General features: G+C 44.6%; 2 protein-coding genes across 3 annotated transcripts; one reads left to right on the forward strand and one right to left on the reverse strand.

The window, feature by feature from the left end:
• Positions 1 to 10265: 10265 nt before the first annotated feature.
• Positions 10266 to 66854, reverse strand: LOC138667082 (oocyte zinc finger protein XlCOF7.1-like). The gene is made up of 8 exons (XM_069755369.1): positions 66795 to 66854; positions 62168 to 62318; positions 57100 to 57255; positions 37641 to 37764; positions 37330 to 37424; positions 37104 to 37209; positions 24107 to 24307; positions 10266 to 11721 (listed from the first exon to the last, which is right to left on the reverse strand). The coding sequence occupies exons 2-8, from the start codon at positions 62273 to 62275 to the stop codon at positions 10880 to 10882; spliced, it is 1632 nt and encodes a 543-aa protein (XP_069611470.1). The 5' UTR covers positions 62276 to 62318; positions 66795 to 66854; the 3' UTR covers positions 10266 to 10879.
• A 169-nt stretch (positions 66855 to 67023) lies between these two features.
• On the forward strand, positions 67024 to 116582 carry LOC138667096 (oocyte zinc finger protein XlCOF8.4-like). 2 transcript variants are annotated; one of them, XM_069755401.1, is made up of 8 exons: positions 67024 to 67173; positions 75316 to 75446; positions 76715 to 76870; positions 87557 to 87683; positions 87782 to 87876; positions 94285 to 94396; positions 94467 to 94529; positions 115674 to 116582. In XM_069755401.1, the coding sequence occupies exons 2-8, from the start codon at positions 75369 to 75371 to the stop codon at positions 116390 to 116392; spliced, it is 1350 nt and encodes a 449-aa protein (XP_069611502.1). In that variant the 5' UTR covers positions 67024 to 67173; positions 75316 to 75368; the 3' UTR covers positions 116393 to 116582. The 2 variants fall into 2 exon arrangements, with proteins under 2 accessions (XP_069611502.1, XP_069611503.1); XM_069755402.1 differs by lacking the exon at positions 76715 to 76870.
• Positions 116583 to 144179: the final 27597 nt, after the last annotated feature.

The raw sequence follows: 144179 nt of genomic DNA on the forward strand, positions 1-144179 counted from the left end.
ACATTCATTCCTTGCAGGAATCATGGCAAGTTCCTTTGACCTCACGATTCTCATTTGGTCTGACATGCACTGTGAGCTCTTCTATGTGCACACGTAGGAAATGTGGTGCAGAATTTTCTGCACTAAATCTGCATCTGCAGATTTGATGCAGTTTCTGTGCAGTTTCTATGCAGTTTCTATGCAGTTTCTGCGCAGTTTCTATGCAGTTTCTGTGCAGTTTTTGTGCAGTTTCTGTGCAGTTTCTATGCAGTTTCTGTGCAGATTCTATGCAGTTTCTGTGCAGTTTCTGTGCAGTACAATGTAAATCAATGAGAAAAGAAAAAAGCTGTGCACATGGTGCAGAAAAATCTGCGCAGAAACGCTGCAGAACTGCACAAAAGAAGCGACGTGCACTTCTTTGAAATCTGCAGCGTTTCTGCGCAGATTTTTCTGCACCATGTGCACAGCTTTTTTCTTTTCTCATTGATTTACATTGTACTGTAAATCACAGTGCAGTTCTGCAGCGTTTCTGCAGCAGAAAAATCTGCTGCAGTTCTGCACCAATTCTGCACTAAATCTGCATCGTGTGCACATACCCTTACATAGACAGGTGTGTGCCTTTCCAAATCAAGTCCTATCAGTTTAATTAAACACAGCTGGACTCCAATGAAGGAGTAGAACCATCTCAAGGAGGATCACAATGACATGGACAGCATGTGAATTAAATATGAGTATCTGAGCAAAGGGTCTGAATACTTATGACCATGTGATATTGTTTTTTCTTTTTGAATAAATTTGCAAAAATTTCTACATTTCTGTTTTTTCAGTCAAGATGGGGTGCAGAGTGTACATTATTGAGAAAACAAATGCATTTTTTAGAATTTACCAAATGGCTGCAATGAAACAAAGAGTGAAAAATGTAAAGGGGTCTGAATACTTTCCGTACCTACTGTATAATGTTGCCTGAAACAAACTCTAATTGAAAAAAAAAGTCCCCTATAGTTGTTCCTACATTTCCGATGTCTGTATGTGAGTGAAGCACAAACTTAGTGCCACATATGAGACATTTCTAAAATTTGCAGAATCATTAAATATTGTTTTGAAGGCTTAAGATTGAATATCTGTAATTAGTTACCCTAGGACTGTGTAGTCAGTCTTTCAGTTTTCCAGTGCTGCTCCATTTCATTTAGTTATAGTTTAACTTTATTAACTTCAATTTAAAGTTCTGTAAAACACGTAAAAGGGTAACAAATGCCTTAGTACTCTAATGGGTGCAGTTCTTAGAATGGGGTGTTTTATGGAGATGGGTGGTTTGATACAAAGACTCCCATATCACTTCAAAATTATATAAACTTTCAGAAATGTTTTTGAAACTTTGAAAAATTGCTGCTAAAAATTCCAAGCAGTATAACTTCCTAAAAAAGGTATGATTAAAAAAAAAAATATGCCAAAGTAAAACAAATCGATGATAAATGCTACTTATTAACAATTTTTGTGTAGCATGAATACATAACAAGTATAAAAGTTCAAATGTTGGAAACAGCAAATTTTTGCTAAATTTATTTTCAACCAAAATGTAATATTAACAATAAGTACAATGTGTCAAGAAAAGCAATCTTGGAATCGCTTAAATGAGTAATACCACTAACACTTTTTTTTAAAAGAAGAGTAATAGGTCAGTAAAGTACATACACAATAATTCTTTACATATGTTTTGCTGCAAAATGCTCTAAATGTAAGATTAAATTGTTTTTTATTTGAGCCGCCATTTTTTGAAACCCGTAACTTTTTTTATGTTCCTATAGATGAAGCTGTGTGGGGGACATGTCTTCTGAATGCCAAGCTCACAATGTTATCGACACCATTTACAGTTGTACAAAACATACTGATCTTTTTTTTTTTCATTTTTTGGAGGGAACTGCAGTGACTGAAAAAACAGGATTTTTGGTTGCTTACCGTAAAATCTGTTTCTTGAAGCCTCCATCGGGGGACACAGGAACCATGGGGTGTATGCTGCTGCCACTAGGAGGCTGACACTATGCAAATAAAAAAGTTAGCTCCTCCTCTGCAGTGTACACCCCACCGACTGGCATTATACTCTTCAGTTAGTGAGAAAGCAGTAGGAGATAAATAACGAGGTTGAAAAACCATAACCACAAACTTGAGAACTGTAAACGTGAGAACAGTCAGAGCATAAAACAACAGAAACTGAGAAACATTGAGAGGGTGCTATGTCCCCCAATGGAGGCTCCAAGAAACAGATTTTACGGTAAGCAACCAAAAATCCTGTTTTCTTTATCGCCTCTCATTGGGGGACACAGGAACCATGGGACGTCCCAAAGCAGTCCCAAGGGCGGGAAAAACAGACTTCCATCAGGTCAGAGGACTCACCACTGCCGCCTGCAAGATCCTTCTGCCTAGGCTGGCATCCGCCGAAGCATAGGTATGGACCTTGTAAAATTTGGCGAACGTGTGGATGGAAGTTGCCACTTTGCAAAGCTGTAGGGCGGAAGCCCTGTGGTGCACCGCCCAGGAGGCGCCGACTGCCCGGGTAGAGTGGGCCTTGATCCCAGAAGGGGGCACTCTGTTCTTGACCCGGTAAGCCTCCAGAATTGCCATTCTGATCCAGCGAGCAATAGTCGCCTTAGAAGCCGGTTGGCCTCTGCGTGTGCCGCCATCAGTAATGACAAAAAAGAATCCGTCTTCCGAGAAGTGAACGTTCTATCCAGGTAGATCCTCACTGCCCTGACGAGGTCCAGCTTGTTCAACGATCGCTCCAGAAGATGAGTCGGAGCTGGACAAAAGGAAGGTAGAACGATGTCCTCATTGAGGTGGAAGGTGGAAACCACCTTAGGAAGGAAGGTGGAGGCCTGAGGACCACCTTGTCCTGGTGAATGACCAAGAACAGAGGCCGGCAAGACAGGGCCGCCAACTCGGAAATGCGGCGGATAGACGTGATGGCCACAAGAAAGGCCAACTTCTAAGATAGAACTGACAGGGGAATCTCCCTGAGAGGCTCAAAGGGGGAAACCCTCAGAACATCCAGTACAAGGTTTAAATCCCATGAATCCACCGGGGCCCTATACGGAGGGACAGCATGGGCCGCTCCTTGAAGGAAGGTCTTAACCTGAGGCCGAGAAGCTAAAGTCTTCTGGAAAAGAATGGAAAGCGCAGAAACCTGGCCCTTTAGGGAACTTAGAGCAAGGCACGAATCCACTCCTGCCTGAAGGAAGGCCAAGATGGAAGGCAGGGAAAAGGACATAGATGAAACGCGGTTGGAATCGCACCAACGGAAGTAAGCCTTCCAGGTACGATAGTAGATCCTGGAAGACGAAGGCTTCCGAGCCTGGATCATGGTGAGAATCACCCGGTCTGAAGCCGGACGCTCTAGAACTGCGGTCTCAACAGCCATGCCGTTAAACTGAGCGACCGAGAATTCGGGTGGCAGATCGGACCCTGAGATAGCAGATCGGGCCTGTCTGGAAGGCACCAGGGAGCGTCCGCGAGAAGGTTGACGAGCTCCGCGAACCAAGCTCTCCTGGGCCAATCCGGGGCGATCAGAATGACCGGCACCCCTTCTGCTTTGATCTTTTTCAACAGTTTGGAAAGTAATGGAAGGGGTGGGAACAGGTAGGGTAGCGCGAACTATGACCAAGGAATGCCCAGAGCGTCGATGCCCACTGCAAGAGGGTCGCGAGACCTGGAGACGAACTGCAGGACCTTCCTGTTCATTCGAGACGCCGTGAGTAGGGTTGAGCGACTTTTCTTTTTATAGGATCGGGTCGGGTTTCACGAAACCCGACTTTTTCAAAAGTCGGGTCGAGTGAAATCGGCAGATCCTATAGAAAAGTCGGGGTCAGGGTCGGCCGAAACACGAAACCCAATGCAGTGCATTGGGTTTCTAATGGTTCCCAGGGTCTGAAGGAGAAGAAACTCTCCTTCAGGCCCTGGGATCCATATTTAAGTGTAAAATAAAGAATCAAAATAAAAAATATTGATATACTTACCCTCGGACGCGCCCTGGTTCTCACCGGCAGCCTTCCTTCCCAAGAATGAGCGCCTGAAGGACCTTCGATGACGTCGCGGCTTGTGATTGGTCGCGTGAGCGGTCACATGGGCGTCACGCGACCAATCACAAGCCACGACGTCATCTAAGGTCCTTCAGGCGCTGATTCTTAGGAAGGAAGGCTGCGGGTTAGAACCAGGGCGCGTCCGAGGGTGAGTATATACGAGGGGCGATCCAAAAGTAATGATAATCGGTTATTTCTATTGCACACAGAAATTAAAATAAAATGTTTTCTTCTCTCTTAGGTACCCACTAGTCCAGGAAAAAAAAATTACTTAAATAGACCACGATTCCCGGGAGCTACATTCATTTGAATATGAACTGCCAAGGAGTGAACATCAAAATGGAAAAAAACGAGCTCAGAGCTGTCATCAAATACCTCTGCTTGAAAAAAATGACTACCAAAGACATACACAGCGACTTGGTGGAAACATTGGGGGACTCTTCTCCTCCATATTCCACAGTTGCACGCTGGGCCAAGGAATTTAAGCTGGGAAGAACATCGACGGAAAATGAACTTCGTGAAGGACGCCCATCCACGTCCCTCAATGAAGAAAACGTGAAAAAAGTTGAAGAAGTTGTATTGGCAGATCGAAGAGTAACTATCAGGCATGTAGCTGAGGTCACAGGGATCTCATATGGCAGTATTCAAAGAATCCTTGCAAAAGAATTGCATATGAGAAAGGTCTCCAAAAATGGGTGCCAAAAATGTTAACCGACGAACAAAAGAAGAAACGAGTTGACATTTCAATAGCAAATCTCGAAAAGTTCCAAGCAGACAAGGAAAATTTTTTGTCACGTTTTTTGACCATGGACGAGACCTGGATCCACCACTTTGATCCCGAAACTAAACAACAATCGATGACATGGAAACGAGCCGACGCCGAAGAAATTCAAAGTGTCAAGCTCAGCAGGGAAGGTTATGGCGTCCGTTTTTTGGGACGCTGAAGGAATTATTATGGTGGACTATTTGGAGAAGGGAGCCACTATTACGGGCTCCTACTACGCAGAACAAATAAGAAGATTGTGGGAGGCTATCAAGGAGAAAAGGCGCGGCAAACTGCGGGCTGGAGTGTTGTTTCACCAAGATAACGCGCCGGCTCACAAAGCTGCTGTTGCCATGGCTACCATTCAAGAAGCGGGCTTTGAACTGGTGGAACACCCCCCCTATTCACCAGATCTAGCCCCCAGTGACTTCTTTCTCTTTCCTCGGCTCAAGGAACACCTCCGGGGCAAGATACTTGACGACAATAGCGACGTGATAACCGCTGTTGGGGATTTTTTTGAGGGTCAAGATCAAGAATTTTTTTCGAAGGGAATTCTAAGTTTAGAAAAGAGATGGACTAAATGTATAGACTTGTCAGGAGACTATGTAGAAAAATAAATTTATTTTTTGACTATATTCATTGTGTTTAGTATTGATTATCATTACTTTTGGATCGCCCCTCGTATCTATTAGGAATATACTCACCCTTGGACGCGCCCTCGGATGCTTCCTTCCTAAGAATTAGCGCCTGTAGGACCTTAGATGACGTCACGGCTTGTGATTGGTCGCGTGACCGCCCATGTGACCGCTCACGTGATTAATCACAAGCCGAGACGTCATCGAAGGCCCTTCAGGCGCTCATTCTTAGGAAGGAAGGCTGCCGGTGAGAACCAGGGCGCGTCCGAGGGTGAGTATATCAATATATTTTTTTTTTAATTCTTTATTTTACACTTAAATATGAATTCCGATACCGATTCCCGATATCTTAAACATATCGGAACTCGGTATCGGAATTCCGATTCCAGATCAGAAGATCGCCGACCTCATGGCCGACCCCACACAGGGGTCAGGTCGGGTTTCATGAAACCCGACTTTGCCAAAAGTCGGCGACTTCTGAATCTGGCCGACCCGTTTCGCTCAACCCTAGCCGTGAGGTCCACGTCCGGAGTCCCCCATCAAAGACAAATCTGATGGAAGACCTCCTGATGCAAGGACCATTCCCCTGCCGCGAGGCCCTCGCGGCTGAGGAAGTCAGTGGCCCAATTGTCCACGCCGGGGATATGCACCACAGATATCACCGGAACCGTTGCCTCTGCCCAGAGGAGGATCTTGGGTACCTCGGCCAGAGCCAAGGAGCTCCGAGTCCCCCACTGATGGTTGACATATGCCACAGCCGTGGCGTTGTCCGTCTGGATCCGGATTGGTAGGCCCCTGAGAATCCTTTCCCAGTGGCGGAGGGACAGAAAGATGGCCCGAATCTCGAGGACATTGATCGGCAGAGTTGAATCCTGCGCCGACCAAAGGCCCTGAACCGTTAGGTGGCGAAAAACTGCACCCCAGCCGAGCAGGCTGGCGTCCGTCATCACCACTTGCCAGTGAACTGGAAGGAAGGATCTGCCCTGGGAGATGAGAGGTGACGTCAGCCACCAGTTCAGAGACCATTTGACCCGAGAAGAGAGTCGGATCGGACGATCCAGGGAGAAGACAGACCTGTCCCACTGAGACAGAATGGCTTGCTGAATTGGTCGCGAAAGAAATTGGGCAAAAGGAATCGCTTCTAATGTTGCTACCATCCTCCCCACAACCTTCATGGCCGATCGGAGGGAGGCCGAGGACACTGGAGCAAGCGTATGTCCCGACAAAGAGTGGATCTCTTGTCTTTGGGAAGGAAGACCTTGGTCTGACGAGTGTCGAAGAGCATGCCCAGAAAGATGATGCGCTGAGAGGGAATAAGGCAGGACTTCTTCCGGTTGACCAGCCACCCGAAACGGGCTAGGGTGTCGAGAACGATGGACAGACTTTCGTGAGCCTGAGAAAAGGATGGAGCCTTGATGAGGATGTCATCGAGGTATGGATACAGAACCAGGCCTCTGACCCTCAAGATGGCCATCAGCTCCGCCATGATCTTCATGAAAACTTTTGGGGCGGTTGCAAGACCGAACGGCAGGGCGACGAACTGAAAATGTTCCTGGATCACCGCAAAGTGCAGGAATCGGTGATGTCCGGGAAATATCAGGACATGGAGGTAGGCGTCCTGAATATCTATGGAACACAGAAATTCTTGAGCCTCCATGGAAGCAATTACTGAACGAAGGGATTCCATCCTGAAGTGTCTCAGACGAACTCTCCTGTTCAGCAAATTGAGGTCCAGAATGGGGCGAACCTTGCCGTCTTTTTTCGGTACCGCAAAAAAGTTTGAATAGAAACCTGTGAACCGTTCTTTTTCTGGGACGGGAACGATTACCCCAGCTTTGAGAAGAGAAGCGATGGCTGCGAAGAAACCCAGAACTAGAGCGCGATCTCTTGGAGGTCGGGATTCGAAGAAACGATCCCGGGGTCGTGAAACGAACTCTATCTTGTATCCCATGCGTCCTCTACTGAGGAGATCCGGACGTCCCTGAAGAAGAGAAGACGGCCGCCCAACCTGGGAGGTGGGCTGGGGTCTTGCCGAGAGTCATGCCGACCATATGTTTTCAGAGGGGAAAACACCTTGGTGTGTTATATCCTTTTTCTCAAGAACTTACCGCCAATTGGACGGTCTCTCCCTCGGTGGATCCCCCAGTTTCCAGGCTGCCCACCAACACGGTCCTTCCACTGTCCGGCGGAGCATCTCTGAAGGATTCTAACGATAGAGTTATAGAATCCTTTGCGAAGTCAGCCTTTGAAGCTGCTGCAGCTGTTCTATGCCCAGCTTTTGCTTCTACTTGGATTTCGAAATCCATTTCCAAATGGACCAAAGAACTCAGTCAAGATATCCTGGACGGGGTGTCACCCGTGCAGCTGGCGGAGCTTGCCAACCAGATTTCCCACGCTGGTGAATACCTGGTCTCCGCCTCTCTGGATGCCGTGTCTTGTGCGGCTCAGGCGTCCAGCTGATGCCATCCGCCGGACCGTTTGGCACAAGGCCTGGCAGGCGGACTTATCTTCCAAAAAGTCCCTTACCAGTCCTCCCTTTAAAGGCTCACGTCTCTTTGGTTCCAAGCTGGACCAAATCATTAAGGACGCCACTGGGGGTACAAGTTCTCTTCTCCCCCAGGCTGAGCCTCGTCGCCCTCCTTCTAGATGGCAATTTCGGTCCTTTCGGCCTTTTCGTCGCTTCGCGGCATCAATCTCATTTTCTCAGCAGCACCAGAGGCCACAGGCACGTCAGGAGAAGAAAACTGTATCCTTTAAGCCCACTCCGTCCTGGCGTCCTCGCTACTCCCAGGGTAGATCCTCCAGGCCCAGGACTGGAAGATCCACCTCGGGTTCTCTCTTTCTCTGGTCATGATTTCCTCGAATTCAGGATGAGGAGCAAAAAACTTGGAAGGTGGTTTAGCCTGTCTAAACGAAACCGCCTGATCTGCGGGTTCCGTAGAGGGATCCTTGATGCCACAGGTTTGCTTTATAGCTCCAATGAGATTCTGGACCATATCCCTCATGGTGGCGATTTGGTTAGAATCCAGCTCCGAAATATCCTCCGAGGGCACATCAGAGAACGCCTCGCCTGACTAGGGAGGAGGATCGGGAGGATGCCGACTGCAGAGGACCGTGTGGTGAGATGGAGCGAGAAGAAGACTCAGACCGTCGTTCCTGTCTGGACATTTTGCAGCTTATGAAGGAGGGCTCGGGCGGAGGCTACTGCGACCCGCTGGCCACTGCGGGGGTCTGCAGAGGTAATCGATCCAGCACGGACACCAGAGTTTAAGACACCCGTGTTAGATCGGCCACCGATTGTGACAGAGAGGAAGCCCAGCCTGGGATGGGGGTATCACTCTCGGGCGGATCGGCCAGGGGATCCTGGGCGGTAGGAACAATCGGGTTGCTGCAGGCCTGACAGAGCGGAGAGGACTGACCTGAGGGAAGTTTTCAGTTACAGGACGAACATGCAAAGTACTTGACTACGGCAGAAGAGGAAGAGTTAGGAGGACGAGAGCGGCCCCCTTTAGAGTTAGACATTTTGAAGGGGTCCCTGAAGAAAATGCCAGCGGGTTAGGGGACAGGGGAGCAGAGGGGGGTGTCAGTCTGCAGTACAGAGCTACTCACGGCAGACGAGAAAACGGATACCAGGTTGCTGCAGGCCTGGAGGAAGCTGTCCAGCTTGCGGTGGATCTCCGGAGAAAGGTAGCGCTCCTGCTGCAATCCGCACAGATGGTGTGCTGTGTCCCCCACAGAAATGAGCGCTCTGGAAAGCGCGGGGCACGATGTGTGTGCCAAGCAGCGGCGTGGAGGAAGGGGCGGAGTTAGCCGGGATGGCGCCGGTGGTTAGAGAGTGCAGGACAGTTTGTCGGGCGGGAGAAAGCCCGCCCGATGAAAGCGGAAGTGGGGGAGCGCGGTACCAGAAGTAGGCCCGGGCCGAAGCCGGGGCCTAAATTGGGAGTCGGTGGCCGAGGAAAGAGCCGCGGCACCGGAATAGTGCGCCACAGTAGAAAAGCAGCGCAACAGCCTGCCAAGGCTGTCCCGCTGTAGAGCAGCCGCCTTGAAAAACCAGCGCGCCGGAACAGTGCGCCGCAGGAAGAAGCGGCACGACAGCCTGTCAGGGCTGTATCACAAGCGCCGGACAGTTGAGAAGGTGGTGCGGCCGTAGAATCACGGCACCGGAGATAGGAGCGGCGCGGCAGCCTGTAAGGGCCCCGTGTCAGATAGAAGGCAGAAGGGCCGCAGCAAGAAGAAACGTGCCTGCCTGCTGCGCAATTGAGGACCACCTTATCCTGCAATCCCGGGTCGTGCTGCTGCAATCTGGGCGCAAGCGACAACCAGGTAATCTGGGAGCCCCTAACAAGACCCCCCCTTTGAAATACCTGGGATGGGATGGGGAAATACTTACCTCAAACCTCCAATGCCGATACTAACCTGAAAAGGGAATGAGACGTCCAGGGAGCTGATGGACCTCCTCGTCTGCGCAACCGACAGGCTCTGTTGGGCAAGTGGGTGGGGGACGGAGCCAGGACCGGACTTCTAAGCACGCTTGTGTGCTAGGCTCTTGGTCCTGGAGAGGAATCTATGAGGATACGGGGTAGCAGTGCACGCCGTACTCATAGTCCGTATTGTGGGACTACAGGTGTGACTGTTCACCCTGTATCCCTCCGGGAAACCTGAAAGTAAATGACGCAGATTGAGGTAGATAAGGGTTTAATGAAAGACCCGTGTCCACCTCCTGACACTAAGCTAAACTGAAGAGTATAATGCCAGTCGGTGGGGTGTACACTGCAGAGGAGGAGCTAACTTTTTAATTTGCATAGTGTCAGCCTCCTAGTGGCAGCAGTATACACCCCATGGTTCCTGTGTCCCCCAATGAGAGGCGATAAAGAAAATGCAACTCTGGTTGATTATTTTTTTTATTTTGGCATTCAATATGTTTTAAATTATTTTATACTCTGATAGATTTTCATGGATGCAGGGATACCAATTATGGTTATTATTACTTTTTTTTATTTCTTTATTTTAAAACGGAGTGAGGGGGGCAGTTTAAACATCTACATTTTTATAACTTTACTTTTTTCTTTAAAATTTTTTTTATTTTATTTATTTCCTTTAGGGTATTTTTTTGACTTGCAATCATTTGCTTACACTATGTACTGCAAAATTATAGTGTTTAGTATAAATCATGATTTCCTTTGAAACTCAGTCTACAGCCTTTAGCGGCCACCAGACTGACAAGGTGACCCATCGGTGGGGGGGATGATGGGCACTGATGAGTCTTTCTATTTAAATGCTGCTTCTAGAGACTGTGTATCACAAATTATAGCTGGCATCTGCAATGTATGGGGCTGGCTCAGCTCCTAAGACCGTTCCTTACACACACCCTGTCTGTGGCGTACATGTAAGTTAGTGTACATGAAGGAGTTAATATACTTAGAAACATACATTTAAAGTTTATCCTGAAATCTGAACATACAAACGGCTTCAGCACTGTGAATTTTCTGATGCTTTACAACATCCAATTTTTGACTAAAACATTTTCCACATTCAGGACATGAAAATGGCTTCTCCTCTGTGTGAATTCTCTGATGTCCAACCAGATGTGATTTTATATTAAAAAAATTTCCACGTTCATCACATGAAAATGATTTCTCTTTTGCGTGAGTTCTCTGATGGTCAATAAGATGTGATTTCATAGTAAAGCATTGCCCACATTCTGAACATGAAAAGTGCTTCATCCCAATATGAGTTCTCTGATGTCTTACAAGATTTGATTTCCTGGCAAAACAGTTACCACATTCCGTACATGAATATGGCTTCTCCCCTGTGTGAATTTTTTGATGGTCAACGAGATGTGATTTGACAGTAAAGCATTTTCCGCATTCCGAACATGAAAACGGCTTCACCCCTGTGTGAATTCTCTGATGTCTGGTAAGATCTGACTTATTATTAAAACATTTTCCACATTCTGAACATGAAAACGGCTTCCCATTTCTGTGACTTCTCCTGTGTGCATAAAAACTTAATTTCTTTTTAAAATGTTTCCCACATTCGAGACAAGTAAATATAATGCCTTCTCTGTCACCTGAAACTTGTTGATCGTTTTGTGATTGATTAGATGAAGGTTTCTTGTGGTTATTGGCGTGAGTAGATAGATCTCTACTGTGACCGGCTCTGGGTATATGTGGAGTAATGGAGCATTCTTCAGAATAATCTTCTGTGGTTTCATTATATTTTACTTCACAATCTGAAGAGAAAAGATACCCCTCCGGGCTTTTGTTGCAGTCATCTGTTAAAAATGAAAAAAATAAACAATTATTTTCTTTTCTTCTTTGGTAAGCATAAAGGCCCCTTCACATTTAGCGACGCTGCAGAGCTGTCACACAGACCGCTCTCCAGCGACCAACGATGCCGGTAACCAGGGTAAACATCGGGTAACTAAGCGCAGGGCCGCGCTTAGTAACCCGATGTTTACCCTGGTTACCATGCTAAAAGTAAAAAAAAACAAACACTAGATACTTACCTATCGCTGTCTGTCCTCCAGCGCTGCGCTCTGCTTCTCTGCTCTCCTCCTGTACTGTCTGGGAGCCGGAAAGCAGAGCGGTGACGTCACCGCTCTGCTTTCCGGCTCACAGCCAGTGCAGGAGGAGTGCAGAGCACAGCGCTGGAGGACAGACAGCGGTAGGTAAGTATCTAGTGTTTGTTTTTTTTTACTTTTAGCATGGTAACCAGGGTAAACATCGGGTTACTAAGCGCGGCCCTGCGCTTAGTAACCCGATGTTTACCCTGGTTACCAGTGAAGACATCGCTGGATCGGTGTCACACACGCCGATCCAGCGATGTCTCCAGGGAGTCCAGCGACGAAATAAAGTTCTGGACTTTATTCAGCGACCAACGATCTCCCAGCAGGGGCCTGATCGTTGGTCGCTGTCACACATAACGATTTCATTAACGATATCGTTGCTACGTCACAAATAGCAACGATATCGTTAACAATATCGTTATGTGTGAAGGTACCTTAAGTACAGTGCCTACAAGTAGTATTCAACCCCCTGCAGATTTAGCAGGTTTAATAAGATGCAAATAAGTTAGAGCCTTCAAACAAGAGCAGGATTTATTAACAGATGCATAAATCTTACAAACTAAAAAGTTTTGTTGCTCAGTTAAATTTTTATAAATTTTAAACATAAAAGTGTGAGTCAATTATTATTCAACCCCTAGGTTTAATATTTTGTGGAATAACCTTTGTTTGCAATTACAGCTAATAATCGTCTTTTATAAGACCTGATCAGGCCGGCACAGGTCTCTGGAGTTATCTTGGCCCACTCCTCCATGCAGATCTTCTCCAAGTTATCTAGGTTCTTTGGGTGTCTCATGTGGACTTTAATCTTGAGCTCCTTCCACAAGTTTTCAATTGGGTTAAGGTCAGGAGACTGACTAGGCCACTGCAACACCTTGATTTTTTGCCTCTTGAACCAGGCCTTGGTTTTCTTGGCTGTGTGCTTTGGGTCGTTGTCTTGTTGGAAAATGAAATGACGACCCATCTTAAGATCCTTGGTGGAGGAGCGGAGGTTCTTGGCCAAAATCTCCAGGTAGGCCGTGCTATCCATCTTCCCATGGATGCGGACCAGATGGCCAGGCCCCTTGGCTGAGAAACAGCCCCACAGCATGATGCTGCCACCACCATGCTTGACTGTAGGGATGGTATTCTTGGGGTCGTTTGCAGTGCCATCCAGTCTCCAAACATCACGTGTGTGGTTGGCACCAAAGATCTCGATCTTGGTCTCATCAGACCAGAGAACCTTGAACCAGTCAGTCTCAGAGTCCTCCAAGTGATCATGAGCAAACTGTAGACGAGCCTTGACATGACGCTTTGAAAGTAAAGGTACCTTACGGGCTCATCTGGAACGGAGACCATTGCAGTGGAGTACGTTACTTATGGTATTGACTGAAACCAATGTCCCCACTGCCATGAGATCTTCCCGGAGCTCCTTCCTTGTTGTCCTTGGGTTAGCCTTGACTCTTCGGACAAGCCTGGCCTCGGCACGGGAGGAAACTTTCAAAGGCTGTCCAGGCCGTGGAAGGCTAACAGTAGTTCCATAAGCCTTCCACTTCCGGATGATGCTCCCAACAGTGGAGACAGGTAGGCCCAACTCCTTGGAAAGGGTTTTGTACCCCTTGCCAGCCTTGTGACCCTCCATGATCTGGTCTCTGATGGCCTTGGAATGCTCATTTGTCTTTCCCATGTTGACCATGTATGAGTGCTGTTCACAAGTTTGGGGAGGGTCTTAAATAGTCAAAAAAGGCTGGAAAAAGAGATAATTAATCCAAACATGTGAAGCTCATTGTTCTTTGTGCCTGAACTACTTCTTAATACTTTAGGGGAACCAAACAGAATTCTGGTGGGTTGAGGGGTTGAATAATAAATGACCCTCTGAAAAGACTTTTCACAATTTAAAAAAAAAATAAACAAAGAAATAACATTCTTTTTTGCTGCAGTGCATTTCACACTTCCAGGCTGATCTACAGTCCAAATGTCACAATGCCAAGTTAATTCCAAATGTGTAAACCTGCTAAATCTGCAGGGGGTTGAATACTACTTGTAGGCACTGTAGATTGTATATTTTTACATGAATCCAGGTGAGAAATTCTCATCTGAAATTGTATTCTACTGAGACTGTGAAACTTTGGCTCCATTTCATCAAGGCTGACAATTCAAGTTGTGCAAAAAAACTGCAACATTTTGCACAGTTTCATGCCAGATTTCTACTAAAACTGTTTGATGAAACATAATTTCACATGTTTCATGTGACTTCATTCCTGGAATTAAAAAAAAAATCTCTGTATTAATGATTTATCTCAGCAGTCTTAGAACTAAAGTACCTTTTACAAAGTGGTCCAGCATCTTTTATTTCTTTTTTTTCTTCTGCCCACACTTTATTTTTGGGGATTTAAACACTTTAGACTAAGTTTGTCCATAACACTGGCCTGCAATTAACCTCTGTCTAATGTATGTGTTCTTTTGCTTGTAATTTATTATTTTCTTCTCATTGGCTACACAGGTATGTCTTTATGCAGCTGCCTAGAAGGCAAGAATCCTAGAGTCAATTCTTCACTGAGGTGAATGGTATTTTGTGGGACTATAAGATAAAGCCGCTAACTAAGGACCTGCGAGGTCCCTGGTTTTAAATCTAGAGAATCTTTTGTTCAACATTCTGCTCAGTTGTGCTCCAGGGCCGCCACTGCTTTTTTATCCTGGGTTACAGCTTCTGATCTTTTGGCAACTTGTTACATCTAAAAACCTTTAGTTTTCAAATAACAATAGAATGACAAGCTGAGAACGAAAACTTTTTATTTCAGCATTTTCAGCCTATAATTGAAGGAACAAGTGCTGCTGACTCAGATACTATAACAGCCCAAAGCAAGACAGATTCATTGCTTCACAAAACACACGAAGGTCAGCAGATTGCATGCAAAGATCTAGTTTTATCAATGTAGATATTCCATAGAAAACAACCATTTTCAATAATATTTACAATATCTACAATGCGTTTAGGTAATTTAAAATTTAAGAAAAATCCTCAATAATTGAATGAAAGCGAGTTTATAAAATGTATGATAATTTGGTATTATATAATCATCACCCTTTATGGGAAATGGTTCAGTAAATGTCTTCCTGTAATGCACATTAGGCTAAAACTGCATGTTCCACAAATGATTGTGATACTATGGCCTGTGCTACACTGTCAGTTAAAATGAAACAGTAGCACTACAAAATTATTTAGGAATAATTGCAGTCCAAATTAATTCATTAGATTGTATGTAAATGGATGAACTTAAGCTGCCATTTAAGGGACTGCTCCAACGTTTAATTTTATTTCCCTGCTGGAGTGGTGCCACCAATCCAAGTTCACTGCACCTAGTATTACACTTACAAGCTGCGGTCTTCTTTTATAGGGGCTGCTCTGGTCGGACTCCAGCAGGTTGTGACCTACTGGATTGCTCCAGTGTTTGCTTGGCGGACTAGAGGTCACAACTCAACATACTGTAAGTCTGTGAGAGCTAGAACAAGGCTAAAATGAGGCTCTCAGACTTATATTCAGAGCTTGAGACAGTTACCTCTGATTTTCGGTCAGTGAGAAGTCACGGTCACAAGATGGCAGGCTGGACCGAAGTGGTGATGGGAAGAGCTAAAGACGTCTGCTGGGAAGTATAAGGCTAGGTGCAAGGAAATTAGATTAGTAGCACCACTACCGCACTAAAATAAAAAAATTGCTGGAGTGGCGCTTTAATATAGAAAATCAATTTGTAGTAATACAAAAAGTTACAGTTTAGCCAGGCCTTAACATCCAGAAAAATTGCTAATAGCTTTACGTTTTATAGGGAATCTATCAATAAGATCAACACCCTCCTCCCTTGCCAGACCTCGTATAAGGGTATGTAGGAAATGTACAGTGGGTATAGAAAGTATTCAGACCCCTTTACGTTTTTCACGCTTTGTTTCATTGCAGCCATTTGGTAAATTCTAAAAAGCTCCTTTTTTCCCATTAATGTACACTCTGCACCCCATATTGACTGAAACAAAAACAGAAATGTAGTAATTTTTACAAATTTATTAAAAAAGAAAAACTGAAATATCACACGGTCATAAGTTTTCAGACCCTTTGCTCTCTATTGAGTAGAAGCACCCTTTTAAGCTAGTACAGCCATGAGTCTTCTTGGGAATAATGTAACAAGTTTTTCACACCTGGATTTGGGGATCCTCTGACATTGTTCCTTGCAGGTCCTCTCCAGTTCCGTCAACTTGGATGGACAGCCATTTTCAGGTCCCTCCAGAGATGCTCAATTGGGTTTAGGTCAGGGCTCTGGCTGTGCCAGTCTAGAATGGTCATAGAGTTGTTCTGAAGCCACTCCTGTGTTATTTTAGCTGTGTGCTTAGGGTGAACCTTCGGCCAAGTCGAAGGTCCATAGCACTCTGGACGAGGTTTTCAGGATATCGCTGTACTTGGCCGCATTCATGTTTCCTTCAATGACAACCAGTCGTCCTGAAAAACACCACCATAGCATGATACTGCCTTACCATGTTTCACTGTTGGGATTGTATTGGGCAGGTGATGAGCAGTGCCTGGTTTTCTCCACACATACCGCTTAGAATTATAACCAAAAAGGCATATCTTTGTCTCATCAGACCAGAGAATCATATTTCTCATAGTCTGGGAGTCCTTCATGTGTTTTTTAGCATACTCTATGCAGGCTTTCATGTGTTGCACTGAGGAGAGGCTTCCGCCGTACCACTCTGCCATAAAGGCTCTACTGGTGGAGGGTTGCAGTGATTGTTGACTTTGTGGAATTTTCTCCCATCTCCTTACTGCATCTCTGGAGTTCAAGCACAATGATCTTGGGGTTCTTCTTTACCTCTCTCACCAAGGCTCTTCTCCCACGCCTGCTCAGCTTGGCTGGATGGCCAGGTCTAGGAAGACTTCTGGTGGTCCCAAACTTCTTCCATTTAAGGATTATGGAGGCCACTGTGCTCTTAGGAATGTTGAATGCTGCAGAAATTCTGTTGTAACCTTGGCCAGATCTGTGACTTGCCAGAATTCTGTTTCTGAGCTACTTTGCCAGTTTCTCTGACCTCATGATTCTCATTTGGTCTGACATGCACTGTGAGCTGTGAGGTCTTATATAGATAGGTGTGTGACTTTCCAAATCAAGTCCTATCAGTTTAATTAAACACAGCTGGACTTCAATGAAAGACTACAACAATCTCAAGGAGGATCACAAGGAAATGGACAGCATGTGATTTAAATATGAGTGTCTGAGCAAAGGGTCTGATTACTTATGACCATGTGATATTTCAGGTTTTCTTTATTAAGTTTGCAAAAATTTCTACTTTTCTGTTTTTTTTCAGTCAAGATGGGGTGCAGAGAGTACATTAATGTGAAAAAAAAATGAAGTTTTTTTTTTAATTCACCAAATGGCTGCAATGAAACAAAGTGAAAAATTTAAAGGGGTCTGAATACTTTCCATACCCACTGTAAATCCATTAACACCTCTACATCTGCAATGTGTTGCTATATCCCTGGGTAATTAGAATTTCTATTCACAAACAAAGGAGGCGTTATGTGGTCTGGACATTAGCAATCACTTAACAAACCTTCCCCTCCCCAGGTTGTTCCATGCCCATCACCAGCTTCTTTAGCTTGATTGATGGCTCACTGTCTGAGGTAAGGCAGCAGGCAAGTATATCAGTGAGCTATCAATCAAGATAAAGAGGCTGGTGATGGGTGGGGAAACAACCCCGGGAAGCAAAGGCTTGTTAAGTGATCTGTCATGCCCGAAGCACTGAATTTCTTATTTGGATATGACTGAAAATGCTAATTACACAGGAATGAAACAACAGATAGAAGATATAAAGACATTGATGGCATTGCATTTCAAATACCTTTATTTTATAAATATATAAAAAGAAAATATATATTTTATATATATTTATATTTTATATGCATATGTATATAAAATATATGTACAGTTAGGTCCAAAAATATTTGGACAGTGGTGCAAGTATTGTCATTTTAGCTGTTTACCAAAACAGAGAAAAGATAGTTATATAATCAATATGGGCTTAAAGTGCAGACTCTCAGCTTTAATTTGAGGGTATTCACATCCTAATTGAAGTAACGGTTTGGGAATTAAATATTTTTAATATGTAGTTGTCTCTTTTCAAATGCACATAAAGTAATTGGACAATTATCTCAAAAACTATCTAATGGGCTGCATTGGCTATTCCTTCATTAATACATCATCAATTAAGCAGGTCTGGAGCTGATTCCAGGTGGGGCATTTGCATTTGGAAGCTGTTTATGCGAATCCATAACATGAGGTCAAAGGAACTCTCAATGGAAAATAAAAAGACAATCATTAGGCTAAGAAAAAGAAGAAATCCTTCAGAGAGATTACAGAAATATTAGAGTGGCCAAATTAACAGTTTGGTACATTCTGCCACTGATCCTTGATAGCAGTCTGCTGCCAACTTGGTATAATGGGGGTCCTTCAAAAGGTGCCATCATGTGTTTGTAGGAGAAAAACAAGAAATAGGGGTTTCCACCTTTTGCTTCCCGGATTCTTCAATACTGTTTATTAAAATCCAAAGTTAAAACACAACGTGTTTTAACTAACCAGCCTTCATTATTATTATTATTTATTTATATAGCACCATTGATTCCATGGTGCTGTACATGAGAAGGGGTTACATACAAGTTACAGATATCACTTACAGTAACCAAACTAACAATGACAGACTGATACAGAGGGGCGAGGACCCTGCCCTTGCGGGCTTACATTCTACAGGATTATGGGGAAGGAGACAGTAGGTTGAGGGTTGCAGGAGCTCCGGTGTTGGTGAGGCAGCAGCTTCGGTAGTGATGAGGAGGCCGTGGGGTCAGTACAAGCTGTAGGCTTTCCTGAAGAGATGGGTTTTCAGGTTCCGTCTGAAGGATCCGAATGTGGTTGATTGTCGGACGTGTTGGGGCAGAGAATTGCAGAGAATGGCGGATATTCGGGAGAAGTCTTGGAGGCGATTGGATGAGGAGCGAATAAGTGTGGAGGAGAGAAGGAGGTCTTGGGAGGACCAGAGATTACGTGAGGGAAGATATCGGGAGATTAGTTCAGAGATATATGGAGGAGACAGGTTATGGATGGCTTTGTAGGTCAGTATTAGAACTGGATATACTGAGGGAATGGGAGCCAGTGAGATTTGCAGAGGGGGGAAGCGGAGGAGTAGCGAGGAGAGAGATGAATTAGTCGGGCAGCAGAGTTAAGGATGGACTGGAAAGGTGCAAGGGTGTTAGCAGGGAGGTCGCAGAAAAGGATGTTGCAGTAGTCAAGGCGGGAGATGATGAGGGCATGCACAAGCATTTTAGTAGATTGACGGTTGAGGAAAGGACGGATTCTGGAGATATTTTTGAGCTGGAGGCGACAGGTGGTGGAAAGAGCTTGGATGTGCGGTTTGAAGGACAGGGCAGAGTCGAAGGTTACTCCAAGGCAGCGGACTTCCGGTACGGGGGAAAGCATGATGTCATTGATTGCGATAGATAGGTCAGGTAAGGAAGATCTATGGGATGGATGAAAGATGAGGAGTTCAGATTTGTACACATTGAGTTTGAGGAAGTGAGAGGAGAAGAAGGAGGATATGGCTGATAGACACTCTGGGATTCTGGACAGCAGAGTGGTGACGTCTGGGCCAGAGAGGTAGATCTGAGTGTCATCAACATAGAGGTGGTACTGGAATCCATGGGACTTTATGAGTTGTCCCAAGCCAAGTGTATAGATTGAGAAGAGTAGGGGTCCTAGAACAGAGCCTTGGGGGACTCCAACAGAGAGAGGGTGGGATGAGGAGGTAGTGTGGGAGTGGGAGACGCAGAATGTGCGATTGGAAAGGTACGAGGAGATCCAGGATAGGGTGAGGTCTTTGACGCCAAAGGAGGAGAGGATCTGTAGGTGAATACTTAAAAAAAACAAACATGCAACCTATTTATACCTTTTCCGGTGTTAGTAGTGGGCAGTGCTCATTTGCACGTCAAATACTTTCAAAGCACTTATCCTCACTTTTTCTTTTTTCTATACCTTTCCTTAATTTCTTTCTTTCTTCACTCATATCCATAAAGATATAATGCAATCGATTTAGTGTCGCTATCGTATATAACTTCCAAACACCGTATTTTTCGGACTATAAGATGCACAGGACCATTAGATGCACCCCAAATTTTCAGAAGGATAATAAGGAAAAAAATGTGTCAAATGGGGGTCCGTCTTATAGTCTGAATTCAGCTTACCAGGGAAGGGAACGGCACAGGTTTAGGAGTGGTCACAGGGGTCGGTCGGTGGTCCAGGCTGGTGCGGTGGCTTTCGGGAAATCTCATCCCAAGCTGGTGTGGTGGCGGCTGCCCTCTCCTGGGGCAGGGGCTCTGTGCTGGGGCAGGGGGGCTGTGCTTGGGCAGGGGGGCTGTGCTAGGGCAGGGGGGCTGTGCTGGGGCAGGGGGGCTGTGCTCTGGGGCAGGGGCTGTGCTCCGTTGGGGGCTCTGCCGGCATTTCGTCAAAGCCCGGAGGCTCCCGCACATCCGTTGCTGCCATGCTGCAGTGGCCTGAGGGAACATGGCCTCCGGGAACATGGCCGCCAGGCCGCGGGCGGTGCATGCTCAGATTCAAATCTTTGCAATGATGGTCGATGCAGTGTGACGGCATGGGCAAGCATGGCTTCCAATGGCACTAGGTTAGTAGTGTTTATTGATGATGTGACTGAAGACAGAAGCAGTCACATGAATTCTTAAGTGTAAGGGGCTATAGTTTGCTCAGATTCAATCAAATGCTCTAAGGTTAGCGGTGCTTCACAGTACAGATGGACAATGATCCAAAAGATACTGCTAAGACAACCAGGAGATATTTTTTAAGGCAAAGAAGTGGAATATTCTGCAATGGCAGAGTCAATAACCACGTCACTCTAACCCCATTGAGCATGCATTTCACGTGCTTAATACAAAACTTAAAGCAGAAGACCCACAAACAAGCAACAACTGAAGTAAACTGCATTTAATGCCTGGCAAAGCATCATCACAAAGGAGGAGCCCAGCGTTTGGTGAAGTCCATGGCTTCCAGACTTCAGGCAGTCATTGCCAGCAAAGAATTCTCAACAAATTAAAATGTACATTTTATTTATGGTTAAGCTCATTTTTCCAATGACTGTTGAGCCCCTGAAGTGAGTAGGCTTTGAAAAAAAATGGTGGCAATTCCTAAACGTTTCGCAGGATATTTTTGTGCATCTTCTTTAATGAAACCTGAAAGTCTACACTTTAATTGCATCTCATTGTCTCATTTTAAACAAAAAAAAAAATAGTGGCATGCAGAGCCCATATCAAAACAAGATTCGGTCATTGCACAAATATTTCTGGACCTAAAAGAGAGAGACTGAGAAAGAGAGACAGAGAGAGAAAGAGAGAGGAAAAATGAGAAAGAGAGAGCGGAAGACCTATTATTTTGGACTAAACTGCTGGTTGTGGGATAAATGAACTCCACATGAACTATCAGCACACAATAACGGTTCAAACAGTACCGCCGCTCAGAGCACTATGGCGTGGCTAATCATTTAACTACATTTTCCAACCTGCTTGTTTTCCCTCTATCTCCACCCTTCTCTTTGATCGACAGCTCTGGCTTCATAGAGAAAGGTTGAGATAGATGGAAAACAAGCAGGTGGGAACGTGTATATAAATGATTGACCCCGCAATGATGCACCAAGCGCCTGGACTTAGTTTGAAAAGTCATTCTGTGCTCACAGAGGTTATTTCTCCACCACTGCCAGGATCTTTGGGTCACGCAATTGGCAGTGAAGCAAAGAGAAAAGGAGCAGCACACAAAAAGTGTGTGTTTGTGTGTGTGTAATATATATATACATATACAGTACAGACCAAAAGTTTGGACACACTTTCTCATTTAAAGATTTTTCTGTATTTTCACGACTATGAAAATTGTACATTCACACTGAAGACATCAAAACTATGAATTAACACATGTGGAATTATATACTTAACAAAAAAGTGTGAAACAACCGAAATTATGTCTTATATTCTAGGTTCTTCAAAGTAGCCACCTTTTGCTTTGATGACTGCTTTGCACACTCTTGGCATTCTCTTGATGAGCTTCAAGAGTTAGTCACCGGGAATGGTTTTCAATTCACAAGTGTGCCCTGTGAGGTTTAATAAGTGGGATTTCTTGCCTTATAAATGTGGTTGGGACCATCAGTTGTGTTGTGCAGAAGTCTGGTGGATACACAGCTGATAGTCATGAAAATACAGAAAAATCTTTAAATGAGAAGGTGTGTCCAAAATTTTGGTCTGTACTGTATATATATATATATATATATATATATATATATATATATATATATATATATATATATATATATATATATACACACACATACATACATACAGCTCTGGCAAAAATTAAGAGACCACTGCAAAGTGTTTAGTTTGTCTGATTTTTCTCTTTATAGGTATATTTTTGACTAAAATGTAGATTGTTCTTTTAGTCCATAAACTGCTAAAAACATGTCTCCGAATCTCCAAGCAATAAATTCTGTATTTTTTTCTGACAAAGAAAAATGGTCAAAATAGAAAAAAAACAGCAGTGCTTTCAGACCTCAAATAATGATCATTTAGAAACAACAATACTAATGTTTTAACTCAGGAAGAGTTCATAAAATAACCATGGTTTTTAAATCACATGCATCTTGGCATGCTTTCCACCAGTCTTTCACACTGCTTCTGGAGCAAAAATGTAAGCAGTTCTTCCTTGTTTGATGGCTTGTGACTATCCATTATCCTCTTGATTACATTCCAGAAGTTTTCAATGGGGTTCAGCTCTGGAGATTGGGCTGCCCATGTGACAGGGATTTGATGTGTGGTGGTCTCTTAATTTTTTTTTTGCCAGAGCTGGAGCATATATAGAGGTAGATAGATAGATAGATAGAAGAGTGGTGTATATGTGTATTGGGCTAGCTGGGGGTGCGTAGTTTGATGTAGTAGTGTTGTTTGTGCATCAATGTAGAAGCACTGTGTGTATACTGATGTAGCACAACTGTGGGTGTATTGATGTAGCAGAGCTGTGTGTGGTATGAATGTTGATGTAGTAGAGTGATATTTGTATTGTTGTAGCAGAGCGGTGTTTCTGCATTGATGCAGAAGAGATGTGTGAGTGTGTATGTGTTTGCATTGATATAGCAGAGCTGTGCGTGTATGGGTGTGTATTGATGAAGTGGAGCTGTGTGTGTACACAATGGGGGCCTCATACCATGTGGAAAGGAATATACTGTGGGGGCCATTTTAAAAGTTGGGAGGTATGGCTATGGCAGAAACTCTCCAACCAAGAAGCTTGGTTTTCGACATCTTCATGGTTTTTAAAGAGTTTCTGCTTCAAAAACTAAGCAAAAAAACCTCTCTCAGTGGAAACACACCCTAAGGAAGAAATTACATGGTTCATTTTTAGACTATTTCACTTTGTATTAATCTATAATCTGAACATACATATAACATCAGAACTATGACGTTTTCTATGTTTCACAAGAGCTGATTTACGAGTGAAACATTTTTCACAATCTTGACATGAATATGGCCTCTCCTCCGTGTGAGTTCTCTGATGTCCAACTAGCTGTGCTTTTAAAGTAAAACATTTCCCACATTCTGAGCATGGAAATGGCTTCTCTCCTGTATGAGTTCTCTGATGTCCAACCAGATGTGATTTTATACTAAAACCTTTTCCACATTCTGGACATGAAAATGGTTTTTCCCCTGTGTGAGTTCTCTGATGTCTAACAACATGTGATTTCCTGGTAAAACATTTCCCACATTCTGTACAAGAATACGGCTTCTCACCTGTGTGAATTTTCTGATGGTCAACAAGATGCGATTTCACTGTAAAACATTTTCCACATTCTGAACATAAAAATGGCTTCACCCCTGTGTGAGTTCTTTGATGTCTAACAAGATCCGATTTATGGTTAAAACATTTCACACATTCTGAGCATGAAAACGGCTTCTCATTTCTGTGAATTCTCTTGTGTGCAGAAAAATTTATTATGGTCTTAAAATGTTTCCCACATTCAGAACAAGTAAATAGTTTACCTCCTCTGTGACCTGTACAGTGGTGATCACTTTGTGACCAATCAGTTGATTTCTGGAAATGTAAAGGATCATTAGACAGATCTTTGCTGTGAAGGCTTGATGGTAAATTTGTGGTAGAGTGTTCTCCATATGTATTATTGTATTTTACTGTGTATTCTGGAGTAAAAAGGAGATGTCCATCCAGGCTATTGGTGCTTTCATCTGTTGGAAAAAAATTCACTTGTAAAGGCTCTGTAGATATTTGCACAAGATTTCTTTTGCTGTTCATTTAACTCCTAAATGCAAAGTTAACAAAATTCGAAACAGTCTTCACCCCTTAGTGACAGAGCTAACTTTGATCTTAATAACAAGGCAAATGGTTGAAATCTGACCAGTGTCAATTTATCTATATATATATATATATATATATATATATATATATATATATATATATATATATATATATAATTGTCTAAGGGGTACTTCAGTCTGTCTGTCTGCAACTTCTGTAACGGAAATCCCGTGTCGCTGATTGGTCTCGCCAGCTGCCTGTCATGGCTGCCACTACCAATCAGTGACGGGCACAGTCCGATTAGTCCCTCCCTACTCCCCTGCAGTCAGTGCCCGGCGCCCGCTCCATACTCCCCTCCAGTCACCGGTCACACAGGGTTAATGCCGCGGGTAACGCACTCCGTTAACACTGCTATTAACCTTGTGTGTCCCCTAATTTTAACTATTGATGCTGCCTATGCAGCATCAATAGTAAAAAGATGTAATGTTAAAAATAATAAAAAAACAAAAAACCTGCTATTCTCACCCTCTGTAGTCCGACGATGCGCTCGCGCCTCCCGCCAGCTTCCGTTCCCAGAGATGCATTGCGAAATTACCCAAAAGACTTAGCGGTCTCGCGAGACTGCTAAGTCATCTGGGTAATTTCGCAATGCATCCTGGGAACGGAAGCTGACGGCAGCCGCGCGAGCATCGCCAGAGCTTTGCTGGATCCCGGCATCACAAGGAGTATCGCTAAATGCCTGGGCTGGATCCGGGTGCCGCCGGAAGGTGAGTATATCATTATTTTTTATTTTAATATTTTTTTTTAACAGGGATATGTGCCCACACTGCTATATACTATGTGGGCAGTGTTATATATTACGTGGGCTGTGTTATATACCGCGTGGCTGCTATATACTACGTGGCCAGTGTTAGATACTATGTGGGCTGTGTTAGGTACTGCGTGGGCTGTGCTATATATTACGTGGCCAGTGTTATATACTGCATGGCCTGTGTTATATACTACGTCTCCTGTGTTATATACTGCGTGGCTACTATATACTGCGTGGGCTGTGTTATATACTGTTTGGCCTGTGTTATATACTGCGTGGCCACTGTTATATATTGCGTGGCCTGTATTAACGCATCGGGTATTCTACAATATGTATGTATGTATGTATATATGTATATAGCAGCCACATAGTATATAGCACAGGCCACGTAGTATTTGTCTGCTATATTCTACATGGCTCCTATATACTACGTGGCCTGTGCTATATAGTATGTGGCTGCTATACACATACATACATACATACATACTCTAGAATACCCGATGCGTTAGAATCGGGCCACCATCTAGTGTGGTAATAATTCTGGAACACTCCAATGGATACTAGTGATTCAGAGACTGTTTTTTCAGTACTTCATGCTAGTGGTTAAATTTGGTTGATATGATTTGAAAATATTTATGAAAATATCAAAAATTCAAGTTTTAAATTTGTATGCCCTTAAATCAGATAGTTATACCACATAAAATAGTTAATAAATAAAATTTCCACATGTCTACATTTGCATAATTTTTGAAACATCAAAGTAGATCAGCAATTTCTAATTTTTCCAACAAAATTTACAAAACCAGTTTTTTAGGGACCACATCACATTTGAAGTGACTTTGGGGGGCCCACATGTCAGAAAATATGCAAAAGTGGCACCTTTCTAAAAACTGCACCCCTCAAAGGCTTCAAAACCACATTCAAAAAGTTTATTGATCCTTCAGATGCTTCACAGGAATTAATGGAATATGGAAGAAAAAAACTGAACATGTTACTTTTTTTCACAAAAATTTTAAGTTAGCACCAAATTTTTTACTTTCACAAGGGTAACAGGAGAAAATGAACCGCAAAATTTGTTGTGCAATGTCTCCTGAGTACACCGATACCCCATATGTGGGGAAATACTACTATTTGGCTGCACAGCAGGGCTCACAAGGGAAGAAGCTCCTCTTGAGTTTTTGAGTGCAAAAATAGCTGGAATCAAAAGTGGATGCCATGTTGCATTTGGGGAGCCCCTAATGTGCCTAAACAGTGGAAACTCCCCATAAGTGACACCACTTTTGGAAACTAGACCCCTAAATGAATGTATATAGATACAGTTAGGGCCAGAAATATTTGGACAGTGACACAATTTTCGCGAGTTGGGCTCTGCATGCCACCACATTGGATTTGAAATGAAACCTCTACAACAGAATTCAAGTGCAGATTGTAACGTTTAATTTGAAGGGTTGAACAAAAATATCTGATAGAAAATGTAGGAATTGTACACATTTCTTTACAAACACTCCACATTTTAGGAGGTCAAAAGTAATTGGACAAATAAACATAACCCAAACAAAATATTTTTATTTTCAATATTTTGTTGCAAATCCTTTGGAGGCAATCACTGCCTTAAGTCTGGAACCCATGGACATCACCAAACGCTGGGTTTCCTCCTTCTTAATGCTTTGCCAGGCCTTTACAGCCGCAGCCTTCAGGTCTTGCTTGTTTGTGGGTCTTTCCGTCTTAAGTCTGGATTTGAGCAAGTGAAATGCATGCTCAATTGGGTTTAGATCTGGAGATTGACTTGGCCATTGCAGAATGTGCCACTTTTTGGCACTCATGAACTCCTGGGTAGCTTTGGCTGTATGCTTGGGGTCATTGTCCATCTGTACTATGAAGCGCCGTCCAATCAACTTTGCAGCATTTGGCTGAATCTGGGCTGAAAGTATATCCCGGTACACTTCAGAATTCATCCGGCTACTCTTGTCTGCTCTTATGTCATCAATAAACACAAGTGACCCAGTGCCATTGAAAGCCATGCATGCCCATGCCATCACGTTGCCTCCACCATGTTTTACAGAGGATGTGGTGTGCCTTGGATCATGTGCCGTTCCCTTTCTTCTCCAAACTTTTTTCTTCCCAATCATTCTGGTACAGGTTGATCTTTGTCTCATCTGTCCATAGAATACTTTTCCAGAACTGAGCTGGCTTCTTGAGGTGTTTTTCTGCAAATTTAACTCTGGCCTGTCTATTTTTGGTATTGATGAATGGTTTGCATCTAGATGTGAACCCTTTGTATTTACTGTCATGGAGTCTTCTCTTTACTGTTGACTTAGAGACAGATACACCTACTTCACTGAGAGTGTTCTGGACCTCAGTTGATGTTGTGAACGGGTTCTTCTTCACCAAATTAAGTATGCGGCGATCATCCACCACTGTTGTCATCCGTGGACGCCCAGGCCTTTTTGAGTTCCCAAGCTCACCAGTCAGTTCCTTTTTTCTCAGAATGTACCCAACTGTTGATTTTGCTACTCCAAGCATGTCTGCTATCTCTCTGATGGATTTTTTCTCTTTTTTCAGCCTCAGGATGTTCTGCTTCACCTCAATTGAGAGTTCCTTTGACCGCATGTTGTCTGCTCACAGCAACAGCTTCCAAATGCAAAACCACACTCCTGGAATCCACCCCTGACCTTTTAACTACTTCATTGATTACAGGTTAACGAGGGAGACGCCTTCAGAGTAAATTGCAGCCCTTAGAGTCCATTGTCCAATTACTTTTGGTCCCTTGAAAAAGAGGACGCTATGCATTACAGAGCTATGATTCCTAAACCCTTTCTCCGATTTGGATGTGGAAACTATCATATTGCAGCTGGGAGTGTGCACTTTCAGCCCATATTATATATATAATTGTATTTCTGAACATGTTTTTGTAAACAGCTAAAATAACAAAACTTGTGTCACTGTCCAAATATTTCTGGCCCTAACTGTATATGCTGAGCACCTTGAACCCCTGCGTGTTTCACAGACATTTATAAAGTAGAGCCGTAAAAATAAAACAAATCCCACAAAAAATGTTCTTTTAGCCCCAAATTTTGCATTTTCACAAGGATAACAGAAAAAAATGGGCATATAATTTGTTGTGCAATTTCTCCTGAGTATGCCGATGCCCCATATCTGGAGGAAAACTACTGTTTGGGCGCACAGCAGGGATCGGAAGGGAAGGAGCGCCTATTTGACTTCTTGAACACAAAATTTGCTGGAATCATTAGCGGATGCCATGACGCACTTGGAGAGCCCCTGATTTGCCTATACAGTGGAACTCCCCCACAAATGACCCATTTTGGAAACTAGACGCCTCAAGTAATGTTTCTAGATTGTGATGAGCACCTTGAACATACAGGTGCTTCAGAGTTTATAATGTTGAACTGTGAAAATGAAAAAAAAAAAATGTGGCAAAAATGTTGATTTTGCTTTACATTTTTATTTTCACAAGGGTAATAGAGCAAAATTGACCATACGATTTGTTGTGCAATTGCTCCTGAATACACCGATACCCCATATGTCACTGAAAAGTACTTTTGAGGCACAGTGCAAAGCTCAGAAAGGAAGAAGTGCCATATTGGAGTTCCGATTTTCCTGAAATGGATTGATGGTGCAATTTCAAATTGGCATAGGCCCTGAGGTGTCAGAACAACAGAAACCCCCCATAAATTATGTCATTTTACAATCCACACCTTTCAGTGAATTCATCTAGGGGTGCAGTGAGCACGTTAACACCACATGCGCCTCACAGAAATTCATACCATTGGGTGTAAAAAAAGAAAAATTACATTTTTACCGCTAAAATGTTGTTTTAGCCCCAAATTTTTTATTTTTATACTAGATGGCAGCCCGATTCTAAAGAATCGGGAGTCTAGAATCCATATATACTTTATTTATTCAAATGTAAGAATAATACAATTAATAAATAATAGTAAGAAAGAACAAAAAATGGCTGCACTCACCAGCTCTTGACAATTCTTGTTATTTAAGGTACAGTTACACAGGATCCATGAACATGCTTATGAGGGGAGGGATGAAAGACATCAGACGACAACTTTGCGTGTTGTGGCAAATGCCACAACAACGGTTCTTTTGTATCTCTCCTCTGTACTCTTGTTAGCACGCTGTTTGCGCTTACGTGCGGCATCGGCGGCTTTTCGCTCTGCATCATTACCATACTTTATATCAGACCTGATCTTACGTGCGCCATCAGCAGCTTTGGACTCTGTGTCATTAGTATACTTAACAGTATCCAGGCGCTTGCATCTATCCTCTGTACTCTTGTTAACACGCTGTTTGCGCTTACGTGCGGCATCGACGGCTTTTCGCTCTGCATCATTACCATACTTTATATCAGACCTGATCTTACGTGCGCCATCATAAGCTTTGGACTCTGTGTCATTAGTATACTTAACAGTGTCCATGCGCTTGCATCTATCCTCTGTACTCTTGTTAGCACGCTGTTTGCGCTTACGTGCGGCATTGGCGTCTTTTTGCTCTGCATTATTAGTATACTTTCTATCAGACCTAATCTTACGTGCGCCATCAGCAGCTTTGGGCTCTGTGTCATTAGTATCCTTACTATTAGAGCTCATGTTGGCTAAGCTAAACAGCTTTAAGCGTGGTGGTGGCAAACAACAGGTTAATAAGAGGCAGTGTCAGGTAGTAGGAAAATAGCCAGTTAATAATAGGCAATAGTTCTTTGCAGGAATGCAGATATTAATAAATAGGCAGTTTATATTGCAGAGAAATTGCTGGGCAATAATGGACAATGTCCTTATGTGGCAAATAATAGAGCAATATACCCAATGTGGCAAAGAAGAGGTTAATAAACGGCAGTCTCTCAGTATAACAGTCAGTGAATAATAGGCAGTATATGGAGAAAACACCAAACAAAAGTTCAAAATTGGTGTGAAAATGTCACTGAACCACTTCACAACTAAATATATATAGTTTTGGTAAATGGTATTATCATTTTTTTGACGAAATTCGGCAGGAGCTTGAAGAGCAACGTCACTGGGCCCGCCTCCACGCAGTAGAAACTTGCTGTGAGGTAAAAATTCAAAAATCACACCAAAATGGCGGGCGGTGTGTGTCACAGTACGGCACGTTTCTGATTGGTCGCTCGCAGCAGGCGGCAACCAATCAGACACTGGACACTGTTGACGTCACTTATCTCCGGACATTAGCTCCGGACATTAGCTCCGGACATTATCTCCGGACATTAGCTACGGACAAAGCCACGGAAGTTGGCACAAATTGCAGGAAGTAGTATTCTAGGCAATTAATCTCCGGACATTATCTCCGGACATTAGCTCCGGACAAAGCCACGGAAGTTGGCACAAATTGCAGGAAGTAGTATTCTAGGCAATTATATATTAGATAACAGCTATTAGGACAAAATGGACCTCTCAGTTTGTTGTGCAATTTCTCCTTACTACACCAATATCCAACATGTAAATGGGAACTACCGTATTTTTCGGATTATAAAGAGGCACTTTTTTCCCCAAAATATGACGTTAGCAAACTTCAGACGGGCCCGGACATGTACTGTCAAGCAGGGGGACACGTCTGGCACTGCAGGATCTGAGTCCCTGGTGGCGTAGAGTATTACTGATGGTAGCCTTTGTTACGGGGTCCCAGCTCTATGCAGGCCATTCACTAGGTCCCCCTGTGTGGATCTGGGATTTTTGCTCACTGTTCTTGTGATTATTTTGACCCCATGGGGTGAGATCCTGCGTGGAGCCCCAGATCGGGGGAAATTATCATTGATCTTGAATGTCTTCCATTTTCTTATTATTGCTCCCACAGTTGATTTCATCACACCAAGCTGCTTGCCTATTGCAGATTCAGTCTTCCCAGCCTGGTGCAGGGCTACAATTTTGTTTCCTTCAACCGCTCTTTGGTCTTCACCATAGTGGAGTTTGGAGTGTGACTGTTTGAGGTTGTGGACAGGTGTCTTTTATACTGATAACAAGTTCAAACAGGTGCCATTACTACAGGTAATGAGTGGAGGACAGAGGAGCCTCTTAAAGAAGAAGTTACAGGTCTGTAAGAGCCAGAAATCATGCATGTTTTTAGGTGACCAAATAATTATTTTCCACCATAATTTGAAAAATAAATCTTGCCAATTCAGACAAGGTAATTTTCTGGATTTGTTTTCTCAATTTGTATCTCATAGTTGTGGTCTACCTATGATGTCAATTACAGGCCTTTCTCGTCTTTTTAAGTGGGAGAACTTGCACAATTGGTGGCTGACTAAATACTTTTTTTTCCTCACTGTATATATATATATATATATATATATATATATTTGTGTGATTGCAGGGGCACAGGTGCTCAGGCGCAGCAATGTCTCGTACCCTGTGTGCACACATGCAGGAGGCCAGTGGGGGGGACGTAGCCAAACGGGAGGGCGCCCAGCCAGATTTAAATATCCGGCAGCGCTCGCTCTTTCCTTCTCTGCTCCCCGCCGTTAAAGCCCCCACCCCTCTCTCCATCCTCTGGGTCCCCTTCGAGCCCCATGTGCTACCGCAACATCCCATGCTTCCTAGTTCCTCTGCTGACTGCTCTGCCCCTTCCCCACATGTCCTGCAGCCAGCCGCAGCCCTGCTCATTCTTGGCACCTTCCTTCTCTCCATGTCAGCTCTCCTGCACTGTCTGAGGGCAACAGCCTGCAGCTCATCAGCTTCAGCCCTGCTCCCCTCTATACACGTCCTCCTTCTCCAGTGTCCATAGCCCCTCTGTGTTCCCTACCTCCGCCCCACCTTTGCTACTACCCCTTCTCTCTAGCACCCAGAATGCTACACAGAGTCCTGCTCCTGTGTGCTCTGTTCAGCAAGCAGCCCGGGATCTTCAGCCTAACCATCAGAATTGTCCAAGTGTCACTGCTATTAATCCCTTGTTCCCCATAGAGACAGTGTAGTGATACAGTCATGGCCAAAAGTATTGACACCCCTGCAATTCTCTCAGATAATACTCATTTTCTTCCTGAAAATGATTGCAAACACAAATTATTTGGTATTATTATCTTCATTTAATTTGTCTTAAATGAAAAAACACAAAAAGAATTGTACTAAAGCCAAATTGGATATAATTCCACACCAAACATAAAAAAGGGGTGGACAAAAGTATTGGCACTGTTCAAAAAATCATGTGATGCTTCTCTAATTTGTGTAATTAACAGCACCTGTAACTTACCTGTGGCACCTAACAGGTTTTGGCCATAACTAAATCACACTTGCAGACACTTGACATGGACGCCCCCTGAGGAAGCGGTGATAGACAAACGCGAAACGTGCGTTGGGGTAGTAAATCCAGGATCCAGATGGGTACTACGGACACTTATGGGTAATTAACCCTTTTACCTTGTACTAATTCTCTACATGTTGCGGGGTGTTTTGCTTATGATGCGGGATATGGTAAGCGCGATTGTGCTATTGTAACATTTACTTTAGCTGCTACGCATCAGCTTTAATTGCACACATGCAGGGACTACAGGTATTCACTACCGCAATATTTAGTTCACTATTGTCCCGTCTTGTGAACCTGTAAGTTTGGTTGCACGTATGGATATAGTCACTATTCATTGTTTATAACATGATTTTCTACTATATACAGTGGGGCAAAAAAGTATTTAGCCAGTCAGCAATAGTGCAAGTTCCACCACTTAAAAAGATGAGAGGCGTCTGTAATTTACATCATAGGTAGACCTCAACTATGGGAGACAAACTGAGAAAAAAAAATCCAGAAAATCACATTGTCTGTTTTTTTAACATTTTATTTGCATATTATGGTGGAAAATAAGTATTTGGTCAGAAACAAACAATCAAGATTTCTGGCTCTCACAGACCTGTAACTTCTTCTTTAAGAGTCTCCTCTTTCCTCCACTCATTACCTGTAGTAATGGCCCCTGTTTAAACTTGTTATCAGTATAAAAAGACACCTGTGCACACCCTCAAACAGTCTGACTTCAAACTCCACTATGGTGAAGACCAAAGAGCTGTCAAAGGACACCAGAAACAAAATTGTAGCCCTGCACCAGGCTGGGAAGACTGAATCTGCAATAGCCAACCAGCTTGGAGTGAAGAAATCAACAGTGGGAGCAATAATTAGAAAATGGAAGACATACAAGACCACTGATAATCTCCCTCGATCTGGGGCTCCACGCAAAATCCCACCCCGTGGGGTCAGAATGATCACAAGAATGGTGAGCAAAAATCCCAGAACCACGCGGGGGGACCTAGTGAATGAACTGCAGAGAGCTGGGACCAATGTAACAAGGCCTACCATAAGTAACACACTACGCCACCATGGACTCAGATCCTGCAGTGCCAGACATGTCCCACTGCTTAAGCCAGTACATGACCGGGCCCATCTGAAGTTTGCTAGAGAGCATTTGGATGATCCAGAGGAGTTTTGGGAGAATGTCCTATGGTCTGATGAAACCAAACTGGAACTGTTTGGTAGAAACACAACTTGTCGTGTTTGGAGGAAAAAGAATACTGAGTTGCATCCATCAAACACCATACCTACTGTAAAGCATGGTGGTGGAAACATCATGCTTTGGGTCTGTTTCTCTGCAAAGGGGCCAGGACGACTGATCCGGGTACATGAAAGAATGAATGGGGCCATGTATCGTGAGATTTTGAGTGCAAACCTCCTTCCATCTGCAAGGGCATTGAAGATGAAACGTGGCTGGGTCTTTCAACATGACAATGATCCAAAGCACACCGCCAGGGCAACGAAGGAGTGGCTTCGTAAGAAGCATTTCAAGGTCCTGGAGTGGCCTAGCCAGTCTCCAGATCTCAACCCTATAGAAAACCTTTGGAGGGAGTTTAAAGTCCGTGTTGCCAAGCGAAAAGCCAAAAACATCACTGCTCTAGAGGAGATCTGCATGGAGGAATGGGCCAACGTACCAACAACAGTGTGTGGCAACCTTGTGAAGACTTACAGAAAACGTTTGACCTCTGTCATTGCCAACAAAGGATATATTACAAAGTATTGAGATGAAATTTTGTTTCTGACCAAATACTTATTTTCCACCATAATATGCAAATAAAATGTTAAAAAACAGACAATGTGATTTTCTGGATTTTTTTTGCTCAGTTTGTCTCCCATAGTTGAGGTCTACCTATGATGTAAATTACAGACGCCTCTCATCTTTTTAAGTGGTGGAACTTGCACTATTGCTGACTGACTAAATACTTTTTTGCCCCACTGTATGATGTTTTATGGTGGTAACTGATTTTTCAATAAATATGTTTCTATGATTTTTCTGGCTAGTTTTTGACTCTTGTTTCTCCGGTGTTAGCTATTCGTTATTTGAGTCGCCGCATATGTATGTGATTGAACTGACGTTCATTTCTTTATGACATGGATTAAAGTTGACTCAATCTCTATCCTGTGTCCTTGTGTACCACATTGAGCATGGAGAAAAGAAAGAAGACCAAAGAACTGTCTGAGGACTTGAGAAACCAAATTGTGAGGAAGCATGAGCAATCTCAAGGTTACAAGTCCATCTCCAAAGACCTGAATGTTCCTGTGTCTACCGTGCGCAGTGTCATCAAGAAGTTTAAAGCCCATGGCACTGTGGGCAACCTCCCTAGATGTGGACGGAAAAGAAAAATTGACAAGAGATTTCAACGCAAGATTGTGCGGATGTTGGATTAAGAACCTCGACTAACATCCAAACAAGTTCAAGCTGCCCTGCAGTCCAAGGGTACAACAAAGTCAACCCGTAGTATCCGTCGGGGTCTGAATGAAAAGGGATTGTATGGTAGGAGACCCAGGAAGACCCCACTTCTTACCCCGAGACATAAAAAAGCCAGGCTGGAGTTTGCCAAAACTTACCTGAAAAAGCCTAAAACGTTTTGGAAGAATGTTCTCTGGTCAGATGAGACAAAAGTAGAGCTTTTTGGGCAAAGGCATCAACATAGAGTTTACAGGAGAAAAAAAGAGGCATTTAAACAAAACAACACGGTTCCTACAGTCAAACATGGCGGAGGTTCCCTGATGTTTTGGGGTTGCTTTGCTGCCTCGGGCACTGGTCTGCTTGACCGTGTGCATGGCATTATGAAGGCTGAAGACTACCAACAAATTTTGCAGCATAATGTAGGGCCCAGTGTGAGAAAGCTGGGTCTCCCTCAGAAGTCATGGGTCTTCCAGCAGGACAATGACCTAAAACACACTTCAAAAAGCACTAGAAAATGGTTTGAGAGAAAGCACTGGAGACTTCTAAGGTGGCCAGCAATGAGTCCAGACCTGAATCCCATAGAACACCTGTGGAGAGATCTAAAAATGGCAGTTTGGAGAAGGCACCCTTCAAATATCAGGGACCTGGAGCAGTTTGCTAAAGAAGAATGGTCTAAAATTCCAGCAGAGCATTGTAAGAAACTCATTGATGGTTACCGGAAGCTGTTAGTCGCAGTTATTTTGGCTAAAGGTTGTGCAACCAAGTATTAGGCTGAGGGTGCCAATACTTTTGTCTGGCCCATTTTTGGAGTTTTGTGTGAAATGATCAATGTTTTGCTTTTTGCTTCATTCTCTTTTGTGTTTTTTCATTTAAGACAAATTAAATGAAGATAATAATACCAAATAATTTGTGTTTGCAATCATTTTCAGGAAGAAACTGAGTATTATCTGACAGAATTGCAGGGGTGTCAATACTTTTGACCATTAAATTCATAGAAAAACAGCCGCACACAAATACTTGGATTTTTTGATGCAAAAAGGAGAGTAGTTTATTGTATTCACCACAGAAGTATATAGGTGTGTTGAGGTAACGCTTCGGCCCCGTAATGGGCCTTTGTCAAACCTCACTTGTTGTAGAGAAAATTGGGGTTGAAAAAAGGACCCTGCAGAGACGGGACAAGCAATTATGGTGAGCAGGCTCCAAAAAGAAAGAGCACTTGGTGATGCGTGGAACGCTTGGAGGTCAGAAAAAGGGAAGCGATCCCAGTCAGGGCTGCGGGTCCGGGCTGTAGGAGTCCCTGTGGTGACCACACATCACCACAGGGACTCCTACAGCCCGGACCCGCAGCCCTGACTGGGATCGCTTCCCTTTTTCTGACCTCCAAGCGTTCCATGCATCACCAAGTGCTCTTTCTTTTTGGAGCCTGCTCACCATAATTGCTTGTCCCGTCTCTGCGGGGTCCTTTTTTCACCACAATTTTCTCTACAACAAGTGAGGTTTAACAAAGGCCCATTACGGGGCCGAAACGTTACCTCAACACACCTATATACTTCTGTGGTGAATACAATAAACTACTCTCCTTTTTGCATCAAAAAATCCAAGTATTTGTGTGCGGCTGTTTTTCTATGAATTTACTGGTCAACTGGATAGCATCCAAGTTCAGCCTGCACCTGTCCCTACTGAGTAAAAGTGCATGCCATTTCCACTATTAATACTTTTGACCATGACTGTAGGTGGGTGGGCTGTTATTATTGTGTGTATGTTTCTAGGCAAGTCAGTGGGAAGTATTATTAGGTTATTGTGGGGTTAATTGTATATTATTATTGTGTGCTATCATTGTATATTTTGTTAGTGTGATTATTTAGTAGTATTCTAACTGTAAACCTGTGTGTAATAAATACCTTTTATTGATACACGGTTTTGTCTCAGTCGCCGTTCGTATAATATATTGTAAAGGAATCGTAGTACATAACAGGTGAGATATTAGCCAAATATTGATTATTGATTGTCAAGCCTGACAGTAATAATTAATATACAGTATACCGCCCTGTAACAGTCATCAAAAAAAATGTAAAGACAAGCAGTGAGATAGAGCAGTTAGGGAAGAATAGAGAATGTTTAACTCAAGTATATAGAAAATAGTTTAGATTATGGAGGAAAACTACTTTGGACCACCCCCTTGATGGTTATCACTCACCTGAACTGAATTCTGACAGAATTTCCTCCTTTTTACACTGCTGGATAACTACTTCAATTATATCATCATCACTTGTCACATCTTTAATCTCAGTAAGATATTCATCCTAATTCCCAAACACAAAAGAAATCATGAAAATAATGTATGAGCCATTACTAACCACTGACCACAATGATGAAGTATTAGAAGTGAATGGAGACCTGAAACAGAACAAGGTCATATCTACCTGATAGAACTCCAGGCCATTGTCCTTCTCCTCAGGACTCTTCTCTGTACGAATTGGGGAGAAATCCTCTGGGATGTTCTCCAGATTAGACAGTTCTGTAAAAGAGGCAAGAACAGACATCTTTAGTTACCTGCTGAACTACCAGGGCCCAATTAGACAAGTGTATGTTCAGTCCATGTATGATACAGACGAAACATAGACCCATTATAGCTCGGCATTGCACATGGTGCTAATCTGTAATTTGCAGATGCGACTGGCCCATTTTTCAAAATTGTTTGGCCATGGACAAGTCATGAAAAATCTTCCCTTACTTGGTGATGTGAGCGGCTGGGGATCCTCCAGTATGATGTCCTTGTATAGATCCTTATGTTCTTCTAAATATTCCCACTCTTCCATGGAGAAATAGACAGCGACATCTTGACATTTAATAGGAACCTTAAAAAAAAAAAAAAAAAAGATGGAATCAGCACATTAATGAACAGGGGTATTTCAGTTTTTGAATTTCCAGTTTTTGATCCCTTCTTCCCAGAGCCATAACTTTTTTATTTTTTAGTCAATATGGCCATGTGAGGGCTTGCTTTTTGCGGGACGAGTTGTACTTTTGAACGACACCATTGGATTTAACATATTGTGTACTGGAAAACGGGAAACAAAAATTCCATTGTGGTGAAATTGCAAACAAAGTGCAATTCCGCAGTTGTTTTTTGGGTTGTTGTTTACCATGTTCACTAAATACTAAAAATGACCTGCCATTATGATTCTCTGGTTCATTACGAGTTCACAGACACCAAACATGTCTAGGTTCTTTTTTATCTAAGCGGTGAAAAAAAATTCATAAATTTGTTAAAAAAAAAAAGAAGAAATATGGCACCATTTTCCGAGACCTGTAGCGTCTCAATTTTTCATGATCTGGAGCTGAGTGAGGGCTTATTTTTTGCATGCTTTATTGATACCATATGGGTATAGATATGATGCTTTGATCGCCTGTTGCATTTTATTGCAATGTAGCGGTGACCAAACAGAACGTAAATTCTGGTGGTTTTAATTTTTTTCTCACAACGCCACATAGCGGTCGGGTTAATTCTTTTTTTATATTGATTGGGCGATTCTGAACGCAGCAATACTGAACATGTGTATATATATTTTTTTATTGTTTTATTTTGAATGGGGAGAAAGGGAATGATTTGAACTTTGACATTTAAAAAAAAACATTTTCTTTTTACTTGTTGCATGCTTCAATAGTCTCCATGGGAGACAAGAGGCTGCAGTACTTTGATTGCCTCTGCTATACACAAACGATGATCAGATCTCCTGTGTGTAGCAGAAATGCTCACTTGCTATGAGCGCTGACCGGTGCTCATAGGAATCTGGCAATGACAACTATAGAGGTCTGCTGCAGACCTCTGGTTGTCATGCCGATCCATGGGTGACCCACGTTCATGTGACGGGGTCACCAGTGGGCGGGATTAGCAACGTGCTTCCGGTAAGTGCAAGTTAAATTAATTAGCTACTTAACAGATTGCTCGCGATTTCACCCGCGGCTGTTGCGGGCACATGTCAGCTGTATAGGTTAGCTGTCATGTGCCCGGAAAGGTGCAGGCACAGCTCCGGAGCCCGCTCCAAACAGGTCTGAAGTGGGCATATTATTACACCCAACGTCGGAAAGGGGTTAATCAATGCTTCAAGTGACATTCCCCGTCGATGACACCCCTTTGGGTGAGTCAGCCCTGGGATACTCTTTATTGAACACTGCTGCAGTTGCCTTGAACATGTGGGGATGACACCCATGTGAGTCAGCCCCTGGGCTGATGTTCCACCAATGATAAAGTAGCCAAGGTGATGACGCAGCTGACCTAATGGATCAGCCCCACAGATGAGGTGGCTCAATTAAAGAGACAAGGTAGTTCACCTCTGGATGCCATTTGAGCAAGGTTAACCAACGATTCACAACAGACTTTTTGCTGCACTTGAACCTGAGAGGCATTCCACAATGGTAAGGTAAGTACTGTAAAAGCATTTGTCTGAATTCCAAGGTCCTTACTTTATTGCGTTTTTGCCCCTCCATAAGGTTTATTCACACATCAGTATTTTGCATGCCAATACTAGGAGTGAGAATTACAAAGAAAAACTAAGCTTGAAAGATTGACACCTGTTCTGTGTTTTGGAGAAACTCCTTGTTTTGGCACAGATTTTACTGATGTGTGAATAAAGCCTAACGCATATCTCTGCTTCCGCCAATGTGTCATCTTATTCAAAACAGCAATCTCCAGAACATACAATCCCTGGAGCACATTGTCACTTTTGTGAAAGGACATTGATTTTTTTCTCAGGAACAAGCCTAGGTGTGAACAGCAAAACAGTACATCTACCTCAAACTCATGGACAGGTAATGATTGCTCAGTTGGAGCACTACCCGATCTCCACACCCCTGGTTCGGCTGCATTCACAGGTGGTTGCAGTGCAGAGTGCTGACGAGGAAGCCACTGATGGCAGCAGTTTAAGAAAACTTGATGGAGGACCATTGGCCGTGCAGCTACAAGGGCTGCAGGCTTGTACAAGCGTCATTCACTGGATTATCCCTTGCTGAACTAATTCACCTCATATCTGAAGGACACCCTGGGGGTACCTGACTTTCATCGGGAGGCTTTGAGTGTCGCAAGGTTTCTTTACTACGTGCATCCCAGATGTGCCAGTCTCAAGTACTTAACAAGACCCGGCAAGGTCAGTGAGTTTTTCAGAAAGCTGGCCAGGCTACCAGTGTCTTACCGGATTAGCCTCAGCGTGCTGAAGCATGTTTGGAGATTCATCCAATACCAGATGAAAGGCACACAATTGTGCATACAGAGACCTTGGCTGTAGAAGGCTTGTGAGGTCTTCATGAATTATACAACAGATATGCAGAAGAATCTGCACAGGGGAGTCTGCACCAGATGTTCAGCAATAGGTACACAGTGCAAGAGGCATACCACTTAGACCAGTATTGCCCAGCCTTGGATGTTGGGTCATGTAAAATGCATGGCTAACATTTGTTGAGTTTTGCTCCACAGGTACAATTCATTAATGCGCCCCTCAAAGACACCAACAAAGATTACTGAAGGTGGTAAGACCAGAATTTTTGTGGTGCATACAGGCTGTGTAAAATGAGGAACAAATGCAGACTGCTTGGAATCCCCCTCCTACCTACTAGCTCCCATCATTCTCCAACACCTCCAAAAACTCGGTGTAGTGGCACACATGACTGTAAGTAGTGATGTCCTACTCAGTCGGTCATCTGCCATTGCATCTGCCATTGCTGTACAATCTTACTGATATCCCATATTTTACCCCATAGGTCGCAGAATGGAATGAGAGAACACATCAGGTCCTAACCATGTCCTACCTTTCTCCACAGGTATGGCCGGCCAAACATCACCAGCCAGCTTGTACGACGGATGTGCGAGATATGGACGATGCCACACTACCCTGATGTTGAAAAGCCAGGTTCGCCAGGTACTTGGCACACAGGCACACCATAACTTAATAACCCGAGAGACATTACTTGAAGAGGTGTAATCACCATGACCTGGTGGTGAATTCAGCGGAGGTCAACAGAGCTACCAGTCATCAGTGTTGGCTCAACCCAATTGTACACAGACTCGGCAGGAGTCCTGTTATGGACCTGGTGGTTAGGAGCACCCGGAACAACCTGATGGTTAAACTCACACAGGACAAGCTCTGGGAAGTGGGAGCTCTGCTGACCGCAACCCCTAATCCTATCACACAACTAGAAATAGCCGTGGAGCGTACCTAACACGACCTAGACGCCTCTTCACAGCCTAAGAGCTAACTAGCCCTAAAGATAGAAAATAAAGCCTACCTTGCCTCAGAGAAATTCCCCAAAGGAAAAGGCAGCCCCCCACATATATTGACTGTGAGTTAAGATGAAAGTCACAAACACAGAAATGAAACAGGTTTCAGCAAAGGGAGGCCAGACTTACTAAACAGACTGAGGATAGGAAAGGTATCTTTGCGGTCAGCACAAAAAACTACAAAAAGACCACGCAGAGTGTGCAAAAAGACCTCCGCACCGACTCATGGTGCGGAGGTGCCACTCTGCATCCCAGAGCTTCCAGCTAGCAAGGAAAAATCATGATAGCCAGCTGGACAAGGAAACAATGAACAAATAATTAAACAACAGGTCACCAGAAAGATCCAAGAGCGAACTGAACCAGTACAAGAACATTGACAGCTGGCATGGAGTAATGATCTGAGTGGAGTTAAATAGAGCAGCCAGCCAAAGAATAACCTACGTCACCTGTGGAAGGAACCTCAGAAGCAGCAGCTCCACTCACAGCCACCAGAGGGAGTCCATGGACAGAACTCGCCGAAGTACCATTCATGACCACAGGAGGGAGTTCGATAACAGAATTCACAACAGTACCCCCCCTTGAGGAGGGGTCACCGAACCCTCACCAGAGCCCCCAGGCCGATCAGGACGAGCCAAATGAAGGCACGAACTAGATCGGCAGCATGAACATCAGAGGCAAAAACCCAGGTATTATCTTCCTGACCATAACCCTTCCACTTGACCAGGTACTGGAGTTTCCGTCTCGAAATGCGAGAATTCAAAATCTTCTCCACCACATACTCCAACTCCCCCTCGACCAACATCGGGGCAGGAGGATCAACGGAGGGAACCATAGGCGCCACGTATCTCCGCAATAACGACCTATGGAACACATTATGGATGGCAAAAGAAGCTGGAAGGGCCAAACGAAATGACACAGGATTGAGAACTTCAGAAATCTTATACGGACCAATGAAACGAGGCTTAAACTTAGGAGAGGAAACCTTCATAGGAACATGACGAGATGACAACCAAACCAAATCCCCAACACGAAGTTGGGGACCAACACAGCGCCGGCGGTTAGCGAAACGTTGAGCCTTCTCCTGGGACAATGTCAAATTGTCCACCACATGAGTCCAAATCTGCTGCAACCTGTCCACCACCGTATCCACACCAGGACAGTCCGAAGGCTCAACCTGCCCTGAAGAGAAACGAGGATGGAAACCAGAATTACAGAAAAAAGGCGAAATCAAAGTAGCCGAGCTGGCCCGATTATTAAGGGCGAACTCAGCCAAAGGCAAGAAGGACACCCAATCATCCTGATCAGCAGAAACAAAGCATCTCAGATATGTTTCCAAAGACTGATTAGTTCGTTCGGTTTGGCCATTTGTCTGAGGATGAAAAGCCGAAGAAAAAGACAAATCAATGCCCATCTTAGCACAAAAGGACCGCCAAAACCTCGAAACAAACTGGGAACCTCTGTCCGAGACGATGTTCTCTGGAATGCCATGCAAACGAACCACATGCTGGAAAAACAATGGCACCAAATCAGAGGAGGAAGGCAATTTAGACAAGGGTATCAAATGGACCATCTTAGAGAAGCGATCACAAACCACCCAAATGACCGACATCCTTTGAGAGACAGGGAGATCTGAAATAAAATCCATGGAAATATGCGTCCAGGGCCTCTTCGGGACCGGCAAGGGCAAAAGCAACCCACTGGCACGAGAACAGCAGGGCTTAGCCCGAGCACAAGTCCCACAGGACTGCACAAAAGAACGCACATCCCGTGACAAAGAAGGCCACCAAAAGGATCTAGCCACCAAATCTCTGCTACCAAAGATTTCAGGATGACCCGCCAACACCGAACAATGAACCTCAGAGATAACTCTACTAGTCCATCTATCAGGGACAAACAGTTTCTCCGCTGGACAACGGTCAGGTCTATCAGCCTGAAACTTCTGCAGCACGCGCCGCAAATCAGGGGAGATGGCAGGCAAAATTACCCCCTCTTTGAGAATACCCACCGGCTCAGGAACACCAGGAGAGTCAGGCACAAAACTACTTCACAGGGCATCAGCCTTCACATTGTTAAAGCCCGGAAGGTACGAAACCACAAAATCAAAACGGGAGAAAAACAGCGACCATCGAGCCTGTCTAGGATTCAACCGTTTGGCAGACTCGAAATAAGTCAAATTCTTGTGATCCGTCAAGACCACCACGCGATGTTTAGCTCCTTCAAGCCAATGTCGCCACTCCTCGAATGCCCACTTCATGGCCAACAACTCTCGATTGCCAACATCATAATTGCGCTCAGCAGGCGAGAATTTTCTAGAAAAAAAAGGCACATGGTTTCATCACCGAGCCATCAGAACTTCTTTGCGACAAAACAGCCCCTGCTCCAATCTCAGAAGCATCAACCTCGACCTGAAACGGGAGCGAAACATCTGGCTGGCACAACACAGGGGCAGAAGAAAAACGACGCTTCAACTCCTGAAAAGCCTCTACAGCCGCAGAGGACCAATTGACCACATCAGCACCTTTCTTGGTCAAATCAGTCAACGGTTTAGCAACACTAGAAAAATTAGCGATGAAGCGACGGTAAAAATTAGCAAAGCCCAGGAACTTCTGCAGGCTCTTCACAGATGTCGGCTGAGTCCAATCATAAATGGCCTGAACTTTAACAGGGTCCATCTTGATAGTAGAAGGGGAAAAAATGAAACCCAAAAGTGAAACCTTCTGAACCCCAAAGAGACATTTCGACGCCTTCACAAACAAGGAATTCGCACTAAGGACCTGGAACACCATTCTGACCTGCTTCACATGAGACTCCCAATCATCCGAAAAGACCAAAATATCATCCAAATATACAATCATGAATCCATCCAGGTACTCTCGGAAGATGTCATGCATAAAGGACTGAAACACAGATGGAGCATTAGAAAGCCCGAATGGCATAACCAGGTACTCAAAATGGCCCTTGGGCGTATTAAATGCTGTTTTCCATTCATCACCCTGTTTAATTCGCACAAGATTATACGCCCCACGAACATCTATCTTGGTGAACCAACTAGCCCCCTTAATCCGAGCAAACAAATCAGACAGCAGCGGCAAAGGGTACTGAAATTTGACTGTGATCTTATTAAGAAGGCGGTAATCAATACAAGGTCTCAAAGAACCATCCTTCTTGGCCACAAAAAAGAACCCTGCTCCCAACGGTGATGACGACGGGCGAATATGACCTTTCTCCAAGGATTCCTTTATATAACTCCGCATAGCGGCGTGCTTTGGCACAGATAAATTAAACAGACGGCCATTAGGAAACTTACTACCAGGAATCAAATCAATAGCACAATCGCAATCCCTATGAGGAGGTAAGGCACCGGATTTGGGCTCTTCAAATACATCCTGGTAATCTGACAAAAACTCAGGGACTTCAGAAGGAGTGAAAGGGGAAATTGACAGCAATGGAACATCACCATGTACCCCCTGACAACCCCAGCCGGACACAGACATAGATTTCCAATCCAATACTAGATTATGGACCTGTAGCCATGGCAACCCCAAAACGACCACATCATGCAGATTATGCAACACCAAAAAGCGAATATCCTCCTGATGTGCAGGAGCCATGCACATGGTCAATTGAGTCCAGTACTGAGGCTTATTCTTGGCCAAAGGCGTAGCATCAATTCCTCTCAATGGAATAGGATACTGCAAGGGCTCCAAGAAAAAACCACAGCGCCTGGCAAACTCCAAGTCCATCAAATTCAGGGCAGCGCCTGAATCCACAAATGCCATAACAGAATAGGACGACAAAGAGCAAATCAGAGTAACGGACAAAAGAAATTTAGACTGTACCGTACCAATGGTGGCAGACCTAGCGAACCGCTTAGTGCGCTTAGGACAATCGGAGATAGCATGAGTGGATTCACCACAGTAAAAACACAGCCCATTCCGACGTCTGTGTTCTTGCCGTTCAGCTCTGGTCAAAGTCCTATCACACTGCATAGGTTCAGGCCTATGCTCAGAGAATACCGCCAGATGGTGCACAGCTTTGCGCTCACGCAAGCGCCGATCGATCTGAATGGCCAAGGACATAGACTCATTCAGACCAGCAGGCGTGGGAAATCCCACCATGACATCCTAAAGGGCTTCAGAAAGACCCTTTCTAAAAATTGCCGCCAGGGCACACTCATTCCACTGAGTAAGCACAGACCACTTTCTAAACTTCTGACAGTACACCTCCGCTTCATCCTGACCCTGACACAAAGCCAGCAAGATTTTCTCTGCCTGATCCACTGAATTTGGTTCATCATAAAGTAATCCAAGCGCCAGAAAAAAACGCATCTACATCACGCAATGCAGGATCTCCTGGCGCAAGGGAAAATGCCCAGTCTTGAGGGTCACCACGCAACAAAGAAATAATGATTTTTACTTGTTGAACGGGGTCACCAGAGGAGCGGGGTTTCAAAGCTACAAACAGTTTACAATTATTTTTGAAATTCAGGAACTTAGATCGATCTCCAGAAAACAAATCAGGAATTGGAATTCTAGGCTCTAACATCGGATTCTGAACCACAAAATCTTGAATGTTTTGTACCCTTGCAGTGAGATGATCCACACAAGAGGACAGACCTTGTATGTCCATATCTACACCTGTGTCCTGAACCACCCAGAGGTTAAGGGGAAAAGAAAGACAAAAAACACTGCAGAGGAAAAAAAAATGGTCTCAGAACTTCTCTTATCCCTCTATTGAGATGCATTAATACTTTGGGCCAGCTGTACTGTTATGGACCTGGTGGTTAGGAGCACCCGGAACGACCTGATGGTTAAACTCACACAGGACAAGCTCTGGGAAGTGGGAGCTCTGCTGACCGCAACCCCTAATCCTATCACACAACTAGAAATAGCCGTGGAGCGTACCTAACACGACCTAGATGCCTCTTCACAGCCTAAGAGCTAACTAGCCCTAAAGATAGAAAATAAAGCCTACCTTGCCTCAGAGAAATTCCCCAAAGGAAAGGCAGCCCCCCACATATATTGACTGTGAGTTAAGATGAAAGTCACAAACACAGAAATGAAACAGGTTTCAGCAAAAGGAGGCCAGACTTACTAAACAGACTGAGGATAGGAAAGGTATCTTTGCGGTCAGCACAAAACCCTACAAAAAGACCACGCAGAGTGTGCAAAAAGACCTCCGCACCGACTCACGGTGCGGAGGTGCCACTCTGCATCCCAGAGCTTCCAGCTAGCAGGGCAAGATCATGATAGCCAGCTGGACAAGGAAACAATGAACAAATAAATAACTAGCAGGAACTTAGCTTCTGTTGGAGTAGACAGGTCACCAGAAAGATCCAAGAGCGAACTGAACCAGTACAAGAACATTGACAGCTGGCATGGAGTAACGATCTGAGTGGAGTTAAATAGAGCAGCCAGTCAAAGAATAACCTACGTCACCTGTGGAAGGAACCTCAGAAGCAGCAGCTCCACTCACAGCCACCAGAGGGAGTCCATGGACAGAACTCGCCGAAGTACCATTCATGACCACAGGAGGGAGTTCGATAACAGAATTCACAACAGAGTCCCACTAGTCAGTGAAGTATCCCAGCGTTTTGAATTGCCAAGCTGGTAGCAGATCCGCTAGCAGGACTATGGCTCACAATGGGATGGAGGGTGGACACCCGAGGAGCTAGGGAGCAGCCCAGTTCTGTCACACCAATGAAAATAAAAGAAAAAGTATATTTTTACATTATTATTATTTTATTTTTTTAAGCCTTGTGGGTGCTTGCAGGCACCTCCCTGCCTCCTGCTTTCACTCCACACCATGAAAAACGTATCATTCCACCCCCCTGGAACTGTTCTGCGCGAATCAAAGTCGTAGTATCAAAAAATGGCCACAATATGACGCCAAAGTAGGCACAGTCGCCCCATGTTTGTCAAGTTGCGAGCTGGTGCCCATTTTTCAGCCGCTAAAGGTCCCTCAAACTCATGTGAGGTGTTTATGAAAAGAGGAGAATGAAAGCTACAACATGTACATCTCCAATTTTTGATTGGACCCTGGGTACAGGAGCAATCTAATGGACTTTGGCATTATCTGGGGCCAGAACCAGAAGGAATGAAAACTAATGCCACCACCCTTTCTGCAGGTCTAGATGAGCTCTGTTCACACTGAAAGTTTGTGGTAACTGAGACCTTCACAGGCTGAAAACCATATCCAGGAAGCCTGCCAACATGTACCCAGGAAAGGTGCCTCTTTCCTTGGGTACAATGTGGTGACTGCTTTGGTACCCCTCTCCCCCCGTAACTCTGGAATGGAAAATATTAAGGGGTACTTGCTACCCCTCTTTCTGGAAGTCTAGATAAGTTCTGTTCACACTGAAAGTTTGAAGGCGGCTGGGACCTTCACAGGATGAGAAACAGGACCGGAAAGGCAACCAACTTGTACCCAGGGTGCCTCTTTCCCTTGGTTCAAGTTGTCCACATTGACCCCCACCTCCGGTGCCACTGTTCAGAAGGGGGTGGGTCGCTGTTCTCGGGGCACTGCTTGGGGAAACGTGCCTCCCATGCATGTGAGGTATCCCTGGAAATCTGACAGTCCAATCTACAAAACATATCTTGGATTGTCGATTGGACAAACAGTTCTTGAGAAATTTGGGATAAAAAGAGACAGGGAAATACCATTTATTTATTTATTTATTTATTTATTTTATTTAAATAGATTTTTATTAACAATATAAAGAAGAACATCAGAATGCCATTAAATTACATTGCATTATATCACATACACATTTTCTTATTTTAATAAACCCCAACCTTACCCCAACTACCCCCCTCCCCCCTAAGACAGCTCAGTCTCAATCTTCGCCCCACTGAGGCCTTCTCTGCCTCGTGTAATTTATCCTCATCCAGGTCTTAGGAAACTTGACGACTATACTCCTCAATCCAAATCAAGCCAAGGAGACCATATTTTATTAAACATTTCTATTTTCCCCCTTTTTTTGTACACCCCCTTTTCCAATTTTAGACCATGTTGAACATATTGGAGAAATTCCCTTCTCACAGGTGGTTCCGCATTTATCCAATTTCGTGCTATTACTTTCCTGGCCATGTAGAGTAGCCTAGCGATTGCAATCTTCCAAGTATTGTCAACTCCAATTTCTTCCACATATCCCAGCACGCATACTATCGGGTCTCTAAGAACTCTGCACTTATACGCTGCTTCAACTCGGCTCAAAACCACCACCCAAAAGGCAGCCAGTCTCGGACACGTCCACATCATGTGATATATTCCTGCATTCTCACTCGCACACCTCGGACACTCAGAATTGGCACGCAATCCCGCTTTGTATAGCACTTCCGGAGATTTATATACCCTATGCAGAATGTATAGCTGCGAGAGCCTATATGGTTCACTCAAGGATAGTCGTGGAACCCACTCCATCACCGATTCCCAGGTTTCATTTTCCATCGGTCCCACTTCTCTCTCCCACTTAGCTCTCGCCTTTATAGGGAAATCTAGCAGGAACGTGTGCATAAGGTCCTTATACAGAGTGGAAATAACTCCCCTTGTAGTTCCGTCACCACACACATACTCCAACACTATATCCTCTTGAACCCTGATATCAGCCTTCTTATTCTGAGCTCTAAAGGCATGTCTCATCTGCGCATACTGATATTCCCCTGTGGATCGCAAACCAAATTCTTCCTGCAATTGGGAGAAGGACTTCAGTTCCTGTCGCTGGATTATCTGGTGAACAAAGCAAATTCCCTTATTCTGCCATTCCATCAGTCCTCCCAAGGCCTCAAATTCCTTTAAATTGTGGTTAGACCATATCGGTGTGAATTTAGTCAACCCTGTAACCCCACGAATCTGCCTTAGTCTATTCCATAATTTACGAATCAGGAACAGGGTTGGGTATACTTTCCCCAGAGCGCTCAAAGAGCCATCTTCCAAACACCTGGCCATCGGTCGTCGGTCCGTCACCTCTTCCATTAGCTGTTGTACTGCACTGAATGACGCCCCTCGCGCCCAGCCCTTCAAATGCTGGCTCTGGGCCGCAAGAAAGTATATTTCCGGGTTGGGCAAAGCCAAACCACCATCTTCCTTGGGTCGCTGAAGCGTCTCCAGGCTAATACGTGGATATTGTCTTCCCCATATCAAACTTCTAAAAAGGGCATTAATCTGCCTGGACTTCCCCCGAGGGATCCAAATTGGTGCGTTATGTAGAACATAAAGAATTTTAGGCATCAGGACCATTTTAATAAGGTTTACACCATTTATTTTTTACTTAGTAAAGTTTCACAAAATTCTACCCTTTGACTTTAACACTGGCAGCAGGGGTTGCTTTGCTATAAGGGTGCTGCCCTTCGGTGGAATTGTGCCAGGCACCCTCAGAGCTCGACTATTAAGCACTCTCACAGTTAAAACTGGAGGGGGTGAAAAAACACGGCCTGAATTGATTCAGTTCCTAGAAGGCAAAAATTGTCTCACTTAACACCATGCCAACTCCATGTTAGCGATAGACTTAACATAGAGCTGGGTGGCCTGTTCCTTGAGCCCCCAGAAACTGCCAGAGGGTTCAATGGAAAGGCTGCATAGTTTGTCTTGAAGCCAAGAGGATTAGCTAGAAACATCTTTGTTTGTGGCTAGCCACCCCAGGGGCTAAAATCTGCACCCCCAAATTGGAATGAGTGATTTCCCATAGGCTAACATTGACTTGCCTTGGTGCCAAATTAGTTTAGTTATTGCAGTCTAGGAACTGAATCCATTTGGGCCGTGCTTTTTCATCTCCCCTGCTTTTGACAATGGGTGCTGGGGAAGTGGTCTCCGAAGTCAGGGTGCCTCTGATCCTGGTTCTCTGGGCACAGCTACTTGGGGAAATGTCACACACATTCAAGGGAGGTGTCTATGAAAAGGGCAGAAGAAGAGCTACAACTATATCTATGAATTTTGATTGGACCCTCGCTACTCACGCCTCCAGTACCGGACTTTGGACTTGCCTGGTGCTGGAAACGCTCAGGTTAAATAAAAGTACTGTCCCTCTTTGTGTAGGTCTACTTCAGCGCTGTTCACACTAAAAGTTTGGTGCGGCTGGGACCTTTTCCTGCCGTAAGTCATGAGAGAGAAGTTTGCCAAATTTTACCCAGGAAATGAGCCTCATTCCCTGTGTACAAGTTGACTGCTTTGACCCCACGGATCTCCGGAGGTGAGAATGCTAGGGGAGTCATGTCACCCTTCGTTCTGAAGGTCCTTATGAGCCCTGTTCACACTGAAAGTTTGATGTGACTGTGACCTATCCCTGCCAAAAGCGAAGACCGGGAAATTTGCCAAATTGTACCCAGGAAATGTGACTCATTACTTGGGTACTTGTTGACCACTTTGCTTCCCCCTCAAAGCTATGGAGGGGAGAATACCAAGGGGGTCGTGGTGCCCTTCTTTCTGAAGGCTCTTATGAGTCTTGTTCACACTGAAAGTTTGGTGCAGCGTGGACCTTTCCCTGCCGAAAGCCACGACCGGGAAATTGACAACTTGTACCCAGATAATGTGCCTTATTCCATAGGTAGAAGTTGACTGCATTCACCCTCACCTCTAGTGCCCCCCCGGTCAGAATGGGGTCGCGTTTCTCAGGGTATTGCTCCTTGGGGAAATGTGCTGACACTCGTGTGAGGTGTCCCTGGAAAGGTGATGGTCCAATCTACAAAACATATCTTGGATTGTCGATTGAACCCAGAGAATCAGAGATAAAGCAAGATAGGGAAATCCCATTCATTCTGGGCTTAGAAAAAATTTCACAAAATTCCACCCATTGACTTAAAGGGAATCTGTCACCCCCGGGACATATATGACCTATTAATATGGGCATGCAGGTGATAGAAATGCTACACTAGTCCTACCTGTATGCCTCATATTAATGGTCTTGTTGTTGAGAAATGTTATATTCTCTCTTTATGTTAATGATTTCTTCTAGGCTCTGGGGTGTGCGGTGCTGGAAGAAATTCCTGCCTCCTCCACTCATTACAATACATCCCACCTCCCATGCACGTCAGTTATGGCCCTGGAATCCTGCGCACTGTACTCCATCAAAAATACATACCTCATTCTCCCTTCTGTGGGCACTGCATTCAGGGATCATCTGTGCAAGCGCCGGTGACTTCCACTCCAGTGACCGCCGGTGTGCGCACCAATAAGGTGCTCTCCCTACTTCCTCCCTGCATAGTCATCGCCATGTACACATGGTTCCTAGGGATGACTGTGCAGGGTGGAAGTGGGGAGAGCATTGTATCAGTGCGCACACCGGAGGTCACAGTGACTCGCCTGCGTAGAAGACCTCAAATGCAGTGCCCACAGAAGGGAGGAAAAGGTATGTATATCTGAGGGAGTGCAGGGCGCAGGTCTGTACAAGACTTTGGACCTATGTGGTACCGGAACTGCTTGGGCTACATTTAAGTGCCGCACCTCTTTAAAATGCATCTCTTCAGACAAGCCCATCACCTCACTGCATATATCTAAGTCTTCCTGGTTCCTTCTTTCTATTTTTTCCCTCAGTATTTAGTCCCTCCTACTCCTCATTCTCCATGCACCCAATAGCACTTGGTACCTGCACTTACACAGATACTGGCTGATGATTGGTTCATGCAGCTTATTTGAAATGCCCTATCTTAATATATACTTACCTTGTAATGTCTTCACTTCCTGTTCCGTCCAGATGTGTCCAGATCCCAGAATTCCAAGCGGCGGAAGTTCACCAACCTCCATATTGGGACACCAAAGTGATGGGTGTCTCAATATGGAAACTGCTGGTGGTTCCAGCCCCTTGCAGTCTGACGCCTCTCACACAGCCAGCTGTTTTGGACAGCGGACACGTGCCTCTAACAGCCGCGTGTTGAATCGCGATCCACCTGTGGCTGTTAGCTAGTTAAATGCCGCTGTCAAACTCTGACAGCATCATTTAACATACACTTCTGCCAAGCACATCAGAAATCTCGCCCATCGGCGCCCATGTTACATGACCGCGGGTCGCCGATGGGTTGGCATGACAACAAGAGGTCTCCAGCAGACCTCTACGGTTGTCAGTGCCGGATTGCTATGAGTGCCGCCCCCGATGGTTGGCGCGCATAGCAAGTCAGCAATTTTGTTACATACAGACGATCTGATGGAGACTATTGAAGCATGACAAAAGTTTTTTTTTTTAAATGTTTTTAACTCCTTAATGACAGTCTTTTTACTGACCTGAGATGTAAGAGACTAGCATCCCTATACAGGTGACAATCCAGCAGCTGTAAGTTGTACACTATAACTGACAACTTGCTGCATCAGCCTTGAACAGTGTTGGCACCATCCATATCTGTTTAACCCCTTAGATGCTGCTGTCAATAATGACTACATCATATAAATGGTTAACATAGTGTGGGGACATCCTCTTTATCCCCATTGGCATTCTGAGATCATGATTGTGTGGTCCTGAAGTTTGTCATGGCAATTCACTGCCAAATAGCGACCTTAGAGTCTGCTGGCTGTAGTAATCTGTTCAGAAGTTATCGACATTTAGGTGTTAAAAATAAATTTTTTCATTCCTGTCATGTCACTTTGCATTAATTTCTGAAAATTACCTGAAGGGTTAATAAACTATCTGACAGCAGTTTTTAATACGTCAGAGGGTGTTGTTTTTAAAATGCTATCACTTTTGGGGGGTTCACTTCAAAGTCACTTCAAACCGAGATAGGTTCCTAAAAAAAAATATTTTGTAAATTTCCTTGGGAAAAGGAAAAATTGCAGCTACATTTTTAAACCTCCTAAAATGCTATCAAAATAAAATTTTACAAATGGTGCTAATGTAAGGCAGACATGAGGGAAATGATATTTATTAATCAGACGTGTCAATATTAGTCTCCCCATTAATATTTGATTTATAGAAGGTTGATTACTTCATAATACAGAATACATATGAATGCAGAGTATTCATGAAAACTACTCAGAAATTATAAAATTTAACATTGTTTTATTAGACAAAACAATATGTAAAAGCCTGAACCATATAGTAAATGATGCATGTATGAGGATTCAGAAAAGAGGGTAAATCAAGTGTAGATAAAGGAGGTGGCGAGTCAGGTCTGGCCAAGGGTATACGAATAGTTGCTGTGCAATGCCAAATGGATAATACTGACCAGATTCCCAATAAATATCTAGTCTAGATAAATTTCATTCAAACCGGTTAGTTTATTTAGGCAAAATTAAATTAACTGCGGACCCATGATGAGATCAACAGACTGTGAATGCTGCCATGACAGCCTCAATGTGCGTTTAACACTATTGCTTTCTCAAGAGGAGTAAGATTTATAGCGTAAGTAACGCCGCCGCTTATGAATTTTTTGACGAGCAAGGCCCCATCCTGCCCCAGCTCAGACTACTTTTTGGAGCTGAGCGAAAAATGGCATGAGCATGTAAAAATACTGCAACGTTATGACGCAGTCTAGCATTGTGCCAAAATGTTTTGACTTTTCAAAGCTTTTTACACCTGGAAGTGTAGTTAGCTGCAACCACAGACAGGCAAGAGTCAGACATCAGAGCACGCTGTCCGCCATTGTGTGTGCACGCCCACACTGAAACTATGAACTCAGCGATCATCCAGTGTCACTGCACAGACAGGAATGGCAGTGTTCGCTCTGAGCCTTAGAGACAAGTAAATCAACGTTGGGTAGTGGCTATAGCATGCATATAGGAAGACGCGAAGATGAACTAAGGCATTGGCCACACCACGGGTACCCTGAAGTGCCCTCATTTCAAATCACTTCATAGTCTGTAGAATGTAAGCCGGCAAGGGCAGGGTCCTCGCCCCTCTGTATCAGTCTGTCATTGTTAATTTGTATACTGTAAGTGATATTTGTATTGTGATGTAACCCCTTCTCATGTACAGCACCATGGAGTTAATGGTGCTATATAAATAAATAATAATTAATGTTTTGCCATGGGATGACTATCTGGGTTAGGCCGGGGTCACACTTACCATACGGAAAATCGGTCCGAGTCTCCCTGTTGAGAGTCGCACAAGTGTTCTCCGTATGGTGATCCGTATGTAATCCGTTTGCAATGTGATGATGTGATTTTCTCGCACCTATGTATCCGTATGACATCCATGTGGCTTTACATTTCTCACTACTTTTCCCCATTGAATTTAATGGCTCAATGGGCTGAAATGAGGAAAAATGTGTACATATTTCTCGCAAGTCAGACTGATGGTCCGTGTGGTGTTCGAGTTTTTCTCGCACCCATAGACTTCATTGCCGAGACTCGGGCGATATATATGGTGCAAATCACACGATGCTGAATACGCCCGAGATAAAAAAAAAAACGGCGATGCGAGCTTCACCATACAATAACAGTGGTCTGAGTTCTATGCGAAGTTTTCTCGCATAGTACTCGTCCATATTCTACGCTAGTGTGACCCTGGCCTTAAAAGGATAATCATTCAAAGTTTGAAAATTGCTATTTTTTTAACATTTTTGTCACATTTCTGATTTTTTTTCTAAAGAAAACCACATAACATATTGATCTAAATTTACCATTATCATAAAGTATAATTTGTTACACCGAGAAAAAAAAAAATCTCCAAATCAATGGAATATGTTGAAGCTTTTCAGAGTTATTACCACGTAAAGTGACACTGGTCAGATTTCAAAAATTTGGCCCGGTCACTAAGGTGTTAAAATGGAGACGCTACGGGTATCGGAAAATGGCGCAATTTTTTTAAATTTTTTTTTAACAAACTTTGGAAATAAAATTCACCACTTAGATAAACAGGAAGCTAGACATATTTGGTGTCTATGGCCTCGTAAGAACCTGGGGAACTATTTAGTGAACATGGTAAAAAAAAACAACAACTGTGGGATTGCACTATTTTTGCAATTTCACCGCACTTGGAATTTTTTTTTTTCCTATTTTCCAGTACGCGTCATGGTAAAACCAATGGGGTCGTTCAAAAGTACAACTCGTCCTGCAAAACACAAGAAGCCTTCACATGGCCATATTGATGGAAAAATAAAAAAGTTATGGCTCTGGAAAGAAGGGGAACAAAAAACGAAAAAGCAAAAACGAAAATATCTCCGGGGGTTAAGTAACCTGTTATAACCTACATTTTTTTTTTCATCTGTAATCTTTTTAATAGCTTTTTAAATACTGACTTTTAATAATTAATTATTGAAGAACAGTCGATACATCTACTATTAGAAACATGGTGCAAATGGCTCCAAGTACAGCCTCACATGAGTAGGTCACATAGAAGATCGCACAGTAAAGTAAAAAATCCTGTGGATTTGGAGTAAGCATTGCCCATGCAAAGCTCCCTTTTACTTTACTTCTATACTTCCCATTTTTGTTTCCACGTGTCTTTTCTATTTTTTGCTCCTGTCACCAGATTTTTGCCATTTAATCGGAGAGAATAATATAGGGGCAGACACCCAGATTCCAGCGATGTGTCACTTCCTGGGCTGCTTGCTGTAGCTTTGATAAAAGTCACTGTTTTAACATCAGTAAGAGATCACTAGGAGACAAGTAAACCTGCTGTCATGTAGTCCTCCATATTCATGAACCCTGAATAACCCCACCCCTGATTAGTAACCTTCTGTGCATCCTGTGCATAGACAGAAAACTGCCAATCAGTGGTGTACAGAGTACAGCGTTTACAGAACTGGTACTTCTGAAGGAGACAATATAGTGATTTTATCAAAACTGCAGCAAGCAGCCCAGTATGTGACACATTGGTGGAATTAAGGTCTCTGTGCCTACATCATACTGGTGATTTGTATTGATTAACAATGAAACCCATCACTTTTTTCCCTTTCTGAGGATACAGCTGTATGAGGATTTTTTTGCTCATTGATTGTATGTCCATTTGCTATCACTTTGAGATGACGTACTGAATAACTTTTTTTTATCTTTTGGGAGAAAACAGCAATTCCTCCATTGTTTTCGTGACCTATTTTTACAGTGCTCAATATGCCGTACAGTTGATATGTTGTATAGGGTCACTAGTCACTAAAGTTATGCTGATGCTAAATTTACTTTTTCTTTTTTATATTTTACCACTTTTTCAGAATAAAGACACTTATTTGCCAAAATAATTTTTTTCCAAAGCACATAACATTTTCATATTTCCATCAATTGTGCTATGAGCGTGTTACATTCGGGGCGACCTGTCGTTTTTTAGGCTGGGTTCACGCAGAGACAGTGCTTTCAAGGCTTCTGTCCAGGGCTTCCATGTGAATCCCAGAATATAGTCCTTGACAAAGTCACTCAGTACAAGGAGACAAGTGGTGTTTAGATAGATCTGCTTTTCTTCTGAAATGGGCTCTCTCTTTGTTTAGATGGGCACGAGAATGTAGTAAACTGCAGTATGTTCTTGTGCCCATCTTTAAGGACGGACACCGCTACAAAAAAGAGCACAGAGTCCATTTGTGTTTGGTTTCTCTCCAGCTACCTGTGTTGTATTGCTGTTTGTCCCAGTATTCCCAGCAGCGCTCACCTCTCCACATGAAAGTTCCATCCAGCATGTCCACATGAAAATTCCCTCTCTGAACCCTGCTTATACAGGTACTATACAGATGATCAGGTTTTTAAATACATCAGATAGGGATTATATACATTAGGTAGGACTGCTCTATATGGGTATACCTTGACGATTGGTGGAGCAGCTTAGTATACTTTTTTTGCAAAAAAAAGTATCAACGAAATACCCTGTTTTTTCCATGTTTTGACTAGCACTTGCTTATTACTGTGATCTTTTTACAACAGAGTATTTTTCACCTCACTGTGCTCTTTTGTGTCTTCAAGTTTCTTGGTGTTGTGTGAACAGGTTCCTACAGACTTGTTCATTGTGCAAGCAGCCCATGTGTTTCTGGTTCTGTGTTGTATTGCTGTTTGTCCCAGTATGCCCAGCAGCGCTCACCTTTCCAGTCAGCAGAGAAACGATCTTGCTGGTGAGTTCCAGGATCTCCTGCTGATTGCTCCCCTCAATCACAGTGTCGTTTTCACACTTGCTGCTGAAGGGGCTCTGGGATCTGCTGCATTCTTCATCAGTTACTTTCTTCCTCGGTGTGTAGGTCTGTGCAGGAACAGAGACATTAGGGAAAGGTATCACGGCATTTTTTTTTATTTTTATTTTTTCTACATTTTTTTTTGCTTCCCAGTTGCAGTCTTCTGGTTTCCCAAGGGACATCCTCATGCTGCTGGTCTAAACTCTGAGTTTTAATGTTGTCAGGAACTAACAGCTCAATGCCAACGATTCCAGCCAGTCTTACGTGCCGTTCTTACAAGTTCAGCATCAAAGAGCTTGTAAGCACTGCACGTTTCACAACGATGGCTGGTCCACGTAACAATTCAATTAAAACCGACATCTAGAAAACAGAGGAATTTTCCTAATTAAAAAATTGTTTCTACAAGTACTTTGCAATTTTACCTGTCTAAGAAGGTAGAAATAATTCTTCAAGTACATAGCCCTTTTCTTTTATTTTATTTCAAGATCACAACTATTTGACCCCTTCCTAACATCCACCGTACATGTACAGCACAAAGAGAAAGAAGTTCTTAAAAAGAAGTACTGCCGTTGTCATCAACAGCGGGTGTCAGCTGAGTAAAATAGCTGACACCTTCTGTAACAGCTCCAATCGGTGATCGTACCAATTGTTACTGGCAAACCCTCTTGTTGCCACAGTCAATAGTGACCAGGACATCTAGACCATTTTGTGAGGGAGGGGGCTGTTTTTACCTCCATTGTCCAAACCCTTTCCCCCTCCCACATTGCAATCCAGTTGCAGATTGCCTATAGACAATCTGGCAACTCAAAGCTAAGCATTGTTCTACCAGCTACAGTGTCCTGGTGGTCTGCCAGCCACAGTAGCCTGTTACGCTCTACCATCAGCAGGGTCTAAGAGGCCTCCTGTCAGTGTAACACTGATCGGTCTACTATGCCGCTGCAATACAGAAGTGCTGCAGCGTAATTGAATAGTGATCAAACTGTAAAATACCAAATCCCATAGTGGGATTATGAAGAAGAAAAGAAAAATGTGCCACTAAAAATGTTATTTTTATGCAAAAACAAAATTAAAGTCCACATCACTAGTATTGATAAGTCCAGAAGCACCCTAGCTACTTAACCGGTAAGGAGAATAACATAAAAAAAAATGCAAAACATGCCAAAATATGCCCCTACTTCGCCAGTCCCACTAACAGGAGCTCTGTGGAACGCTCGCTCTGTTTGCAGCAAAGTTTCCTACATCCATGATCTTTTTATTACTAACAAACTTTCCTTCCTCGCCATCACCGAAACCTGGCTCACCCCCTCTGACACAGCATCTCCTGCTGCACTTTCGTATGGTGAATTCCACCTTTCCAACACCCCAAAAATTAACTTTTTTTTTAAATGATCGGCCAAACCCGAATATCTACAGGTTCACCCATCACTACTTGTAACATCTTAACTGTCACGGGTTTACCCCGACAGAGAGAAGCCAGAAGACGCAACGTCTGATTTATCCTATTCCTGCACTGGTTAGAAGCACTTCAACTTGATATTAAATGGTGTAAATTTCTTTCAAGCAGTGCAGGGGTTAATCTGCTCAGTTGACAGCTCCTGGAAGTTTTCCTGCGTTAAGGCTCTTAGCCATGCATGGTTAGCCACTACCATCTCCTATAAAACGTGGGCCCTGACTAGCTCTCATTGTCAGAGCTAACTTATGCTGCATGGCTGGTGGTTGTTGTTGGAGAAGACGTTTGGTGGATTTATCTGTGACTGTTGCTAGGTTTTGAGTGTGTGATAATGCCCTTTCTTCTCCTACTTTGGTTTAACCCCATTCTCCACTCCTCGGTATTTACATATATATATATATATATATTTGTATAATTAGTATTTTCCTTTATCCCGGTTTGTATTGCCTTGTTAGCTTGGTTGGTGTATTACGATACACTACTACTCCCCTTTCCCTGGGTGGGGGAAGGGTACAGACTGAGGGCGGATTCAGGAGCTAAGGCAATGTACATGGCCCCGACATCTTCACCATCAGAGGTAATCCGGGGAACAGAGTGAGCTAGGGTTCCCCTACCGTTAGTGACAGGGAAGGAGCCACTGGTCTGGGACACCCAACAACATAGTCACGACACTAAAAATAAAATTATGTTTATAGGGAACTTTTCACCAGGTTTTACCTATATAAAATACAGCCACCACCTTTAAGGCCTCTTTTACTGTATTCTAGTAAGCTATATGTTATCGCCTCTGCATAGAACAAAAAATACCTTTTATTGTATCTGCATACGGTGCTGTCTGGTCGATGGGCGTCGATAGTCTTCGGTGCCTCCTGCCTCATTGCAAGCATCATCCTCCTGCACTGCTTCATGTAGATGACGCGTCTTACATCATCCACACAGTGTCCCCCAATCGCACTCCTGCACAGGAGTACTTTACGCTAAACTGCTGAAGGCAGAGCAAAGCACTATAATCTGCCATCTTTACTTCAGGGTCATCGGTGCTCTTTGGTCTCTCCTGCCGCATTTGCATTACAGGACTTAACTCTGATCTCCGCAGAGTAGAACGACGTAGGCCTGCGCAGGAGCACGATTGGGGAACACTATGGCATTATGCAGGACGTGTCATCCAAATTAAGCAGGACAGAAGGATTGTGATTACGGAGCCAAAACAATATCAGTGATGCCCATCCACAAGACAAAAACATACAATACAAGGTAATGTAAAAGGTATTTTTTTGTGCTATGCAGAGTGGATTGGGGACTTGTATACAGTTTACTAGAATACTGTAAAAAGGCCTTAACGGTGGTGGCTGTACTTTACTGGTGTGGGAAATGGTATTTATTAACTATTTTGTATGGTATGATGATCTGTTTATGGGCATAAAAATTCAAAATTTGAAAATTGCCAATTCAATATTTGTCCAATATTTTCATAAACTCATAATATCAACTTAAATTTATCATTAATATTGAGTACAATGTGTCATGAAAACGCAATCTCAGAATCACGGAGATCGGTAGAAGCATTCCAGAGTTACTGCCACATATAATAACACATCGGATTTGAAAAACGGGGCTCTGTCAGAAAGGTAAAAACTGGCGCTGGTGTAAGGTGTGATTTTTTCATTTGACTAAGGCTGCCGTCACACTAGCAGTATTTGGTCAGTATTTTACATCAGTATTTGGAAGCCAAAACCAGGAGTGGAACAATTAGAGGAAAAGTATAATAGAAACATATGCACCACTTCTGTATTTATCACCCACTCCTGGTTTTGGCTGAGAAATACTGATGTAAAATACTGCTAGTGTGACGGCAGCCTAATGCATATGAAACTGTATAATAAAGACATACGGAATTTAGGTTGTGAGCCCCAACGGCGACAGTGATGATGTAATGCGCTGCAGAAACTAAAAGCGCTAAATAAGAAACATTATTTACGGGTGCAATTTTAGGGTACATTTAATGTGTCGAAAAACATATTATTTTTGTTTCGGATGGGAGGAGACGGGATGGAATAGACAACAATTCTCTAGTGTTTTGGATTTTTTTTCTACCGTGTTACTCATGCGTGGTAAATGACATGATAACATTATTCTATGGGTCAGTACAAATTATGGCATTACCATATTTATGTAGTTTTCTTTATGCTATCCTGCAAAAAAAATCCCTAATTTTAATCATCTGTTTTTGGGTCGACATATTTTCAGAGCAATAACATTTTTACCTTTTTGTCGACAAAAGTATAAGAGCAACAGTTATATGTCAAAGTGGTTGAATGATGTGATCATTAACATTTATAAGAGTAAAAAAGAAGTAAAATAGTAGGAAAGAAAATAGGAAAAAAATACAGAAGAGAACTGGAAGGGAAAAATTCAGGAAGTGTGAATCTATTTCATATGGAAGATTGAATATTCTGGCGACCTTATCTCTTAAGTAAGTTGGGAGAACTTAGTGGAAGGTCCAACTCTGAGCTATACGTGGAAGTCTGGAGATTCCCTGAAAGCTGTCCAGTTGGAACCACCTAGCGCCGAATTCGGTGTAGGTGACATGGTCACCCACAACCACATCCTCCATATGCATTATGAGGGATTTTTATTTCTTTTCATCCCAGCTTTTATGGAGTGGGTATATGAAAGCTGGAAAATCTGCTTTTTTATGTACTTACTGTACAGTTGCTGAGACCATTATGATGGCAATACCAAATATCTGAATAGTACTTATTCCCAAAATACAGAAATTGGTAAGGAGAAAAGGCGATTTTTCAACATACCAGATGGCAGTTATGGGGGCCACTCTCAGATCCCGGATAAAGCATCTAGTACCCACATAATCTGCCCAACCAACTGAATGATTTGGCTGTCCATGGCAAATCAGTAAGTGAACTGTGGTTTTCATTGATTTCCACAGTTTTAGCAGAAGCACAGCTAAGGCTACTTTCACACTTCCGTCTTTTTAGATCGGTCACAGTTTTGGGGAAAAAACGCATCCTGCAAATGTGCCCGCAGGATGCATTTTTTTCCCATAGACTTGTTTTGCCGACGGATCGCGACGTATGGCCATACGTCACGTCCGTCGTGCACTGGATGCGTCGGTATTTGGCGGACCGTCGCAGCGAAAAAATGTTCAAGGGAACGTTTTTTCGTACGTCGTGTCCTGCATTTTAAACTGCGCATGCCCGGCCGTAACTCCACCCCCTCCTCCCTGGGAGTTTACTATGGGCAGCGGACGCGTTGAAACACTGCGTCCGCTGCCCACGTTGTGCAGAAAATCACCACTGTCCGTTGGTACATTGCACCGACGCTTTGTGACGGCCCCGTACCGACGGAAGTGTGAAAGAAGCCTAAGTGTGATGAGCATGATGGATATATCAATCATGGAGCGTTAAGGAGTTAAAAAGTCTCCTCATGATGAATCCCCCATTGTTCCCTTCATCAATCAGCTAATATCCCTCTAAGGTTAATGACACGACATGGTTTCCAGAACCCCTCACCTCTCCGGTCAGCAGGTAGATTATCTCTAGGGTGAGGTTTAATATTTTCTCGGCAATGTGTTTCCTATTCTTCTCCATCCTTTCTGAGCCCTTAAGGAAAAGACTCATATTTCTTTAAATTAAGCTTTAACATATAGAGTACCTCAGGAACCTGATGGAAAGAATAGAAGGGAATAGTAAGAATCCCTGCTCATAGAAGATGTAAGGTAGAGAAATACCTATATATACAGTTAACATTATATACAACCATATACTATATGCACATCGGATATACTACACATAACACTACATACATGCCTGTACCATATACAGTACAGACCAAAAGTTTGGACACACCTTCTCATTTAAAGATTTTTCTGTATTTTCATGACTATGAAAATTGCACATTCACACTGAAGGCATCAAAACTATGAATTAACACATGTGGAATTATATACTTAACAAAAAAGTGTGAAACAACTGAAATTATGTCTTATATTCTAGGTTCTTCAAAGTAGCCACCTTTTGCTTTGATGACTGCTTTGCACACTCTTGGCATTCTCTTGATGAGCTTCAAGAGGTAGTCACCGGGAATGGTCTTCCAACAATCTTGAAGGAGTTCCCAGAGATGCTTAGCACTTGTTGGTCCTTTTGCCTTCACTCTGCCGATTGGGTTCTGGTCTGGTGACTGTGGAGGCTAGGTCATCTGGCGTAGCACCCCATCACTCTCCTTCTTGGTCAAATTGCCCTTACACAGCCTGGAGGTGTGTTTGGGGTCATTGTCCTGTTGAAAAATAAATGATGGTCCAACTAAACGCAAACCGGATGGAATAGCATGCCGTTGCAAGATGCTGTGGTAGCCATGCTAGTTCAATATGCCTTCAATTTTGAATAAATCCCCAACAGTGTCACCAGAAAAGCACCCCCACACCATCACACCTCCTCCTCCATGCTTCACGGTGGGAACCAGGCATGTAGAGTCCATCCGTTCACCTTTTCTGCGTTGCACAAAGACACTGTGGTTGGAACCAAAGATCTCAAATTTGGACTCATCAGACCAAAGCACAGATTTCCACTGGTCTAATGTCCATTCCTTGTGTTCGTTAGCCCAAACAAGTCTCTTCTGCTTGTTGCCCGTCCTTAGCAGTGGTTTCCTAGCAGCTATTTTACCATGAAGGCCTTCTGCACAAAGTCTCCTCTTAACCCGGCTGTTGTCTTCGGTCAAAAACGACCGACCTTGAACTTCAATATTCTTTAAAATATTCAAGATGCGGCTCTGAAACCCGTGGCCGACCGACCCATCCTCATTTAAGTCAATCAACCACAAGTTTCAGAACCGCATCTTGAACACCCCAAAAAAATACCAAAGTTCAAAATCAGTCTCCCCAGACCGAAGACAACAGCAGGGTTAACAGTTGTTGTAGAAGGAAGTGATTTCCGAAACGCGCATCGGGTGTGTGTGCGTTTACAGGACAGTGAGGCACCCTAAGGTAATGCTCGAATAGTATCTTCCCCTGAAATTTTTTTTTTTCCTGAGTCACTTTTTCAGCACAATGCAGCTTTGCAACAGCTCTCACGAATTTCCATATGCACATTCTATTTCCACACTGAAGCACTTTATATTACTTGCTGCAATTTTGCACGGCTTTATTTGTGTGTGACCTCCACCCATTGCTATTTACATTGTTTTTGTATATTTTTTATATCTGTTATATATATATGTTTTTTTACTTTTTTCTGGCACAATGACAAGAATTTCAGGGAATTGCCTACATTCCTTAAAGGGGAATCATTACCTTGCACGTGCCTATTGGTGGCACTTATATGAATTGTGTTTATAGGTTTACTTTTATTATATATACTGTCCTGATTCGCACAACAGTCTGTTTTATTTTAAAAATTATTTTTTTTCTGTGTTGCTACCATTAGTTAATAAAAATATTATTTTATAGTCCAGTTTGGTCTCCCTGGTGCCATAATACTGGTGTTTGGGTTTGTTTCTGGTCATGAGTGGTTTCCACTTTTCTTTCTTGTTTTAACACCTAGGGCAATCACTACTATTAATATATATTAATCTTATTTAAAAAGAAAAAAAAAATCTTTTATAGTTTTATATTGTTCCTAGGTGATTCAACTGTATCTAATGTATAGAACAGGAGTATATTTACACACATGTAACATAATATGAATATATAATCGTCTAAGGGTCACTTCTGTCTGTCACGGAAATCCCACGTCGCTGATTGGTCGCGGCCGGCCGTGACCAATCAGCGACGGCCATAGTCCGGCCGCGAATTCACCCCTCCCTACTGCCCTCCAGTCAGTGCCCCATAGCGGTTTTTAAGAGTCTGTTAAATGGACTGCGTTACACCGCGGTGTAACGCAGTCCGTTAACGCTGCTATTAACCCTGTGTGACAAACTTTTTACTATTGATGCTGCGTATGCAGCATCAATAGTAAAAACATACAATGTTAAAAATAATAAAAAATCATTATATTCTCACCTTTCGACGCCTTTCCCGCTCCTCGCGACACTCTGGTCCCAAGAATGCATTGCGGCAATGACCGGAGATGACGTAGAGGTCTCACGAGACCGCTACATCATCACGTGTTATTGCCGCAATGCATTCTTGGGACCTAAGCGTCACAAGGAGCATCGCTAAATGCCTGGGCTGGATCCGGGGGCCGCCGGAAGGTGAGTATACAACTATATGTAATTTTATTTCTTTTTTTTTTTAACAGGGATATGGTGCCCACATTGCTATATACTATGTGGGCTGTGTTATATACTGCATGGGCTGTCTTATATACTAGGTCTCTGTGGGCTGTGCAACATACTGCGTGGGCTGTGTTATATACTGCGTGGGCTGTGTTATATACTGCGTGGGCTGTGTTATATACTGCGTGGGCTCTGCTATATACTACTATACATATTCTAGAATACCTGATACCTTAGAATCGGGCCACATTTAGTATATATATACTGCTACTGCTATTAAAGGGAATGAATATTCACTGCATTCCACGCCTATGGGAGTGGAGCGCAGTGAATATTCATTGCCTTAAGTAGCAGGCACATGCGAAAGCCTGGCAGCTGCAGGAAGCCGGCGGCTGTGGCTAACAGCGTGTTTGCGATTAAAGCAATGGGCATGGAATATAAGGAATATTCATTACTCTTTAGCAGCATGCACAGGAGTTAGCCACAGGCTCCTGCCTCCAGTGACCCGCTGCTCTGTAGCTGCCCCTCCTCAGACAGACAGGCACATTGGGACTGTAAGACGCACCCCCTATTTTCCACCACATTTTGAGAGGAAAAAAGTGTGTCTCATAGTCTGAAAAATATGGTACATTTTCCACATGCAATAGCCTTCAGACTAGATCTGCACATTGTTTTAGTCTGAACGTTTCTATCTGCAGCCTTGAAGCTTGGTACAGAGAAGGCATGCATTGCCCACCTCATGTAGACAAGGTTTGAGACCCCACCCCCATGGGAGTATGCGCATGATGTTAATTAGATGCTTAATATGTAAGCCTATAACACGTTAATTAGTAATAAATAGTCAACTATGTATTGAATTATTGACCAATCAGTAAGATATTAATAAAAACTAATAAGATGCTTGAATTTTTGTATGTTATTTCTTTGTTCCGCCCAAAAAAGATACTGTATAAATTTGTATTCACATCTCTAATAAACGGGGAATCTTGTTATTCAGAAAACTGGTCTGTGACATGAGGCTGAGCCCTGCACGACTGGTCCCCATAGTTGCCATGACATTTCCTAGTAACACCCCGTTTTGAAAGTATCACAGCTTGTAAACACATTCAGTAACCAGCCGAGAGTCCTTCAGTTCTGGGGATTTACATCCGTTCTTCCAGTTCTGTGAGATTCCAGTGTCGTCTTGCACTCACAGACTTTCAATGCTGTTCAGATCAGGGGATGGTGAGGGCCATTGTAAAACCTTCAGCTGACGCCTTTTTGAGGTAGTCTGTTGTGGATTTTGACGTGTGTGTAGGATGATTATCCATCTATAGAAGCCATCCTCTTTCCAACTCCAGCATTTTTTACAGGTAGTGTTATGTTTGCATCAACAATTTGTTGAAATTTCATTGAATCCATTCTTCCTTCTACCTGTGAAATGTTCCCGTGCCATTGGCCTCGACACAACCGCAAGGCGTGATTGATCCACCCCCATGTTTAATGCTTGGCAAGATGTTCTTTTCATGAAACTTTGGGACCCTTTTTCTCCGCACATACCCTTGACCATTGTGGCCATAGAGTTCTATTTTAAACTCATTGGTTTCCAGAAATTGTTTCCGCAATGCATCATCGTCAACTTGTTTCACAGTTCCAGTAATTCTGACCAGTCTGGCCCAGACTTTTACCTGTCACTGTATGTATCCTACATCTATGTGTCTATATAGATACTGTATGTGAGCTACAGGTAGAGATACAGAGGTGTAATCCTGCTCTATGCACACATCAGACACCACCATCTATACATACTACACGTACATTCCCACAATTGTGCCCATCTGCAGACTCGCAGTGCCACCACATACCTCCCTGTGCACACTATAGACGGTAGGCGCGGACACACACGCGCACAGCAAGCCCAGGGCAGAATGCCGTACACAGGCCACTTACTTGTCTGCAGACAGTGCATCACAGAGACTACAGGACCTTTCATGACGTCATAGACATGTGACCACTCACCTACATTTGGGAGTACAGATCTTAGAAAGCTTCAATAGGACCTTTGGTGATGTCACGGCTGGGGCGGAGTCAGGCGCAGGGTACCTTCTGGAGGATCACTGCTACATTCCAGCGGCTGCTTTATTCCTAGTGATGGTGTCACAGTCATGTGATCAGTCCCGTGCGTGTTACTGGTCACATGACAATGACATCATCAGCAAAGGTCCTTTAGCCGCTGGGAGCTAGTCTACCTTACAGGCTGCGTCAGTGCCACGTGACCCTACGTCATTACACCTACCAGGGGCAAGCGCGTCCTGGACAGCAGCGTCAGGTATAGTGTTTGGAAGCTCTAGCGCACTGTGACCCAGGAGTCTGCGCATGTCGGGTTTGGTTAGGAGGTCATCATTGTGGACACAGCTGCAGTGCTGATGTCATGGCTATAGCATGTGACCGCTGCAGCCAATCACTGGGCTCACTGCGTATGTTATAAGACCAATGATTAGCTGCAGCGGTCACGATGTCACAAAAGATTAGAGAGAGCCACAGAACTGTTACTTAGCATAGGACAAGGCTGTGCAATGGAATGTCAGGCGACTCGTGCTGCCCGGACCATGGCAGATTTCTGGCTTACGAGATAATATACAGTGTAGATCTGCCAGAGACCGGCCTAGACTAGTGCCGCCCCGATCAGCTCCTCCCAGTGCCAACTGGTCTCCCCCTCGTGTACATGGACAAGTGCAAGAGCCGGACTAGTCTGGTCTCCAGCTATTGGTCATGAGTGTCTTGGCACAAGGAATGCGACGCTTATAGCCCATGTCCTGGATATGTCTGTGTATGGTGGCTCTTAGGGCTCATACTCACTCGGATGAGTCTCGCACGGCAATACCCGGCACAGAGGAGCGGAGCGTGCAGCTGCATGTATTCCTCTGCGGCCGCACACTCCGATCTGAGTGCCGGCAGGTATTGTCGTGCGAGACTCATCCGTGTCTTGCGCAAGTGAGTATGAGCCCTTAAAGCAATGACTCCAGCAGCAGTCCACTCCTTGTGAATCTCCACAAAATTTTTGAATGGCCTTTTCTTAACAATCCTTTCAAGGCTGTGGTTCTCCCGGTTGCTTGTGCATCTTTTTCTACCACACTTTTTCCTTCCACTCAACTTTCTATTCGTATGGTTGGATACAGCATTCTGTGAACATCCAGCTTCTTTAGCAGTGACCTGTTGTGGCTTACCCTCCTTGTGGAATGTGTTAATGACTGCCTTCTGGACATTACCAAGTCAGCAGTCTTCCCCATGATTGTGGAGCTTACTGACACAGACTAAGGGACCTTTTAAAACGCTTAGGAAGCCTTTACAGTGGATTTTTGTTAAGTACGTTAACTTTTTGGCAATATTCTAATTTAGTGAGTAGCACCTGTAAATACCCTCTACAATAGACTTTATTACACATCCTTTTTCCGCATGGATTGTCGTCCCTTTCTCACCACATGGGGTATGGTGTTTTTTTTAAGATATATTATAAATTCTGTTGTTTTTAGAGAGTAAATATGTTCAGTATAAATCATGCCTACATAAACTTTTTTCATTATAGACCCCACTCCCGTCATTATTAGTAATGTGTGCAGTGTTTCCCACCTTCTATTACAGCACAGTGACTACTTTTCACCTCTAAATAGACAGACTGACAGATTACAAGTAGACACCTGTGATGCTAATTACAGGTCACACTTTGGTTTAAAGGGAACCTGTCACCTGAATTTGGCGGGACTGGTTTTGGGTCATATGGGCGGAGTTTTTGGGTGTTTGATTCACCCTTTCCTTACCCGCTGGCTGCATGCTGGCTGCAATATTGGATTGAAGTTCATTCTCTGTCCTCCATAGTACACGCCTGCACAAGGCAAGATTGCTTTGCGCAGGCATGTACTATGGAGGACAGAGAATGAACTTTAATCCAATATTGCAAGGAAAGGGTAAGGAAAGGGTGAATCAAACACCCAAAAACTCCGCCCATATGACCCAAAACCAGTCCCGCCAAATTCAGGTGACAGAGTCCCTTTAACATGTCTCTATGATCAAATTATTTTTAATCTTTTCTAGTGGTACCATAATTTTTGTTTTGTTTTTTCTTTTTTTTCTGTTAAACCACAATTTAAAACCAATGTCTGATTTTCATTAGATTATATTTAGTTAAGATAAATTTAAAATTATTTTTTTTCCAGCTTCAAGTTACTTCAGTGACTATTCTGGGCTATTCTCACTTTACCAGAAGGGTACCAACAATTTTGTCCAGGTGTATTTGCAGGATTTGTCATAACCTGCTGATTGCTGGTGGTCTGACTTTTAGTCCCACCACCGACTCCTATAACAGAGTAGCCCATCATAGTTGTCTTCCGCAGTCACAAAGATAGTGAATGGATGGAACTATGTTTTCAAATCAGGAATTGCCATTTTAGATCAGCACCATAAATATATAGAGAGAACTCAGATCTTGGCTCTTTAACCCCTTTAAAGTAGTGACAACAGGAAATAATTGATCAAAATTAATGATGGGACTCCCATCACTGCCCCTGCAAAGGGGATTTGCTTTTTTTTCTTTTGCATTATCCTTCAAAATAGTTTAGAAAAGGTAATTGCACTCCAGATATGTGTTATTAAACAATTAATGTGTCATCAAAACATTATTTCAACAATTGAAAGAATTTAAAGTATTAACCCCTTCCCGACCCATGACGCCACGTAGGCGTCATGAAAGTCGGTGCCAATCCGACCCTGCAGATCGGGTGAAAGGGTTAACTCCCATTTCACCCGATCTGCAGGGTCAGGGGGAGTGGTAGTTTAGCCCAGGGGGGGTGGCTTCAGCCCCCCCGTGGCTACGATCGTTCTGAATGGCTGTTGAAAGTGAAACTGCCAATCAGAGCGATTTGTAATATTTCACCTATTATAACTGGTGAAATATTACAATCCAGCCATGGCCGATGCTGCAATATCATCGGCCATGGCTGGAAACACTAATGTGCCCCCACCCCACCGATCGCCCCCCAGCCCTCCGATCTGTCCGGTACACTGCTCCGGCTCCCCTCCGTCCTGTGCTCCGCTCCCCCCGTGCTCTTGTCCGCTCCCCCCGTGCTCCAATCATCCCCCCGTGCTCCAATCACCCCCCCGTGCTCCAATCACCACCACCCCCGTGCTCCGTTCCACCACCCCCGTGCTCCGTTCCACCCCCCCCCCGTGCTCCGTTCCACTCCCCCGTGCTCCGTTCCACCCCTCTCGCGCTCCGATCCACCCCCCCATGCTCCGATTCCCCCCCCCCCCGTGCTCCCCCCACCCCATCATACTTACCGATCCTGCCGGGGTCCGTCCGTCTTCTCCCTGGGCGCCGCCATCTTCCAAAATGGCGGGCGCATGCGCAGTGCGCCCGCCGAATCTGCCGGCCGGCAGATTCGTTCCAAAGTGCATTTTGATCACTGAGATATAATCTATCACAGTGATCAAAATAAAAAAAAATAATAAATGACCCCCCCCCCCTTTGTCACCCCCATAGGTAGGGACAATAAAAAAATAAAGAATTTTTTTTTCCCACTAATGTTAGAATAGGGTTAGGGGTAGGGGTAGGGCTAGGGTTAGGGGTAGGGTTAGGGGTAGGGCTAGGGTTAGGGTTAGGGTTTCGGTATGTGCACACGTATTCTGGTCCTCTGCGGATTTTTCCGCAGCGGTTTTGATAAATCCTCAGTGCTGCGGATTTATGGCGGATTTACCGCGGTTTTTCTGCACATTTCACTGCGGTTTTACAACTGCGATTTTCTATTGGAGCAGTTGTAAAACCGCTGCGGAATCCGCACAAAGAAGTGACATGCTGTGGAATGTAAACCGCTGCGTTTCCGTGCAGTTTTTCCGCAGCATGTGTACAGCGATTTTTGTTTCCCATAGGTTTACATTGAACTGTAAACTCATGGGAAACTGCTGCGGATCCGCAACGTTTTCGCAGCGTGTGCACATACCTTTAGAATTAGGGTATGTGCACACGGTGTGGATTTGGCTGCGGATCCGCAGCGGATTGGCTGCTGCGGATTCGCAGCAGTGTTCCATCAGGTTTACAGTACCATGTAAACCTATGGAAAACCAAATCCGCTGTGCCCATGGTGCGGAAAATACCGCGCGGAAACGCTGCGTTGTATTTTCCGCAGCATGTCAATTCTTTGTGCGGATTCCGCAGCGTTTTACACCTGTTCCTCAATAGGAATCCGCAGGTGAAATCCGCACAAAAAACACAGGAAATCCGCAGAAAATCCGCAGGTAAAACGCAGTGCCTTTTACCCGCGGATTTTTCAAAAATGATGCTGAAAAATCTCACACGAATCCGCAACGTGGGCACATAGCCTTAGGGTTAGGGTTGGAATTAGGGGTGCGGGGGGTTAGTGTTGGAGGTAGAATTGAGGGGTTTCCACTGTTTAGGCACATCAGGGGTCTCCAAACGCAACATGGCGCCACCATTGATTCCAGCCAATCTCGTATTCAAAAAGTCAAATGGTGCTCCCTCAATTCCGAGCCCCGACGTGTGCCCAAACAGTGGTTTACCCCCCACATATGGGATATCAGCATACTCAGGATAAACTGCGCAACAATTACTGGGGTCCAATTTCTCCTGTTACCCTTGTGAAAATAAAAAAATGCTTGCTAAAACATCATTTTTGAGGAAAGAAAAATGATTTTTTATTTTCACGGCTCTGCGTTGTAAACGTCTGTGAAGCACTCAAAGTGCTCACCACATATCTAGATAAGTTCCTTGGGGGGTCTAGTTTCTAAAATGGGGTCACTTGTGGGGGTTTTCTACTGTTTAGGCACACCAGGGGCTCTGCAAACGCAACGTGACGCCTGCAGAGCATTCCATCAAAGTCTGCATTTCAAAACGTCACTACTTCAATTCCGAGCCCCGGCATGTGCCCAAACAGTAGTTTACCCCCACATTTGGGGTATCACCGTACTCAGGAGAAACTGGACAACAAATATTGGGGTCAAATTTCTCCTGTTACCCTTGGGAAAATTAAAAAATTCTGGGCTAAATAATTATTTTTGAGGAAAGAAAACGTATTTATTATTTTCACGGCTCTGCATTATAAACTTCTGTGAAGCACTTGGGGGTTCAAAGTGCTCACCACACATCTAGATAAGTTCCTTTCGGGGTCTAGTTTCCAAAATGGGGTCACTTGTGGGGGGTTTCTACTGTTTAGCCACATCAGGGGCTCTGCAAACGCAACGTGACGCCCACAGAGCATTCCATCAAAGTCTGCATTTCAAAACGTCACTACTTCACTTCCGAGCCCCGGCATGTGCCCAAACAGTGGTTTACCCCCACATATGGGGTATCAGCGTACTCAGGAGAAACTGGACAACAACTTTTAGGGTCAAATTTCTCCTGTTACACTTGGGAAAATAAAAAATTGCAGGATAAAAGATCATTTTTGAGAAAATAATTTTTTTTTTTAATTTTCATGGCTCTGCGTTATAAACTTCTGTGAAGCACTTGGGGGTTCAAAGTCCTCACCACACATCTAGATTAGTTCCTTTGGGGGTCTAGTTTCCAAAATGGGGTCATTTCTGGGGGATCTCCAATGTTTAGGCACACAGGGGCTCTCCAAACGTGACATGGTGTCCGCTAATGATTGGAGCTAATTTTCCATTTAAAAAGCCAAATGGCGTGCCTTCCCTTCCGAGCCCTGCCGTGCGCCCAAACAGTGGTTTACCCCCACATATGGGGTATCAGCGTACTCAGGACAAACTGGACAACAACATTTTGGGTCCAATTTCTCCTATTACTCTTGGCAAAATAGGAAATTCCAGGCTAAAAAATCATTTTTGAGGAAAGAAAAATTATTTTTTATTTTCATGGCTCTGCGTTATAAACTTCTGTGAAGCACCTGGGGGTTTAAAGTGCTCAATATGCATCTAGATAAGTTCCTTGGGGGGTCTAGTTTCCAAAATGGGGTCACTTGTGGGGGAGCTCCAATGTTTAGGCACACAGGGGCTCTCCAAACGCGACATGGTGTCCGCTAACAATTGGAGCTAATTTTCCATTCAAAAAGTCAAATGGCGCGCCTTCCCTTCCGAGCCCTGCCGTGTGCCCAAACAGTGGTTTACCCCCACATATGAGGTATCGGCGTACTCGGGAGAAATTGCCCAACAAATTTTATGATCCATTTTATCCTGTTGCCCATGTGAAAATGAAAAAATTGAGGCTAAAAGAATTTTTTTGTGAAAAAAAAGTACTTTTTCATTTTTACGGATCAATTTGTGAAGCACCTGGGGGTTCAAAGTGCTCACTATGCATCTAGATAAGTTCCTTGGGGCGTCTAGTTTCCAAAATGGGGTCACTTGTGGGGGAGCTCCAATTTTTAGGCACACGGGGGCTCTCCAAACGTGACATGGTGTCCGCTAAAGAGTGGAGCCAATTTTTCATTCAAAAAGTCAAATGGCGCTCCTTCCCTTCCAAGCCCTGCCGTGCGCCCAAACAGTGGTTTACCCCCACATATGAGGTATCAGCGTACTCAGGACAAATTGGACAACAACTTTCGTGGTTCAGTTTCTCCTTTTACCATTGGGAAAATAAAAAAATTGTTGCTAAAAGAATTTTTGTGACTAAAAAGTTAAATGTTCATTTTTTCCTTCCATGTTGCTTCTGCTGCTGTGAAGCACCTGAAGGGTTAATAAACTTCTTGAATGTGGTTTTGAGTACCTTGAGGGGTACAGTTTTTAGAATGGTGTCACTTTTGGGTATTTTCAGCCATATAGACCCCTCAAACTGACTTCAAATGTGAGGTGGTCCCTAAAAAAAATGGTTTTGTAAATTTCGTTGTAAAAATGAGAAATCGCTGGTCAAATTTTAACCCTTATAACTTCCTAGCAAAAAAAAATTTTGTTTCCAAAATTGTGCTGATGTAAAGTATACATGTGGGAAATGTTATTAATTAACTATTTTGTGTCACATAACTCTCTGGTTTAACAGAATAAAAATTCAAAATGTGAAAATTGCGAAATTTTCAAAATTTTCGCCAAATTTCCGTTTTTATCACAAATAAACGCAGAATTTATTGAACTAAATTTACCACTAACATGAAGCCCAATATGTCACGAAAAAACAGTCTCAGAACCGCTAGGATCCGTTGAAGCGTTCCTGAGTTATTACCTCATAAAGGGACACTGGTCAGAATTGCAAAAAACGGCAAGGTCTTTAAGGTCAAAATAGGCTGGGTCATGAAGGGGTTAATACTTTAATTAAAAATTAACTTTTTTTAATGGTATAAAATATTATCTATCTATCACAAATGGGATTACATACATGGAGTAGTTCACGGTTATACCGCAGTGTTTAGAGGACTTAGCTCTGCTATGTCATTGAAAGCCTCACTTAGACGTCTGTGATGCAGATAATGATCCTAGATTTCACCTTGCATTTGATTCCTCTATGCTCTATAAATTCTGTAATGTATTAGTGCTGCATCAAATAGGCAGAAAGAGCAAGTCCCATCTTTGTCTGCTGTGAAAACAGTGTGATTATCCTTCTCTCTATATTCTCCTAAATAAATTAAGAAATTATAATGGTATTGTCAGGTAGGCTGAACTGTCTGAACTTTGATCACTTTCATTTTACCTGTCTGGTGGAGCCGTCTAGTCATCATCAGTAACCGTGATAGTAGTTTCTCAACCACCCATTCTCTTCCTGTTCAGTGGTACAGTCCATTCAATTTCATTATTGTCACGCTCACGCCCTGACTGGTGGGCGTGAGCTCGGGGGGTTTGTGGCCCCACTGTGCCACAAACCAGACTACCTTGGAAGGGGCATGACTATGACAGCTGCCTGGGTTTTCACTGGAGCCTCTGATGGTGAGGACAGGCTTGTGCAGCAGGCATCTGCCAGGTGCTACTCCAGGGTAGTGTCTGGCTGTGGCTGCTGATCCCACTTGGGAGACAGGAACACCAGGATTGGTGCGGGCATTAGGCAGGACTGGCAGAAGAGCACGGCTGGAACACAGACGAGTAGGCTGGCACGGCTGAGACAGGGCTGGCAGAGACACGGCAGAGAACTCAGGGCTGGCAGAGACACGGCAGGAAACAGGACTGGCTAGGACAGCAGGAACACAGGACTGGAAGGCAGGGCAGGAACGGCAGGACTGGCAGGAACACAGGATTGGGAGGCACTGCAGAGAACACAGGACTGGAAGGCAGGGCAGGAACGGCAGGACTGGCAGGAACACAGGATTGGGAGGCACTGCAGAGAACACAGGACTGGAAGGCAGGGCAGGACTGGCAGGAACACAGGATTGGGAGGCACTGCAGAGAACACAGGACTGGAAGGCAGGGCAGGAACGGCAGGACTGGCAGGAACACAGGATTGGGAGGCTCTCAGTTAGTTAGTTCTCAGTTACATACTTATACTTTCCTTCTTCCAGCTGTAAATGTGTTTCTCCTTTTTTTCCGCCAGGTTGCTGAAATACAGAATTCTACTCGAGTTTTCAATTGCTAGGACAACCAAGGATGGACAAGAATGGAAATCATATGGCTGAGATGATACTGAACCTCACCCTAGAAATGATCTACCTGCTGACCGGAGAGGTGAGGGATTTTGGGGAAAATATCACAGGACACCCTCTTTTCTCTTCTGTTTTGGGAGAGAAAACGTAGATATGTCTGCACTGCTGGTGGTGAGTAGATTGAAGACCCAATGCCAGGAATTTGTATAAATGCGGGTTTTAAGCTATGCGTTTCAAAGTACACACACTTCTTCAGGGTAAAGCTTCTTCAATCTACGCACCTTCACTGCAGAAATATTCAGGTTTTCTCTCCCAAATCCATTGCATCGGTCGGATGACCTGTGGATCTGCATACATTGTTGTGTGATCGCAGCTCCATCAGGTTAGCATAACCTACTTATTAAATCTGCTTTATTCCGGGTAAGACCCTATTGTGCTTCTCTGCTCCCCAGCTCCTTATATATACGTTTTGGGAATTATGTTACACATTATGCCTTTTAAATGCAACTAATAATTACACACATATAAGACCCATTTAGATTGGCCAATTTTTGACCATTATAAATTGTCAATTGACATTATACAAATCAATCTGCAAATTTACTGGACAGCTAATGGCCCATTTAGACTGCATTCACATATTGCATCCATTGTGCTTTTTTTTTTTTTTTTTTTTGCAATAGTTGCAGTAAAAGCGCAAGTTTCTGCCGTGATTTTTTTGCCTCACGGCGTGCGCGCAGCCGTGAATGGGCAGATAATTGGCATTTGTAAGAATATTACTTTCCAATCACCTATGTAAATATACCAGTGATCATTCAACACATGACAAAATGCTTGTTCATTGGGAGTTCTGGCATAAGAATCTTTGTCAGCAGCCCATCGCCCCTTGTGAGATCTGCTATTGACAACATAGTGCTATGTGGGGACAGAGTAATCGTATTCCCATCATTTTATTCCCATCAGTTTCCGTGTAAACAGGGTAGGAAACAAGCGGCAATTGATTTGTGTAGTCAGTGAGCGCTTGTCCACAGGCCTTAATCACTCCATCTGAAATGGGCCTATGATAACTGACGGGATCGTTAATGTGATCACTCTGTCCCCATACAGCACTAGTTTGTCCCTTTTTTAACAGATTGATGTGATTCCTAGGCTCTACAAATTATTTGATCAGTTGATGAGCAAACATATTGTTCGTTCATCGGGTGATTGCCGCCTTGTGTACAGGGAGGGGCTGATAATTGGGAATGCGTGCCCTCCTTTTTTTTCCCTTTCTTTTTTTCTTACATAAAAGTGGTTGTGACCAAAAAGATGAAATGCATTTGTAAATTGAGATCACCTTTCCTTGCAAAGGCTTACTTAATAGTAAGGACAATATCTGATGAAGCATGGAGCAAAACACACGTCCCCATCACAAAGCCTCAAACTCCCTCTCCAATGAAAGAAAGAATGGAAACGCAGAAGATCCTGGACCTCACCAACAAGATTATTGAGCTGCTGACTGGAGAGGTGAGCGCTCTCGGGAATAATGGGACATTACATAGTACCCCAAGGGAGGCTTATGGAGGATAATGGAATTGTTGTATGTAGAGGTCATAAACCTAAAAGGTGACGTCCTCTTCGAATTTACAGCAACATCTTTTGACATCACTGCATTAAATCAGCTTCTGTCATCCAATAGGAACAAGTTGAGTCCTTGGCTGTTAAAGTGGGCTAGGGACCCTAATGAGAAGACAGAAGTAGTTTAGAATTTATTGTGTTAAGGGGTTGGAGAATAAATGCTCAACCTAGGAATGTATTTTTCAATTTAACAAGAAATATAGTTCTCATCTTTTCTTAAGCTGTCTTTACACACAAAGATTTTCTGGTCATTCAGACCAATGTTATAGATTTTAAAATTGTATACAGCAATTAGACCAAAAGGAGTTATATTTGGCAGGAAAATTACGGTATATACTTTATTTAACAATTTGTTTAAAAACACACACATCCATTATACAGGTCCTTCTCAAAAAATTAGCATATAGTGTTAAATTTCATTATTTACCGTAATGTAATGATTACAATTAAACTTTCATATATTATAGATTCATTATCCACCAACTGAAATTTGTCAGGTCTTTTATTGTTTTAATACTGATGATTTTGGCATACAACTCCTGATAACCCAAAAAACCTGTCTCAATAAATTAGCATATCAAGAAAAGGTTCTCTAAACGACCTATTACCCTAATCTTCTGAATCAACTAATTAACTCTAAACACATGCAAAAGATACCTGAGGCTTTTATAAACTCCCTGCCTGGTTCATTACACAAAACCCCCATCATGGGTAAGACTAGCGACCTGACAGATGTCAAGAAGGCCATCATTGACACCCTCAAGCAAGAGGGTAAGACCCAGAAAGAAATTTCTCAACAAATAGGCTGTTCCCAGAGTGCTGTATCAAGGCACCTCAATGGTAAGTCTGTTGGAATCAAACAATGTGGCAGAAAACGCTGTACAACGAGAAGAGGAGACCGGACCCTGAGGAAGATTGTGGAGAAGGACCGATTCCAGACCTTGGGGAACCTGAAGAAGCAGTGGACTGAGTCTGGTGTGGAAACATCCAGAGCCACCGTGCACAGGCGTGTGCAGGAAATGGGCTACAGGTGCCGCATTCCCCAGGTAAAGCCACTTTTGAGCTACAGAGAAGCAGCACTGGACTGTTGCTAAGTGGTCACTCCCAAGTACTTTTTTCTGATGAAAGCAAATTTTGCATGTCATTCGGAAATCAAGGTGCCAGAGTCTGGAGGAAGACTGGGGAGAAGGAAATGCCAAAATGCCTGAAGTCCAGTGTCAAGTACCCACAGTCAGTGATGGTGTGGGGTGCCATGTCAGCTGCTGGTGTTGGTCCACTGTGTTTCATCAAGGGCAGGGTCAATGCAGCTAGCTATCAGGAGATTTTGGAGCACTTCATGCTTCCATCGGCTGAAATGCTTTATGGAGATGAAGATTTCATTTTTCAGCACGACCTGGCACCTGCTCACAGTGCCAAAACCACTGGTAAATGGTTTACTGACCATGGTATTACTGTGCTCAATTGGCCTGCCAACTCTCCTGACCTGAACCCCATAGAGAATCTGTGGGATATTGTGAAGAGAAAGTTGAGAGACGCAAGACCCAACACTCTGGATGAGCTTAAGGCCGCTATTGAAGCATCCTGGGCCTCCATAACATCTCAGCAGTGTCACAGGCTGATTGCCTCCATGCCACGCCGCATTGAAGCAGTCATTTCTGCCAAAGGATTCCCGACCAAGTATTGAGTGCATAACTGAACATTATTATTTGTTGGTTTTTTTGTTTGTTATTAAAAAACACTTTTATTTGATTGGATGGGTGAAATATGCTAATTTATTGAGACAGGTTTTTTGGGTTATCAGGAGTTGTATGCCAAAATCATCAGTATTAAAACAATAAAAGACCTGACAAATTTCAGTTGGTGGATAATGAATCTATAATATATGAAAGTTTAATTGTAATCATTACATTATGGTAAATAATGAAATTTAACACTATATGCTAATTTTTTGAGAAGGACCTGTATATGTATAATTGTCTAAGGTCCACTTTCTTTCTTTCTTTCTTTCTTTCTTTCTTTCTTTCTTTCTTTCTTTCTTTCTTTCTTTCTTTCTTTCTTTCTTTCTTTCTTTCTTTCTTTCCTTTCTTTCCTTTCTTTCCTTTCTTTCCTTTCTTTCCTTTCTTTCCTTTCTTTCTTTCTTTCTTTCTTTCTTTCTTTCTTTCCCCAATTGGGGAAACGGCCACGACCAATCAGCGACGGGCACAGTCCGGTGGCAAAATGGCCGCTCCTTACTCCCCGCAGTCAGTGCCCGAAGCCAATCCCCAGTGCTCACACAGGGTTAATGGCAGCGTTAACGGACCGCATTATGCTGCGGTGTAACGCAGTCCGTTAATGCTGCTATTAACCCTGTGACCAACTTTTTACTATTGATGCTGCATATGCGGCATCAATAGTAAAAAGATCTAATGTTAAATGTTAAAAATAATTAAAAAAAATTAAAAATCATTATATACTCGCCTACCGTGGGCCCTCAGATCCAGCCGAGGCCTTTCCCGCTCCTCACGACGTTCCGGTGACCGGTCCATGCATTGCTGTCTCGCGACATGATGACGTAGCGGTCTCGCGAGACCGCAATGCACTCTTGGGACCGAAGCGTCGCGAGGAGCATCGGTAAAAGTCTTGGCTAGATCCGGGGGCTCTGGAAGGTGAGTATATAACTATTTTTTATTTTAATTCTTTTTTTTAACAGGGATATGGTGCCCACATTGCTATATACTACGTGGGCTGTGTTAGATACTGCGTGGGCTGTGTTACATACTGCGTGGACTGTGTTATATACTACATCTCTGTGCTATATAATATATGGGCTGGGCTATAAACTACGTGGCTGTGGTATATATTACGTGGCTGGGCAATATACTAGATCGCTGTGCTCTATACTATGTGGCCTGTGTTATATACTATGTCTCTGTGCTATATACTACGTGACTGGGCAATATACTACGTGACTGGGCAATATACTATGTGACTGGGCAATATACTACGTAACTGGGCAATATAGTACGTGACTGGGCAATATAGTACGTGACTGGGCAATATACTACGTGACTGGGCAATATACTACGTGACTGGGCAATATACTACGTGGCTGAGCAATATACATGGCTGTGCTCTATACTACGTGGCCTGTGTCATATACTGCATGGGCAGTGTTATATACTACGTTTATGTGCTATATACTACATGGCTGTGCTATATACGTGGCTGGGCAATATACTACGTGACTGTGCTATATATGTGGCTGTGCAATATACTACGTGGCCTGTGTCATATACTGCATGGGCAGTGTTATATACTACGTTTATGTGCTATATACTACATGGCTGTGCTATCTACGTGGCTGTGCAATATACTACTTGGCTGGGCAATATACTACATAGCTGGGCAATATACTACGTGGCTGTGCTATGTACTACGTGGCTGTGCTATATACTACGTGGCTGTGCTATATACTACGTGGCTGTAAACTACATACATATTCAAGAATACCCGATGTGTTAGAATCGGGCCACCATCTAGTGTGTGTATATAAAAAGGATGACAACCAGAAATCAATGTTTGAGTGACAGTTATATAATGTAACAACGTTATAGGTCCGGTGAGGCAGTGACCGGTGTCACAGGTTGGGGTCTCTGTTTGTTCTCCCTGGGATGCGCACGGAGGCATAGCGAGGCCATGAGGGGGCATTGCTGTCACAGGTGTAGCTGTGATTGCAATGGTGAAGCAGTGACCGATGTCACAGGTAGGGGTCACTGTGTGTTGTCCCCAGGATGTGCACGGAGGCGTAGTGAGGCCAAAGGAGTGCATGCAGACTAGAAATAATAAAAGTGTTAGTCTTGGACATGCTAGTGCCCAAGGCAGATGTAGGGGAAACCTGCTCTGGGAAGTTGTGTTGTGAAACCGACTGCAGGATGGTAGTCGTGCAGTCCATTTCATTCCAGGCCCGGGTTTTCCATGTGGCCGAAGGCCACAGGTTCATTTGTTAAAAGCCCTGCAGTAAGGGTATGTGCACACGCTGCGGATCCACAGCAGATTGGCCGCTGCAGATTCGCAGCAGTTTTCCATGTTTTTACAGTACCATGTAAACCTATGGAAAACAAAATCCGCAGTGCACATGCTGTGGAAAAAAAAAAGCGTGGAAACGTAGCATTATTTATTCCGCAGCATGTCAATTCTTTGTGCGGATTCGGCAGCGGTTTACACCTGCTCCATAATAGGAATCGGCAGGTGTGAAACCGCATGTGAAATCCGCACAAAAACCACAAAAAAAAGGCGGTAATTCCGCAGGTAATCCGCAGTGCGGTTTACCTGCGGATTTACCACAATCAGTCTGGAAAAATCTGCAGAGTAATCCGCAGCGTGTGCACATACCCTAAAGGGTTTGGGTGTGTCAGGGCCAGTATCAGTCTGGTGTAGGTGAGAGTGCAGAGCAGAGGCTCTGCAGTGCTTTGTCTGTATGAAGAGACACAGGACAGAGCAGAGCCAATAGGCCTGGCACCCACAGCGTACACAGCGATGCTGCTGTCCACGGTAATTGGTCTCGGCGGTGGACTGTCTTGTGCCCGGAGGTGAACCGGAGGTAGATCGTCCTGTGCCCGAAGGAGGACTTGCATGTATAATGACTGCAAACAGGAGGATAGAGGACTGTGTACGGCTGTGAGTAAGAGACATTGACACAGTGGTGTAGTCACCCACGGCTACTGGCCAAAGGGAAGGCCAGTGTGTTTAGTGACTGTAAATGGAAGGATGCCAAGTAGTGCGGTGAAATGGATACTAATACTATGCACTGAGATTATATGCACTTGTGTGAATTGGGACATTTAATGCTGGGAAGAAACACATTAAAGGGAGTTTGTTTTTGAACTTTGTGGGTCACTGCCTCCTCACTGCATAAGTGTGCTACCGCTGCACTACAGTCCCAATGGAAAAAAGGGCAGCAGAAATGTTCTAGAGATGAACAATGCATTACGGGCATGGTCTGTAACAGACCTGGGCAAAGTGCAGCCTGCAGGCCACATCCAGACCTCTGGCTGTCTCAGTCCGGCCCGCGGACCGAGACAGCCATGAGGATGAAAACCTGAAGTCCTCAGGCCGCACCGTGCCCACCCGCCCACTCGCTTGCTGTCTCCCGCAGTCGGCATTGGTGGAGGAGGGACCTCTCACCACTGCCTCCACCAATCAGCGTGTGAAACAGCTGACGCGATGACGTCATGTTATCGTGTCAGCTGTGTACCGCCGGAGAGTCAGCAACAATGCAGAAGCAGGGCGCCTGGGAACGGGAAGGAGGTGAGTATGTGGTGTTTTTTTTTTTTCTTTCATGTGTATGAACATGGGGATTCTATGGGGGTGAACCTGGGGATTCTATGGGGGTAAACATGGGGATTCTATTTGGATGAACATGGGGATTCTGTGGGGATGAACATGGGGATTCTATGGGGTGAACAAGTGGATTCTATGGGGTGAACATTTGGATTCTATGGGGTGAACAGCTCATGCTGTACATAGGGAGGCTATGTGGGGCTCATGCTATACATGGGGAGGCTGTGTGAGGCTCATGCTGTACATGGGGATGCTGTACATGGAGAGGCTGTGTGGGGCACGTGCCATATATAGGGAGGCTGTGTGATGCTCATGCCGTATATAGGGAGGCTGTGTGGGGCTCATGCCATATATAGGGAGGCTGTGTGGGGCTCATGCTGTATATAGGGAGGCTGTGCGTGGCTCATGCAGTATATAGGGAGGCTGTGTGGGGCTCATGCCGTATATATGGGGAGGCTGTGTGGGGCTCATGCCGTATATAGGGAGGCTGTGTGGGGCTCATGCTGTATATAGGGAGGCTGTGTGTGGCTCATGCAGTATATAGGGAGGCTGTGTGGGGCTCATGCCGTATATAGGGAGGCTGTGGGGCTCATGCCGTATATATGGAGGCTGTGTGGGGCTCATGCTGTATATAGGGAGGCTGTGTGTGGCTCATGCAGTATATAGGGAGGCTGTGTGGGGCTCATGCCATATATAGGGAGGCTGTGTGGGGCTCATGCTGTGTATAAGGGGCTGTGGGGGGGCTCAAAGATATATAGGGGGTGTCAGCATACTTAATTATGCTTAATATTAAGTGATACAATTAATATTAATAAATTAATATTGAGTAGAATTAATTCCAAGCTATTATTTCGGCCCTCCACAACAGTCATTGTCTCTCATGTGGCCCCTTGGGAAAATTAATTGCCCACCCCTGGTCTATAACTTAAAGGGAACCTGTCACCCCGAAAATCGCGGGTGAGGTAAGCCCACCGGCATCAGGGGCTTATCTGCAGCATTCTGTAATGCTGTAGATAAGCCCCCGATGTTACCTGAAAAAGGAGAAAAAGACGTTATATTATACTCACCCAGGGGCGGTTCCGCTGCTGGTCAGGTCGGATGGGCGTCTCTGGTCCGCTGCGGCGCCTCCCATCTTCATTACAAGACGTCCTCTTCTGATCTTCAGCCACGGCTCCGGCGCAGGCGTACTTTGCTCTGCCCTGTTGAAGGCAGAGGATAGTACTGCAGTGCGCAGGCGCCGGAAAGTTCAGAGGCCCGGCGCCTGCGCACTGCAGTACTTTGTCTGCCCTCAACAGGGCAGAGCAAAGTACGCCTGCGCTGGAGCCGTGGCTGAAGATCAGAAGAGGACGTCTTGGAATGAAGATGGGAGGCGCCGCAGCGGACAGGAGACGCCCGTTTGACCTGACCAGCAGCGGGACCGCCCCTGGGTGAGTATAATATAACGTCTTTTTCTCCTCTTTCAGGTAACATCGGGGGCTTATCTACAGCATTACAGAATGCTGTAGATAAGCCCCTGATGCCGGTGGGCTTACCTCACCCGCGATTTTCGGGGTGACAGGTTCCCTATAAGTATAATTATCAGTATTACACGCGCTTGCGGGTTCCTTAGATTAATATGGGTTGAGTTTTGGTGGCTTCTGGCTATGTATAATTTGTTTGGAGTGGCATTAATATCCCCTCCCATTGTTTGGGCCTTAATATGATTTAGGTGGATCCTTTACAAATATGTACCTGGAGAATCTATTTGTATTCAAAGATTTTAAAGTTGGTTTGACTTTGACATTTAGGCTATGTGCACACGTTGTGGATTCGTGTGCGGATTTTTCCGCACCGTTTTTGCAAAATCCGCAGGTAAAATGCACTGCGGATTACCCGTGGATTTCCTGAGGTTTTTGTGTGGATTCCACCTGCGGTTTTACACCTCCGGATTCCTATTGAGGAGCAGGTGTAAACCGCTGCCGAATCCGCACAAAGAATTGATATGCTGCGGAAAATACAACGCAGCGTTTCCATGCGTTTTTTTCCACACCATGTGCACTCCGGATTTCGTTTTCCATAGGTTTACATGGTACTGTACAACGCATGGAAAACAGCTGCAGATCCGCAGCGGCCAATCCGCTGCGGATCCACAGCAAAATCCGCAACGTGTGCACATACCCTAACACCAACAGAAATTCTCATCTACCTCATGTGTTGTAATCTTCCTAAAATATTCCTATTTCTCAGAAATGAGTTGTCTTTCTGATATCTGTTTACATGCTACAATCACTGTATTTGGCAGATAGATTTTTAAGCACAACAGATCAATTTTCTAACTGATGAGACAGATTTCAGTCAGATCAAATGGGCATTTACACACCCCAAATTAGGTCTAATGGGACAGAAATTGTTAAGATATCTGTACATATAAATTCCCTGGCTGGATTAAATGGTTGTCGGCCGACCAACTCAGCCAACTGTCCTATGCACAGGAACGCTCGTTCGGCCGAGCACCCCTGTGTTCTCCTTGAGAAAACTGACGAGTGACGCAGGCCTATAGGGTGCACTTTCATTGCACGATTACCAGGAACGCTTATTTGTTGATAATCGGGCTGCCAGTCACCTGATGATTGTTCTGTGTGCATCGTAAGCGTGGCCGATCTTTCTAAACAGGATTTTGCTTATACACGACCACCTTTCAGGAAACGTGTAGCTGCTTGGCAAACAGTCAGTCCCCAGTATGACCACTCCTTGTGAAGGCCTCTTCGTGACCTCACATCACCACTCAATAGTTTCCATGGTGCAGAGCAAGACCGCATGGAAGCTTCTTCAGTGATGATCCCTGCTTGTGTCTTAGACGCAATGGTAGCCAGAGATTGGTCTGGAGACCACGCGGGCAATTCAGGTTCTGCTTCGGTGGTTATAGTGTGGTAAGACATGGCCATATTCCTCACAGAGAAGATAAACATGGTTTAATATGTGTTTTACCTTTTCCATCACTGTAACACAAATTAGTGTTTCTGTATACAGTTTAGGAAGCACTGACAGTGCTTCCTCCTCAGGACTCCTCTGGTCATGTGTAAGGAGTGAACATGAGCTCCTGAGTCATAGGAGATGCAATCAACCCTGCTATGCAGGCAGGAGGCTGAAATTCCCCTGTGACTGGGGCTAATATACCAGCAATTAAATAGCCAATAAAAAGAATGAAATATGTTGAAATGGACCTAAGTGCTATGAAACTCAAAAATATGCCTGGTCAGTAATGGGGAATAAGCCCCAATCCTGAACTGGCTAAGAACTATCTTCAGCGTAAAGAAGAACAACAGAGAAGTGTGACTCATCATCTAGGGATTGTAATGTGGCACAGCTAAACTTAGCTGTACTGTCCTTCTTACCCACCCCTGACAGGGACCGCCACTATTACATTGTGTGTCCTGTTCAAAATGAAAAAAAAAACGATCAAAGGTATGCTACAGTTGTCTAGTTGCATTCTGTTTAAGGCTAAAGACACTTTGCCATGGTAAAAATTACATTTGCAAATGTTCCTGGTCACCTTGTCTTAAAAAAAATGCAAAAAAGACCTAAAAATATTCTTTAATAGCAATAATTAAAACAAGGGACTAGAAACCACATATACCAAACTGAAAAATAAAGGTAGGGAGCCCAAAAATAGGATCAGATAGTCGTTAAATACAAAAAACTTTAATGAGGAAAGGACTAGGGAAGATAGAGTTGCCTTACCCTAATGGAGTCCCTTCCTTGCAGCGGAGGTTGGCACCCTGGGATACGATATGGCGCCCCCGCTCAATGTAGACTGACCCTAAAAACTCTAAAAGGTATCCCTACCAAAGCCACCACCCAAAACACACCACAAAAAAAAATGTATCACAAAAAAATATATAGTGAATAAATACACTAATGTGCTGTTGCTGCTACTGGCTGTCGGAGCAAAAACAATGTCACTAGTGAGCCTTGCTCAATGCCCTCTGAGGAAATGTCAAAAACTCTGCGTGACATTAATACTGCGTGACAATATGGCCTCACAGAGCTCTGATCTCAACATCATCAAGTCTGTCTGGAATTAGAGGAAGAGACAGAAGGATTTGCACAAGCCTATATCCACAGAAGATCTGTGGTTTGTTCTCCAAGATGTTTGGAACAATCTCCCTGCTGAGTTACCGTACTTCTCAAACTGTGTGTAAGAGTATCTAGTAGAATTGATGAAGGCAAATATTAATTAGATTTAGACTTCTCTTTTGTTCATTCACTTTCTATTTTGTCAATGGATAAAAATAAACTTAATATTTCTTAAACTATTGTTACTTTGCGGCATTTTTCTTTTTTTTCTTTTTTTTTTTTTTTAACATTTCTTCACTATATTTGTGGCTTGGACTCGCCTACACTAGCTTTAGTACGTCACCATTTATGGTGTTTAGGCAGACGAAGACCTATAGTTAGGTATTAGTTATAAATAACCGAACTGTTCTTTTATTTTAATCCAGATGATGTCTGTTATTGTTCTTGTGCAATCCTCCCATTATTGTAATTGTTTTGTCTGCAGATATGTATTGGATAGTCTGCGTATTGATCTTCCTTCCTGCTCTTCTAGCTTTAAGAAGGTAGAGTTTTCTCTAAGGCTTCTTTCACACTTGCGTCGTGTGACGTACGTCGCAATCCGTCATTTTGGGAAAAAAACGGACCCTGCAAATGTGCCTGCATAATGCGTTTTTTTCCCATAGACTTGTATTGCCGACGTCGTGTTTTGGCTGACCGTCAGCACGAAAAAATGTTTAACGTAATGTTTTTTCGTACGTTGCGTCCGCCATTTTCTACCGTGCATGCGCGGCCGGAACCCCGCCCCTCTCTCCCCGGAATTTAGAATCGGCAGCAGATGTGTCGAAAAACTGCATCCACTGCCCATGTCATGCATAATTTTCATAACGTGCGTCGGTACGTCGCGCCGACTCTTGGCGACGGACCCATGTGAAAGTAGCCTTACACATTTAGTAATTAGACATTTCAGACATAGCAACCCATTGACTCTTTGTTCTTATTGCTGTCTTCAAATTCTTGATGCTTAATGACCAGCTACCTAGTAAGATCAATGTAAGGACCTAGAGGACGATTTCTTAATTTTAAGAACTGTTGAAAGGACCAAAAGACATTGTTTCTGTTATATTTTCTTTTAATTTAAAATGAAAAAGAAAAACTAAGAATTAGCCATAAAGTTGGTGGTTGTATTTTTTTTCAGTGAATCTTTATCTTTGTGTACATCAGGTTCCTTTAAGATGTCAGGACGTCACTGTCTATTTCTCCTTGGAGGAGTGGGATTACATAAAAAGACACAAAGATATGTACTACCCAGATGTCATGGTTGACAATTACCAATCCCTCACATCACTGTGTAAGTAGACATTTTCACTGTCTCAATGTTTTGAGTATCATAAGCTGATTTTTACATATAATCAATGTTTTCAGTCACTGCACTTTATTCTTCTACAGATTCATCCAGTCTGAGGAGCATACCAGATATATTCTCCAGTCGTCCTCTTGTTTACAACTGTCAGGAGAATAACAATGTCCTACATGATTGTAAGGTAGATCAGAGATCACACCAAATTCTGTATTTTCAGCCTAATTTTATTGTTTCCTTTTTTTTATGTTGGTAGTTAAAGATGACCTTTCACCAAATGTTTCATGTTGAACTGAACACACAATGTAATAGTGGCCTCAGAACAGTATAAACTTTTTTTTTACCTCTTCATTGTTTAGATATTAGCAAGGTATCTGGCACCTAATGAATTTTAACTTTTTTAACACAGCAGATAAAGAAGACGTACCTCCACAATAGCTTAGATGAGGTTTCTTAGTGCATAAGATGTCAAAATATAGGTCTGATCTCCTGCATGACTAGAAAGTGCAGCTGAATTTAACTATGTCACATTACAAACCCTTCTCATAGCAGTGTCAGTACCGTAGAGCTGACAATGTCCCCACATTGCCTGCCCAGAGATGAATCACTCTTATATTTGTAGTGTTCACAGCATTTTATAATCCCTCTGCTGTCAGAGTAGTGCATGGTGTCATTAAATCTTACACTGGAGTAGCTTGTTGTGCTCTCTCACTGCAGATCAATTACAAGTTACCCCTAAAACAACAGAGAAGTGTGACTCATCATCTAGGGATTGTAATGTGGCACAGCTAAACTTAGCTGTACTGTCCTTCTTACCCACCCCTGACAGGGACCGCCACTATTACATTGTGTGTCCTGTTCAAAATGAAAAAAAAAACGATCAAAGGTATGCTACAGTTGTCTAGTTGCATTCTGTTTAAGGCTAAAGACACTTTGCCATGGTAAAAATTACATTTGCAAATGTTCCTGGTCACCTTGTCTTAAAAAAAATGCAAAAAAGACCTAAAAATATTCTTTAATAGCAATAATTAAAACAAGGGACTAGAAACCACATATACCAAACTGAAAAATAAAGGTAGGGAGCCCAAAAATAGGATCAGATAGTCGTTAAATACAAAAAACTTTAATGAGGAAAGGACTAGGGAAGATAGAGTTGCCTTACCCTAATGGAGTCCCTTCCTTGCAGCGGAGGTTGGCACCCTGGGATACGATATGGCGCCCCCGCTCAATTTAGACTGACCCTAAAAACTCTAAAAGGTATCCCTACCAAAGCCACCACCCAAAACACACCACAAAAAAAAATGTATCACAAAAAAATATATAGTGAATAAATACACTAATGTGCTGTTGCTGCTACTGGCTGTCGGAGCAAAAACAATGTCGCTAGTGAGCCTTGCTCAATGCCCTCTGAGGAAATATCAAAAACTCTGCGTGACATTAATACTAGGAGAATAAGTGATTTAGAGAGATGTATGTATAAGACAATAGACACCACTCTTCTTTTAATATCGTTATTATTAATAAAAACAGCAGTGAGTAATTGTAGAAAAAAATGAGTATCTCCATCATTAGCTGATTATCTGAGACTGTAGAAAAAATATTTATCACTTCAATAGGAAACACATCTCATCTAGTGCTGTAAAACTTTCTACTAGAAGAGTATATAGATGAAGAGTATGATCACCTGTTCAGAGAACATGTCTTATGTTGGTAACAAGGATAATATACACTCATCATGGTAAAATTACCAGAGAACACCTCAGATGCTTAGTCATAAAGAAAACATCGGCAGCACCGCACAACTGAGATGAAGTGTAGATTTTCAGGTTTAATTAAAGGGGTTGAACAAAAATACCCTGTCAAACGTTTAGGACTTGCAACCATTTTTACCACCAAGGTTTCTCATTTTGGGGGCTCAAAAGTAATTGGACAAATTAATTTTAACAAATAAAATGTTCATTTTTTTTTATAGTTTGTAAAAAATTATTTGCAGGCAATGACTGCCTGAAGTCTGGATGCCATGGACTTCACCAAACGCTGGGTTTGATCCCTTGTAATATTTTCCCAGGCCTTTACTGCAGCTGACTTCTGTTGTGGCTTGTTTGTGGGTCTCTCTGCCTTAAGTTTTCTCATAAGCATGTGAAATGCATGCTCTATGGGGTTGAGATATGTTGATTGACTCAGCCATTGCAGAATATTCTACTTCTTTGCCTTAAAAGAAAACTCCTGTGTTGCTTTTGCAGTATGTTTTAGGTCATTGTCCATCTGTACTGTGAAGCGCCGTCCAATCAACCTTGGTGCATTTGGTTGAATCTGAGCAGAAAGTATCGCCCAGTACACTTCAAAATTCATCCGGCTGCTTCTGTCTTCAGTCACTTCATCAATAAACACTAATAACTTGGTGCCATTGGAAGCCAAGCATACCCATGCCATAACCATGCCTCCATCATGTTTTATAGAGGATATTGTGTGCTTTGCATCATGAGCCGTTCCAAGCCTCCTTTATACTTTCTTCTTCCCATCATTCTGGTACAGGCTGATCTTGGTTTCATATTTCCAAAGAATGCTTTTCCAGACGTGGGCTGGTTAAATTAGATTTGTTTGGCAAAGTCTAATCTGGCCTTTCTATTTTTAAGCCTGATTAATGGTTTCACCTTGTGGTGAACCCTCTGTATTTGCTCTCATAAAGTCTTCTCTTTATGGTAGACGCCACGATTCCTCCCTTCAGCATGTCTTGGGCGCAGTAAGTGACCGCTCAGTTGTCCAATCTAGTGCAGGGGCGTGCTGAGTTGTCATTATATTGATTGTCACCTCAGCCGTCCAATCAGAGACTGGAAGGTGCTGATCTTCTTGCAGATACTCCGTTTCTAAATAATTACCTCGCTACTTAAAGGGAACCTGTCACCCCGGTTTTTCAGTACGAGATAAAAATACTGTTAAATAGGGCCTGAGCTGTGCGTTACTATAGTGTATTTTGTGTACCCTGATTCCACCCCTAAGCTGCCGAAATAACTTACCAAAGTCGCCGTTTTCGCCTGTCAATCAGGCTGGTCAGGTCAGATGGGCGTGGCGACATCGCTGGTTCTTCCCCCAGATCTTGCATATATTTCCGTTGGTGGCGTAGTGGTTTGCTCATGCCCATCTTCTGAATCCACTGGGCAGGAGAAGAAAAAACACGCGATCTGCGCTATTTCCCTGGTGATCTGTGGGGGCGGCCATCTTCCTGAGGCCGCGCGTGCGCATATAGACTCCTCTGCTGCCCGGGGCTTCAGAAAAATGGCCGCGGGATGCCGCGCGTGCGCAGATGGAGATCGCGGCGGCCATTTTCCTGAAGTTGAGATGCGAACTCGGCGAATTCTGCTTTGAAAAACAAACACTGCTCCTTCCCTTCCGAGCTCTCCCGTGCGCCCAAACAGGGGTTTACCCCAACATATGGGGTATCAGCATACTCGGGACACATTGGACAACAACTTTTGGGGTCCAATTTCTCCTGTTACCCTTGGGAAAATACAAAACTAGGGCTAAAAAATAATTTTTGTGGAAAAAAAAAAAGGATTTTTATTTTCACAGCTCTGCGTTATAAACTGTAGTGAAACACTTGGGGGTTCAAAGTTCTCACAACACATATAGATAAGATCCTTGAGGGGGTCTAGTTTCCAATATGGGGTCACTTGTGGGGGGTTTCTACTGTTTAGGTACATTAGGGGCTCTGCAAACGCAATGTGACGCCTGCAGACCTTTGCATCTAAGTCTGCATTCCAAATGGCGCTCCTTCCCTTCCGAGCTCTCCCATGCGCCCAAACAGTGGTTTACCCCCACATATGGGGTATCAGCATACTCAGGACAAATTGTACAACAACTTTTTGGGTCCAATTTCTCCTGTTACCCTTGGGAAAATACAAAACTGAGGGCGAAAAGATCATTTTTGTGAAAAAATATGATTTTTTTATTTTTACAGCTCTGCATTGTAAACTTCTATGAATCACTTAATGGGTCAAAGTGTTCACTACACATCTAGATAAGTTCCTTAGGGGGTCTACTTTCCAAAATGGTGTCACTTGTGAGGGGGTTTCAATGTTTAAGCACATCCAAACGCAACATGGTGTCCCATCTCAATTCCAGTCAATTTTGCATTGAAAAGTCAAATGGCGCTCCTTCGCTTCTGAGCTCTGCCATGCTCCCTAACAGTGGTTTACCCCCACATATGGGGTATCGGTGTACTCAGGACAAATTGTACAACAACTTTCGGGGTCCATTTTCTCCTGTTACCCTTGGTAAAATAAAACAAATTGGAGCTGAAGTAAATTTAAAAAAAAAAAAGTTAAATGTTCATTTTTATTTAAACATTCCAAAAATTCCTGTGAAACACCTTAAGAGTTAATAAACTTCTTGAAAGTGGTTTTCAGCACCTTGAGGGGTGCAGTTTTTAGAATGGTGTCACCCTTGGTTATTTTCTATCATATAGACCCCGCAAAATGACTTCAAATGAGATGTGGTCCCTAAAAAAATGGTGTTGGAAAAATGAGAAATTGCTGGTCAACTTTTAACCCTTATAACTCTCTCTAACAAAAAAAATTGTGGTTCCAAAATTGTGCTGATGTAAAGTAGACATGTGGGAAAAATTACTTATTAAGTATTTTGTGTGACATATCTGTGATTTAATTCCATAAAAATTCAAAGTTGGAAAATTGCGAAATTTTCAAAAATTTCCCCAAATTTCCATTTTTTTTCACAAATAAACGCAGGTAATATCAAAGAAATTTTATCACTATCATGAAGTAAAATATGTCACGAGAAAACAGTGTCTGAATCACCGGGATCCGTTGAAGCGTTCCAGAGTTATAACCTCATAAAGGGACAGTGGTCAGAATTGTAAAAATTGGCCCGGTCATTAACGTGCAAACCACCCTTGGCGGTAAAGGGGTTAAAGAGCTTTTAAGCCAAACGTCCAATTACTTTTGTTCCTTTTAAAAAGAGGCAGCTAAATATTAAAGAGCTGTAATTCATAAACCCTTTTTAGTCCCGTTTGGATATGAATACCCTCAGATTAAAGCGGAGTCTGCACTTTAATCCCTGCTTGCTGTCATCTGCTGCCTAATACTCTGTACTCCTCCTTCTAGACTTGTCCTGTGGTTTCGACATAGTTGACCACTGCCTCCTACTACAGATCCTCTCCTCCTTTGGCATCAAAGACCTGACCCTATTCTGGATCTCCTCATACCTTTCCAACCGCAGATTCAGCGTCTCCCACTACCACGCTACCTCCTCATCCCACCTTCTCTCTGTTGGAGTCCCCAAGGCTCTGTTCTAGGACCCCTACTCTTCTCAATCTATACACTTGGCCCTGGACAACTCATAAAGTATCATGGATTCCAGTACCACCTTTATGCTTATGACACTCAGAACTACCTTTCTGGCCCAGACATCACCTCTCTACTGTCAAGAATCCAGGAGTATCTATCAGCCATATCCTCCTTTTTCTCCTCTCACTTCCTCAAACTCAGTGTGGACAAGTCTGAATTCATCATCTTTCCTCCATCTCATAGATCTTCCTTACCTGACTTATCTATCGCAATTAACGACATCACGCTTTCCCCCGAACTGGAAGTCTACTGCCTCGGAGTAACCCTTGACTCTGCCCTGTCCTTCAAACCGCACATCCAAGCTCTTTCCACCTCCTGTCGCCTCCAGCTCAAAATATCTCCAGAACCCGTCCTTTCCTCAACCGTAAATGTACTAAAATGCTTGTGCATACACTCATCATCTCCCGTCTTGACTACTGCAACATCCTTTTCTGTGGCCTCCCTGCTAACACCCTTGCACCTCTCCAGTCCATCCTAAACTCTGCTGTCCGACTAATTCATCTCTGTCCTCGCTACTCCTCCGCTTCCCCCCTCTGCAAATCTCTTCACTGGCTCCCATTCCCTCAGCGTATCCAGTTCAAATTACTAATACTGACCTACAAAGCCATCCACAACCTGTCTCCTCCATATATCTCTGAACTAATCTCCTGATATCTTCCCTCACGTAATCTCCGGTCCTCCCAAGACCTCCTTCTCTCCTCCACACTTATTCACTCCTTACCCAACCGCCTCCAAGACTTCTCCCGAATATCCCCCATCCTCTGGAATTCTTTGCCCCAACACGTCCGACTATCAACCACATTCGGATCCTTCAGACGGAACCTGAAAACTCATCTCTTCAGGAAAGCCTACAGCCTGCACTGACACCGCTGCCTCCTCACCACTACTAAAGCTACCGCCTCACCAACACCGGAGCTCCTGCAACCCTCAACCTATTGTCTCCTTCTCCACCATCCTGTAGAATGTAAGCCCGCAAGGGCAGGATCCTTGCCCCTATGTATCAGTCTGTAATTGTTAGTTTGCTTACTGTAAGTGATATCTGTAATTTGTATGTAACCGCTCATGTACAGCACCATGGAAACAATGGTGCTATATAAATAATAATAATAATAATATTGTGAAAGCAATGAAAACCGTGCAAAGGAGTCCTAATTATTTCTAATTTCTTCAGCAGCCTTTTAATTTGTGCATTATTTGTGTTTGGTTGTTTTTATTGTATGGAGAATTAGGTAGAAGAACTGGCGGATATTAAATGTGAAATAATAACTGAAGATAAAGAGATGTATGTAGAAGATAACCTGCAGTTTAACGAGGATGGCATGACTACATGTATTAGCACAGGTGAGTGATAATCATTAAATACTGAAGAGTTGCATGTTTTTGAATGCTAATTACACTCCTTCTTTTACAGAGCAAGTACAGGAAAACTGCCATTCATGGAAGAATTTAGAATTTCCTGCGTCCCACAGCAAACGTAAGAGTTATAAGTGTAGAGCACCTACATTTCAATGAACTGCTGCATTTTTTGTACAGCCCATCAGATAAGCAATTGTGTCTTTAGTAAATGTAAATAGATTAGAAATTTTAGGACATACATTGTATAGGGAACCATGAAAATGCAGCCCAATCTACAGGCAGCATTTTATAGAGCAGGGGGAGCTGAGCAGACTGATAGGTAGTGTGTGAGAAAGGATTCGGTATCACCCGTGTTTTTGTCAATAAAACCTCTGTTGTTTCTGGAATTCAGTCCAGTAGGCGGTCCGATCAGTGATTGACAGCTATCACCGCATGAACACAGAGTCACTGATAGGACCGCCTACTGGACTGAAAATTCCAGAAACAGCAGAGGTTTTAAATATTAAAACTTTGGTTGTAATAAAACTATCCGCTCCCAGACACCAAGTGCAATGACTCCCATTCCTCCCTACATCTCCCCTGGCTCACTCTCCACATTCGATCCCATCACAGAAGAAGAAGTCTCCAGGCTCCTCTCCTCTTCTCGCCCGACTACATGCACCACCGACCCCATTCCCTCCAGTCTCTCTCTCCAGCCGTCACAACTCACCTAACTACAATTTTTAATCTCTCCCTTTCCTCTGGTATTTTTCCCTCCTCCTTCAAACACTCTATCATTACTCCATTACTAAAAAAAACCCACCCTTGACCCATCCTGCACAAACAACTACAGACCGGTCTCCAATCTCCCCTTCATCTCAAAACTCCTAGAGCGCCTAGTCTACTCCCGCCTTACCCGTTACCTCTCCACTCATTCCCTCCTAGACCCTTCACAGTCCGGTTTCCGCCCCCTACATTCGACAGAAACTGCACTCATCAAGGTGACCAATGACCTTCTGACAGCAAAACGTAATGGTGACCACTCTCTGCTCATTCTTCTCGATCTTTCTGCAGCTTTCGACACTGTTGACCACCCTCTCTTACTCTCTAGGCTCCAGTTACTAGGCATTAAGGACACTGCTCTCTCCTGGTTCTCCTCCTATCTTTCTGACCGCTCCTTCAGTGTTCTGTTCTCTGGCTCCACTTCATCTCCTCTTCCTCTCGCTGTCGGGGTACCTCAGGGCTCAGTCTTTGGCCCCCTTCTCTTCTCCCTCTACACGGCCCCAATTGGACAGACCATCAGCAGATTTGGCTTTCAGTACCATCTTTACACTGATGACACACAACTATACACGTCATCCCCTAACCTTACTCCTGCTGTACTACAGAACGCCACTGACTGTCTGTCCGCAGTCTCTGACATCATGTCCGCTCTCTATCTGAAACTCAACCTCTCCAAAACGGAACTTCTTCTGCTCCCGCCTTCTACTAACCTCCCTAAATCTGACATTTTCCTCTCCGTGGGTGGCACCATAATAACACCCCGGCAGCAGGTGCGCTGTCTGGGTGTTATGTTTGACTCTGATCTCTCCTTCACCTCCCACATACAATCTCTTGCCCGCTCGTGCCGCTTACACCTAAAGAACATCTCTAGAATCCGCCCTTTTCTCACCATGGAGACAACAAAAACTCTCACTGTAGCCCTAATCCACTCCCGTCTGGACTACTGTAACGCTCTATTAATTGGCCTCACGCGACTTTCCCCTCTCCAGTCTATCCTTAATGCGGCAGCCAGGGTTGTCCATCTGGCTAATCGTTACTCGGACGTGTCCGCTCTTCGCCAGTCGTTACACTGGCTGCCCATTCATTATAGGATACAATTCAAAGTATTTGTTCTCACCCACAAAGCTCTCCACAGTGCGGCACCCCCTTACATCTCCTCCCTCATTCCTGTATATCGGCCTAGCCGACCACTACATACATAGTAACATAGTAACATAGTTAGTAAGGCCGAAAAAAGACATTTGTCCATCCAGTTCAGCCTATATTCCATCATAATAAATCCCCAGATCTACGTCCTTCTACAGAACCTAATTGTATGATACAATATTGTTCTGCTCCAGGAAGACATCCAGGCCTTTCTTGAACCCCTCGACTGAGTTCGCCATCACCACCTCTTCAGGCAAGCAATTCCAGATTCTCACTGCCCTAACAGTAAAGAATCCTCTTCTATGTTGGTGGAAAAACCTTCTCTCCTCCAGACGCAAAGAATGCCCCCTTGTGCCCGTCACCTTCCTTGGTATAAACAGATCCTCAGCGAGATATTTGTATTGTCCCCTCTGCGCTCTGCAAACGACTTTCGACTAACCTCTGCACTAATCCGTACATCCCACTCCCGATTACAAGACTTCTCCCGTGCTGCGCCAATCCTCTGGAATGCTCTACCCCAAGATATTAGGACCATCTACAACTTGCATAGTTTTAGGCGCTCGCTCAAAACTCATTTGTTCACAGCGGCCTATCACGTTCCCTAATCAAACTCATTTTATGTTTGTGTGTGTGTAGCCCATTCAGTATCTCCATCTATTCCCCACCCCCTGAAGATGGCTGGACCATGATTGTAAATACATCATTGTAAATACACACCTGTGCTTTGTATCTCCCCCACCTCATTGTAGATTGTAAGCTCTCACCGGCAGGGTCGTCTTATTTTGTCTTATTTTGCTTTACTGTATTGTTAACATTGTTACCTATGACTGTTGTGTTTGAATCTGTTAAACTGTAAAGCGCTGCGGAATATGTTGGCGCTATATAAATAAAGATTATTATTATTATTATTATATATAAATATACTCTGCTCCCCCTCCTCTATAACATGATGCCTGCACTTTGGACTGCATTTTATAGTGAAAGGTTCCTGTTGACCACTTTCTGATTGTCACAATAAATTTATGTACCCATCCGCCTTCTTTAGCCTCACTTCACATTGTGTCAATCCAATACAGTCAATGCTTTGGGCAGTTCTTTGTTTTAAAGACCATTCCTTTCTCCATTTACGTCGAACTATTTATTTTTTTTTTATCTAAATCTTAAAGCCATCATTCCAATTTTGCATCTGCCATGACATTTTATTTCAGCATATTTCATATTGGTATATACAGTTTTCCAGTCTCATAGACATCTACAAGCAGTAGTCATAAATCTCACCCCTAGAGTTTGACGTCGACACTTCATGAGTCACAACTGTAATTTGTAAACAATAATAATGTGTAACTTTAATAACAGTAAGGACCCAATTCATCCAGACAATTGTTCACGTCAGCCTTGATGAGGGGGCGTGCTGGAGTCAAAAGCTCCTCCTCTATGAATTTGGAGCATCTGAGGAATGGCGTGCTCCTCCATGTGCTTCAACAGAAATCTCACTCTAGTCAGGTACTGTAGTGAGATTTATGGCATAGGGAACAACACCGCTCGTCATGAATAAGATGAGCTGTGGCGTCCCACTCCTGCCGTGCCACCACCCCAGCTGTGCCTGTTTTGTCGGAGCTGGGAGAAACTGTCATAACACCAAAAGTCACAAAATTTAAGTTCAACTCAAGTGCTTATCAGAATTCTGGCATCAAAGTTTCAATTAATTGGGCTCTTTGTCTCCACTGACAAGATGGGTGATATTTTCGGACCTCTTGGGATCACATCATCAGGCCCTACTCCGATGCAGAGAACAGGGTTCTGAAATGCAGTTGATATGGATGGAGCAGTGGCTTGGACATCCAGAGATAGCGGAGCGCTGTACTTGGAGCGAAAAAATAACTGATTGAATTGTTCTTTCTGAAGCACAAGGTTTTAGAGACTTTCAGTAATTATTACCATTCTGAATTTGATTGATTCTGTCGAATGAACTTTTAACTTTATAGGTGTCTTGTCTTAATGACCTTTTGAGTGCCTAAATAGACATTATATAAACTAGCATGCTTCAATATTAAAGATAGGGCCGGAGTCTGGCTAATGTACATGTGGTGTTTCCTAAAGAAGCCCAAGTAGTCAGTATGAAAGTTCTAAAAATTTACTTTTCTCCTTCGCCTCATTGGGGAACACAGGACAATGGGTGTATGCTGCTGCCACTAGGAGGCTGACACTAAGTGAATATAACAAAATTAATTCCTCCTCCACTGCAGTATACACCTACCACTGGCTCCAGCCGAACCAGTTCATGCTTAGTGTCTGTAGGAGGCACACAGGTTTGCTATTCAGACCACAATTTGTTATTTTTACTTTTTATTCCTTATTCCTTATAATGGATTGCAGAGGGCGACTGATCCCTTCAGGGTTCCGATCTCCCCAAACCAACAGGCGGGAACGTGGAGTGTCGCCTCCATGTACCCTCTTCTGAGCCAGGCTTATTTCAGCCAGACCAATAGCCCTGCTCCATCCTAAGGGAGTCAACCCCTAGGATGTCCAGAGGCACTTATTGTGTCCGTGTGGCCCCCACTGCATCACCACTGGCGAACAGTGGCGATGGAAGGAGGCAGACGGTCTCTCTCCACCTCGCGGAAAACGGGATGGTGGATGGAGAGTTCACATTGCAACAACGCTGAAGCCCAGTCATCCGCCGCGGCGCCATGCTGGAACGTTCACCGCTGGTAAGAAAATTCAGGTCGGTGGTGGGCCCCTGCAGCAGATTATCAGTACGAGCGCCTGTCGTAAATGGGAGTGAAAAATGGGCTTTTTGTGGGGCAGCATCGGTGTCTGGGCAGATTTGTGTACAGGGTGTCTGGACCCTACATGTAGTCTGCACCCCAAGAGCAGCCTCCAGTGCAAACATGACTCAGATGCCTGCGGGATTCTTTCTCAGAGCTCCTCTGATTGTGTCTGGCTGCAGTGTGCTCCCCGTGGTTTCCCCTTCCCCGGGTAACGCTCCTGCCGGCTGTAGAAATTAGGCCCCGGCTTGGACCTATACACTGAGCAATCCCGAGGTTCTGCCCACCGGATGACGCTGCGCCCTTAGCCCCGCCCCCGAACTGGCGTTTCTCGCTCACTAAGAGACTTCCGCATGCCACAACTCCCGGGGGCCATCTTTATCCACCCGTCCGGCTCTCCTCAGCCGGCGAGGTGCCAATGAAATCCCAATGGCTGTCTTAAAGGGGTACAGTGGACTGGCAGCACTCTCGGGCAACTGGACCTGGGTAAGAGCCCTGACCCTGCAGCAGCCCATATTCGCCTTTCCCTACAGTTCCTTTTGTCTCCTCTCCCTATTGGAGAATATTGGCATTATAAGATGCAAGCATACCGTGGTGCATTATATCTCTCCCAAATCTAAAATGGGGTAACAGGTACATACGGTGTATTCCATTTCATGTACTACCTGCCAGACTGTTGCCGCGGGGACATAGTACCCCTCTCTGCAGGGACGGTGATCCAGAATGAGCTTAGGAGTCCTCCTCCGTTGCCAAACCAAGTGTACCCAGCCTCCCTGAGCGGGCTTCGTCGCTGTTGCAGTCCATGACGACACTGACCAAAGCAATACAGTCCCTTCTCTATCAGCCGGGGCTTTGCCAGCCTGTCTCGGAGGATTCCTCCACATCAGATTTCAGAAGGGAGACGATTCCTTAAGGGCTCCGCTCTCCCCAAACCTACAACAGGCGGGAACGCGGAGTGTTGTCTCCACGTATCTGGTATCGTTTTTTGTTATGGGCATGCCATGTTATGTTATTCCAGGTCGACAGATCCCTTCAGGATATCTTTCCCTCCACACAAGCAACTGATGGAAACGTAGAGTGTCGCCTCCACGTACCCACCTCCGCATCCAGGCTCATACCATCCTTTTTTCACCAGCAGCCCTTACTCATCCTCTACCAGTTAACCCCTTTGGATGTCCAGAGACATTTACCGTGTGCATGCAGCTTCTTTTCCATCGGCCCTGATGAATAGCGGTGATGGCAGATCCCCTCTTCTGACATGGGTAGATGGAAGGCAAGGATATAGTTCGCCGGCGCGGAGAGCGACCGGACATACGCTTCACAAGTCAGAAGCTTATAGAGACGAGACACCCTTTCCCCTGATTGCGGAAGAAATGGGAAAAATCCCCTCTGGTTGATCCACCTGTCACCGCTTGGCCTCAAAATCCCTTCGGTCTTTGCCAGATGGTTCCTTAATTAAAGCCCCCACTGACCACCAGATAGAGAACCCGGGCCATTCGTTTTTTATTTTTGTGGCTTCGGGCTCGGCACTCCCCCCTTTTTTTGCCACGGTGTGGATATCTATTGCTATCGTCTCTTGGGCCGATACCCTGAGCAGGACCATACAGGACACTGGATAGTTCTGCTGCTTCCAGAGGAAGATCAATCAGATCTCCTTGGCCAGGGAATATCTCTTGTACATGTCCCTACACTCTGCTCTATGCTGTGCTTACAGCCGCAACTGCCATCACTGTTGTGAATTCTGTTGTCAAGCTCCCTCCTGTGGTCATGAATGGTACTTCGGCTGGTTCTGTCCATGGGCTTCCTCTGGTGGTTGTAAGTGGGGCTGCGGCTTCTGAGTTTCCTTCCACAGGTGACGAGGTTAATTCGTTAGCTGGCTGCTCTATTTAACTCCACTTAGATCATTGCTCCATGCCACCTGTCAATGTTCCAGTATTGGTCTAGTTCGCTCCTGGATCGTTCTCGTGACCTGTCTTCCCAGCAGAAGCTAAGTTCCTGCTTGTTTTTCTTTTGTTTGCTATTTTTCTGTCCAGCTTGCTATTTTGATTTTTGTCTTGCTTGCTGGAAGCTCTGGGACGCAGAGGGAGCGCCTCCGCACCGTGAGTCGGTGCGGAGGGTCTTTTTGCGCCCTTTGCGTGGTCTTTTTGTAGTTTTTGTGCTGACCGCAAAGTTACCTTTCCTATCCTCAGTCTGTTCAGTAAGTCGGGCCTCACTTTGCTAAATCTATTTCATCTCTGTGTTTGTAATTTTCATCTTTACTCACAGTCATTATATGTGGGGGGCTGCCTTTTCCTTTGGGGAATTTCTCTGAGGCAAGGTAGGCTTTATTTTTCTATCTTCAGGGCTAGCTAGTTCCTTAGGCTGTGACGAGTTGCATAGGGAGCGTTAGGAGCAATCCACGGCTATTTCTAGTGTGTGTGATAGGATTAGGGATTGCGGTCAGCAGAGTTCCCACGTCTCAGAGCTCGTCCTATATTATTAGTAACTATCAGGTCATTCCGTGTGCTCTTAACCACCAGGTCCATTATTGTCCTAACCACCAGGTCATAACAGTACAGGTGGCCCAAAGTACTAATGCATCTCAATAGAGGGATAAGAGAACTTCTGAGACCATTTTTTTTTCTTTGCACTGTGTTTTGTCTCTCTTTTTCCCTTTACCTCTGGGTGATTCAGGATACAGGTGTAGATATGGACATTCAAGGTCTGTCCTCTTGTATGGATAATCTCACTGAAAGGGTACAAAACATTCAAGATTTTTTGGTTCAGAATCCGATGTTAGAGCCTAGGATTCCTATTCCTGATTTGTTTTTTGGGGATAGATCTAAGTTTCTGAATTTCAAAAATAATTGTAAATTGTTTCTTGCTTTGAAACCTCGCTCCTCAGGTGACCCTGTTCAACAACTGAAAATCATTATTTCTTTGTTACGTGGCGACCCTCAAGACTGGGCATTTTCCCTTGCGCCAGGAGATCCGGCATTGCGTGATGTTGATGCGTTTTTTCTGGCGCTTGGATTGCTTTATGATGAACCAAATTCAGTGGATCAGGCTGAGAAAATCTTGCTGGCTCTGTCTCAGGGTCAGGATGAGGTAGAGATATATTGTCAGAAGTTTAGGAAGTGGACTGTACTCACTCTGTGGAATGAATGTGCCCTGGCAGCAATTTTCAGAAAGTGTAGTAATTATATGGATACTATGGAATCTAATAGCATGGGATAAAGCCAGTCCGAGAACAAAGTTGCAGCAAAGAATATTTTACTCAAAACAGAAAAGTAAACAGATATTTCTGCAATTGTAACGAGGTCATCAGCTCTATATAGTAAATAATAGCAGACAGAACATAATACAGATATTCCTGTTACAGTGACGAGGTCCTCAGCACAATATAGTAAGTCACAGCAAATGGAGAGGCGAACAGATATATAAACAAGGAAGTCCGATAAGGTTATTAGTGCAAATGCACACAGTCCTTAAATGAGGAAGTCCAGCAAAACTCGATCACACATGTACACAGTAATTGTAGAAGGAGTCCAGTAATTCACAGATGAGGCGTTGTGTGAATGCAGTCCTGGGAAAGAGAGGATGAGGGAAAAAGAGAGAGCGCTATCTAAGCGTAGCAAATGAGTAAATATTCCTGAATGAGACAAGCACAACTTGAATCTTGCTCACCTGGTGTGGTTGTGCAAAGAGGCACAACACTGGGAAAAGTTTTGCAAACAAGGAAGATACTTCCACAGGTATGCAGCCCGTTGCAGAGGTTCCAGAGATAGCTGAATGCAGACCACTGAGTAGTGAACAGAAGTAGCAGGGAGTTCACCAGCAGAAGCTCAGGAGCCAGCAGCACAAAATACTCAGGCACCTTAGCACACATGACCTGGACTTAAATAATCTGGACCGACAGGAAGTTCCATGACAGGGCGAGATACAAGACTCCATCTTGGATCAGGGCGAACAGGCACTAGGAAATTCCAGAATCCTTACAGAAAGGGTCTCTCTGAAGCCCTTAAGGATGTCATGGTGGGATTTCCCATGTCTGCTGGTCTGAATGAGTCTATGTCTTTGGCCATTCAGATCGATCGACGCTTGCGTGAGCGTAAAGCTGTGCACCATTTGGCGGTATTATCTGAGCATAGACCTGAGCCTATGCAATGTGATAGGACTTTGACCAGAGCTGAACGGCAACAACACAGACGTCGGAATGGGCTGTGTTTTTACTGTGGTGATTCAACTCATGCTATCTCCGATTGTCCTAAGCGCACTAAGCGTTTCGCTAGGTCTGCCACCATTGGTACGGTACAGTCGAAATTTCTTTTGTCCGTTACTCTGATTTGCTCTTTGTCGTCCTATTCTGTTATGGCATTTGTGGATTCAGGCGCTGCCCTGAATTTGATGGGCTTGGAGTTTGCTAGGCGCTGTGGTTTTTTCTTGGAGCCCTTGCAGTATCCTATTCCATTGAGAGGAATTGATGCTACGCCTTTGGCCAAGAATAAGCCTCAGTACTGGACCCAATTGACCATGTGCATGGCTCCTGCACATCAGGAGGATATTCGCTTTTTGGTGTTGCATAATCTGCATGATGTGGTCGTTTTGGGGTTGCCATGGCTACAGGTCCATAATCCAGTATTGGATTGGAAATCTATGTCTGTGTCCAGCTGGGGTTGTCAGGGGGTACATGGTGATGTTCCATTTTTGTCTATTTCGTCATCCACCCCTTCAGAAGTTCCGGAGTTTTTGTCGGATTACTGGGATGTATTTGATGAGCCCAAATCCAGTGCCCTACCTCCTCATAGGGATTGCGATTTTGCTATCAATTTGATTCCTGGTAGTAAGTTTCCTAAGGGCCGACTGTTCAATTTATCTGTGCCAGAGCACGCCGCTATGCGGAGTTATGTAAAGGAATCCTTGGAGAAGGGTCATATTCGCCCGTCGTCGTCACCATTGGGAGCAGGGTTCTTTTTTGTGGCCAAGAAGGATGGTTCTTTGAGACCTTGTATTGATTACCGCCTTCTTAATAAGATCACGGTCAAATTTCAGTACCCTTTGCCGCTGCTGTCTGATTTATTTGCTCGGATTAAGGGGGCTAGTTGGTTCACCAAGCTAGATCTTCGTGGTGCGTATAATCTTGTGCGTATTAAACAGGGCGATGAATGGAAAACAGCATTTAATACGCCCGAGGGCCATTTTGAGTACCTGGTTATGCCATTCGGGCTTTCCAATGCTCCATCAGTATTGCAGTCCTTTATGCATGACATCTTCCGAGAGTACCTGGATAAATTCCTGATTGTATATTTGGATGATATTTTGGTCTTCTCGGATGATTGGGAGTCTCACGTGAAGCAGGTCAGAATGGTGTTCCAGGTCCTTCGTGCGAATTCTTTGTTTGTGAAGGGGTCAAAGTGTCTCTTTGGAGTTCAGAAGGTTTCATTTTTGGGTTTCATTTTTTCCCCTTCTACTATCGAGATGGACCCTGTTAAAGTCCAGGCCATTTATAATTGGACTCAGCCGACATCTGTGAAGAGTCTGCAAAAGTTCCTGGGCTTTGCTAATTTTTATCGTCGCTTCATCAGTAATTTTTCTAGTGTTGCTAAACCGTTGACTGATTTGACCAAGAAGGGTGCTGATGTGGTCAATTGGTCTTCTGCGGCTGTGGAAGCTTTTCAGGAGTTGAAGCGTCATTTTTCTTCTGCCCCTGTGTTGTGCCAGCCAGATGTTTCGCTCCCGTTTCAGGTCGAGGTTGATGCTCCTGAGATTGGAGCAGGGGCTGTTTTGTCGCAAAGAAGTTCTGATGGCTCGGTGATGAAACCATGTGCCTTCTTTTCTAGAAAGTTTTCGCCTGCTGAGCGCAATTATGATGTTGGCAATCGAGAGTTGTTGGCCATGAAGTGCGCATTCGAGGAGTGGCGTCATTGGCTTGAAGGAGCCAAGCATCGCGTGGTGGTCTTGACGGATCACAAGAATTTGACTTATCTCGAGTCTGCCAAACGGTTGAATCCTAGACAGGCTCGTTGGTCGCTATTTTTCTCCCATTTTGAGTTTGTGGTTTCGTACCTTCCAGGCTCTAAGAATGTGAAGGCTGATGCCCTGTCAAGGAGTTTTGTGCCCGACTCTCCGGGTGTTCCTGAGCCGGCGGGTATTCTCAAAGAGGGGGTAATTTTGTCTGCCATCTCCCCTGATTTGCGGCGGGTGCTGCAAAAATTTCAGGCTGATAGACCTGACTGTTGCCCAGCGGAGAAACTGTTTGTCCCTGATAAATGGACTAGTAGAGTTATCTCTGAGGTTCATTGTTCGGTGTTGGCTGGTCATCCTGGAATCTTTGGTACCAGAGATTTGGTATCTAGATCCTTTTGGTGGCCGTCTTTGTCGCGGGATGTGCGTTCTTTTGTGCAGTCCTGTGGGACTTGTGCTCGAGCTAAGCCCTGCTGTTCTCGTGCCAGTGGGTTGCTTTTGCCCTTGCCGGTCCCGAAGAGGCCCTGGACGCATATCTCTATGGATTTTATTTCGGATCTCCCTGTCTCTCAAAAGATGTCGGTCATTTGGGTGGTTTGTGATCGCTTCTCTAAGATGGTCCATTTGGTACCCTTGTCTAAATTGCCTTCTTTCTCTGATTTGGTGCCATTGTTTTTCAAGCATGTGGTTCGTTTACATGGCATTCCGGAGAACATCGTTTCGGACAGAGGTTCCCAGTTTGTTTCGAGGTTTTGGCAAGCCTTTTGTGCTAGGATGGGCATTGATTTGTCTTTTTCCTCGGCTTTCCATCCTCAGACAAATGGCCAAACCGAACGAACTAATCAGACTTTGGAAACATATCTGAGATGCTTTGTTTCTGCTGATCAGGATGATTGGGTGTCCTTTTTGCCTTTGGCTGAGTTCGCCCTTAATAATCGAGCCAGCTCGGCTACTTTGGTTTCGCCGTTTTTCTGCAATTCTGGTTTCCATCCTCGTTTCTCTTCAGGGCAGGTTGAGTCTTCGGACTGTCCTGGTGTAGATACTGTGGTGGATAGGTTGCAGCAGATTTGGACTCATGTGGTGGACAATTTGACATTGTCCCAGGAGAAGGCTCAACGTTTCGCTAACCGCCGGCGCTGTGTGGGTCCCCGACTTCGTGTTGGGGATTTGGTTTGGTTGTCGTCTCGTTATGTTCCTATGAAGGTTTCCTCTCCTAAGTTTAAGCCTCGTTTCATTGGTCCATATAAGATTTCTGAGGTTCTCAATCCTGTGTCGTTTCGTTTGGCCCTTCCAGCTTCTTTTGCCATCCATAATGTATTCCATAGGTCGTTGTTGCGGAGATACGTGGCGCCTGTGGTTCCATCCGTTGATTCTCCTGCCCCGGTGTTGGTCGAGGGGGAGTTGGAGTATGTGGTGGAGAAGATTTTGGATTCTCGTATTTTGAGACGGAAACTCCAGTACCTGGTCAAGTGGAAGGGTTATGGTCAGGAAGATAATTCCTGGGTCTTTGCCTCCGATGTTCATGCTGCCGATCTGGTTCTTGCCTTTCATTTGGCTCGTCCTGGTCGGCCTGGGGGCTCTGGTGAGGGTTCGGTGACCCCTCCTCAAGGGGGGGTACTGTTGTGAATTCTGTTGTCAAGCTCCCTCCTGTGGTCATGAATGGTACTTCGGCTGGTTCTGTCTATGGGCTTCCTCTGGTGGTTGTGAGTGGGGCTGCGGCTTCTGAGTTTCCTTCCACAGGTGACGAGGTTAATTCGTTAGCTGGCTGCTCTATTTAACTCCACTTAGATCATTGCTCCATGCCACCTGTCAATGTTCCAGTATTGGTCTAGTTCACTCCTGGATCGTTCTTGTGACCTGTCTTCCTAGCAGAAGCTAAGTTCCTGCTTGTTTTTCTCTTGTTTGCTATTTTTCTGTCCAGCTTGCTATTTTGATTTTTGTCTTGCTTGCTGGAAGCTCTGGGACGCAGAGGGAGCGCCTCCGCACCGTGAGTCGGTGCGGAGGGTCTTTTTGCGCCCTCTGCGTGGTCTTTTTGTAGTTTTTGTGCTGACCGCAAAGTTACCTTTCCTATCCTCAGTCTGTTCAGTAAGTCGGGCCTCACTTTGCTAAATCTATTTCATCTCTGTGTTTGTAATTTTCATCTTTACTCACAGTCATTATATGTGGGGGGCTGCCTTTTCCTTTGGGGAATTTCTCTGAGGCAAGGTAGGCTTTATTTTTCTATCTTCAGGGCTAGCTAGTTCCTTAGGCTGTGACGAGTTGCATAGGGAGCGTTAGGAGCAATCCACGGCTATTTCTAGTGTGTGTGATAGGATTAGGGATTACGGTCAGCAGAGTTCCCACGTCTCAGAGCTCGTCCTATATTATTAGTAACTATCAGGTCATTCCGTGTGCTCTTAACCACCAGGTCCATTATTGTCCTAACCACCAGGTCATAACACATCACCATCCGACGGACTGTGGCTCATGGATGGTGAACGGACGCTGCGTCGAAAAAGTCCTTTACATCTCTGCCCTACTAACCTGGGTGCTTATTCGGCGAGAAGCCATATTAGCTTATCTATGACGCTACAGGAGAAAACAAAATTCTCTCCCTAGCAAAAGTCTAGGCGTCTTTTTCTTCAACAGGAACGTTTCCGGTCCTTTCGTAGGCGGACATCTATTCCTGTCTTGTCATATCTGGTTCTCCGTTCTTAATGATGAATGAGCCAGTCTCCTGGTGTCTTTCGCACACAAGACAGTGCTTCCTCCCGGCCTACAGCACGGTTCATCCCTGAAGAAAGAAGGGCGGAGCGGTATGGCCCATCCTGGTCCTGAAGCTACTCAACAAGTTCGTCAGGATCCTGTAGGAGGGAGCTCTTCCATTCTGTCATCACTTCAACGTAGAAGAGGGAGTTCCCTATTATCCATCGACATATGGGATGCTTACCTTCATATCTCGATCTTTCCGACTCTCGAAGATTCCTGCATCTCGCCATCCGAGAGGCATCCATCCAATTTAAGGCTTTGCCCTTCAGCCTCACCACCGATCCCAGGGTGTTCACAAGGGACATGGCGGTGGCTGATAAGACAAACAAATCTTTCCCGCTCCTGGCTCAGCTGGTATCTCTTTTAGGAATGACCCTACACACCTCCCAAAGGTTGATAATTTTCCCTCTAGACAAAGTCATAGCCCTTCAACAGGGGACTCGGGCACTTTGTCGCCCATTTCCTCAGTATCGGCTGGGACAGGAATCCATTCTCTTTCCACGACTATGCCGCCTGTGTCCGATCACACATCCCAGGGGCTCTGGTCACATCGGGAGCTGCCCCTTTCGATCAACGGCTTGGAGATCCAGGCAATTCGGTTGTCCCTGAGCTGATCCCATCTCCCTCTGGTGGGTCGCCCCATCCGAATATAGTTAGCCAACGCCACTGCTGTGGCGTATATCAACTATTACGGAACCATCTGCAGCAGGGCGGCAAGGCGTGAGGTGGAATACATTCTCCACTGGGTTGAGATGTCACACTCAGTCATCACAGCGGTTCACTGTCATGATTCCAATGGCAGGGAATCACAAAAGGACAAGCACCAATGAGCTCTAGGGTGATGGAACCTGAGCTGACCGCGACCCTAAACCTGAACACACAAATAACAATAGCCGGGGAACGTGCCTACGTTGATCCTAGACGTCTCGCACCAGCCGAAGATCTAACTTCCCCTATTAGAAGAAACACAGACCTCTCTTGCCTCCAGAGAAATACCCCACAGAAATAGCAGCCCCCCACATATAATGACGGTGAAATGAGAGGAAGGCACATACACAGTATAAAAACAGATTCAGCAAAATGAGGCCCGCTAAAACTAGATAGCAGAGGATACAAAAGTAAACTGCGCGGTCAGCAAAAAACCCTTCAAAAAACCATCCTGTAATTACTTGAACTCATGTTCCAAATCATGGAACATGAGGAGCAATTACAGCCCACTAAAGCAACCAGCAGCAAAGAGAATATTATATGCAAGCTGGACAAGACAAAAATAAAGCAAAACGTGGAACAAGAAAATCAAAACTTAGCTTGTCCTGAAGATTACTGAAGCCAGAAGCTGAGGTAACAAAACACTCTGATAACCTTGATAGCCGGCGGGGAAATGACAAGAAAGCCCGGTTAAATAGGAAACTCCCAAATCCTAATAGAACAGGTGGACACCAGAGACAGCAGAACACAAATCACCCAGTACCATCAGTAACCACCAGAGGGAGCCAAAAAACAGAACTCACAACAGTACCCCCCCCTTGAGGAGGGGTCACCGAACCCTCACGAGAACCACCAGGGCGACCAGGATGAGCCCTATGAAAAGTGCGGACCAAATCATCAGCATGAACATCAGAGGCAACCACCCAAGAATTATCCTCCTGACCATAACCCTTCCACTTGACCAAATATTGGAGTTTCCGTCTGGAAACACGAGAATCCAAGATCTTCTCCACAACATACTCCAATTCTCCCTCCACCAGCACCGGAGCAGGAGGCTCAAGCGAAGGAACAACAGGTACCTCATACCTCCGCAACAACGACCGATGGAACACATTATGAATAGCAAATGATGCCGGGAGATCCAAACGAAACGACACAGGGTTAAGAATTTCCAAGATCCTATAAGGACCGATGAACCGAGGCTTGAACTTAGGAGAAGAGACCTTCATAGGAACAAAACGAGAAGACAACCACACCAAGTCCCCAACACGAAGTCGAGGACCCACGCGACGGCGATTAGCAAACTGCTGAGCCTTCTCCTGGGACAACTTCAAATTGTCCACCACATGACTCCAAATCCGATGCAACCCATCCACCACCATGTCCACTCCAGGATAATCAGAAGGCTCCACCTGACCAGAGGAAAAACAAGGATGAAACCCCGAATTACAAAAGAAAGGAGAAACCAAGGTAGCAGAACTAGCCCGATTATTAAGGGCAAACTCGGCCAGCGGCAAAAAGGTAACCCAGTCATCCTGATCAGCAGAAACAAAACACCTCAAATAAGTTTCCAAGGTCTGATTAGTTCGCTCCGTCTGGCCATTCGTCTGAGGATGGAATGCAGACGAAAAGGACAAATCAATGCCCATCTTAGCACAGAACGTCCGCCAAAATCTAGACACAAACTGGGATCCCCTGTCAGAAACGATGTTCTCCGGAATCCCATGCAAACGAACCACGTTCTGGAAAAACAGAGGGACCAACTCAGAGGAGGAAGGCAACTTAGGCAAGGGTACAAGATGAACCATTTTAGAAAAGCGGTCACACACAACCCAGATGACAGACATTTTTTGAGAGACAGGGAGATCCGAAATAAAGTCCATGGAAATGTGCGTCCAAGGCCTCTTCGGGATAGGCAAAGGTGACAACAATCCACTGGCTCGAGAACAGCAAGGCTTAGCCCGAGCACAAACCTCACCAGACTGCACAAAAGAACGCACATCCCTCGACAAGGAAGGCCACCAAAAAGACCTGGCCACCAAGTCTCTAGTACCAAATATTCCAGGATGACCTGCCAACGCAGAAGAATGGACCTCGGAGATGACTCTACTGGTCCAACTATCCGGAACAAACAGTCTCTCAGGCGGACAACGATCAGGTTTACCCGCCTGAAACTCCTGCAAAGCACGTCGCAAGTCTGGGAAGACGGCCGACAAAATCACCCCATCCCTAAGGATACCAGTGGGCTCAGAATTTCCAGGGGAGTCAGGCACAAAACTCCTAGAAAGAGCATCCGCCTTCACATTCTTTGAACCTGGCAGGTATGAAACCACAAAATTGAAACGAGAGAAAAACAGTGACCAACGAGCCTGTCTAGGATTCAGACGCCTGGCAGACTCAAGGTAAATCAGATTTTTGTGATCAGTCAAGACCACCACACGATGTCTAGCACCCTCCAGCCAATGATGCCACTCCTCAAATGCCCACTTCATGGCCAAAAGTTCCCGATTACCCACATCATAATTCCGCTCAGCGGGCGAAAATTTTCTAGAAAAGAATGCACATGGCTTCATCACCGAGCAATCGGAGCTTCTCTGTGACAAAACCGCCCCTGCTCCAATCTCGGAAGCATCAACCTCAACTTGGAAAGGAAGCGAAACATCAGGCTGACGCAACACAGGAGCAGAAGAAAACCGGCGTTTAAGTTCCCGAAAGGCCTCCACAGCCGCAGGAGACCAATCAGCAACATCAGCACCCTTCTTAGTCATATCCGTCAAAGGCTTAACAACACTAGAAAAATTAGTTATAAAACGACGATAGAAATTAGCAAAGCCCAAGAACTTCTGCAAACTCTTAAGAGATGCAGGCTGCGTCCAGTCACAAATAGCCCGAACCTTGACGGGATCCATCTCAATAGTAGAAGGGGAAAAAATATACCCCAAGAAAGAAATCTTCTGGACTCCAAAGAGACACTTTGAGCCCTTTACAAACAAGGAATTAGCCCGCAGGACCTGAAACACCTTCCTGACCTGCTGAACATGAGACTCCCAGTCATCAGAAAAAACCAAAATATCATCCAAATACACAATCATAAATTTATCCAGATATTCACGGAAAATATCGTGCATAAAGGACTGGAAGACTGAAGGAGCATTAGAAAGTCCGAAAGGCATTACCAAATACTCAAAATGGCCCTCAGGCGTATTAAATGCGGTTTTCCACTCATCACCTTGCTTTATTCGTATAAGATTATACGCACCCCGAAGATCAATCTTAGTGAACCATTTAGCCCCCTTAATGCGAGCAAACAAATCAGTCAACAAAGGCAAAGGATACTGATATTTTACGGTAATCTTATTCAAAAGACGATAATCTATACAAGCCCTCAAGGACCCATCTTTTTTGGCCACGAAAAAAAAAACCTGCTCCCAAAGGGGACGAAGATGGACGGATATGTCCCTTTTCCAAGGACTCCTTAACATAATCCCGCATAGCAGTATGCTCTGGCACTGACAGATTGAACAAACGACCTTTAGGAAATTTACTACCAGGAATTAAATCTATAGCACAATCGCAATCCCTGTGAGGAGGAAGCGAACTGAGCTTAGGCTCCTCAAAAACATCCCGATAATCAGACAAAAATACAGGAACCTCAGAAGGAGTAGATGAAGCGATAGAAATCGGAGGTGCATCATCATGAACCCCCTGACATCCCCAGCTTAACACAGACATTGTTTTCCAGTGAAGGACTGGATTATGAGTTTGTAACCATGGCAGACCAAGTACTAGAACATCATGTAAATTATACAATACCAGGAAGCGAATCACCTCCTGATGAACGGGAGTCATACGCATGGTCACTTGTGTCCAGTACTGAGGTTTATTCATAGCTAAAGGTGTAGAGTCAATTCCCTTCAAAGGAATAGGGACTTCCAGAGGCTCAAGACTAAACCCACATCGCTTGGCAAATGACCAATCCATAAGACTCAGGGCAGCGCCTGAATCTACATAGGCATCGACGGAAATGGATGATAATGAGCAAATCAGAGTCACAGACAGAATGAACTTAGACTGTAACGTACTAATGGCAACAGACTTATCAACCTTTTTTGTGCGTTTAGAGCATGCTGATATAACATGAGCTGAATCACCACAATAAAAGCACAACCCATTTTTCCGCCTATAGTTTTGCCGTTCACTTCTAGACTGAACTCTATCACATTGCATTGTCTCAAGTGCCTGTTCAGAAGACACCGCCAAATGGTGCACAGGTTTGCGCTCCCGTAAACGCCGATCAATCTGAATAGCCATAGTCATAGACTCATTCAGACCCGTAGGCGCAGGGAACCCCACCATAACATCTTTAATGGCCTCAGAAAGGCCATCTCTGAACTTTGCAGCCAGGGCGCACTCATTCCACTGAGTAAGCACTGACCATTTCCGAAATTTTTGACAATATATTTCTGCTTCATCTTGCCCCTGAGAGAGAGCTAATAAAGCTTTTTCAGCCTGAATCTCCTGGTTAGGTTCCTCATAGAGCAAACCCAATGCCAGAAAAAACGCATCCACATTAAGCAACGCAGGATCCCCTGGTGCCAATGCAAATGCCCAATTTTGAGGGTCACCCTGCAGGAAAGATATAATAATCTTAACCTGCTGAGCAGGGTCTCCAGAAGAGCGAGATTTCAAAGAAAGGAACAGCTTGCAATTGTTCCTAAAATTCTGAAAACTAGATCTATCTCCAGCAAAGAACTTTGGAATAGGAATTCTAGGTTCAGACATAGGAGCATGTACAACAAAATCTTGTATATTTTGAACCTTAGCAGCAAGATTATTCAAGCTGGAAGCTAAACTCTGGACGTCCATGATAAACAGCTAAGGTCAGAGCCATTCAAGGATTAAGAGGAGGAAAAAAAAAAAAAAAAATCAGCCTGGCTGCAATTAAGGCTAGGCAGCAACCTCAGAGGAGAGAAAAAAAAAAAAAAAAAAACTTCCTCAGACTACTTTTCCTCCTACTTCAGCCCAAACATTTTGGCCGGCTATACTGTCATGATTCCAATGGCAGGGAATCACAAAAGGACAAACACCAACGAGCTCTAGGGTGATGGAACCTGAGCTGACCGCGACCCTAAACCTGAACACACAAATAACAATAGCCGGGGAACGTGCCTACGTTGATCCTAGACGTCTCGCACCAGCCGAAGATCTAACTTCCCCTATTAGAAGAAACACAGACCTCTCTTGCCTCCAGAGAAATACCCCACAGAAATTGCAGCCCCCCACATATAATGACGGTGAAATGAGAGGAAGGCACATACACAGTATGAAAACAGATTCAGCAAAATGAGGCCCGCTAAAACTAGATAGCAGAGGATACAAAAGTAAACTGCGCGGTCAGCAAAAAACCCTTCAAAAAACCATCCTGTAATTACTTGAACTCATGTTCCAACTCATGGAACATGAGGAGCAATTACAGCCCACTAAAGCAACCAGCAGCAAAGAGAATATTATATGCAAGCTGGACAAGACAAAAATAAAGCAAAACGTGGAACAAGAAAATCAAAACTTAGCTTGTCCTGAAGATTACTGAAGCCAGAAGCTGAGGTAACAAAACACTCTGATAACCTTGATAGCCGGCGGGGAAATGACAAGAAAGCCCGGTTAAATAGGAAACTCCCAAATCCTAATAGAACAGGTGGACACCAGAGACAGCAGAACACAAATCACCCAGTACCATCAGTAACCACCAGAGGGAGCCCAAAAACAGAACTCACAACAGTTCACATCCTGAGAGTGTAAAGCTGGGCGCCGGACTTCCTCAGCCATCAGGGTCTTGTCTTGTGGTCATTTCATCCGGAGGTATTCCATAAGATTTGTCATCGCTGGGGACTCCGGATGGGGACCTGAGTGCATCATGGCTAAACCCTAAAGTACCCGGGCTCATAGCCGGCCCTGGGACCAGAGGTCATTGGGGCGGATACACCTTGCGTTTGTTGGGTCAGATTCGTCCTCCATTACTTCCGCGGGTCATCGGGTGAATCAAGGCAGCAGGGATTCCAGCGATCCTTGTCTTTCTCAACTGGCCTCGCCAGCGTGGTATGCAAAGTTGGCTCTGCTCGTCGTCAATGCTCCCTGGCGGCCACTGGAATTACCAGATTTGCTCTCCCAAGGCCCAGTCTGCCATCAGGGCCCTGTGCTTACTGGCCTGGCTGTTGGATCCTGGGTCCTAACCCGAGTGCGGTTCTCCCGGGAAGTGGTTTCCCTATGTTTCGCGCTCGGAAACCTGCATCAGGGCACATTTATCGGAGTACATTTTTCACCACATCCGGAAAGCGTTTTTTGCGGGGTGCAGGGATCGCCGTCGTTTCCCTGCCTTCTCCGTTCTGACCTTATCGATTTTGCTTCTGCAGTGTGTTTTACCTGCGGATTTTGCAAAAATGGTGCAGATAAATCCGCACAGGAATCCGAAACGTGGGCACATAGCCTCAGTGAGCTTGTTTTGTTTTTTTAACCACTATCACCATATCACAAAGACGCTGTTCCCTTTGCTACTGACTTTAAGAACCATTGCAAAACCAACGGATACTGTTGGGTCTAGCCTAAAATAGTTACATACTTAGTTATGGTAAATAGGTTGAAAGAAGACCTAGGTCCATCAAGATCAAACTTTCTCCACCATTTGAACATTTTTTCACTAATTTAACTAAAGCCCAGAATGTTGTGTGTATTGAGGAAATCATCTAGCCCTCTTTTAAAAGCTGCTATACTGTCTGCCATTACATTACATTCCACATTGTTACTGCTCTTTCAGCTGCCACAATCACCTTTCTCGACCCTTAATGAGTGCCCACTGGACTTTACTATGGTCTTTGGAAGAAATAAGTCATGTGCCAGTCCTTTGTATTGACTACACATATATTTATACATGTAAATGAGATCTCCTCTGAGAGGTCTTCAATCCCTTGTAATACTCTGGTTCCCCGCCTTTGAACTGACTCTTAACTTTTGAATATCCTATTTAGAATGCAAAACCCCAAACCGGAACCCATATTCTAGATGTGGCCTCATAAGTGATTTATAAACAAACATTTTGTCACCCTACCAAATATTCTGTTTTAAGCTTTAAAAATCTTATTTGTTGTACTTTGAAATAGAAGAAAATAGTGAAATGTTTCTCTTTCTTTCAGGTGATTTTACCAGAAACCTTGAGGAATATTTATCTTTTTCTCAAGATTATAAAGTAGAATATAATGATGTCTTACAAGATGATTCTGGAGAACATTCTATTTCCTCGTTAAACTTGTTCCTTCTCAACAGAGAGTTATCTACTGATCCCATTAATTCGAAAGAACTAAATGATCAACAGGATATGACTCCTCATGGAGGGAAAATATTTACATGTACTGAATGTGGGAAGAATTTTAAGACAAAATGTAGTCTTTGTAGACATACAAGAATTCATAAAAATGAGAGACCATTTTTATGTTCAGAATGTGGGAAATGTTTTATTCAGAGATCACATCTTGCACAACATCAGAAGAATCACAGAGGGGAAAGGCCATTTTCATGCCCTGAATGTGGGAAATGTTTTACTCAGAAATCAAGTCTTTGTGGACACCGAAGAATACATACAGGAGAGAAACCATTTTGTTGTTCAGAATGTCAGAAATGTTTTAAACAGAAGTCAGATCTTGTTAGACATCAGAGAATCCACACAGGAGAGAAGCCATATTCATGTTTAGAATGTGGGAAATGTTTTACTGTAAAATCAAATCTCGTTGAACATCAGAAAAATCACATAGCGAATAAACCATATTCATGTTCAGAATGTGGGAAAGGCTTTCTGGGTAAAAGATATCTTATAAAACATCAGAAGTCACACAAGGGAAAATTGTTTTCATGTTAAGAAAGAGGGAAATGTTTTAGCCTAAGTTTAAGGCTATATTCCTGAGTATTTGGTGAGTTATTGATGTTGCAGATTTGCTGCAGCATTTCTACGCCTATTAGCTAGATTAGGTCTCTTGTTCTTTTTTTATTGCTTTTTTGATGCTGCAATTTGTGTCATGTTTTCAATAAAAGTTGCTTTACTTTTGATACTTCCTGGTATTTGGCTTCGACAGAACTTTGATAATACAGTCATGTGTGGATTAAATGCATTTTTAGTGCTTTTCAGTAGGGAATTAAAGCCGCTGTGTAGATATATAGCATCATCTAAATGGTTAACAGCAGTGATCAGAGATCTGCTCCGGCCATTGCTATTAAAGACATATGCTGTTATGTAAAATAGCAGACATCTACTGCATGTGTGGGGAACTCTGCTTCTTAGGAACAGGGCATCTGCACGCTGCAGGCGACTGAACACAGTCGTCTGCAGTCGAGACCTGTGTTTTGAGATTAACACCTTTTAAAAATATGGTTTTGAGATCACCTTTGATGCTAAAATTATGAGAATACCACTGAGCTGTGTGTTACTGATTTGGACAGTTTTAGACAGTTTTGCTCTTTGCTAAAAGGTTAGATCTAAAAGTCCTTATTATGTTAGAGTAAAAGTGATGTGTTTATTATTGAACGACTTTGAAATTGGTACATAGAAGATACATCTTGACAAATTAGAATCAATATAAATATATAGTATATACAATATTAAAAGTCTGAAATGATGGTTATTTGTATGATTTAAAAAAAAATCATGAAAAAAAAGAGACTTCTAAATAATTTAGTGAAAACACAAAAAAGTACAGTAAAGCCAAAAACACTGTTGCAAAAAAAAAAAAAAAATCACAGTGGACAGCAAGTGCTAGTAAAAAGATGGAAAAAACAGGGTATTTGGTTGATAAGTTTTTGGCAAAAAATGTATACTAAGCCGCTCTACCAAACGTCAAGGCATACCCATATCAGAGCAGTCCTAACTGATGTATGTAATCCCTATCTGATGTATTTAAAAACCTGGTCATCTGCTCAATACCTGTATGAGCAGGGTTCAGAGAGGAAATGTCCAATGTGGACACACTGGATAGAACAGCTCTTGTGCGCATGGCTCAAAAAAAGAGTGGTGGAGGCCTCCCCAGTCTTGTAGACACAAGAGAACAATTATGTAAAACAGGAACACATGAGCCGTGCGCACAGTGAACAAGCCTGTAGAGACATGTTCACACCAAACCTTGACGTTTGGTAGAGCGGCTTAGTATACATTTTTTGCATAAAACGTATCGACCAAATACCCTGTTTTTTCCATCCTTTTACTAGCACCTGCTGTCCACTGTGATTTTTTTTGCAAAAGAGTGTTTTTGGTTTTTCTGTGCTTTTTTGTGTTTTCAAGTCTCTTAGTGGTGTGAACATCTCTCTACAGGCTTGTTCACTGCGCGCACAGCTCATGTGTTCCTATTTTAAATAATTTAGTGATTGATGAAAGGAGAAGAAAAACCGGGTACCTGGACTGTTATGATCAGATGGCCTTGGAGCAGCATGAAATGACCTTCGCTGGAGCAGTGGTAACTTTACTGACCGCAATTCCTGATCCTATCACCGCAACTAGAAGTAGCCGTGGGGTGTGCCTAACCAGACCTAGACACCTCGACACAGCCTAAGGACTAAATATCCCTAAAGATGGAAATAGGAAAACTCTCTTGCCTCAGAGTAGACCCCCAAAGGATAGGTAGCCCCCACAAATAATGAGTAGGAGAGGAAAAGACACACGCAGACAGAAAACAGGGATAAGCAAAGGAGGCCACTTCTACCTAGATAGGAAAGGAAAGTACAGGATACTATGCGGTCAGCATAAAACACTACAAAATATCCACAGCAGAAAAATACAAAAACTCCACCACCTAACTAAAGATGTGGAGAGTATATCTGCGACTCCAGCGAGTCCAACTAGACTGAGAAAAACATCAGGCACAGTCTAGCAGGAACAATATAGAAACAAGATGAGCACAGAAAATAAACACACAGCAGTGTGTCTAAAAAAATGAAGAAAACACTTATCTTAGCTGAATTGGCAGCAAGCAGGAGGGGCCAGGCAGAGGACCAACACTTCCAAAGGAACATTGACTACTGGCCAGGACTAATGAGTCCTGCACAGCTAAATACCCCAGTCCGAATTGCAATTAGCAGAAACACCTGTCCAAGACTGCTGCTCAGGAATAACTGCATTACCATCAACAACCACCGGAGGGAGCCCAAGAGCAGAATTCACAACAGTACCCCCCCTTGAGGAGGGGTCACCGAACCCTCACCAGAGCCCCCAGGCCGGTCAGGACGAGCAAGATGAAAGGCACGAACCAAATCAGCGGCATGGACATCTGAGGCCGAAACCCAAGAATTATCCTCCTGGCCATAACCCTTCCATTTGACAAGGTACTGAAGCTTTCGCCTCGAAAAACGAGAATCCAAAATCTTCTCAACCACATATTCCAACTCCCCATCGACCAACCCAGGGGCCGGAGGATCAACAGAGGGAACAACGGGCTCCACATATTTCCGCAACAAAGATCTATGGAAGACATTATGGATAGCAAAAGAGGCCGGAAGCGCCAGACGAAAAGACACCGGAATAATAATCTCAGAAATCCTATAAGGACCAATAAACCGAGGCTTAAACTTAGGAGAAGAAACCTTCATAGGAACATGACGGGAAGATAACCAAATCAGATCCCCAACCCGAAGCCGGGAACCAACACAGCGACGTCGGTTAGCAAAACGTTGAGCCTCCTCCTGAGACAACACCAAATTGTCCACCACCTGAGCCCAAATCTGCTGCAACCTGTCAACCACAGAATCCACACCAGGAAAGTCAGAAGACTCAACCTGCCCAGAAGAAAAACGAGGATGAAAACCAAAATTACAAAAAAAAGGCGAAACCAAAGTAGCCGAACTAGCCCGATTATTAAGGGCAAACTCGGCCAATGGCAAAAAAAGCCACCCAATCATCCTGATCAGCAGAAACAAAGCATCTCAAATAAGTCTCCAAAGTCTGATTAGTACGCTCGGTCTGGCCATTTGTCTGAGGATGAAATGCAGAAGAAAAAGACAAATCAATGCCCAGCCTAGCACAAAAGGCCCGCCAAAACCTAGAAACAAACTGGGAACCTCTGTCGGACACAATATTCTCAGGAATACCATGCAAACGGACCACATGCTGAAAAAACAACGGAACCAAATCAGAAGAAGAAGGCAATTTAGGCAAAGTCACCAAATGAACCATCTTAGAGAATCGGTCACAAACAACCCAGATAACCGACATCCTCTGGGAAACAGGAAGATCGGAAATAAAATCCATAGAAATATGCATCCAGGGCCTCTCAGAGACCGGCAATGGCAAAAGCAACCCACTAGCACGGGAGCAACAAGGCTTGGCCCACGGGACTGCACAAAATACCGCACATCACGCGATAAAGAAGGCAACCAAAATGACCTACCAATCAAGTCTCTGGTACCAAAAATGCCAGGATGACCAGCCAACACAGAACAGTGAACCTCAGAAATCACTCTACTAGTCCATCTGTCAGGAACAAACTGCTTCCCCACAGGGCAACGATCAGGTTTGTCAGCCTGAAATTTCTGAAGAACCCGTTGTAAATCAGGAGAAACGGCAGAAAGGACCACCCCTTCCTTCAAAATACCGACTGGTTCCAAGACCTCAGGAGAATCAGGCAAAAAACTCCTAGAGAGGGCATCAGCCTTAATATTCTTAGAACCTGGAAGGTACGAGACCACGAAATCAAAACGAGAAAAAAACAAGGACCATCGAGCCTGTCTAGGATTCAACCGTTTGGCAGACTCGAGGTAAATCAGATTCTTATGATCGGTCAAGACCACAATACGATGCTTAGCTCCCTCAAGCCAATGTCGCCACTCCACAAACGCCCACTTCATAGCCAACAACTCCCGATTGCCGACATCATAATTGCGTTCAGCAGGCGAAAACTTACGGGAAAAGAAGGCACACGGTGTCATTAAGGAACCAACAGGATCCCTCTGAGACAAAACAGCCCCTGCCCCAATCTCAGAAGCGTCAACCTCAACCTGAAATGGAAGAGAAACATCCGGTTGACGCAACACAGGAGCAGAAGTAAAACGATGCTTAAGTTCCTGAAAGGCAGAGACAGCTGCAGGGGACCAATTCGCCACATCAGCGCCCTTCTTCGTCAAATCAGTCAAGGGTTTAACCACGCTGGAAAAATTAGCAATGAAACGGCGATAACAATTAGCAAAACCCCAAAATTTCTGAAGGCTCTTCACGGATGTGGGCTGAATCCAATCATGAACGGCCTGAACCTTAACCGGATCCATCTCTATAGATGAGCGAGAAAAAATAAAGCCCAAAAAGGAAACCTTCTGCACCCCAAAAAGACACTTAGACCCTTTCACAAACAAGGCATTGTCACGAAGGATCTGAAATACCATCCTGACCTGCTGCACATGAGACTCCCAATCATCGGAAAAAATCAACATATCGTCCAAATATACAATCAGGAATTTATCAAGATAATCCCGGAAGATATCATGCATGAAGGACTTAAAAACAGATGGAGCATTAGAGAGTCCGAATGGCATCACAAGGTATTCAAAATGGCCCTCGGGCGTGTTAAATGCAGTTTTCCATTCATCACCCTGCTTAATACGAACAAGATTATAAGCCCCCCAAAGGTCAATCTTAGTAAACCAACTAGCTCCCTTAATCCTAGCAAACAAATCGGAAAGCAAAGGTAAAGGATATTGAAACTTGACCGTGATCTTATTCAAGAGGCGATAATCAATACAGGGTCTTAAGGAACCGTCTTTTTTAGCAACAAAAAAGAACCCCGCTCCCAACGGTGAAGAAGATGGCCGAATATGCCCTTTCTCCAAAGACTCCTTAATATAGCTCCGCATGGCGGTATGTTCAGGTACAGACAGGTTGAAAAGTCGGCCCTTAGGAAACTTACAGCCTGGAATCAAGTCAATTCCAGGACTTGGGCTCATCCTGAAAATCAGACAAAAACTCCGGAACTTCAGAAGAGGGAGAAGGGGCGATAGACATCAGAAGAACATCATTATGAACCCCCTGACAACCCCAACTAGTCACAGACATGGACTTCCAATCCAAAACAGGATTATGTACCTGCAACCATGGAAAACCCAGCACGATAGCATCATGCAAATTATGCAACACCAGAAATCGACAATCTTCCTGATGGGCTGGCGCCATGCGCATGGTCACCTGTGTCCAAAACTGGGGCTTATTTTTAGCCAAGGGTGTAGCATCAATACCCCTTAAAGGAATAGGGTTCTGCAAAGGCTGCAAGGGAAAACCACAACGCCTGGCAAACTCAAAGTCCATCAAGTTCAAGGCGGCGCCTGAACCACAAACGCCATGACAGAAAATGATGACAATGAACAGATCAAGGACAAAGATAACAGAAATTTAGGTTGTACAGTACTGATGGTAAATGAACTGGCGATCCTCTTGGTCCGCTTAGGGCAGACAGAAATGACATGGGAAGCGTCGCCACAATAATAACACAACCTATTCTGACGTCTGAAACCTTGTCGTTCCGTTCGAGACAGAATCCTATCACACTGCATTGGCTCAGGAATCTGCTCTGAGGACAACGCCACAGCGTGCACAGTTCTGCGCTCCCGCAAGCGCCGATCAATCTGAATGGCCAGAGACATAGAATCACTCAGATTGGAGGGTGTGGGAAACCCCACCATAACATCTTTAACGGATTCAGAAAGACCCTTTCTGAAAATTGCCGCCAAAGCATCATTATTCCATTTAGTCAATACAGACCATTTTCTGAATTTCTGACAATACAATTCAGCCGCCTCTTGCCCCTGAGACAGCGCCAACAAGGTCTTCTCAGCTTGATCCACCGAATTAGGTTCATCATACAGTAATCCTAACGCCTGAAAGAAGGAGTCTACATTAAGCAAAGCAGGATCCCCAGATTCCAGGGAAAATGCCCAATCCTGTGGATCACCACGCAGCAGGGAAATGATGATTTTAACTTGTTGAATGGATTCACCGGAGGATCGAAGTTTCAATGCAAAAAACAGTTTACAGTTGTTTTTAAAACTCAAAAATTTGGACCTGTCACCAAAAAACAAATCAGAAGTAGGTATCTTTGGTTCTAAAGCAGGAGTCTGAACAATGTAATCAGAAATACCCTGTACTCTAGCAGCAAGCTGGTCTACACTAGAAACTAATTCCTGAACACTCATGCTAGCACAAGGCCCTTCAGCCACCCAGAGATAAAGAGGGAGGATAAGACAAAACAGACTGAAGAAAAAAAAATGGCTCAAGATCTTTCCTCCCTTCTTCTGAGATGCAATTAACTCATTGTTGGCCAGTAGTACTGTTATGATCAGGTGGCCTTGGAGCAGCATGAAATGACCTTTGCTGGAGCAGTGGTAACTTTACTGACCGCAATCCCTGATCCTATCACCGCAACTTGAAGTAGCCGTGGGGTGTGCCTAACCAGACCTAGACACCTCGACACCTTCAACACTGGACCCGTTGAAGCGTAGTGTGTACGCAAAACGGCCGTAGTCCGCATGGTCATCTGCGCTCCCCCGCCTACATGTCTTTTTATGCAACTAATAAAGGAAGTTTTTTTCACTGATCAGTGTCCACGGAGTGCTACCCATCATCTTCTATCCTGCATTTAGTGACTGAGGTATTAATTCTACAGGGGCTGTCACCTACCATTGACATTGGAACTTCTTTTTTGCTTAAAAAAGGTCCCCTTCTGTTAGAATATGTTAGTTCTGTTGTGGTTGAAGCCATGTAAACAAATGTTGATGGCTCCATAGAATATCATGCCCCATATATTGCTGCACAAAGGTTGATGGCCCCATAAGATGCTCCAAAGGATATTATGCCCCATATAATGCTGCACAGAGGTTGATGGCCACATAAGATGCTCCATAGAATAATATGCCCCCTACGCTGCTGCAATTAAAAAAAAAAAAATGACATACTCACCTCTCATCGCTGGGCGCTGAGTGCCGGGTACCTGAGCAGGCGGGGACAACGGCACGCTATGGGGGCCCGGTGCCGGAGTTGCCGCTGGCTCAGAACACCAGCACTTGCGATATTCACCTGTCCCCGTTCCACCGCCGCGTGCCGCTGTGTCTTCCGTCTCTCTGCAGTGACTGTTCAGGCAGAGGGCGCGCACTAACCACGTCATCGCGCCCTCTGACCTGAATGGCACAGCAAGAGAACGTGAAAGACACAGCGCGGCGGTGGAACGGGGACAGGTGAATATCGCATAGCTCACCCTCCCCCGTCATACTCACCCCCTCCTGCTCTCTGTATGTCCCTGCTTCTCCGATGGTCTCCGGTGCGCGCTGGCAGCTTGTTCCGGTGTTCAGCGGTCACGTGGTACCACTCATTAAAGTAATGAATATGCTCTCTGATATAGAGGTGTCTGTTACATTTTTTTTGTTACAGAAGGCACAGGAAACCTGGACAGAAGGTCTGTCTGGGGAATCCATTATTTATTACCTTGTTATTCTCAATTAAAGTACCTTCTTTCCTAGGTTAAGTACATAGCCATTCTTCTGGGCATGTAATAAAATACTTGTTGCTTGGGATCTGAGAACCAGACAAGAATTGTACATATATCACTCAAGGTGTGATCACAAACAAATGACTTGACCTCACCATGGTACAATGTAAAATCACATTTATTGAAAAAATTATTAAAAACAACATATGTAGAAAACAAACAAGGGTACTGGAACCACAAAAACGAGGGACTTTTCTACCATAGGTTACCCGCAAATATACTGTGAACTATCACATGCATAAAAATAGTATCTCACAGCGATGACATGCCTGAAGGTGCTCTGAGGTACATATGTCCACCTAGCTATAGTGATATATGGATCTAGATAGCTAAACGCTTATATTCTAGGTATCCCAGATGAATTATGCTCCCCCAAGTTAAAGGCATAGACACGCAATGAATAGAAAAGTATACCTGATAGTTGACCACATAAGGGGGGGTAAACCTCGGCGTCCCTCTGCCCTGACGCGCGTTTCACACCGCTTCTTCAGGAGGCGCCTCCTGAAGAAGTGGTGTGAAACGCGCGACGGGGCAGAGGGACGCCGAGGTTTACCCCCCCTTATGTGGTCAACTATCAGGTATACTTTTCTATTCATTGCGTGTCTATGCCTTTAACTTGGGGGAGCATAATTCATCTGGGATACCTAGAATATAAGCGTTTAGCTATCTAGATCCATATATCACTATAGCTAGGTGGACATATGTACCTCAGAGCACCTTCAGGCATGTCATCGCTGTGAGATACTATTTTTATGCATGTGATAGTTCACAGTATATTTGCGGGTAACCTATGGTAGAAAAGTCCCTCGTTTTTGTGGTTCCAGTACCCTTGTTTGTTTTCTACATATGTTGTTTTTAATAATTTTTTCAATAAATGTGATTTTACATTGTACCATGGTGAGGTCAAGTCATTTGTTTGTGATCACACCTTGAGTGATATAGCATAATATGTATGGTACAGGGTCCCCTGTTTTGAGGGACATTTAGTAATACTATTGAGCAAATCCTGTGAATAAAGAATTGTACATAGACAGACACTGGCCATGTGCATTTTCTTGCCTCTGATGTGTAATTTATTTTATTGCATTTTAATTTGGACCAATAATGGCAGAGATATTGGACATCATTTGCATCTCAACCCAAACTCACTCTCCTCGGAAGGGGCTACCGCAACAGCAGCCCAATTTACAGCCCAAAAGGTGACAGCTTAATAGCTGAACCATGAGGAGACAAGTGTACAGGTAAGTTGCATTTTGCGACAACTTTCATTATTCATGACAGAGTTAATAGGCAAAATTGTGAGGTCATTGCCTTGCATAAAAAGCAACTCCACACATCAGTGGTCTCAGGATACAGGACTCATGTCAGCCCTCACCTTTTCTTTACTGGACAATTAAACAGTCTGAAGTAGACTTCATCAGGGAAAAGAACATTGCAGGAAGTACAGGGATTGGACTGGGGTAAAGTTATTTTCTATGATGTAGTCCCCTTTAGACCGAGACATCTTGGACCATCATGTCACGGATAGTCAAGGATAAGTAAGTGGTTCAGTAAACAAAGCATTGATAAACTTCTGTCACGGTTTACACCGTGGTGCCAACAATATGTCAGGGATCCCGGGGAGGATGCCTTTATCGTCCCCACTACTCACACCAATTTGTCACAAACCAGGGTGTTTTGGTGGCCCCTGGTTCCTTCTGAAGGGGATTTATCTATATCCCACTTCCAGTTTGGAACTTGCAGCTTTCTGGTGCCCCCGTTACCATCAGGTCAGATAAGGTACTGCACCTAGGGTAATTAGTCGCCAGAAAGGCTGCCTGCTATGTACTGGCTTTTGGGCTCACTGCAGCGAGGGCGATTAACTACTATCACGCAGGCGGGAACAATAATTAACAATGCCGCCATTGCTGCAAAGCTTCCCAAACTCACAGAACAAAGTATGCTGCCACCAGCTCCGATTTTTACAAGGATTAATGGGTCCGGAGCCAACCCAAATCAGTAGCGTAATTCACCTCAGAGGACGCGACAGTTTGTTTATAGAGCATGAAAAGACAAGCTAGTAGATTATATATTTTACTCCATAAAAAAGTAGGCAGTGTTTACAAGGTATAAAAGATATTACAAAGACGAAATCATATGTACATTGCAATTACCAATAAAATGAGGACTAAAATATAATAGAACACTCACATATTGCTTAGATCATTCCAGGCTAACCATGCTGGTGAGAGGAGCCAGACGTCACTGTCACTATTCACACCAGGGCGTCCAACAGACAGCGGTAATTCCACATATGTCCACTATACGCTCAGTGGCGCCGGCTAGACTTGATCCAGGTTGCCCGGGGTTAATCTAGCTGGTACTCGGGTTGGAGGCTGGGTCACGCCCACGGCCTTTAAATAGTCGTGCTGGACTTTGGGCGTCGCCGATTATAGCTTGTGCCTAGTGATTCCGGTCTGGAGTGGTGGTCTTGGAGAAGAAATATCGTATCTGGTGGTGTATGATCCTTTGTTATATTTCTCCTTCCTATATTTGTATTTGTTTTGCCCTGTGCACATTATTGTTTTCCTATGTGTCTGCGGCGTGGTGCGTTTTAAGTTTTCCCTGTCTGTGCGTTCTGTGGGGGTTGGTGTGTGGTCTCTTCACTGGGTGGTGGTTTCAGCATAGGGCTGAAACAGGAGTCAGGGCCAGGCCTGGTGGCCCAGACAAGCACACCTTTAGTGTAATCTCTGGGAGAGGGACAGACAGGGTTCCCCCTAGTCTGAGGGATATCGCAGGGGCCCAGGTAACCAGCCTTAGCCTCCCTAGGCTCCCCGTGACAGTCACAATGCATTGAGGGTCTTGTTGCAGCAGCTTCCCAGGTAAGAATGAAGGCTGGGCTGAGTGCAGTAACTTATACTTCTGGGCTTGTGATATCAGTAAAGGGGCTGGTTTACCTGCAGCCTCCCCTAGCTGCCAGGGTGCACATTTTGGTAAGAAAACTTATAATAATCTTACCTGGGCTTGAGAACCTAGCAGAATAACGGCACACACATCACTCATCTTATATTGAAATTAGCCTTATAATAATTCCAAACTCCGACTACCTATTCCACTCTGTTCAGGAGAAATCCATTTCTCGGGTTCTTTTGGTGCTAGAGTTTAGCAAAAGGTGCTGTAGCAAAGCTTATCAAAGCACGTTCCAAATATGTATCTGTCATATTTCTATTATACACTGGAATCGCATTATGGCTTCTTTAATATCTCCCCCACCTACAACAAGCACATGGGTTTTTAGACAAGGACATTCCTTGCTAATTAACATTCCTACGGGAGGGGGAATGGAAGGAGTGAGGGGAGAGTATAGTGAAGCGTTGGAATGTTCCAGTAGGTGTGATGATAAGGAAAATCATACGCCATTTTGTACATTATCGTGACAACTCCAAGCCCTGATTAGGTAAGAATACGCTGTCACCAGTCACGATCTGGCCCAGAAGCTGATATCCAGCTGCCAGGGCAAAGGGCAGAAGTCTTGTAAAATAAGGGACAACACTAAAAATATTGAGTCTTTACATAAACTTGATGCATTTATCAATACAAGTGTAAAAATGTATGAAATGCTTCTAATTGTACTTCAAGAACTATAGAAACATTAAACTAAAAGATGTAACAACGCTGAAGCAGCAAATATGAAAACCAAGATTTGTGTTATTCTCAGGACATCTGGCCCTGACAGTATATATCTCATAATTTCTGTTTAACTCCTTTCTGACATTAGATGTACTATCCCGTCGAGGTGGTATGGGCCCGTATGACCACCGACGGGATAGTACATCTAACGTTATCAGCTGCGCTCACGGGGGGAGCGTGGCTGATCGCGGCCGGGTGTTAGCTGACTATCGCAGCTGACATCCGGCACTATGTGCCAGGAGCGGTCACGGACTGCTCCTGGCACATTAACCCCCGAAACACTGAAATCTTTGCGTTCCGGCGGCATAGGGAAGCATCGCGCAGGGAGGGGGCTCCCTGCGTGCTTCCGTGAGACTCTCAGAGCAACGCGATGTGATCGCGTTGCTCTGAGGGTCTCCTACCTCCTCCTCCCTGCAGGCCCAGATCCAAAATGGCCGCGGGGTCTTCCGGGTCTTGCAGGGAAGTGGCTTTCAAGCCTCCCTGCAGTGCCTGTGTGATCGCTGATCTGACACAGTGCACTGCAAAGTGTCAGATCAGCGATTTGTCACTATAATGTGATGTCCCCCCCTGGGGCAATGTAAAAAAGTTTAAAAAAATTAATATTTACATGTGTAAATAACCATGGTACCGCTGAAAACGTCATTTTGTCCCGCAAAAAACGAGCCACCATACAGCATCATCAACGAAAAAATAAAGTTATAGTCCTCAGAATAAAGCGATGCAAAAATAATTATTTTTTATACAAAATAGTTTTTATCGTATAAAAGCGCCAAAACATAAAAAATGATATAAATGAGGTATCGCTGTAATCGTTCTGACCCGAAGAATTAAACTGCTTTATCAATTTTACCAAACGTGGAACGGTATAAGCACCCCCCCCCCCCCAAAAGAAATTTTCATGAATAGATGGTTTTTGTTCATTCTACCTCACAAAAATCGGAATAAAAAACGATCAAAAAAGTCACGTGCCCGAAAATGGTACCAATAAAAACGTCAACTCGTCCTGCAAAAAACAAGACTTCACATGACTCTGTGGACCAAAATATGGAAAAATTACAGCTCTCAAAATGTGGAGACACAAAAACTATTTTTTGCAATAAAAAGCGTCTTTTAGTGTGTGACGGCTGCCAATCATAAAAATCCACTAAAAAACCCGCTATAAAAGTAAAACAAACCCCCGTTCATCACCCCCTTAGTTAGGGGAAAATAATAAAATTTTAAAAAATGTATTTATTTCCATATTCCCATTAGGCTTATGGTTGGGGCTAAAGTTAGGGTTGAAGCTAAAGTTAGGGTTGGGGCTAAAGTTAGGGTTTGGATTACATTTACGGTTGGGATTAGGGTTAGGGGTGTGGTTAGGGTTATGGTTGGGATTAGGGATAGGGGTGTGTTTGGGTTAGGGTTTCAGTTAGAATTGGGGGGTTTCCACTGTTTAGGCACATCAAGGGCTCTCCAAACGCGACATGGCGCCCGATCTCAATTCCAGCCAATTCTGCATTGAAAAAGTAAAACGGTGCTCCTTCCCTTCCGAGCTCTCCCGTGCGCCCAAACAGGGCTTTACCCCAACATATGGGGTATCGGCGTACTCAGGACAAATTGGACTACAACTTTAGGGGTCCAGTTTCTCCTGTTACCCTTGGGAAAATACAAAACTGGGGGCTAAAAAATAATTTTTGTGGAAAAAAAAAAAAAGATTATTTTCACGCCTCTGTTATAAACTGTAGTGAAATACTTGGAGGTTCAAAGTTTTCACAGCACATCTAGATAAGTTCCTTAGGGGGTCTTCTTTCCAAAATGGTGTCACTTGTGGGGGGTTTCAATGTTTAGGCACATCTGGGGCTCTCCAAACGCGACATGGTGTCCTATCTCAATTCCAGTCAATATTGCATTGAAAAGTCAAACGGCGCTCCTTCCCTTCTGCCATGTGCCCAAACAGTGGTTTACCCCCACATATAGGGTATCAGCGTACTCAGGGCAAATTGTTCAACAACTTTTGGGGTCCAATTTCTTCTGTAACCCTTGGGAAAATAAAAAATTTGGGGCGAAAAGATCATTTTTGTGAAACAATATGATTTTTTATTTTTACGGCTCTACATTATAAGCTTCTGTGAAGCACTTGGTGGGTCAAAGTGTTCACCACACATCTAGATGAGTTCCTTAGGGGGTCTACTTTCCAAAATGATGTCACTTGTGGGGGTTTCAATGTTTAGGCACATCAAGGCCTCTCCAAACGCGACCCGGCGTCCCATCTCAATTCCAGTCAATTTTGCATTGAAAAGTCAAATGGCGCTCCTTCTCTTCCGAGCTCTGCCATGCGCCCAGTGGTTTACCCCCACATATGGGGTATCAGCGTACTCAGGACAAATTTTACAACTTTTGGGGTCTAATTTGTCCTGTTTCCCTTGGTAAAATAAAACAAATTGGAGCTGAAGTAAATTTTTTGTGAAAAAAAGTTGTTCATTTTTTTAAAAAAACATTCCAAAAAAACCTGTGACACAACCGGAAGGGTTAATAAACTTCTTGAATTTGGTTTAGAGCACCTTGAGGGGTGCAGTTTTTAGAATGGTGTCACACTTGGGTATTTTCTATCATATAGACCCCTCAAAATGACTTCAAATGTGATGTGGTCCCTAAAAAAAAATGGTGTTGTAAAAATGAGAAATTGCTGGTCAACTTGTAACCCTTATAACTCCCTAACAAAAAAAAATTTGGTTTACAAAATTGTGCTGATGTAAAGTAGACATGTGGGAAATGTTACTTATTAAGTATTTTGTGTGACATATCTCTGTGATTTAAGGGTATAAAAATTCAAAGTTGGAAAATTGTGAAATTTTCAAAATTTTCGCCAAATTTCCATTTTTTTCACAAATAAACGCAGGTACGATCAAAGAAATGTTACCACTATCATGAAGTACAATATGTCACAAGAAAACCTTGTCAGAATCACCGAGATCCGTTGAAGTGTTGCAGAGTTATAACCTCATAAAGGGACAGTGGTCAGAATTGTAAAAATTGACCCGGTCATTAACGTTCAAACCACCCTTGGGGGTAAAGGGGTTAACATTACTACGACCAAGAAACCGCACTGGGTTGTAAGCAAGGTGAATTTCTATATTTTGGATTGAGGCTGGATCATCTTTTATTTTTTTTTTTACAGTTTACAAATTTTGGAAGCAGCCCAATCATCGGTGCACCATACAAACAAGCATACTATTCCACAAAACGGTGAAATGAATGGTACTTTTTCAAATGCGATTTAAATACCTGCAGTCACGTGACGACTAAACTCGGTCGGCTTCTACCATTAGAAGTGACTTGAGAGAGGCTGGACGAGTCTAGTCGGCATGTGACCACAGGTATGCAAATTGCAGAAATGTATTCACAGCAACGGAACTGTGACCGTGTGCACCCAGCATGTTGTCACAACTCGGCTGTCTGCAATTACAGGGTCACTAAAGATATCCCAACCCCGGACAATCCCTTTAAACGCTATTTACCTGAGATTACCTCAGAGGTGAATCTAGGTTTTCCTGCACCCGATACAAAAATTCATTTTGGTGCGCCCCTCCTATACACAGCTAAAAGCATCCTAAGTTTGCCTAGCCATTGCATTGAAAGTGATGCTACCGGAAAAGAAATGATCTTTACTCTTTCCGGCAGCCTCTGGCTTTCAGTCATTTAGACTTGCTAAGGTTTCTGCAGTCACTGCTCAGTACATAGTGAGCGGCGGCTATAAGCAGGCACTGACTGATGGCTCTGTGCTGATGCACTTCTCCGCTGACTGTCAGGGACACAGCCGCTGCTCACTATGTATTGAGTGGTTACTGAAGCCATGCCAGCACAGCTCCATGACTGAAAGCCAGAGGCTGCCACAAGGAATAAATTTCCTTCTGCTAGAAGCACTATCATAGAAGCCGCATAGCTTTAGCATGCTATTAACGAGATTAACCCTATATCTGCAGGTTAATAGCATGACAGGTTCTCTTTAACCTTTGTCAGGCTACATAATTTTACAACGTTAACAGGCCGCAGAGGTACAATTGTACCTTCATATATATTGTATTGAAATTTGGCCAATATATTCTGGACCAAAACTGCAGAGATGTCACAAAATTCCAGCCTTCTACGGCTTTTCGAAAAAAAAAGTTATTGCAATTTTAAAACGGAATAGTTACAATTGTACCTACTCAGCTGCACGAAGGTTAAGGCCATGTTCACACTATGCGGTTTTTACTGCGGAACCGCGGCGATTTTACCGCTGCGGGTCCGCAGCTGTTTTCCATGCAGGGTACAGTACAATGTTACCCTATGGAAAACAAAAACCGCAGTGCACATGATGCGGAAAAACCCCCCAAAAAACCGCGCTGAATTGCTGCGGAAAAAAAGGACCATGTCACTTCTCTGTGCCCACCATGCGGGAAGTAAGCGGATAATGTGCGGGTTATACCCGGGGTGGAGGAGAGGAGACTCTCCTCCAGGCCACGGGAACCATATTTGTATTAAAAAAAAAAGAATTAAAATAAAAAATCATGATATACTCACCTCTGAAGTCTCAGCGCTGCACGCGGCCGTCCGGTCTCAGGTTTGCTATGCGACCAGGACCTGCGGTGACGTCGCGGTCACATGACCGTGACGTCACCGAAGGTCCTGGTCGCACAGCATCTTTGGAACCGGACCGCCGCCTGCAGCGCCGAGGAGATCGGGACGTCAGAGGGTGAGTATATCATCATGATTTTATTATTTTTAACACTACTATTGATGCTGCATATGCAGCATCAATAGTAGGGGTAAATCCCGCAGTGGAACCCGCAGGGCAAACCGCGATAAATCTGCAGGGATAACCGCAGCGGGTTTGCCCTGCAGATTTATCAAATCCGCTGCGGGAGAACCCGCAGGACAGAACGCATAGTGTGAACATGGCCTAAGAATCGCTCCTCCACTCTGCTCCCTTCCTATAGAACTAGAAGCAGAAATATCTACAGGTAACTTTGACATAGTTGGAATAACCGAGACATGGTTAGATGAAAGCTATGACTGGGCAGTTAACTTACAGGGTTACAGTCTGTTTAGAAAGGATCGTAAAAATCGGAGAGGAGGAGGGGTTTGTCTCTATGTAAAGTCTTGTCTAAAGTCCACTTTAAGGGAGGATATTAGCGAAGGGAATGAGGATGTCGAGTCCATATGGGTTTAAATTCATGGAGGGAAAAATGGTAACAAAATTCTCATTGGGGTCTGTTACAAACCCCCAAATATAACAGAAAGCATGGAAAGTCTACTTCTAAAGCAGATAGATGAAGCTGCAACCCATAATGAGGTCCTGGTTATGGGGGACTTTAACTACCCGGATATTAACTGGGAAACAGAAACCTGTGAAACCCATAAAGGCAACAGGTTTCTGCTAATAACCAAGAAAAATTATCTTTCACAATTGGTGCAGAATCCAACCAGAGGAGCAGCACTTTTAGACCTAATACGATCTAATAGACCTGACAGAATAACAAATCTGCAGGTGGTTGGGCATTTAGGAAATAGCGACCACAATATTGTGCAGTTTCACCTGTCTTTCACTAGGGGGACTTGCAGGGCCGGCTCCAGGTTTTCGAGGGCCCCGGGCGAAAGAGTCTCAGTGGGCCCCCCCCCCTTTAACACATACCCCGATTTATGATGCACAGATACGGCAGAGAAATGTATAGTACAATGCCAGATTTCACTTCTTACATGAGTGACAGCTATTGTAGATTCTGCAGTGTATATATACAGGGGGAAAGGTGCTGTGCAGTGTATATATACAGGAGAGGTGCTGTGCAGTGTATATATACAGGAGGAAAGGTGCTGTGCAGTGTATATATACAGGAGGAAAGGTGCTGTGCAGTGTATATATACAGGAGAGGTGCTGTGCAGTGTATATATACAGGAGGAAAGGTGCTGTGCAGTGTATATATACAGGAGAGGTGCTTTTCTGTTTTGAGTTTTTCTATGAAACAAAGACTTTTCTACATAAACAACGTTGTTTGGTTTTGCGGCCCTAACAGATCTGTGCTACAAAGTAACAGGCGGCTCGGGCATTAATGAGAGACCTGATGCTGAATCCTTTCCACAAACCCTAATGACCCAATTAGTGCCCTGTCATTAGAAGCTCATTAAACGCCTCCCTGTCCCGAGCAGTCATGTACAGTATGGGGGGATCCTGCAGCCCACCCCCTGACTGCTCCATACCATACACTGTCGCGCTCACTATTATCCTGTGCATTTCTCCTTCATCGTTACCCCATGTTACACTTGTCACCCCCCACTACAGAGTAGCAGGACAGCCAATGTCACCCCCTCCCGGACCCTAATGGCAGCAGGAAATGTCTGCTCCTCTATTGGGTTGGATTCACCTGATTTAATCAAGGAATAATGTGGATTTGTTGCCGGTGGCTGCAGGGGAAGGGTTAAGTGATGGTAAATGCTAGAGTGTATGGGCTCCTTCCAGGTGTGACGTCATTTCCGGGGGCGTGTCCTATCGGGAGGGGGCGTGTTTTCAGTCACATGAAGGCGGCAAAGCAAAGCAGCATGATTATAGCTTGTGGACGTCATGGCACATGGAGGTTAGTGGTTTCAGAGTGAAAAAATGCTACTTGCTGCTCGCTATTGGGGGAGGCTCTGTGGTGGGCGACCTGCTTGTCTGTGTGGGGGGCACCGCTGCTGCTGTGGGGGACCCCCGTGGTGGGCTTTGTGGGGGGGGCACCGCTGCTGCTGTGGGGGACCCCTGTGGTGGGTCACCGCTGCTGCTGTGGGGGACCCCTGTGGTGGGCTTTGTGGGGGGGGCACCGCTGCTGCTGTGGGGGACCCCCGTGGTGGGCTTTGTGGGGGGGGCACCGCTGCTGCTGTGGGGGACCCCCGTGGTGGGCTTTGTGGGGGACCCCCGTGGTGGGCTTTGTGGGGGGTCACCGCTGCTGCTGTGGGGGACCCCTGTGGTGGGCTTTGTGGGGGGGGGGGCACCGCTGCTGCTGTGGGGGACCCCCGTGGTGGGCTTTGTGGGGGGGCACCGCTGCTGCTGTGGGGGACCCCCGTGGTGGGCTTTGTGGGGGACCCCCGTGGTGGGCTTTGTGGGGGACCCCCGTTGTGGGCTTTGTGGGGGGGCACCGCTGCTGCTGTGGGGGACCCCCGTTGTGGGCTTTGTGGGGGGGGCACCGCTGCTGCTGTGGGGGACCCCCGTTGTGGGCTTTGTGTGGGGGGCACCGCTGCTGCTGTGGGGGACCCCCGTGGTGGCTTTGGGGGGGGGGGCACTGCTGCTGCCGGCCGGCTGTTGTGGGGGACCCCCGTGGTGGGCTTTGTGGGTGGGGCACCGCTGCTGCTGTGGGGGACCCCTGTGGTGGGCTTTGTGGGGGGGGGAGGGCACCGCTGCTGCTGTGGTGGATCCCTGTGGTGGGCTTTTGGGGGGCACTGCTGCTGTTGTGGGGGACCCCCGTGGTGGGCTTTTTGGGGGAGACTGCTGCTGCTGGCTGTTGTGGGGGACCCCCGTGGTGGGCTTTTGGGGGGGGCACCGCTGCTGCTGGCTGTTGTGGGGGACCCCTGTGGTGGGCTTTTTGGGGGGTGGCACCGCTGCTGTTGTGGGGGATCCCCGTGGTGGGCTCTTGGGGGGGGCACCGCTGCTGTGGGCTTTTTGGGGGGGCACCGCTGCTGCTGGCTGTTGTGGGGGACCCCTGTGGTGAGATTTTGGGGGGGACCTGCTGCTGGCTATTGTGGGGGACCCCTGTGGTGGGATGTTGTGGGGGGACCCCTGTGGTGAGATTTGGGGGGGCACCTACTGCTGCTGGCTGTTGTGGGGGACCCCCTGTGGTGGGCTGTTGTGGGGGGCACCTGCTGCTGCTGGCTATTGTGGTGGAACCCCTGTGGTGGGATTTTGGGGGGCACCTGCTGGCTGTTGGGGGGGACCCCTGTGGTGGGGTTTGGAGGTGACCTGCTGCTTACGGGGTGGACCCCTTTTAGTGGGGGAGACCTGTGGTGGGGTTTGAGGGTGACATGCTTGTGGTTCGGTTTGGGGGGGTGTGACCTGTCTATTGGGGGGGACCCCTGTGGTGGGATTTGAGGGCTGCTTGTGGGATGTGGGGGGAGACCTGCTGCAGGCTATTGGGGGACCCCTGTGGTGGGATGTGGTGGTGACCTGCTTGTGGTGGGACGTGGGGAGGCGACCTGCCTGTGGTGGGACGTGGGGAGGCGACCTGCCTGTGGTGGGACGTGGGGAGGCGACCTGCCTGTGGTGGGACGTGGGGAGGCGACCTGCCTGTGGTGGGACGTGGGGAGGCGACCTGCCTGTGGTGGGACGTGGGGAGGCGACCTGCCGCTTACGGAGGGATCCCCTTTATTCGGGGGCGACCTGCTTATGGGTTGGGTTTGGGGGGGCTGATGAGGGCTTAGGCTGGGTGGGGTGGACGTCCGATAAGAGTTTAGGCTGGGTCGGGGGTGGACGTCCGATGGGGGGTTTGTGCTGGGTGGGGTGTCCGCGTCTGATGGGGGTGTGTGCTGGATGGGGGTGTGTGCTGGATGGGGAGGGTTCACGTCCTGTGGGGGTTTGGCCGTCCGGTGGGGGTTTATTATTGGGTGGGCGTGGTGTACGATGGGAGTAATGCTTGGAGGAGGGGTGGACGTCCGATGGGGGTTTATGCTGGGGTGGCATCCAATTGGGGTGGGTGTCTGATGGGATTTATGGTTGGGGGCAGGGGGCGTCATATGGGGATTTACGCTTGTGGGAGGGAATGTCTGGTGGGCTTTGGGTTTATCCTGTGGGGTCCGCTGGTTAATGTGAGGTGGAGGTTTCTGACTGGGGGAGCGAGGTTATGCTGTGTGGCCTTCCGGTTGATGTGGGGGAGCTAATGCTTCATTGGGGTACACAAAAAAAATGGGTGTATGCTGCTTATGCTATGCAAAAAAAAAATTTAGGTATTTCCTGTAGAGGAGGGTACACCACCAACTAGCACGAAGCTAATCCGTTTTAACTTAATGTCAGTAGGAGGAAGACATGGGTCTGGACCGCCCAGCCCAGTTTAGGCCTTTGGTTTTGGGAGGTTTTTTTATTAACGATTTTTCTTTTTAATTTTTTTTTTCTTCCCAGATATGGCTTTTGAGGGCGACAGTGGAATTGTCACTCTAATCTCCCACCTAGAATTGTCACTACCATATCATCTGTGGTCTACGAGGCAAGGCCCTAACACATCAAGAGTGTTTGGGGTTCCCCGGAGGACCGTTCATGCCACGAATCGCCCTACCCTCTCGCCTCTCTGCGTCCAGGTTATTCCATGCCCATCTTCATCATCGCTCTGCGAAAAAGGATTTGTGATCTTAAGGACTGGTATATCCTACGAGGCAGTAAGGGGACTACTTTAAAAAACAAAACACAGGACAAATATGTCCTAGTTTTCCCCTGAGCAATGTGGACGTCTCCTGAGGAAACCTTCCTATTCATGCAGCCTCCACGTTTTCCAGAGGCTCCTGTGACCTTGCTCTTAAAATATCCAGGCTTTGGTCTAGGCCTTCTCTGGTGGCCGGTCCACACCTCCAGCGCCCTGAACAATCATGCACGCCAACTTTCTAGTGCGTCCTACTCTGCGCCTATCAGTTTAAGAGTACTTCGCTTCTGCAACAGAGGACTAAAGTCTGCCTCCCAAGAGATCTGTTCAAATTTGGTTGTTTTGGAAATGTTCTGTCCAAAAAAAAAAAAAAAAACGACGGGACAACTCTCTGACCCGCCAGGAAAAGACGAGACCTTCCTTTAGGCCAGCTCCCTCCTGGCATCCATGAACCCACCAGCACTGGTCTGCTAGGCCTGGATCTAGCAGACTCTCTTCGACATGATGGGGCATTCCCACCTTGGATGTTTCTCAGGATCTGCTGCCGTGTCCTTCACAATTCAAGGCCGGTATTATGATCTCTGGTCCGAGACACCGGAGGCAGGCCCGGGAAGGGGGGGCTTCAGAGCCGCATACCCTACCGACAGTCCTGCCCGCATGCACCAACAGCATATTACATTTTTACAATACTTTAGAAATGCATAAAATGAAACAAGCAAAGGCATAAAATTAAACAAGGAAAGGCATAAAGTTTTTCTATGCAAAAAAAAGGCAGTTTTATAAAATTAGAAATATTTCTATATCTAATGTTAAAATGATATTTATCCAGTATTTTCATACCATGCACTGTCCTCCCTCCCCCACTGCATCTAGTTCATTCTCTGACTTTGAAGCAGTTACAGAAGAAGAAGTAAGCAGGCTCCTTGCATCTTTTCGCCTGACCACTTGCACCAGTGACCCCATTCCGTCACATCTCCTCCAGTCCCTTTCCCCGGCTGTCACCTCTCACCTAACAAAAATATTCAACCTTTCCCTCACTTCCGGTATTTTTCCCTCCTCATTTAAGCATGCCATCATACATCCATTACTTAAAAAACCATCCCTCGATCAAAACTGTGCCGCTAATTATAGACCTGTCTCTAATCTTCCCTTCAGCTCTAAACTCCTCGAACGCCTGGTCCACTCCCGTCTTACCCGCTATCTCTCAGATAACTCTCTTCTCGACCCTCTTCAATCTGGCTTCCGCTCTTTACACTCTACTGAAACCGCCCTCACTAAAGTCTCTAATGACCGACTAACAGCTAAATCTAATGGTCACTACTCCATGCTAATTCTCTTGGATCTCTCTGCAGCATTCGATACTGTGGATCATCAGCTCCTCCTCACTATGCTCCGCTCCATCGGCCTCAAGGACACCGTTCTCTCCTGGTTCTCCTCCTATCTCTCTGACCGATCCTTCACTGTATGTTTTGCTGGTTCCTCCTCCTCTCACCTTCCCCTTACTGTTGGGGTTCCTCAAGGATCAGTCCTAGGCCCCCTCCTCTTCTCGTTGTATACTGCCCCTATTGGACAAACAATCAGTAGATTTGGTTTCCAGTACCATCTCTATGCTGACGACACCCAATTATACACCTCTTCTCCTGTTGTCACGCCGACCTTTTTAGAAAACACCAGTGATTGTCTTACCGCTGTCTCTAACATCATGTCCTCCCTCTATCTGAAACTAAACCTGTCAAAAACTGAACTCCTCATGTTCTCTCCCTCTACTAACCTACCTTTGCCTGACATTGCCATCTCTGTGTGCGGTTCCACCATTACTCCAAAGCAACATGCCCGCTGCCTTGGGGTCATACTTGATTCTGACCTTTCATTCACCCCCCACGTCCGATCACTGGCTCGCTCTTCTTACCTGCATCTCAAAAACATTTCTAGAATTCGCCCTTTTCTTACTTTCGACTCTGCAAAAACTCTTACTGTTTCACTTATTCATTCTCGTCTGGACTATTGTAACTCTCTACTAATCGGCCTCCCTCTTACCAAACTTTCCCCGCTCCAATCTGTCCTGAATGCTGCTGCCAGGATCATATTCCTCACCAACTGTTACACCAATGCCTCTACCTTGTGCCAGTCATTACACTGGCTACCCATCCACTCCAGAATCCAGTACAAAACTACTACCCTCATCCACAAAGCACTCCATGGCTCTGCACCACCCTACATCTCCTCTCTGGTCTCAGTCTACCACCCTACCCGTGCCCTCCGCTCCGCTAATGACCTCAGGTTAGCATCCTCAATAATCAGAACCTCCCACTCCCGTCTCCAAGACTTTACACGTGCTGCGCCGATTCTTTGGAATGCACTACCTAGGTTAATACGATTAATCCCCACAGTTTTAAGCGTACCCTAAAAACTCATTTGTTCAGACTGGCCTACCGCCTCAATGTATTAACCTAACGATCCCTGTGTGGCCTATTTAAAAAAAATAAATTAAAAAAAACCTATTGTTTTTATTTATTTTTTTAAAATAGGCAATCAGGTTCCTCGCATCATGTTCTCATTCACTTTATGCAGTTAATAGCCCTCTGTGTCTGTACTGCTACATACTTGGGCAGTTAACTGGTTCATGCAGCTTTACATGAACACCCGAGCCTTAAGGTACTGTCACACTAGACGATAGCGCTAGCGATCCGTGACGTTGCAGCGTCCTCGCTAGCGATATCGTCCAGTGTGACAGGCAGCAGCGATCAGGCCCCTGCTGGGAGATCGCTGGTCGGGGAAGAAAGTCCAGAACTTTATTTCGTCGCTGGACTCCCCGTAGACATCGCTGAATCGGTGTGTGTGACACCGATTCAGCGATGTCTTCACTGGTAACCAGGGTAAACATCGGGTAACTAAGCGCAGGGCCGCGCTTAGTAACCCGATGTTTACCCTGGTTACCAGCGTAAAAAAACAAACAGTACATACTTACATTCAGCTGTCTGTCCCTTGCCGTCTGGTTCCTGCACTGACTGCTGGCCGGCAAGGGACAGACAGCTGAATGTAAGTATGTACTGTTTGTTTTTTTACGCTGGTAACCAGGGTAAACATCGGGTTACTAAGCGCGGCCCTGCGCTTAGTTACCCGATGTTTACCCTGGTTACCGGGGACCTCGGGATCGTTGGTCGCTGGAGAGCTGTCTGTGTGACAGCTCTCCAGCGACCAAACAGCGACGCTGCAGCGATCCGGATCGTTGTCGGTATCGCTGCAGCGTCGCTAAGTGTGACGGTACCTTTACACTATGGCCGCTCCGAATAACTAAAGCAATTGTTACCATCCACCTCTCGTGTCTCCCCTTTTCCTCATAGTCTGTAAGCTTGCGAGCAGGGCCCTGATTCCTCCTGGTATCTGTTTTGAACTGTATTTCTGTTATGCTGTAATGTCTATTGTCTGTACAAGTCCCCTCTATAATTTGTAAAGCGCTGCGGAATATGTTGGCGCTATATAAATAAAAATTATTATTATTATATAGTATTTCTAGAAGTAAGTGAGATTTCTGTGAGAAATGGTAATTGTTTGCCTCTTAAACCAGTTCTGAATGTAAATAAAACATTGCTCTGATTAAGTCTCCACATTGTATTTGTCTTAAATTTCATGCGTAGGGCAGGACAAGCCCATGATGTATCTGTGTAAAGCTAGGTTCACATTGCGTTAATGGGTTAACGCTAACGAACTGCGTTGCACGGCGAAAATGTTGAAATTAACTCCGTGCAACGGGTCCATTAGCGCACCCATTGACAGCAATGTTACTTTTAGCTGAAGAGCATCACTAGCGCATGCCATTTTCGGCACGCGCTAGCAATGTGCCGTTCTTTTGTGACGGACCTCGGACGCTGCTTGCAGCGTCCGTGGTGCGTCCGAGGCCCGTTCCTCGCTACCGCAGATCGGGGATCTGCGCTAGCGGGGAGGGTGAACGCCGACCCTCTAGAAACATTGCGTTAGCGCAATCCGTAGCGCTATGCGCTTAACGGATTGCACTAACGCAATGTGAACCTAGCGTAAGACGTAAGGTGCTATAATAACAGCCTTGGGCTGGTTTCACACTATCATTCGGCAGGGCTGTGGATGGCAGCCTTCTTCCTCAGTTAAGCCCCGCCCAATGCCGCACCTCTTCCTTCAGTTCCGCCTACGTCTGCATGCGTCCTGCATCTGCATGCGTCCTGCATACCCTATCTTTAACATTGGGTACGCAGGCCAAGCGGATGCCTCTGCATGTGTTGTTTTAACGCTGCGCCGACCGCAACAAAATGCAACATGTTGCGTTCGGCGCAGTTCAGCGCATCGTCAAAACGACACGTGCCTGTGTATCCAATGTTAAAGATAGGGGATGCATGCAGACGTAGGCGGAGCTGAAAGAAGGTGTAGCAGTGGATGGGGCTTAACGGAGGAAGATGGCTGCTGAACGCTGGTGTGAAACCAGTCTTAGACAGGTAAACCACTTTTGAAACCATGTTCGCTTGTACAAGCATTTAACCCCTCAGTGACGGGGCCAATTTTTTTTAAATCTGACCAGTGTCACTTTATGTAGTAATAACTCTGGAATGCTTAAACATATTCCATTGATTTTGAGGTTGTTTTTTTTCCTGACATACTAGACTTTATGATAATGGTAAACTTGGGCTAATGATAAACTTGGGTTAATATGTTTTGCTTTATTTTGTAAAAATATCAGAAATTTAAAAAAATAGAAATTTTCAATTTTTTAATGATTTTCCCTTTAAGGCCGGAGTCACACTAGAGAGGAATACGGACGAGTGCTATGCGAGAAAAAAAAAATTGCATAGCACTCAGACCAATGTTAATCTGTTGGGCAGCTCCCATCACATTTTTTTTTTTTTTCACGGCCGTATTATATGTGCGAGTGAAATTGCACTATGCTGCGATTTGCACCGTATATCAGCCGAGAATCCCCAATGAAAGTCTGTTTATGCAAGAAAAACTCACACCACACGGGCCATCAGTGTGACTTGCGAGAAATACGCAACGGTGTCCTTTTAAAGGCTTGCAATTCAGGTGCAGTGTACAGTAAAATCACACTGACAGCTTACAATAATTACAAATAGTTAATTTGTCAGCTTCTGTCAAATCATTGCAGGATAGGAGACATGGTTTACATACAGTAAACCATTGCAGAACGGTTAGATTTATATAGGTCAGTGACTAATACGGTTAGTAGTATGTGTGTGTGTGTGTGTGTAAAATTTGGGACCTGTATGTATTTAATAAAAATGTTTTCACTGAAAAAACTGGCGTGGGCTCCCACACAATTTTCTGTGCCACAGAGGGAAAGTCAGTGACTGAGGACAGATATTATAGCCTAGAGAGGGACCATGGTTATTGCCACCCCAGAGAAGGTGCATCTGTAAGATGCGCCAATTCTGGCACTCAGCCTCTGTTCTCACTGCCCTGTAGCGGTGGCATATGGGGTAATAAGGGGTTAATGTCACCTTTGTATTGTAAGGTGACAGTAGGCCAGCTTACTAATGGAGAGGTGTCTGATAGATGCCTCTCCATTACTAACCTGTGGGCTTGATGTTACTTGACAATAAAATGGTGACATCAACCCCACAAATCTGAGCCCCACTGCTACAGGGCAAGTGGGAAGAGCGAGGCTAAGTGCCAGAATTGGCAGATCTATAAGATGCGCCATTTCTGGGATGGCTGAGAGCTGATGGTTTTTAGCCTCTGGGGCTGCCAATATCCATGGCCTCTTCACAGACTATTAATATCAGCCTACAGCTTTTATAGGGGGACCCCATGTCAATATTTTGTGTCCCACTGTAAAATAGCCAGTTAAGGCTAAGCAAACAGCTGTGAGCTGATATTAGTAGCCTGGGAACCTTTATGGTTATTGGCTCCTTTCCAGAATATTAACATCAGCTGTCAGCTTTCCCTCTGCTGGTTATGAAAATTATGCCGTGCTAGATATAGACACTGACATTCACAGCAGCGCGTCCGCCCCGATGCTCTTTTCTGACTCCTTTCTCAGGCCCCCAAAAAAGTGTTAACTAAGTACCCTTTATTTTCTTGCACTGTAGCCGTTCACTTACTACAGGGTATTCAATCATTGTTTCTGTCCCCCCCCCCCACATAACGTACGACCACTATCTATATGCCTTTATATACAGCATTCTAGAATGCTGTGTATATATAGTAGGCCCACTGCCTGTATACCCTTATATACAGCATTTTATAAAGCACGACCACTATCTGTATGCCCTTAAGACTTGCCTAGCCCCATACAATGGGCTTCGCTAGTCTTAATCCGGTGCCTTCTCCTCTTCTATCACCGTCCTTCTTTCTTTGAGTCGATGACGCGTCCTATGTCATCCACACGGTGTCTTCCATCGTGATCCTGTGCTAGGCACTTCTTTCTGCCCGTTGCAGTACTTTGCTTTGTGCTCGGCCGAGAAGTGTTCCTGTACAGAAGCGTGATGAGGGAGGTTGTGTGGATGATGTAGAGCACATCATCCACGGGAAGGACTGTGCCGGATGAAGACCAGCGCCAAACATAACACCGGACCGCCCCGTAGGTGAGTATAAGAAGTTATTTACATTATGCACATTGGCTTAGGGACATACCGTATATACTCGAGTAGAAGCCGACCACCCCACACCCCCCCCCCCTAATTTTGCCACAAAAAAACTGGAAAAACTTAATGACTCGTGTATAAGCCTTAGGGTGGAAAATGCAGCAGCTACTGGTAAATGTCAAAAATAAAAATAGATACCAATAAAAGTAAAATTAATTGAGACATCAGTAGGTTAAGTGTTTTTGAATATCCATATTGAATGAGGAGCCCCATATAATGCTCCATAAAGTTTATGATGGCCCCATAAGATGCTCCATATTAAAATATGCCCCATATAATGCTGCACAAATGTTAATAATGGCCCCATGAGATGCTCCATAGAAACTTTTGCGCCATACAATGCTGCATAAAGGTTGATGGCCCCATAAGATGCTCCATAGATTTTACTCCATAGATTATGCCCCATGAGATGCTCCACACATTATGCCCCATTTGCTGTTGCTGCGAATAAAGAAAAACAAAAAACACATACTCGCCTCTCTTCGCTCAGGCCCCTGGCACTTTCCACT

Source organism: Ranitomeya imitator, chromosome 2 (genome assembly GCF_032444005.1).
Source record: "Ranitomeya imitator isolate aRanImi1 chromosome 2, aRanImi1.pri, whole genome shotgun sequence".
Lineage (NCBI taxonomy): Eukaryota > Metazoa > Chordata > Amphibia > Anura > Dendrobatidae > Ranitomeya > Ranitomeya imitator.

Excerpts from the sequence above, each read along its gene's own strand:
- LOC138667082 (XM_069755369.1), bottom strand. The coding sequence starts at position 62,275 with ATGAGTCTTTTCCTTAAGGGCTCAGAAAGGATGGAGAAGAATAGGAAA. Across the intron at positions 57,256-62,167 it reads TCTACCTGCTGACCGGAGAG|ACCTACACACCGAGGAAGAA; the intron begins GTGAGGGGTTCT and ends GTTCCTGCACAG. Across the intron at positions 11,722-24,106 it reads CTGTACAGGTCACAGAGGAG|ATGACTGCAACAAAAGCCCG; the intron begins GTAAACTATTTA and ends CATTTTTAACAG.
- LOC138667096 (XM_069755401.1), top strand. The coding sequence starts at position 75,369 with ATGGACAAGAATGGAAATCATATGGCTGAGATGATACTGAACCTCACC. Across the intron at positions 75,447-76,714 it reads TCTACCTGCTGACCGGAGAG|GCTTACTTAATAGTAAGGAC; the intron begins GTGAGGGATTTT and ends TTCCTTGCAAAG. Across the intron at positions 76,871-87,556 it reads TTGAGCTGCTGACTGGAGAG|GTTCCTTTAAGATGTCAGGA; the intron begins GTGAGCGCTCTC and ends TGTGTACATCAG.